At 47.2% G+C, this 117,604-nt stretch overlaps 5 protein-coding genes across 15 annotated transcripts in view; 3 read left to right on the forward strand and 2 right to left on the reverse strand.

Annotated features, from left to right (window-relative positions):
- Positions 1 to 5,549, reverse strand: part of LOC136758383 (hamartin) — a 19,233-nt gene extending 13,684 nt beyond the window's left edge. For 2 of the 5 annotated variants that reach the window (XM_066712661.1, XM_066712659.1), the window contains exons 1-3: positions 5,299 to 5,549; positions 241 to 493; positions 1 to 47 (exon numbers count right to left, since the gene is read on the reverse strand). The exon at positions 1 to 47 is cut by the window's left edge and continues 57 nt beyond it. In XM_066712661.1, the coding sequence (XP_066568758.1) occupies positions 1 to 47; positions 241 to 349 (156 nt within the window). In that variant the 5' untranslated portion in view covers positions 350 to 493; positions 5,299 to 5,549. Of the gene's footprint in view, positions 48 to 240; positions 497 to 5,298 lie in introns of all 5 variants that reach the window. The other 3 variants (XM_066712663.1, XM_066712662.1, XM_066712660.1) reach the window with 2 other exon arrangements.
- A 4,333-nt stretch (positions 5,550 to 9,882) lies between these two features.
- On the forward strand, positions 9,883 to 19,760 carry gfi1b (growth factor independent 1B transcription repressor). Of its 2 annotated transcripts, none has more exons than XM_066712664.1 (7): positions 9,883 to 10,017; positions 11,339 to 11,445; positions 12,864 to 13,028; positions 13,725 to 13,966; positions 14,740 to 14,877; positions 16,390 to 16,555; positions 17,849 to 19,760. In XM_066712664.1, the coding sequence occupies exons 2-7, from the start codon at positions 11,349 to 11,351 to the stop codon at positions 18,025 to 18,027; spliced, it is 987 nt and encodes a 328-aa protein (XP_066568761.1). In that variant the 5' UTR covers positions 9,883 to 10,017; positions 11,339 to 11,348; the 3' UTR covers positions 18,028 to 19,760. The 2 variants fall into 2 exon arrangements, with proteins under 2 accessions (XP_066568761.1, XP_066568762.1); XM_066712665.1 differs by having other exon boundaries at positions 9,927 to 10,017; positions 11,321 to 11,445.
- Positions 19,761 to 31,474: 11,714 nt separating this feature from the next.
- Positions 31,475 to 35,956, forward strand: gtf3c5 (general transcription factor IIIC, polypeptide 5). The gene is made up of 11 exons (XM_066712666.1): positions 31,475 to 31,793; positions 32,309 to 32,531; positions 32,623 to 32,821; positions 32,920 to 33,115; positions 33,628 to 33,732; positions 33,911 to 34,025; positions 34,426 to 34,506; positions 34,637 to 34,734; positions 34,881 to 34,963; positions 35,191 to 35,333; positions 35,483 to 35,956. The coding sequence occupies exons 1-11, from the start codon at positions 31,611 to 31,613 to the stop codon at positions 35,644 to 35,646; spliced, it is 1,590 nt and encodes a 529-aa protein (XP_066568763.1). The 5' UTR covers positions 31,475 to 31,610; the 3' UTR covers positions 35,647 to 35,956.
- A 645-nt stretch (positions 35,957 to 36,601) lies between these two features.
- cel.2 (carboxyl ester lipase, tandem duplicate 2) lies at positions 36,602 to 45,408 on the forward strand. Its single transcript, XM_066712673.1, has 11 exons — positions 36,602 to 36,724; positions 38,566 to 38,713; positions 39,146 to 39,265; positions 39,908 to 40,105; positions 40,598 to 40,728; positions 41,424 to 41,531; positions 42,053 to 42,170; positions 42,431 to 42,617; positions 43,802 to 44,005; positions 44,156 to 44,353; positions 44,893 to 45,408. The coding sequence occupies exons 1-11, from the start codon at positions 36,662 to 36,664 to the stop codon at positions 45,086 to 45,088; spliced, it is 1,671 nt and encodes a 556-aa protein (XP_066568770.1). The 5' UTR covers positions 36,602 to 36,661; the 3' UTR covers positions 45,089 to 45,408.
- Positions 45,409 to 45,488: 80 nt separating this feature from the next.
- LOC136758386 (ral guanine nucleotide dissociation stimulator) lies at positions 45,489 to 116,373 on the reverse strand. Of its 6 annotated transcripts, XR_010819965.1 has the most exons (20): positions 78,242 to 78,600; positions 60,078 to 60,188; positions 59,743 to 59,936; positions 59,459 to 59,533; positions 59,053 to 59,246; positions 58,230 to 58,351; positions 57,932 to 58,147; positions 57,590 to 57,693; positions 57,387 to 57,471; positions 55,844 to 55,921; positions 54,607 to 54,693; positions 54,378 to 54,410; positions 54,039 to 54,160; positions 53,489 to 53,584; positions 52,597 to 52,807; positions 51,379 to 51,453; positions 50,161 to 50,406; positions 49,716 to 49,830; positions 47,839 to 49,157; positions 45,489 to 47,739 (listed from the first exon to the last, which is right to left on the reverse strand). XR_010819965.1 is itself a non-coding variant. In XM_066712671.1 (19 exons), exons 1-19 carry the CDS (start codon positions 114,911 to 114,913, stop codon positions 48,982 to 48,984), a joined length of 2,364 nt encoding a protein of 787 aa, XP_066568768.1. In that variant the 5' UTR covers positions 114,914 to 116,373; the 3' UTR covers positions 45,489 to 48,981. The 6 variants fall into 6 exon arrangements, 5 of the variants coding, with proteins under 5 accessions (XP_066568768.1, XP_066568767.1, XP_066568764.1 ...); XM_066712671.1 differs by lacking the exon at positions 78,242 to 78,600 and adding an exon at positions 114,890 to 116,373 and having other exon boundaries at positions 45,489 to 49,157; XM_066712670.1 differs by lacking the exon at positions 78,242 to 78,600 and adding an exon at positions 94,382 to 94,737 and having other exon boundaries at positions 45,489 to 49,157.
- Between the last annotated feature and the right edge of the window lie 1,231 nt (positions 116,374 to 117,604).

Genomic DNA, 117,604 nt, shown 5'->3' on the forward strand with positions numbered 1-117,604 from the left:
CTCCAGGTAATAGTCCACCAGACCATTCAGTAAAAGGGACCCTCGATCTGTGAGGAGGAAGAGAAATGAAAGGATTGAATAACTATAAAAGTATGTGTTGTTGTTTTTCTCAATAATCAGAATCAGACGAGTAACTTTAAAAACACGAGTCACCCTGGTGGTGATTATTATTGCTTCGTAGACTCCCTGACCCAAAGCATTTAACAGTCACACAATATGCAGTTTCACAGGGGAGCTGACCTGAGCTGAGGTGCTCGTTGACGAGGGCCTTGATCTCGTCCAGCTCGTGCAGGTCAGACGACTCCAGGAGAGGGAGGAGGTCCCCCATGTTGGGCTGCTCCCGAGCCATGCTGTGGCCGGGCGGGGGGTGCGGGGCTGTGTCACACGCAGGAGGGGACGGGGGGATGGAGGGGGCTCTTGCACGTCACTGTCGGCTCCCTGTCCTCCCAGGCCGGCTCCTGGGGCCACCTGCCACTTCAGTCTCCAGGCACCACTGCTGGGGGGACAGACAGGGCACACTGAAGACGGGCTCAGAAACGGTTCCCATCAGGGAGCATCTCACAGTGCTGGATAAAAGGCATCTCATTAGTTATTTTATCGTACGCCATATATTCACACTGTGCATTTTCATACTAAGTGCACTTCAGGGGTAAACTGGAGTGAAATAAATGCTACATTCAAGAATCCATTATATAAACAAAAAGCAAACGATACAAAATGATGAATGACAGAAAATGACATGCATTCAAAAAGAAAAAAAGCCTTTAAACCCAGAGCCAACATTTATTTATTGTTCTAAACAGTAGCCTTTAAATACATATACATTCCAGAATGTGCTATATATAACACGATATTTGAACAATTTCATCAAGCACTGAGAAGACCACGTTAATCTAAATGCTGCTACAGCCCCACTTTGTTTGCAGCACTTTTATGATCAAATACTTTCCTCAGAACAGCTCTGGATTCACACGAGTATGGATTTCCATTTTCCTTTGCTTCTGTAATGAACTCCAACATGAACATGGGCCCACGAACCACATAACTTATCAGATATTTCACCTTTAAGGAATCGGGGTTCGAACCAACTCTGTTAGGACTGAGCAAAAAATAGCGAAGACAACCCTCCCAGTTGGATGATTTGTTTCAATATAAAACCCGTTTTACTGACCCCAGCTGAGCTACACCAAGGCCACTCCCGGTGCCGTTTAAAGGACAGGATATATTTTGGGAAACAGAAGCTCCAATATTGACAAACTACATGTAGAAGGGCCGATGTACGCCCTGGATGAACTCTCTCAGAGGATGACTTGTTTACGGGACCACAGATATCCTTCAACGCAGTTTAAAGCAGACCAGACACAGACACCCTGATGGGACGTGGGGCAGGGCAGTGCCAGGGTAAGGACAGCATGCAGAAGCAGAACAATGCATTTTCCATCCACGCTCTGCCTGCCCGCAGTCCTCCAGCTTGGAATGGACGCCCATCTTAATCCCTGCGCTGCTGTTAAAGACACGGGGGTGGCTGGACATCAGCTGGGTCACCAAAATAAACAGACTGTAAATCTAATGCAACAACTGCAGGGTTTCCCCTAGACAATTAAGAGGCATAGCGCTCTGGTCCTGATCTGTTGACGGGAGGAGACTGAGAGAGGGAGAGAGAGGGAGAGTGCTTGCTTTTTAATAGAGGTTTTAACGCACGTCTGAGATTTTTTGGTCAAGTGCGCTGTCTGGTCAGAATATAGCTGCGGGAAACCCTGAACTGTGAAAGATAACTACATGTTTCTTGCTGGGATTGCTTTAAAAGATTGAAGACTTCCTCTGAATACAATATTGTCCCTTGAAGGCTTCCAGGGGCACATATACACCTTAGGTTACAAATACCTCAATTCCACAGGTATTTGCTTTTTTTGTATTTAAGTAGGATTATTTCCAAATTATGAAGCAAAGATAAAGTACTGTAGTTATAGCTCTACCTGCAAATACTGTAAGTTGTTCCAGAAAGATTCCAGAAAACACATTTTGGTGTTCATAATCAGTATCAGTGGTCGGTTTATAGGCAGTAAAGGATTTAATAGCCAAAATTTTCCTTAAACTGTGAGGTAGGCTGTGTTTCAATAGACTAACAAAATATGACTATAGTCTGATTTAATTAAATCAAGATTACAGCAGCCAACCCTTCAACAATCACATCACAACACCGCAGAACGCATGATTCGGATTTTAAAAGCCCTCCTCCCATAGTGCATTGCTAAGAGACGTTGAACAACGCCACTCTTGTTCGTGCTTTTCAGACAAACAGAAAGAAGTAAGAGATATTTATGTCCGTGTCACAGATCATCTATTCTGTATTGGTAGCACAGAGCTCTGCCATGTTTCTAACGAGATCAAACCAACAACATGCCACAACTCTGGTCAATGCAGTCCAGCAGGAGTACACAACCAGCAGCTCTGGGATGCTGTAAACAAAACATTCAATAGCCAGCACTGCAAAAAGAGGTTCTGGGAGAAAGAAAAATGAAGGCCAATCACAGTATCTACACTATAACTAAAGAGCATTTAAAATACTAGAAACTCACACACACTTGATTCGCACACAACAAAATCACCACCTTGTTGCTATACAAACACATACACACAGCAGAGAATGCTGTATTTTTAAGAACCTATATGCCCGCCCAAATTGTAATGAAAATTCTCCTCCAAATTCTCCAGCTGCCTCACTCGGGCAGAGAGAGCCTACCCACAATCGAGGGTCTAACCCAACCTCCCGTCAGTACTGTACTGCAGCTGCCTGTACTGTACTGTCCAGCTGCAGGACCAGAGCTGACGGACAGCATCAGCTGGGGTGGGGGGGAGGCTCACACACTTTCCAGGAAAATCATCCGAACCCCCAATAATGCTGCCCCACCCCCCTGTTCACAGCAGGAGCTCTCATCACTCTGGGCGAGTCGGGGGGTTTACGTTACACCATTGGGACTGCCCCCTGAAGGAGGGAGCCAAGGAGCGGCAGCCCTGTCCCCGGCGGTCCTGCCAGCTGCGATGTTCCTGGAGTCTGACAGGTCCATTATCCGTTTCTTGGTACCGTACCCAGTTTATCCAAGTGGAGATCTCTATTGTCTACCCCTCATTTTGTAAGGACCTAAACAACCCTATCTTATGAAATCAGGCACTATTTGACAAACAATCACAGAAGCAGGTAATAGCTAGTTTTCCAATCTCCTAACAGGTCTCGTCAAATTCCACACTTTCAGAGAACAGTTCAGCCACCAGCTCAGGGAGCCCAAGCCGATCCCCCCCCCCAAACCTCAAGACACAATCCAAAAAGCACAACGCTACTCTTTAAACAGGTCTGTGCAAATCAGTTATAAAATAAACAAGGCCTTTCGTCCCACTCATTTAATGAATAGCGTATCGACAAATCTGCAGATCGTATTAGAGCACGATCAATAAAACTAGAAGCCAGCAATTGATTTCAATCAGATTGTTTTTCTTCTACTGTGAAAGTCTCTGCTGCCGTTTCAGTGGCAACAAACATAAAACCTGACTTGACATCATTTGAAAATAGGAGGTGAATGCCTAAACACTACAAGCCACCGGCAGCACGTTATCAGACATTCGCCTTCAACTGCGTGAACACAAGAGGTCTCGATGTGTCACTACATTAAACGTGTGTGAAAACTCAATGGGATGTGGAATAAAATGTGCCAGTGAAGCGAACCTCAGAAAGGTCCATTAAACTGCGCTATTGAGGCTTTTCTGGAGTTGTGCGATTGGTCCCACAACACTCTAGACCAGGAATGTCAGGCTCCAGTCCTGGGGGGCCGCAGTGTCTGCTGGGTCTAATTAAACAATTAACTGGATGAACTGAACACTTCTCTTCAGACTCCGAAATGTTCTGTGGGTTCAATGTTTTGAGTCATTAACAAATTGTATGGTATCCGCTATAAGGGTTTAGTTAAGCCTACCCAAGTACACTATTACGTATTTGGGAGCTCCTGTCTGAACAAAAATCAGCAGTCTGACACCCCCTGTTCTAGACTTATGGTTCCTAATCCTGGTTCTGGAAGACCCCCTACCCTGCTGGTTTTTGTTCTAAAGTAGCTGTCAATTACTTAATTGCACCCTTAATATAACTAATTATTTCCTAAATCAGAGCCTTTTAATTATTTTAAACAGTAGGGGTTTAACGCTATGTATAGAATTGTAGCCTATATGGAATTTATCTTATTAAGGAACCAACTTTTTTTTCATTTTAAAATGTAAAATTTTAGCCAATTACTTCAATTAAGGGTTCAATTAAGTAATCGGCACCTCGGTTGGAACCAAAACCAGCAGGGTAGGGGGTCCTCCCGATCCAGGTCTGGGGACCACTGGTCTAGACCCTTCAGGTCCGAGAACCAAACATCACTACTGTCTTCAGCTGCGATGTCTTACTGTGTCACTCAGCTCCCAAGCAGGGCACGAATTAGTCTGTAAATCCACTGATGCAAGCGGGTGATATCTCCCGAAGAGGCAACGATGACCAACTTTACAAGCGCTCACCACTCTTTATACATCAATGAATCATTAGCTCTAGTAAACAGCAGTTCATTTACATTATATAACACAAAGACAGGTCGAGATAGCCCTCCTGCTCCCGCGGTGAACAGCCTCTCTATCAGGGAAGAGACCCACATTTGCAGTGGCTGCCGTGCCGATGAAAGGGTCCGCCGAAACGTGCATTTCATTGCATTACACGCCGACTGCAGCGGAGGAATGAAGCGACACTCGGACCCCGCTTCCTTTCATCGCCAGCACTGCCATCTCGGACACGTATGTGCATGCGTCCTCTGCCATGCACACTGCGTGTCTGATCACAAACAGGGCGAGAAAAACACGGACGAGAGACCGACACGGAAAGTTGGCTGGAGCCCTAATCCGCGGAGTGAAATGATCTTTTTGTTTGCACTGCCGGGAGAAGCCTGTTCACGGCGCTGGGAAAGGACTGCGGCCGTAAACAAGCCCACAACAGCACGGCAGCCGAGGAACTTCGCCCGATCCGATCTCAATGAGCCCGGGCCGGGTGGGTGTCCCTCTCCGCGGCCGCCGACAGCACCGACACTTTATTATTTAAGCTGTTTACCGTCCCGAGCTCGCCCGCTGGAAGATTGGTCAAACTGCCCGAGAGCTGCTTTGACAGCGGCGACCGAGCGGATCAAGGCCGACGCAATAAAGCACCCTTTGCCCGCACGGCGTCCTGAAACCTCAAAAGTGTTCAAATCTGTGCAAATGCGTTAATTAGATGGACCTGTTTACCTATTAGAGCAGCTCCACTCCACAGGGCGCCGCCATCTTGGACACCTCACGACCCTCCCTCTGCAATCCTCCTCCGCCGCCGCGCAGGCAAGTAATCCGCAGCCCCTCCACACTAATGCCGTGCCCACGGCGCAGGCCTCGTGTGCTTCCGTGTTCGGCCCTCTCGTTTCTGTACCGAGAAACGTCTGCGCCACGAAGCGGCCGGCTTTTCTCGCCACGCAAAACGAGTTTGTTTTTCCACGGCGGAGGGGTATGCTTCTGCGTGCTGCGGCTTTCGCGTGACTGGAGCTGCCGCGCATGCGCCTGATGGACAGAAAATCAGGAGAGGAGAGACGGGAGTGTGCTGGACAATGAAAGGTGTCTCTGACCCCCAGAAAACGCCTGCAGACCAATATAATGACACCTTGTGGGGGTGATCTGGACAGGAAAGTCAAAGCTTTCTGTCTTTCTGTATTTATTAATTGAATTTACGGTAAACAACAAGCACACACTGGGTTCACACACAGTGCCAGCCTTGCCACCATCTCACTGTTTGCCGTCTGATTACTGAATAACCAAACATGGATTAATATTTAAACACCTCAAAGGTCTCTGTTGGGGTGACAAAAACAAGACTAAAGAAGATTGTCAAATGTCTCCGTGATCTATGTGAACAACCTAGTTCTGAATTTCAAGTGAAGACTACATGGGGACTTGATTCAAGTCTTCAAAATCACGAAAGGCATCGACCACATCAAACCAGAGGAGCTTTTCCAGATCAGCAGGGACACACGCACCCGGGAAACAAATGGAAATTGGGCTTCAAGGCATTCAAGACAGAAAACAGGAGACATTTCTTTACACAGAGAGGCGTCACAATCTGAACAAACTCCCCAGCGATGTGGCTGAAGAGACAATTTGGGAACATTCAAAAACAGACTGGATAGGATCCTTGGATCACTTATTAATGGACACCAAACGAGCACAATGGGGCGAATGGCCTCCTCTCCACTGGACACTTTCTTATGTTCTAAGCATAGCCTCAACTCTCCAGAACAACCCCAGAGAAACTAGACAACGAGTGCCTTCCCAAGAGAGATGTCTTAAAGCACACACAGTGGGACTTGTGACAAACCAGAACCAGCCAGCAGCCCGAGCCCTGCAGGTCTTGTCTTCTGATTTTCATCCTGGGTGAGACCTACATACCGAGATGAACCCCTGAAGAGTTGAGTCATTGGCACAGTGAGAATGTTTTCAGGTGCAATTTACTCCTAAAAAGGTGCTGGTGCAGGAATACCTCAGCCAGCTGTTCCCAGCACCGGTCAGAGCCTCCGTCGCAGGTCCTGAACGGGCCGGGTGTCCTGTGGCTTTTCCTCCAACCCAGAGCCCAGTTACTCAGTTGGTCCGTTGAGCTTGTCTACCTCAACATTTCCTTTACAGTTCTCCTAAAACTACAAATGATTATTTAAGACAGTGCACTTGGAATGAAAATAATATTTCAAACCATTAACTGGCAGAAGAAGATGAAGAAGATTAAATAAACCTTGGTTGATTGAGAGAAAATACAAGGCAGGGTCCTTCCCCCCACCCCTTACTCGCTCCACCGATAGAAATGGACAGATCTGGGACATCACAGTGACAGGGTCAGGAAAAACACCGCCACGTCCAGACTGCTGTGTCACAGCTGCAACGGGAGGCCACCAGCTTCTGTGGATCCATGTCCCTGCGCCTTGAATTATCTCCCCTAACCTTCTGCCTCTAGGGTAAAGCTCCGGTCCTGCAGGGCCAACGTGCCACAGGTTTCGCAGGTCTCTGTAATTCAGCCCCAGTTTGAGACCGAGGGTTCGATGGGCTCAGTTAAGCCAACCCTAAGTTCCCTGCAGTTAACAAGTGCGGATGGAAAGAGAAGACAGGGCTGGGTGGGAGCTGATCAGTTCTCTGTGCAGTCAGGCAGTTGTCTGCAAAGATTTAAGTATAATAAGACTTTTATTTTCTCTGTAAGAAGAATGTACGTCATTGCTGTGAACAAGTCACTGCTTTTGTATTTAAAGAGCCCCAGCCCCATCTACTGGCTCCAGCGTGTCATGAGCACTAAATGTTCAGCTGTGCGGTTGTGGCAGTTGCTCCTCTCCAAACACGGCAGGAAACAACACATTGTCATTTTGGAGAACCATCGACCTCATAAACGGACATACATTATAACATTGTTATTCGGTTTCCATTGACTTGCAGTGCAGTAAGTGGCATTGTCCAAGTCCGAGTGTACAATATTGAAATTATGAACTGATGATCTTGCACAGTCATTATTCGTGTAGAGATATAGGCTTTACTATAATAGCCTACTATGTGCAGTCCATTTACATTTACATCTACTCTACGTATGTATTCCCATGCACTAGGTATTTAATTAGGTTAATCTGACCTAAGTAATAAGTCAATCTGATAGAAAACACGATATCATAATACAAAATAAATAAATGCATGTAAAGAATCTACATATAACATAATTGGAAACACTCCTAACGAAGCTCAGCTCTGCACTGTGTTAAATCGCACTGACACATAGTGCGGAACATTTCGCACCACATTTACCACATTTATCCTTAATATCCGAACACAGTGCGCTTAAGATTGAAGATTGTGTTGTCCTTAATCATATTCCTACATGGTGTGAGTTGTTTGCACTGTGTTAAACTGTAGAAAAGGCAATAATAGAAACTCTCGCTGCATGTGTGCTCAAGGGTAGATAGATCCCGCACCAGGCTGACACCATTGGGAGCCTCTGTAGGAATGAGTCCGGGTGTGTTATTATTCTGCTACAAATCCTAAAGGGTTGTACATCGTTTTTGTACTGTTATGTATTGTTTATTGTCCCAAAGAAACCACTGCTGAGAAAGAAACCTGATTACACAAATGAAACCACAGCGCTTGCATTTGCGCACAAGGATGCGCTGCGTCTGCGCAACTCTGCCAGCAGGTGGCGCATAGAATCAATTATATAACTGTAAAGATTCCATTATATACATTATAGATTATATATACTGCATATATTCGATTATATATACTGTACAGGTTAAAATATATACATTATAGATACAAGAATATATACTGAATACATTAAATTAGATATCCTGTACAGATTCAATTATACACAGTATCGATTCAATTATATACACTATAGATTTAATTATATATACTGTATAGATTCAATTATATAAACTTTATAGATTCAATTTTATACACCGTATATATCCAATTATACACACGGTATAGACTCAATACTATACACTGTATAGCTTATATATAATGTACAGATTCAATTTGATATACTGTATTTCAAAAAGAGATTAATTGAATTACAAACCCAATCTGGCACAGAATAGATTTTCAGTTTTACTGTATATTTTCGTTTGCACTCATGTAATGTTGAACTTGTAATTTGTACTATGCTTTGATCTGTAATTCTAGACTGTATTGCACTTGTATAATGCTCTTATGTTTCGTAAGTCGCCCCGGATAAGGGCGTCTGCTAATAAATAATAATAATAATAATAATAATAATAATAATAATAATAATAATAATTGTGGCAGCTTTTACTTCTGAATTCTGTAATTCATCAGTCCCATACAAGGATTGTAACAAGTGTATTAAGTCCTGCTTTCACAATTCATTAGAAAATAAAAATCAATGTGCGTATTTCGTCCCATCAGTGAGTTAATTAAAGGAGGGAAATGCTGACGGCCTGGATGCAGCCCCACGCACTCAACACACTGCGCTGTTTGCGGACAGGAGACGGCAGGACTGGTTTGGTGTATTTATTTTCTCACAAACGAAATCTCGATAGCGGAACAGCACCAACTGCAAACCAAACACTCATTTTAATATTCCCCTGAGGAAAACGCTTGATTTGATACCTGTCCTGTTCATTTTACTAAAGACACCTACATGGACGTGTTCAAATACACAAGATATATAGCGGTGAAATTATACTGAATAAAAAACACACCTATTATATATGATATGATATTATATATATATATATATATATATATATATATATATATATATATATATATATCGTTTATGTGATTAAATCATCGTGTTATTTGCTGTTACTGCATATATACAATTAAAGATAACGACTTTGCATTTTAAAACTATTATTTAACAATTTTGGACTTTGGAAATTGTCATGTTTCTAAATTTACAAAATATAGGACCTATATGTCTTGAGAAAAAGTATGTGTATCATACCATTAGCTACAGAAAGATTCTTAATATAAGGATTCTTTCTAGTAGTAATAATAATAATTGAAATATAATTATGTTTGCATTAAGAGAACAATTTTGTGATAAATCCACCAGTTTAAGGCTCTTCACAGACACAGTGCGTGGTCTGCACTTTGTGTTAATTGTCGCTCATGGACAGATAGGTTGTTGAGCTGGACTCTGCGCTTTTTTTTTGGGGGGGGGGGGGGTAGGCAAATTGCGCTGCGCTGCCATTGGCGGATTCAGCGCAGTCAGATTCCACCGCAAACTATCAGATTGGAAATCAGGGAGGAGAGGCGCCGGGCAGCACTACATAGGGCTGAGGGTAAGATTGGCTACATTTAAAAACGGGATTTTAAGACAACGAGGCAAATCAAGGAGGCAGGAAAATACAGCTCCCGAGGAAAATCCAGGGACGGAGACCCAAGAGCAGCCCGGACACAGTGGGATTCGCCTGGCTGACACTGCAGGTAAGAGCAACATCTTTTCATCTTCCATCATACTGGGTCATGTCGAGTCCAGTAAACTTCACAGATGAAACAGTGAAATTGGATTGAACGTTTACACACAAACACACACAGCAACGACAACATCGTTTCTCATGGGACTTCACAGTTATACAGACTTACCGTTAAATTGAAACAGTATTAGTGAGAGAGAGAGAGAGAGAGAGAGAGAGAGAGAGAGAGAGAGAATATGCCTGTGTATTTAAATATGAATTGATGAAATGGTTCCTGTGTTTTTATTTCACACGGACACATTGACCATCACGTCCAATGTCAGGGGTTTAGACTGGTTTAGACACTGTGTCCAGTGTATTCACTGCTGATATTGTCCCAGATTATGCGACATTTAAATACATCCCAGTTTCTCAATGGTCTTGTGAAATCCCAACCAACGAAATAAAGCCCGTATTCATGAAATGAATAGCAAATAACTGTTCAGTTATTTTAAAAATAAGACATTAATGTAATTTCAGGTTTAACGAGTTCCCCCCTCACAGTTGATTAATTTCATACTCATTTAAATATATTCCAGATTCGATGAGTGGGAATGGTTCAGTTCACCACCCACATTTACATTGAATTCAAAACCTTTAAAAACTTGAATTTGATTTATGCAACTTAGACGTGTTTTTGAGTGGCAGAGGCAGCGCTTCATGATATCATTACAGCTGAATTATTTCTCGTTTCGAGGTCTGTATTGAGACAGAAATGCCCACATCTTCTAATCGAAATTAACGGAAAAACACCCGTTTCGTTTTCCGTTTTTCTGAAAATGGCAATTGCAAGTGATGATATAAAATGACAACAATAACCCGCTTCAATAATCGATCCTCCTCAAGGAGAATATTACCATAAATGTAATACAATCTCAATTTTCAATAGGCAATTAACATCAGCAATAATAATAATACAAATAATCATAATAATCATAACAACAACAACACTGATATATCAAGTGTTCAACACCTCAAGTCTTGTCTTTTATAATACGTGAATTAATGCACATGTTTAGACAAAATGCGTGCATTGATTAGTGACATTACTTGCAAATTATTATTATTAATAATACTATCAATAATAATAATATTTATATATTACGGTGTTGTGTTTATTTGAATTATTACACGAGAAGTTTCGGGAGGGGAAATAAAAACACGTTTTGCTAGAGAGAGAGACACAGACAGACAGAAACTTGCAATGTCCTTGCAGTCCTAAAACTCAGATAACAGCCCTGGCCCGTCTTGTGGCACTATGGTGCCGGTCGCAGTAACGTGTCGTCCCGCAGCCGCAGCACCATGCCCCGGTCCTTCCTGGTGAAGAGCAAGAGGAGCCCGGCGCACCACCTGCACCGCGGCGCCGGGGAGCAGCAGCCGGGGGCCGCGCAGCGGATGAGTAAGTACGGAGGAAGCGTTTGACACAGCGTGGCGATTTAAAGCGTCGCATGCATTCACTCTCGAGTCTGCACTTCTATACATATACATCAGTGGCATTGCTTTTGCATAAAGACGCGCTACGTTTAGAAGAAAACTAAGATAACATAGATGCGTGCAGGAAGAGGATCTGTTCTTATATGATCTGTTAATATATGAAACCAGTTCCTCCACGCTGAAGCGAAAGGAGTGTGAATTTCCAGCGCATTTGAGCCCCTTGAAGAGGACTGAACGCACGAACGGGCTCATCCAGCAGGGGGCGACAGAAAGCACCGGTAGCATCGAGGCCAGTCAACCGTGGGATGCAAATATTGTATAGACTAACCCCAAATCATACACAATCACACATACAAGTACAGTGCCGAGTGCTTCGCAGTGAATCTGCATTCATTCTTATCAGCCATACAAATAGTATAGTACATCACTTACAGGCTAAAAATACAAATACAAATACAGATCTTGATTCTAATTGCAAGACATTGCCAGTACACTCATCGACTCAAAGTTATTGCTCGATGAATCCCTAAGAGCCCCTGGGCCGAATAACGTCAGGGAAACTGGTGTCAGCACGACTCGACACCTGCAGCCCTGCAGAGCTGGTTTGCATCGCAGTAACTGTCCTGGGTCGCAGCCGGGGCTCCAGTTACTTTGCAGAAACTCAGATTACTGTCGCATGGAAATCCGGGGCGGCAGAGCGGTTAGGGCCGGTGCAGCGGGTATGCAAATCCCTCGCAGGCAAATACGCACCGTTCATTCCCGCCGCAGCAGCCCAGCTGTGCAGCTGTCCCGGAGTCGCCTGGCAGGGTTTGTTTAAACCCCCTTTTGTGACACGAGTGACAAGATTGCATAAATCCGCACTATCAAGGACTGTTCTTAACGGGGAAAAAAAAACCTGTGGGACTAAAGCAAGCATTTTACTTTTGTAGCTTGGTCTTTAATTGGTCTTTAATTATCCAAGATGTTCTGAAGGCGACTTAATGTAAAGATGAATGTGTATGAGGTTAACTTGCATGATAGAAACAGTTAAATAATACATTATTAATCAAATTAATCAATTAAACAAATTAATCTTTACACCAGTCCTAATCTGTCAGCAGATTTAAATGTACACGTGACATTTTTAAGTGATTTAATGCTTGTGATATCTTTAGAATAAAGAGAGAGATGCAGGTGTTGGTGCAGACTATTTGATTGCCAGACAGTTTGCTTGCATTCAGCCCATGTGTCTTGTTTGGTGTTTGGTGTTTAGTAGTTCATCAATGCCACAGTGTATCCCAGTCTCTGCACCCCCACGCCTGTATTGCCTCTTGTTGTCAGTGTCAAATGCCTTTCCACCGGTGTCTCTACGTCTCACTGTCGCGTCTCAACTTGAATCCACAGAGCTGCCCCCCTCACCCCCCACAGACGAGGAGCGCACAGAGCAGCCGGGATGGACCCCCCACCCCTACCCCCTCATCAAGCAGGAGCGGGGCCCTCCGCACACACCGCCCTCCCCCGCCGAGCCGGCCGCCCCCTCCAGTGCCGGCCGCCCCTTCCACAGTCCCGGTGAGGCGCAGCGCTGAGTCAGAGACACCTGCTCCTCTTTATAAAAAAAAAAGAGTCTGTTTCAGGATGTTGGAGAGTGGCTCGACTGGTAAAGGCCCCCACTCTGAGCTCCGGCTGACGCTTATTGCCCTGGGGGGGAAGCAGGTGTGTCTCCAAAACTGTAGGGATAAAAGGGAAAATAACTGTCAATCCTCCATTTGAGAAAGTGAAGTTGCCAGTCATGTTAGAAAGAGAGACTCACAGTGTTGTTCAGTGCAGTTTTACTGTGTTTTTTTTAAATATCCAGTGAGTGCTGCCCTAGACTGCACCTATTTTTGTTTCCCTTCCAGCGGTTGTTCAAAACAAACATTGTAAATCTTTCACCACAGTCCTCCTCTGCAGCTGCTATGATTGCTGAGTCCACTGCACACCTCTTGCACATACCCCTGCAGCCAAAAAGGCAACCCCCCCAGCACCCTTATGTTTTTTGAACATATAGGCGGCTCATATATGATGAGTAACCAGCTTGTCTTGGTAAAGACCCCCCAGGTCAACCTCCTGCGGATCCTGGACAGTCTTCATACTCATCCCCAGGCCCAAATCCATGTGTTGACAGAGGACAAGAGCTGTGGATATGTGGAAACTCCTAGATGTCTTAAGTGAACAAACAATGAGTGGTTGTAAATCTGTCTGTCCATCTGTCTCGGTGTCCTACAGAGTCCCAGCTGCCTGAGTTGCCGTCGCCCACTTATTACAAGCCCTCGTTCCCCTGGGACTCCCTGCACCCGGCCTACGACTTCCGTCAGCTCTCCTGCGGCTTCCCCAGCTCGCTCCTGCACCACGCCAGCTCCCTGTACGGGGCGCGCATCAAGGCCAGCGCCGAGATGCCCCAGCCCCTGGACTGCAGCACCCACTACTCCCCGTCCTCCGACACCTACCACTGCATCACCTGCAACAAGGTCCGTGCCACCACCCCCCTGCCGGCCCGTACTGTGCCGTAACCACAGCCAAGCGCTGAATCAGCAGATGAAAAAATAACACACGCACACAAAGAACGTCCTGCCAGGAGGGCAGAACGGGATCCCAGTCTGCCAAGGGAGCAAGCAGCCACACGCCCGAATTAACGGTCAACAAGAGACAATGTCTTTCAGCTTGCGCCAGCCTGTCTCTTGATGCCTCTGCCACTAGTTATGATGAAAGTAGCGGTCACATCTGGGGCTTTCCTTTTCCTCGTGGGCAGGGGGAGGCAAGGGGAGGTTGCACCATCCTTATGTTGTAAGTCGCCCTGAATAAGGGCGTCTGCCAAGAAATAATAATAATAATAATAATAATAATAATAATAATAATAATAATCTCCTGGCAGGCATGAAAGATCCTGTGGCACGGGATCCCATAGGGAATGGAGCACCGCTGTCTTGTCTCAAGCCCCAGTCAGGCTCTCTCAACATCTGGCCTACCTACAAAATCCCTCTGTGCTTTCTTTGGCTAAATCCCTCCTCACATTTCCAGCTTCTCTGCAGTCTGGCGAGCCATTGACGCACAATTTCAGCTGGATGAAAGGCACTATATAATAAGATACTATTATTATTAGTAGAAACTTATTATAACTTAATTTGACCTTAAATACTTTAGGCGTAGCTAGTTGCTGTGTCTTGGTTGTGTGTGTGTCTTGGTCTGAGGACGTAGTTGTGAAGATGTGTCTCTCTGACCCGGCCTGTCCTTCGCCCTCCAGGTGTTCTCCACGCCCCACGGTCTGGAGGTGCACGTGCGACGCTCCCACAGCGGGACGCGGCCCTTCGGCTGCAGCATCTGCAGGAAGACGTTCGGCCACGCGGTCAGCCTGGAGCAGCACATGAACGTCCACTCTCAGGTAGAGCGTGGAGACCACAAACACTGCACCCAAAACGACCCTTCCCCACTGCATGGCTGTGTATTGCACAAACACAGCACCGTAATTGTGTAAATATACTCCTATTTAGTGTATATCAACACCTGGAAGGCGCAGCACGAAGAGCAGCAGCACGACAGGAACAGATCCTCTTCCTGCACGATTACTGTGCAGGGCTAAAACAGCTACACTGTAACTAATTAAACAGACTCCATTTAGTGTAAAGTGCATGTTTTAAGAAATATACACTTTTCAGTGTCTGATTGGCGAAAAATTTGAAAAGGATTTACGATTGAGTAAGAACAGAAGAAATGTGAATTACAACCGCAAAAAGCCCCCGTAAATTATATTAATATAAACAAAAACTGCAAAAGGCACCAAAAATGTTATTGAAACTGCTGCACTTATTCATGAGGAAATCTTGTATTAATGTTGTAAAATCAGGGCCCTTCTTTTGGGGTAAATAATTATAGAGTAGTCTTTTGGCCCGTTTGTAAACTACAGTAAGAGAAAGGAATAAAAACAGGTGGAGTTTGTACTGAAACTGTTGATTGTGGGTGTCAAACTGCAGCAACCTGACACTATCTGTACATTCAGTATTTTGTGGTAAATACTGGCATGTTCAAACTTGTTTCCACACTGTGGTGGGCAACTCCAGGGAGTTGGGTCACTTCATACACCTCACTTCACTTCATATCACTTCATGACAGTGCTCTGACAGTAACCCACTCTCTCCAGGAACAATTCAAAGTCCATTAAAATGTGATTATACAGTAGTAGAAAGTACGCACACTCTTTATTAGGCTTGTGAATTTCTATGGTGGCAAATACAAGTTTGTACAGCCCTTGTCTTCACACAGTTCAGTCAAGTTGAATCTTTAGTTTTCTCCAGGTTGAATCAGTGCTCAGCTAACTGTCCCTGTCATGTGACTGATCTCCTTGTTTTATTTTCCTTCCTCTTCTCAGTCCTCCCTTTTCTCCTGTTCAAGGTGCTCAATAATGAAACAGTGCTCCTGGAAACGCAATCACCAGAAGAATCAACATATCTGTCATCTCCATAACCTGATCCGTTGTCCCATTAACCGGAGTTCTCTGTGGATTGAGAGATAATATCTCTCGATCTAGGCTGGGTTTATTTGGTCTGCAGCAGGAAATTGCCCCTGTTTTAGGGATGTGTGGTCTGAGTTACCAGGAACTGACAGGGATCTCTAGATACAGATCCTTTGGGCAGCATCCAGATATTTGTGTTCTTGATTTCTACGATTTTAAGCAGAATCTGTTGACCCCAGTTTAATAGCTTGAGGGGGTCAAAGTAAAGGCAACGTTTTAACCAGCATGCAACTCATTGAGATTTCACACTTTCGGGGCAAGTACTTGGGTCTGTGTCCCGTTTAAATGTCACCCCCCAGGTCTGAGCCGTGGGGGTTGCCTGCTCGCTGTTGAGACAGCCCAATGAGATGCACTCTCACCCCCTGTGTTGTGTGTCTCCCGCAGGAGAGGAGCTTTGAGTGTAAGATGTGTGGGAAGACGTTCAAGCGCTCCTCGACGCTCTCCACTCACCTGCTCATCCACTCGGACACCCGGCCGTACCCCTGCCAGTACTGCGGGAAGAGGTTCCACCAGAAGTCGGACATGAAGAAGCACACCTACATCCACACTGGTGAGGGGGGGGACAGACACATGATCCCGGAGGTGGAGCGGGGATGGGTCTAGGGAAGACTAGTTGCTCTCCTACAAGGAGGGAAAAAAGCTAAAATATGCTCTCCTGTCTAGTTACCACACAGGAAGTCAGGAATATGTTTTGCCCCGTGAATGAGTGTAACAGTTGCTTTTTGCACTGGGTAGCTTCTCGACACAGTGGCATTTGCATACAGTACATATAAATCCTTCCAAACTGCAATTTAGATTAGTTGTTATGCAAAAACAATGCCAGCTATTAATACACATGTGGAAACTGACCCAGCGAAGTGTTTATATTCTAACTGTTACTTGTTTGCCCCTTAAAGAGGCCAAGGTTTAGAGAAGTGTACGATTGTGTTTCCTTGCGACAGTGACTGGCCCTTTAAGCTCAGAGGGATGCAGGCCCACTCACAGGGGCTTCGTTGGTCATTTTCATACTTTCACAGGAGGGGAAAAAGATTTGCTTTCAAAGTGCAAAGACTTACATGCCACTTCTCTGAACTAGTAAAATTAACACTGATAAAACACTAATCAACCCCATTCGAGCTCATTTGCATGCTTAGTTTTCCTAGCATGCCAGAAGAATACTCTCGAAAGCACAGGGTAATCTAACCTGAATTAATGCTTTACAAATCTGAACAATGGGCCGCTTCTCTGGCCCTATCGGTTGGGATTAATTGCTCCTTTATGGCCGTGCCACACTACCGTTCGTGTGCACTTTATTTGATCTTACTGTTCATTTTCGCTTTGACCAGGAAAGTCGTTGACATGGGCCACACGATTCAATTGCTAAAGAGTGATTATCACTTTAACATGTATCAATCAATTGGCATCTAATACAACACTACTATGTAATTACTTCCAATAGTAGCACTAGTATTTTAACTAGTGTTGCTGGACAAAGGTCATAAAACATATAGGTCTGTGAGAAAAAGTCTTGTAAAGCTGCTATGCTATTCCACAGGACATTTCTCATCACATATTAGTACCACTATGCTTTTATTTCATGTAATATCCACTGTTCAAAGCACGTGAGACGTCAGTTTCCCCCCTCGGAGCCTTACGCGGGACAATACGGCAAGCCGATCTGGACAAAAAGGGTACAGCCTTATCTAGGTAACATGGCTGTTGTAAATCAGCCTTACCCATTTACACCCTGCGCTTAAAGCCCGGCACTTGTCCGGCCAGCGCTGGCACAGGATGGCAGCCGTTGTGAGATAAGGCTGGTGGTGAGTGCGTCACTGATGTGTGTGTGTGTTATTGTTCGTTCCAGGGGAGAAGCCGCACAAGTGCCAGGTGTGCGGCAAGGCCTTCAGCCAGAGCTCCAACCTCATCACCCACAGCCGCAAGCACACCGGCTTCAAGCCCTTCGGCTGCGAGATCTGCGGGAAGGGCTTCCAGCGCAAGGTGGACCTACGCCGTCACCACGAGAGCCAGCATGGCCTGAAGTGAGGACAGGAACCCGGAGCTGACCATCTGGACTAGGACCAGTCAGGACCACGAAACTTTGTAGACAGCTGGGTTCCATGTTGTGAGAACAGTGATAGGATGTTGTCAGCGCCACGTGACCACGTTTCTGCAGCCGCTCCTGCCTGACACTAGTCATGACAGCACTGTGGCATGAGGCTGGGATCACACGGTCATCCACAGCCATCTTAAGTATTCAAAAACCTAATCTTAAACTTTAAATAATGTGGGAAAGACAGGTGTTACAAATAAATCAGTAACTAGATAAGCAGGTGTAAATGATGTAAAATAGCAACACTATTAATTAAAGTTGCCAGCATTGTGTTTACATTGTAACAGCGTTGTGTTTGCCACACACTAACCCCTTACAGCTCTGAGATGTTGTGAGTTTGTTACCTGGCCAGAGACTCCAGGCCGTATTTGTGCGTTTCACAGAACAGGACTGCTTTATCTGCCCTCTCTGAGACAGGCAAGCTTCCCACAGGGGTGTGTGCGCCTGTGTGTGGGGTGAAAGGCATTCCTTTACCCAGTCCTGCCGTCGGCACCTCTGTATAGATGCACTGGGTGTTTTTTCAATCATTGCATTTTGGCTCATGCATGTCATCGTCACATGACTCACACACCAGTCCTGTTTCTGGGATAAGATCGGGCGCAGGACTTGTTGGATTGTATTTTTCCCAACAGAGCTGAAGGCCTAGACCAAATCAGAACTTGGACTTCCGGAAATTACAATCCGGCCGCCTTTTTTAGTCATTTTTAGTCGTAGAAAGTGTAGACAGCAAAATCCTGCATCTCCCCATCTGGTCTCTTAGAGCTCCTTGTTTATGTATTCGATGCAAAAATCTATTAACCCAAGCAGAAAGGACTGGCTGTGCCCAGATACTGCCACGAGTGCATAGTCTGGCCGGTGACGGACTTTTCTCGCGTATAGAGAGAAATGCAAAGTGAAAGAGTACGATTTAATCAAACGTGTCGCTAAAACGAGTGCAGAACCAAGCAGAGCAGTAATTCCCAATCAGGAAAAGGCCACTATCAGACTTCGCAGGGATTGATAAGAATCAAGATTCGTGCATCTGCTTTCCAACACATGAAGTGAGAGACGTGACGAGAAAGTGACACAACACACTTCAGCTGGGAGGCACACTGGGAACTGGGAATGATTAGAAAAAGTCATAGTTGGTATAGTATACCGTGCTGTCAAATTGAACCATGAGGCAACTGTCCAGGGTACTGTAGGATCGTTACAGAAAGCTGGCAACTCTTTAGCTTAAACTTTAGTCATTGAGCACAGGCTGAAGCTCACAAACATAAGTGTGGTGCCCACTTGTGCATCTCCAGCCCGAGGGGTCACGTCCCCTTTCGCTGCCCCGCTGGTTGTGAAGGAGAAAAAGAAAGATTTACAGATGTTGTTTTCATATAGATGATGTTTCCTTGTGTCTTTTTTGAAGTGATTGTACCAAGTGAAGTACCATTAATCAACCGTTGTATCCTTTCTGGAGTTTGCCGAAAAACCTTTTCCTGCACAAATCATCTGGTGTCTGGCTGTCATTGTTTGTATGTTTAAAATATCTCTGTATTTAAGCAGCACAAGTATTTTTAAACCAAGAGATGTGTATATAGGTCAGCTGTATATAATCACATGTATAACTGAGAACTGAGTGTGTATGTAAACTCGCTTTCATTAAAGAATGTCCTCAAAGAAACAGTGGTGTGATGGTGTGATACTGCCGGGGTGTGGGTTTGGGACACTAATGGGGGACAGTGCAAATATTCAGCATTGTACAAGCATGGACAACATCGATGAGCATGTAAAGACCAGCCCAAGAAAGTACACTACATGGACAAAAGTATTTGGACAACAGGCACACACAGGAAGTCGGCTGCTCACAATGCATCAAATAGGAAATGGACAGCATAGTGTACGATTCCCGCTGAGGCACAGATTGCGATCCAGGGAAAGACGCTGGTCAAGTTTAATCCCAGAGGTATTCATTGTGATTGATTCTGATTGATTGATTCTGATTGACAGTGAAAACAGAGGGATTAAGCAAGAGCCCACAAACACATGTAATAGAAAAGCGACGGATTAATCACAATGGTGGGAAGCAATGAATTTGTTAATAGAAGGGCCTTTTTCACGTACACACAACCTCTCTCTCTCACACACACACACACACACACGCCCCAGTCGCTCTGTGGATCAATTCTATCAACGTGCTGCACAGTGTCGGTTGCTTAACTGGGTCTGGCACCTCACACTTATCAGCCCCAACGCAGTGACGTGTATCAGCACAGCGCAGACCCCGGAGACCATGGCTTCACCAGGGGGGTCCGCAGCGCTTCTCCGGCCTGACTGAACCGCTGCACAACTCTACAGAGCACACTGCAGTACCGAACACGATAGCATGAGACTGTCATGCTTGTATGCCACAAACAGTTGTTTCTTTAATATATTTATTAAAGCAGGGAGTTCAACACTGTCACAGAAGGAAACAGACGATCTAGTCGAATTCTCTCAGGCCGGGATGTCAAAGAGTTCCTGGCCCTGAGTTCAAGTTGTGTTTGTCGTCTCCCTCTGTTGCAAAATGCAAAACACTGGGGTGAAGAAAGATTGAATGCAAATCGTTCAATTCATTATTTAAGGAGCCGGGGCCCTTAAAGCGCAGGACTTTGAGACCCCTGCTTCGCTGCACTCGCCATTTCATTATTGCCTCAGAAAGCTGGAGTCAGCTGTTCCCAGCCATGAGCACCGCAGACAGAAATCTCTGGCATCACAGGGACGCTGCTCAAATAAGGCTTCATTCAAATATGTACCTGGAACTCCATGCAAATCTCTTGTCAAGCAGGTTTGCAAACACCAAGAGTCAAACTCTCCTCCAAACCAACAGAGATAAGCAACTTAGCAGCCTTAGATACCCGAGCTGGTATGGCTCACCAACACCTTCTCACAAAGGGGATTTTTTGGTCCTCTTCATTTGGGGTTTTAAAAAACAAAAAATGCTACTTTTAATAAGGCCTCAGCTAGCGGGGTTTTCGTCTCTGTAAGAACCGTCGCTGATCAGGACTTCTACCTGCAATGAAACGCCAGGGCCGCTGAGCAGAGTGTGGGAACAGAGATAGGATCTGAACTGATTTCAACCCTGTGACTCCACTTTTTTTCAGTCCCAATTCCTTTTTTCTCTTTTTTTCTTTTTTTTAATATTTAAATAGAGCGCCTGGAGAATTGGAGGATTGCCATCAAGATGAATCCTGTTGATTGCCACAGTTGGGCCTGTCACCACGTGGCACCCCTCCCGACACCTTAGTGTTACTAAAACTGCCAGGGTTAGACGTCAGCCACCACACCTTCAACAGACAACCCAGAGTGACAATATTAAGGGCTGTTTGGTATAGCCCAGAGATTTTTTTATGGAAATGAAAAACGCTCAGGGCTCTGGCTTGGCTTCACCTAATCCTAATACTAATATTCACACACACTTATTATTTGTTCTGATTCCTAACCATCTAAACCCTGCATTTGCAGGGCCTCTCTGTGCTGGAGATAACACAGTGTGAGGGGACAGGTAACTTGTAACTCATCCTGGACCCCCAGGGGATCTGCTTTGCCAACCAAACATATCCACATAGCTGCCAGACCTCTGAGCCGTGCCTGTGAATAAGCAGGAAGGGTTTTTCTGCTGAGCCGTTCCAGGCAAATCAAGCAATTTTGTACCTAAATCTGGAGCACACCTGCCAAGCAATTTGAGAGTCAAAGCAGCCTCATCGTGCTGTTCTGTGGAGGAACGCCTTCTCCTCCGACATGACGCACTCACTCACTCCTGCCCCTCTGGGGGGACCTGCAGCTGCGAACGCATGTAATGGACAAGAAATACAGGGTCCCTGACCAACAGAGAGAGGCAGGTCCACAAACACCATTTGTTTCCAGAGGACAGAACAAGGAAGACTCGCCAAAGAGTCACAGCAGCCCTGCGATGAAATACGCCCATTTATAAAACAGAAGACTGTAAATATGAATCTATTTGACTGACGCTTCAATACAGAGCCAATCCCAAGGGCACCTGTTTATACAGTGGGGTGTTTTTACTGGAGCAAACTGCATCAGGTTAATTGTTCTGCGGTACGACAGTCTCAGCTAGGATGCGGCTCACGGCTCTGTAGTCAATCCTCACCGCGCCTCCACACTGCCACCTGGATAACACAGCAGGCGCGCTGATGGATTTAACTGTGGCTGTTGCTGTTGAAACCAGTTCAGAGGCAGCTTCGCAGTCATTTTCCCCAGGCTGTGAACATTTAGACCCGACAACCACATAGGCTTATTCTGATTTGACAACACCGCAGCGACACGGAATTGGCCCTTTCTGCTGCTCTCGCTCCCAGGAAAGAGGAAAGCTGTCAGCCGTAGCAGCCTCTCACACTGTCGATTCGGCATGCAAACCAGGCCTCCGTTGTGCCCGCTGCTGTCTTATCTGTGCGGAGGGTGCGCAGGGCAACGTGACACCGTCAGTTAGGACAGTGGCACCTGTGTAGAAATCTGCTGAACAGCAATCGATTAGAGGCACCCGCACGCATTCCTGAGCACCCGCCTCCTTTGTGACTGATACACCTCCAGCTTTAGGGAAAAAAGTGTACTGTACTGCTACAGTATGAGCCACTAACCAAATACACATTATCTGTGTGATGCAAACTACGAGGATTAGACAGCGAAGGTTAGTTTCAGCTGGAGGTTTTGCAGTAATGCAAATGCTCCAGTGAACTGAAAATGCTGCTGTTATAAAAACGTATAGGTTCAGCCAACTTTTTTTATAGCATTTCTCAGCCGGCACAAGAAATCAATGCATTTCTACTGATTGGGTTGCTGTGCTTCTAAACAACTTTAGAATAAAGCATCTTCTTCCTATTGAGTGTATGCCTCTTTATGTGGAAAAACAACCAAATCTCCATATATTAGAGAATGAAATTGTAGATCGAAGGTAGTTTTGAGTGCCTCTTGGGTCACTCCCATCCAGAGAGACTGAAGCTGACCATCTAGGAGGGCTCTGTGCCTTCAGGCTGAAGGTGAGAACTGGGGGAAGATTTCTACCTGGCCATGTTTGTCAGGCGTGAGTGTACTCTGCAATTAAATATCACCTGACTCTTTCTCACACGCCAGCATGGGTGTCAACCCCTCGGTTCCGGCTCGATGAAAACATAAACAGACAGAGTCCTTTCACGAGCGATGAGCACTGGAAGAGTAAACTCGGGAGAAAGGGAACTAGAGTGAAAGGAACGAAATAAAGGAAACAAAGATTGAACAGAGAAATCAGTGTGCTGGAAAACACACACACACACACAAACATACACCTTTTCTGTCCGTCTGTTACGGTTGGTAAACAAATCTGTGGTCACTATGCAAATTACTGTTTATAATCTCCTGGCAACAAGGGCCATGCAGGAACAGTAAGGGCAGCATCCTGGTGTTGGGATACAAAGCAAATCAAAATCCCCCACACTTCATAAATCCATCAGCGTCCTGTCAGGATACAACAGGAGATGGAGTGGCTCTGGGAACAGGACATGGTCTGGTTTAGAGAGGTGCTGTGGGTGGGGCAATGCTTTTCCTCCTGGCTTTTTATTGTTATGAATTTATTTAATTACAGGGTTTTTACCAGACCCCATCCTAGAACAAATGTGCATTGTCTGAAACTTGAACTACTCACACACAGTGCCTCCTAGTTTTTGACACCCCTTTCCAAACAGACGTTTCCTTGGAGGACTCGGGGTCCTCAGAGAAAGTCTGATCAAGACAAGTTCAACCTCAAGCTTTATGTTGTAAGTTGCCTTGTATAAGGGCGTCTGCCAAGAAATAAAAATAATAATAATAATAATAATAATAATAATAACCAGCCAATAGCAATAGTCATCATTGGTTGAAATACATCCACGTCAGTGACTGTGTGGCTCTTGCTCTGTTTGTGTTCGCTTTACCCTCAGTTTTCAGTTTCAATTCTCAGTTCGATTGCCACAGGAGTCTGGGTACCCCTAGTTGTAACAGATGCTCCCACAGATCGACAAAGGGAGGACAGTCATAATCGAGGCAGAGCAGAAGTGTGATTCAGCTCGTCCAATCAGTCAAGCCCTCACTTCAGAAAACCAGAACTCCTTTTGGTTACAGTTGCAGAGGTGGTGGCACAGGCCGTCGTTCCAAGCTGCCTCAGGGCAGGAGAAATGCAAACAAGGGATGGCAGAGGGAGAGAGGGAGAGAGGGAGAGGGAGAGAGAGAGCAGGGGAACCCGTCTGGTCACACTGCCGGCTGCCAATCCCACCTGCAACACTACAGACACACGCCCCAAACTCAACAACCCCCCTCCGAAGCAATCTCACCATCACAGGGATGACAAACACCCTCCAACAGAAATCAACGCAGGGACACTGGCAGAGGGAAATGAACGGGAAACCACGCACACACAAAACACACACACATGCCAATCTCATTAACTTCCTCAAATCTGAACCAACGAAACAAAAGAAAAACACAAAGATCTGCATAACGTGTGCCGAAACGGTATTCCATGAACTATGTGGAAATTTGTTACTGGACAAAGCACACACACACACACACACACACACACACACGCTTACTTTGGACACAGGTGTTATACTAAGAGGAACTCTGTTAAGCAACCCATTTATTTTCTGTTTTGATTCATTATTACTGGTGGCAGTTGAGGGCCGTGACCTCTGCCTAATCGATCCCAGTTCCCCGAACCCTGTGCTGTTTATATTATTTTGTTCGCTTCTCCACAACTGTCCTCGTGGCAGCCCTGGTAATCAGATAGCAGGAACTGCGTTCATAGGGCCGGCAAGATTAACAGAGAAAAAACAATCTTTTCCAAACACTGAGACAAGCTGGGCATTGTTTCCCTGACTACTCTCATTCGAGGACAGGCACAGAAATCCTGACACACAGACTCACACTCACACACTCAGGTTTGTGGTGGAGGGGGAAATTTGGTTTGCAAATGAGTTGCATGCAAAGCATCTATCCTGTGTGTTTTGTTTAATGTGTACTTTGCGACTGCCATGGGCTAAACACTGGAAGACACTGAGGGAGAAGGACAGATCCGCAGCGCAGAGAGCTGTTTACATGCAAGCAACCTAAAACTCGCGCTGACTCAGATCTACACCTAGATCAGCTTTGGCACATTAAGCTAACAGATCTAACACCCCCCCCCCCCCACCCCGGCAGCCAAACAAGCAGTCCCACCCATTTGGGGCCACCTACTGTATCCACCAATACAAATACAAATAAATAGATACAAATAATACAATCAATGATCCAGACAGATATTAATACACTTCATTTGGTTTGTTTCTTATTGTGAAATTAGCACGGAGTAAGTGTTTTATTTATGACTATTGTTTGTAATCTCATCCACACAAAACAGACATTCCTGTTATTGTACCTGTATACATTCAAACAAATATACACAAATACACACACACACACTTTTCAGAGTTGCAAACCCACGAACAGCAGGCACTCTGTTGTGGAGGCTTATACAGAAACGCACACACGCACACGCACATGCTATCAAGCACACACAGACAGCTGACTAATGACAAGCATTAAAAACACAACTCTGCCGCGCAGAGACCGCCCTCATCAACCCCCGGCAAAACACACGCGCCTTCATAGACCTCCGGCCCCCCGATTAACTGATCGCTTCTGTGGAAAAAGGACTAGGATTATTAAAAAGCAGGTTGCTCTAAACACACCTGCCTGAAGTGGTGACTAAGAACTGAGACTTCCCCCTCCAAGATTCAAAAACTGATAACTGTGTTCCTAGGAAGCAACTGGCACCTTCTGAGTGCTAGCCTGAGAGACACCCCCCACCCACGTTTATTGAGCTGCAACATGCTTTGTGTTCAGGGTTTAAGGGGAACTTTTCAAAAACGTGTTGTTTAAAGTAAAGATCTGGGAAGTGTGTGTTCAAGACACGCAGAAGATGGTGAGAAACAGCACCAAAAAAGATGAAAACCCTAAAGAAGAGGAGAGAAGACATTACAGAGAGAACAGATTTCTAATTGGACTCTCTCTTGCTCTGTGTTGTAATGTGTTGTAACATCATCGTTCCCTACAGCGTGTTTTGTATGTAAATAGGTTTAAGGTGCTTTTTATGGTTCTCTTAAGAGTGAGTCACCTTAGACAAACAACAAGCAGAGCATCATCCACTAAAGCAACCATAACAATGTTGTTTCTAAGGAGTGTTCAATCAAGGTATCAAGGATTTCTGTTTCTTTACAATAATCACAAAATGTTCACAAACCAAATGCTTTCCAACAGACTTTCCCCCTAACGCCACCTTAGTCAGTGTGGATTGATGGGAGGTTGGAGTAAACGAATAAGTGCTTTAACAAGGACACGTGGATTTTAAATTCTATGGGTGAATTAAACCCGGAGGAGTCGTAATCAAATAAGTCTCACTCAAAATGCATAAACAATGAGTGCAGCCCTGCGTTCCCAAACCAACCACACACTGACTTACAGACAACGACAGGAAACGCGGTCCCAGCTACTCTCCGCCTGTGTGGGGGTGATAGTGGTAAAACTATTGGGGGCTCCAGTTTGGGAATTTGTCAGCCATCCTAAATCAGCCACCCGTCTCTCATCCAAATATGGCATTCTGTGGCACAGAGAGAGAGGGAGAGAGAGAGAGAGAGAGAGAGAGAGAGAGAGAGAGAGAGAGAGAGCAGGAGAGAAGGACAGGAAAGAAAGGCGAGCAAAAGTGGAGGGGGAACAGAGCGAGTGACTGTGGTGAAATCTGAGGGATGGGGAGACACGCAGGCCTCGCTGTGCCTAGTGGGCGGCTGGCTCAGAGATAGCCTTATCAGCCCCCGCCCGGCTCCAACGACCGGCACTAGCAAACCGGCGTGGCGGGGAGGAGCGGGCCTGCGCCGAGAGATATCGACCCGCTGACCCTAATCTGGGGCCGGCAGCTCCCCGCGCCGAGAAACATGACTTTCAGCTCCCGTGTGGGGGGAAAAACATTTAAATAACAAGACAGATTGTCAGTCCGGGTCTGTGATCAGTCCCCCAGCCCTAAAAGGCCTATAGAGGCACAGGAAAGAGGAAGAGAAAAAAAGCTAGTTTGTGTGTCAACCTCTTATCTGTGTTTTTAAACATATGGGACCGTGGGCTATTTAAAAATATGTCACGCACCAAAAATAAATCCTGTTGATGGAAGTTTTTTGGACTTGCTGTGTTCATGCACAAGCAGCAGACAGTCCCCCCCGGTAAGTGAGGCCGACTTCGAAAGAGCAGCGCCAGTGAGTGGCCAGGGTCGGTACTGCAGAACGGCATCCATTCGCCTCACCTATGCCAGCGCACTGATGGTCCACAACGCTGACCAGAAATAATTTACAAACGGTCACTGACTAACGGTGGAAATGGTCTTGAATGTCCTAAACCTGTCACTTGTTGAGCCACGGCACCCGAGCACTGGCACCAAGAGCTGCCAACAGGAGCCCTGAGACACAGAACAGGATTTCAAAGTTGCCCTGAAAGTGATACAAAAGCACAGGCATATTGTGTGTTACAAATGTGCTGAAAATAGGATAGTCTATGGCCAATGGGAGAAAATACAAAGCATCCATAGTTTAAAAGTTTGTGATTAATCTACAGATAATTAGTTGCAGTCTAATTGGCTAATCCATGAATGGACCACCCAGCTGCAAATCAAATTAACACGGAGAGAAGGACCTCTTTAAAAGCCATAACTGCCAATGATGGATAGATTACAATGACAAAAGGAGTGTACAAAAAATCCAGATGCTGCTTAGAATTGTTCTATCGATGTCTTTATTGATTTCAAAATCCATGGAGGACTATTTTATTTCGGGCCCTGCGCAGTCGTTAGCAGCAACAGCAACTTAGCAAAGCTTTGATGCTCATCTTACTTGTTCATTTGTTTCAGTTTCAGAGCGACTTTACAATCCTGTTTGGTCTCTAACTGTCCTGGAATGATGCCCCCCCCCCACACACACACGCACGCAAGCACTTATCAGTCCTAATATGGGAGTTGGGTGCTCTCCCCACCCAGGGTGTCAGCTCAGCCAGGCAGGGACGTGACACTGACAGGCCGGGCCGTAATCAGGGACCCGCAGCCGTCTCTCTCTCCCCGTGACTCGACAAATCTACTGGGACGCCAGCAGACAAACAGAGGGACTGACGGAGAAGACAGCAAATCACTCTGTCAGCACCGGATTGACTGAGGCCTCTGAACACACACACACACACACACACACACACACACACACACACGCACGCAAACACACAGCCTGACAGGTACCAAGAACACATCCAGACTGGAGAAAAACAAGCACACAAAATTGCATAACATTTAAAATGAACGTTCAAAGTACTGGGATAGCACCCAAGGGCAGCTGTGTGTCATGGGGTGTGGAGCCCAGCATCCTTGGTCTGCATGATCGCGGTGATACTGTACAGAGTCGGCTGGGGGAACAGTGAGCTCCTAATCCTGTAATGAGGTTTCTAGTGTTCTACTGTCCCTGTGTTGTCCAGAGGAAAGGGATTCAATCAAATAAGAACATAAGAAAGTGTCCAGTCGAGAGGAGGCCATCCGCCCCATCGTGCTCGTTTGGTGTCCATTATTAACTAAGTGATCAAGGATCCTATCCAGTCTGTTTTTGAATGTTCCCAAATTGTCTCTTCAGCCACATCGCTGGGGAGTTTGTTCAGATTGTGACGCCTCTCTGTGTGAAGAAGTGTCTCCTGTTGTCTGTCTTGAACGCCTTGAAGCCCAATTTCCATTTGTGTCCCCGGGTGCGTGTGTCCCTGCTGATCTGGAAAAGCTCCTCTGCTTTGATGTGGTCGATGCCTTTCATGATGTTGAAGACTTGGATCAAGTCCCCACGTAGTCTCCTCTGTTCCAGGTGAAAAGGTTCAGGTCCTCAGTCTCTCAGTAGGACATTCCCTTCAGACCTGGAATAAGTCTGGTTGCTCTCCTCTGAACTGCCTCTAGAGCAGCGATATCTTTCTTGAAGTGTGGAGCCCAGAACTGTCCACAGTATCCAGATGAGCTCTAACTAGTGCATTGTACAGTCTGAACATCACTGCCCTTGTTCTCAATTCTACACTTTTGACAATATACCCTAGCATTGTGTTTGCCTTTTTTATTGCTTCCCCACACTGTTTGGATGGAGAAAGTGTGGAGTCCACATAGACTCCTAGGTCTTTCTCATGCGTTACTTCATCTAGTTCTGTTCCTCCCATAGTGTAATTATAGTGGACATTTTTGTTACCTGCATGTATTTCCTTGCACTTGTCCACATTGAATTTCATCTGCCAGGTGTCGCCCACAACTGAATATTATCCAAGTCCCTCTGAATAGCCTGTGCTGCCGAGATTGTATCTGCTGAGTCACCTATTTTAGTATCATCTGCAAATTTGACATGTTTTCTAACTATCCCAGATCATTAAAATAGTCTATTAGTGGGGACAATTGTCCTTCAATCACCATATTACACCCCTGTGTTGGTGAGAAGTTATCATGTTGTGAGATGTACAGGCCCTCACCATAACATACCAGCACTGTTGTCCAGAAATCATAACAGTCTCTGACCTGCAGCCCAATCTAGTATGACTCAAAAGAGGGAGACTTTTCTCATGACTAAAATATGACGCACCTGATGCACACAAACAGGCAGTACTGGAGGTCGATCTACTGATGACTTTTAACAAAGGAGAGGTCTTTATCACACTTGTTTTTCTTTCCTTTGCAGGAGAGTGGATGATTTTGCCTTTGGGTGTCTCTACTTTACGAGCGTGTCCGTGTTTGGGTTCTTAGTTACAGCTACATCCTGCTGCAGCACATTTTAGAAGGATCATCCACAAACCCACACACACACACACAGACACATTGCTGCACTGGCAGGGATTTACAAAGGTTCCTATGCAAATGCTGATCCCCTCAGCACAGTAATTATATGGAAGGGGACTGGGGCGGGGCGGGGGGGCTCATTCCACACAGAGTATGCAAAGCAGGGAGGGTGGATTTGCATGGTGATTAGTGACAGGTTCCCAGTGTGCAGGAATGCTTTCTGAGGCGCAGGCTGCAGGGAGTCGGCCACAGTGACACCCTCCAGCACACCGTAGTTCCCAAAAAACATCCATGAAAGATCCTCCCCGGCCCAAATTGCTCCAAAATCAGTAATAAAACAATAAAACACACCTGCAAACACAACGCCAAGAGGGATGGAGGACAGATCACATACCTAAGGAGGCCCATTAGAATGTGGGTCATTAGAATTTGGGTGTTGATTAATTTTTAGAAGGAGTTTTATACACGTTTTTAATTGAATAAATAATTTCATCTTAGCTCTTGTGTAAGTACTGTTAGTTAGTCTACCAAAGTCTTTTTACATTCTAATGTTCACAGACTTGCATAACACATAATTATAAAGATGCAAATTTCTATAAAGCCAATATACACCACATCTGTGAACCACAAGGGCACATTATCAATCCATCCGCTCAAATCGCCAGAATAATTACAATAAAGATCTCTGATTTATTGTGTAACAGTTAAGGATATTATTCAAAGTGAGGTATTAGGTTTCTTTCGCCAATCCTCTGCCATTTTTAATTCATAAAAAGGTTATTACAGTTGATATATTACCACACTTTTCATTATTTTGAAATACTTGTAAGTTTACCAATACTGATAATCTGGTTTTTGTAGTAAACACAAAGAATAGAAAAATACTTAATAAATAGTATTACCGAAAATATAGATTCTTGACAGTCTGTCCAAGTTCTCTGCTCCCCCCTTGTGGTGATATTGGGACAAGCACTCACAAGATCCTGTTAATTTGGTTATTAGTTTAAAAGTCAATGGTGAATTAATTAGTTTAATAGTTGATTTCTCCTATTATTATTTTGTTGATACAAATTTAATTTAATAATGACAATAATTATATATATAAACGTTTAAAATACTGTATTTCTGGAAAATGCCTGTGCTTTAGTACATGCATAATAAATTATGTAAGTAAAACATATTAACACAAACAAATAAATCTCACATGCAATGATACATTTCACAACACGCAGGCACATTCATCACATCCCTTGATAAAGATGAACAAAAAGACTGTATAAAATAAATAATTCAAATACTGAGCTATATTCTAATTCTCAAATGAACTTATTTAGGTTGATTCCACTGAATAATTATCAAAGTAGAATATAGTCAGATTTTTTGATAATTAATTACTTGAATCATATATTTAATACAGTTCTTTTGTTAATCTTCATCAAAAGTGTGAATAACTTCGGAGGCCACACGCACGCAGGCGCAGACTCGAGCTGCTGTGACGCTGCTGTGACGCTGCTGTGACGCTGCTGTTAACGCGCGCGCGGCGGAACCTTCGTGCGGCCCGTGTTTCCGGCGGAGTCGTTTTCGCGGCGGGACTGTCATGGCGGCGATCAGATAAAGCACAGATGCGTGAGAATAAAACGGGAAACCAACAGCATCACACGTTCAACCGCCAGATACGGAGATTTAGCGATGACATCTAACGATACAACACCGGCAGAGGACTCGGCAGACCCCGCGGGTCTCCGGGCCCCGGGCAGCACGGCGGTGCTGTCTCTGCCGCCGGAGCGGCTGGTGTGCGTGGAGTACCCCTGCCGGGTCCGCAGCGTGGGCAGGATGCTGGAGACCGTGGGGGGCGAGGAGGGCATGTCGAGGGTGAGCAGAGCCACCTCAACCCCAGTGGCACAGACCTGGGGTTACAGACGGGTCGCCGCGCCGGAGTTGCTAATTCGGTGGCCAGAGATGCGCATGCGCTAACGACGTCACTTCAGCAGCATCTCACTCTGACCCAGAGCCGCGCCAGCCCACCGGCTCCCTGCCCTGCCGGGGTTTCCTTCCAACCGAGCTCTCAATTACTTAATTGAACCCTTCATTGAACTAATTTGCTTAATTTGACTTAAATTGTGTTGCTTATAAAACGTTGGAAATTTGAAGTTTCCTCTACAGTTTCATACTTAATATTAACTCTACAACTGTTTAAAATAATGTAAGATCTCAGATTAGGCAACTTATGAGTTCAATTAGGGTTCAATTAAGTACTGGACTAGTAATTAAATAATTGAGAGCTCAACTAGAACAAAAATCAGCCGGGCAGCCATCGCTGGTTCCAGACTCGCCTGTCCTCTGGCCGGACGTGCCGCCCATGTGCGAATCATGTGTTTGTGTTTCAGGCCTACGCCGACTCGACCAAACGTCTGGAGCTGAACTTCCGCCCGAGGGACCCGTACTGTCACCCGGTGTGCGGCAACCGCTTCCCCTCCACCAGCCTGGTGCTGCGGGTGCGGCGGCGGGTGCGGAAAGGGGGCGGCGAGCCGGGCAACGGGGCCCCCCCCGAGCAGGGCGACATGAGCATGGAGATCCTGGGCATCATTGGGACCACCTACAAGTTTCAAGGTAGCCTTTTTATTTTTGGTACCGGACAATGATTGTGACGTGTGGATGGATGGACCGGGGTCAGTGTGTGACGGCCGCCCCCTCTCTGCAGGCATGGCTGACTTCCAGTACCTCGCCGTGCACTCGCACCCCGACGGCACCCAGACCTCCCTGTACGACAAGATCCTGCTGCGCCAGCCGGAGAAGAAGGAGTTTTTCGACAAGGACGTCCCTCTGTTTATCCCCCCTCCCATCTTCTCCCGCCTCGATAACCCTGTTGACTACTTCTACCGCCCTGAAGTCCAGCACAGGTAAGTGTGTGTGTGTGTGTGTGTGTGTGTGTGTGTGTGTGTGTGTCTGTGCTGATTTCGTCACACATGAGGCCATTGTGTTCCTGCCACCCTCTCAGAGAAGGCTACACACCCCCTACGCTGTCCAGCGAGAATCTGATTGGGCTGAGCCGCGCCCGGCGCCCCCACAACGCCATCTTCATCAACTTCGAAGACAAGGAGGTGCCCATGGGGCCCCTGGAGGCCGCCGTGCAGAACTGGCAGCGGGTGTGCAACCACCCCAACGAGCGCCGGGCCGAGGAGGAGATGAGGAAGGTAGACGCCGGGATGAGGCTTTTATGATCTCGTGCCACTGAATGAAAAGCAAGTCGATGAGATCGCAGCTGTAGAGAAAACGATGAGTTTGTTGTCGATCTAGATCAGGGGTGGATAACCCTGGTCCTGGAGAGCTGCAATCCTGCAGGATTTCCAGGTCTCTCTTAATTACCAATCAATGGATATCTTGAACACACCCCTGATCTAGATTTTCCATGCAGCCAGATGCTGCCGTTTCCAGTCTATCAGCAGCTGTGTTTGCTCAGTAAGCAAGGCGTTCAAGGCCCAGGTCATTGCCAGTGATGGCAGAGACGTGTCTCTGCCATCACTGGCAATGACACGGGCCTTGAACGCCTTGCTTACATACACACACACACACACCCCTATCTAATCCTGTATAGATTTGCACATTACAGCCCCCTCTTGGCACACCTCTCTATAGCGCGCGTTTCTATTTCGAACGTCCCATACGTCTCACCGTGCCACCCTTCTCCCTCTGGCCTCCCCTGCAGCTGTTCGAGATGCGACCCGTGTGGTCCCGCAACGCGGTGAAGAGCAACCTGGAGATCCACCCCGAGAAACTGAAGCTGCTGCTCCCCTACGTGGCCTATTACATGGTGAGAGAGAGAGAGAGAGAGAGAGAGAGAGAGAGAGAGAACAGGAGCCCAACGCATCCATCCCCATAGTGTTGTGCGCAGTAGAGGAGTGTCTGGCGATGAGAGGCCGTGATCTAAAGCCAGGCGGTCCGTTGTGGCCGATCGGTGGGCGATGACCTGTGCTGCCGCTCTCTTCCAGCTGACGGGACCCTGGCGCAGCCTGTGGGTGAGGTTTGGCTACGACCCCCGGAAGGACCCCAAGGCCAAAGCCTACCAGGTGCTGGATTTCCGGATCCGCTGCGGGATGAAGCACGGTACGGGAGAACCCGGTGTTCTGATCCAGACGCTCGTGGTGCTCGACTGCCGCTGAAGCCTTGGCTCCTCACGAGTGTTGGCTCCTGTCGGGTCGAGAGGGAGTGTGTGTCTCGGGATCGTACACTAGGTGGTGCTGCTGCTTTATGTAACTGACACTTTGTCACAGTCGAGGGGGGGAACTGTCTCGTTCTACCTTATTAAGTGCATTAGAAACTCTGTCGGGACGAATTGGACAACAGAAACACAATCAGATGTGCAAACAAAAAGAAAGCAGAACAATATGTATCAAATGACTAAAGAAGGTCTTAAAACTGTCCTGATTTTATGGCTTTGGTTTTAGATGTGATGTTGCTGTGAAGTTTAAACTCACGGGCACTGCTTATGTCTCCTGCTGCTTAGGGTACACCCCCAATGACATGCCGGTGAAAGCCAAGAGAAGCACCTATAACTACAGCCTGCCCATTACCGTCAACAAGACCGGTAGGCACCGCGTGGGCACAGCTTGGCTGGGTGGGCAGCCGGGGGGGGGGCGTGCGTTTTCACTCTGTGGTTGTGTGAGGGATGTTGCGAAGCGCTGCTGTGTATCCTTAACCCTGTGTCTGTGTGCCAGTGCCCCAGCCTGCCAGCCTGCAGGAGATCACCCAGAGCCTGGAAGGGCCCTCGAATGCCAGCGGCCGCAAACCCGCCCCGCTGAGATACAAACTGAAGGTGCGTGTCGCCCGCTCCTGCCTGAAACGGTAGAGTCTTTTTGACCTTTTTGACCTTTCGGTCAGTGGTTAAATGGTTTGATTGGTGGCTGAAACCGAGCGGTGGAAGATCTTCTCGAGTGACCCTCTGTGTGTGTCTTGCCTCAGGAGTCGGCCTATGTCTTCCGTGAAGGCACCCTGCCGCCCTACCGCCAGATGTTTTACCAGCTGTGTGACCTGGAAGTGGAAAGGTATGGGAATTCCTACAGTGTCTCTAGAGTGAAAGGATGGTGCAGGGATTGAAAATGGAAGAGCGTGAGTTGTAGCTAGTGTCTAGTGTTTTTAATTAGTTTGACATGTGGATGTCATTGTGGGGAATCTGAAGCACACGGGGGGGGGATTGGTTTGTGCTTCATCCATGGGGAGAATTAAGAGCAGCCTCTCGCTTAGTTTTGTTTTTTCTCGCATGATTTTGCAGCTTGAAAAAGATCATTTACCAGAACGACGGGGAGGAGGAGGAGTGCAACGAGCGAGACGGCTGGTGTGTCTCCAAAACCAGTGACCAGCTGCGGGACATCATGTCTGGCATGATTAAGCAGATCATCCGCTCCAAGAGACCAGGTGGGCGCCCCACAGGCCGCCCTACGATCCCGGCGCCGCCTCCCACCATTAGTACCAGATCAGCTGGTTTTGTCTGTGGAAAAACTGTGCAGAAGCAGAATATAAAGTGTCTCTCTCGGTCTGTCTCTGTCTCTGTGTTTTCGTTGCAGCTCTCTTTCCCACTAAGGCCAAGCGCTCCTCCACCAGTAGTGCTGCAGGGGCCCTGGACATGGAGAGTGGGGAGGAGGAAGAGGAGGAGGATGACGAGGAAGAGTTCCAGCCATCAGAGGGCAGCGACAATGAAATGGAGACCGAAATTCTTGACTATCTGTGACCCAGGTGGCCCCTGCCAGCCTGCCACTGCCTCCTGGTACCCGACTGGATGTGGAGAGGAGACTGGAGGAGCCCTGAGCCCCTGTCCCTCCCAGCAAGTCCACAGTCAGGAGGGGAAACTCCTGCAGGACAACGACTGGAGGCTCAGACGCGCTCTCCGCTCTACTGGACACCTGACGAAGGACAGCTCTCCTGCTCGATGACTCGAGTTTCTCAGAGGGGACTCCTGCAGTATCGGGAGACCTGAGTCTTCTCTTGAGCTCCAAAACAATGTAACGCTGAGTGTAATAAAAGGTTGTGTTTTTCTCGCATTGTTAACGCCACGTCTGCGTATTTTGTTTTCCAGTTACTTTTGAAACTGTTCCCAAACATCTCTGTCACACGATGGAGGAGAGAGGCATCTTCCCAGTTGATAAATACGCAGTTATTCTGCAGTACAGCATACACTCCAGCGCTGCAGCACTCGCAGTGGGATACTGACCGAGTCGTACACTTGACACGGGGACACGAATGGAAATTGGGCTACAAGGCATTCGAGACAGAAAACAGGAGACACTTCTTCACACAGAGAGGCGTCACAATCTGAACAAACTCCCCAGCGATGTGGCTGAAGAGACAATTTGGGAACATTCAAAAACAGACTGGATAGGATCCTTGATCACTGAGTTATTAATGGACACCAAATGAGCACGATGGGGCGAATGGCCTCCTCTCGATTGGACACTTTATGTTCTTATGAAGTACAGGCTGTGATCGTGACGAAGACACAGCAGATGTCGGGCGTTTTCCCCTGTCAGGTGCTCTGCAGTTGAAATCTCAGGCAGGTCTATTGGTGGACGCCGGTCACTCCCCTGTACCGGGGGGGAGCTGCTGATAGGCGAGGTGGCTGGTGAAGGTCAGGGTGGACTTGTGTGGATGGTCTGATAAACCGGCATCGGAGGGAGATAGCGGCCAGACCTGCAGGTACATAAATAGGCGGCTCAGGCACGGGGGCGTCTAACTGTGGAAGAGCTGCGATGGGTTCGTTGGGGACTTTGCTGGTTTGCGTCCTGTGCCTGGCCTGTGCGTCAGCGGCTTCTGTGAGTTAAAACACTTCTTAACAACGTGGCGATGAAAAGTGAAGTCCATGTGTTTCAGGCGAGACGTACGAGCTCGTTAAACAGGCCGATCGTCAAAGCTTTGTGCTCCTACATTAGTTTGATAAGTTGGAAGGGAAGTTGTGAAGAGACACTGAAATATTCTAACTTGTGTCGGCTTGTGTTTTAATGTCTCTTCACAACTTCTCGTCCAGCTTGTTACACTGATGTACGATTTAGTGTGTTCTTGATGTCAGGAAAACTGGGACAAAGTTTGTGTTCCCGAACTGAAAGCCTGTAAAGTTTTCTTTATAATTCATGGATAGAATGATGAGGTTAAAAGGTCGACTGACCCGTATTTCTCAAAATCGTAATGATCAACATTTTGTTTCTATTTCCTTAAGACGATGTAGCCATGGGTGCTGGAGCTGTGATTTCAGTGATCCGTAACTAAATTAATCCTCGCTCCCTCCACTTTCCCTCATTGCCGGATTGCATTACATAAGCTCTTTATTGTCAGTTTTTTAAATTTTTATGTTTGACACGAGAGTGGCCAAAAGCTTCCACACAACGCACTGCTTCATATTAATGACACACCAGCGAGTTTTGATTGGATGTCCACAGGAAGGCAGGTGCACAAGTCACTGCTGCATCAACTGGGGCCTCAACCAGCTCACTTTTGAAACTATATTCTGCTAATTTTGTAGTTTTAAGCGAGTCTTTGGGTTATGCGGTGCAGAAACACTGTCATGGAAGCGGGTTCACTTTTAAAATGTCTACGGCAGCGAAGGTCGAAGCTTCAAAAGGAACTCGGATCATGCAGGCTGTGGCGAGATGATCTCATTATTCAACTCTTTCTCAGCCAGAGGGAAATCTCCTGAACACAGAGAGAGGTCCGTCTTCAGTCTCGTCTGTTCACTGTAAAAGCTGTAGGGAGCCAGGAAGTACAATATTCCAGAAATCAACATATCTGGAGTTAAAAAGTAACTTATCATGAACACACAAACACACACGCCTTGAAAGTATTTTTCCAGAGACAGATAACACTGCTTATCTGGGCGTATGGGATTTTTCACATGAACATCAGCTGTTTCTTCCACATAAAACCTTTTATCTTTTTTCTATTTTAACCAGTACATTCTGATATTATTATGTATGCAAGTTGGCACTGATACACACTAATATATACTGCTGTACTCTTACACCTCAAGAGTACAAATACAAATCAGTTCAGTTGGGTTTCCGAAGGGTTCAATAACCATGTATTAATCTGAAGCAAAACATTATATACATTTATCTGTAATAGGTTAATTATCTTATGATTTCCATTCTGCTACTTTATATCCAGGGAAGCAGGGCTCGTTATTGAGATCAAGGGCCGCCCAGAAATGACACCGGAATTGAAATAAAAAGTAACACTTTTGTGTGTATCCAGAACAAGAGTGTGAAATCTTAAAAAAGAAGTGTAATAAACTTCTAACATTTCGATATTTTTTTTTCAGAACATACTCCAAATTCGAATGAACACGCTGACATTTGAAAGTGTTTATTTTTTCGATTGGCTCGGAGTTGTTCATTTGAGCTCATAAAACAATGGTGACTTTGAGGAAAAGGGATATTGAGACTCGTGGGAAGTGTGATCGAGTGGGCAGTGCTCCCATTGCGGGGGGATGTTAATCTCCAGGAAAGTATCATGGCACTTCTGAGTGTGAGCGAGATTTCAGTCACTGTCTCTCTGTGGGTCTCTGTCTGCCTGCCTGTGTGTCTCTCTGTGGATCTGTCTGTTTGTGGGTCTGTCTGCCTCGTGGCCGCAGGTCTGAGGGTCAGTGTGCGTGTGTTCACAGCTGGGTGCGGTGCTAACAGAGGGAGGTATGGTGGAAGGGAAGAACATAAACAAAGGGCTGTTCAGCTCCATGGACGTCTTCAAAGGGATCCCCTTTGCCGCCCCCCCCGGCAGATTCCAATACCCCAAGCCTCACCCAGGATGGTCAGGTACTGGACACGGCCCAACCCCGGACACACGATGAGCCTGACACATTTGACACCAAACACACAAAGAGACGCTGCCCCTGGTGGCGGTCCCTCTCACTGCTGCGAGTCAGAATAGGAAGGCGCAGCTCTGGGACTGGTAACAGCCTGTGAACGACCCGCCCTGCTGTTTCAGGATCATGATGCGATTCATCTATGAATATATTAGTCTGAATAACTATTACTTGTTGCTCTGGGATACTTTGTGAAACACTGGACAGCTGGTTATCTAGGACATTCAAATGGATTAAGCTGCTCTTAGCAACTCCCCGACACTGAGCAACACTAATAGGGAAAGACCCGGGGCAAATGTAATGTATGGCACAGGCCATTAACCGTGAGTGGCGCTGTGTCAGACCCATGACTGTACTGCTGTTGTCCTGTCCTTGTTTACAGGTGTGCTGAAGGCCACAGAGTTTCAAAAGCGGTGTCTCCAAGTCACACTCACCCAGACCAGCACCCGCGGCAGCGAGGACTGTCTCTATCTCAACATCTGGGTCCCGCAGGGCTCTAAGGGTACTGTACACCACACACACGCATGTGCACACACACACAGACACACACACACACACAGACACACACACACACAGACACGCACACAGAGCCAGGGGGCTTGTAGCACTGATCCGCGCCAGGATTCTCAGGTCACGGGCTGTTACAAATCACACAGATGAAGCGCAAGTCATGTATATAGAGTAAGAAAAGTGTATATTATGTACATATTTTATACATTTCAACATTTTGATGATCTTGCACTGTATTTTGGCATTGTATAAATGGTATTCATTTTGGTTTAATTGATTTCAGTTAGGACTTCCATTCTGTAAAGTACCCTTTGCTCCTTTCTAAAATGTCTGGTGACGCGTGGATATCTGGCAAAGACAAGTTGCCCCCGATAAGGGTTTCTGCTGAGAAAGAATAATTAATATGAACCATGTTTTTTCAATTAAGACAACATGCATACATGATAGCTATAGGTGTATGAGACCTTGGCAAATGGCAAAGTGGACATAATTATTATTGTTATTATGAACAATAATAGGTATTGGAGTAGAAGAAGCGTATACGCCTGCCTAATGTAAAAGCTTAGGGCAGCTCCGTACCCTGACTCTGCGCTCCCCGCTAATCCGTCAGCCGTGCTGTGCTCTGCCTCCCCAGTGTCCACCGGCCTGCCCGTCATGGTGTACCTGTTCGGAGGGGGCTTCCTGGTAGGGGGGGCCCAGGGAGCAAACTTCATGGACAACTACCTCTACAGCGGCGAGGAGATCGCGGACCGCGGCAAAGTCATCGTGGTGTCGGTCAACTACCGCGTGGGCTCCCTGGGCTTCCTCAGCACCGGCGATGCCAATGCACCCGGTAGGCATCGGACAGGTCCACCACAGAGGACACAGGGTGGGGGGTGCCCTGCCATCTTCGCAGGGAGTTTTAAATCGGGCCTGGAAAACAAGTTGCAAGACATCAGTGGCCCAGTGAAGGTTCATTCAGTCCTGGGCCCAGTGAGAAGTAGACGACTCTGCTGCTGAGCCACTATTGTATATCTGGTAGATGTCTAAGTAATAACGGGTGCCGGGGTCTGAAATAGACTGATCTGACTACAACTGAAAAGACTGAAAAGAAAAGAAAAGTGAACAGAAAATAGACTTACAAAACCATGATGGAATAGCATTAGTATAAAGTTATTATGGAACAGATATTACAAAAATAATGCTACAGTATAAATAAACGCCTTTTCTTTTTAAGGATGATTTGGACACTTTCAAGCGGTGGGGGGCAGGACTTTAGTGGTGTGCAGTTTATATGAATGTACACTGAGCTGGCTTTGACATGGTCTGGTTTTGGGGGCTTTAGGAAACTATGGGCTGAGAGACCAACATGCCGGCATCGCCTGGGTCCACAGGAACATCAGGGCATTCGGGGGAGACCCGGACAACATCACCATCTTTGGGGAGTCGGCAGGCAGCGCCAGCGTCAGCTTACAGGTGACCAAGGAGACGGGCTCGTGAATTGTTTTGGTCATTAAACTTTTGTAATTTAGAAATAAAACTGCTGCTTCAAATGCCACTTCATATACTTAAATCAATCAACTGTCATTTCCCCATGAAAAATGTCACATATCATAAGAATTTAAGAACATAAGACAGTGTCCAATCGAGAGGAGCCCATTCGCTCCATCGTGCTCGTTTGGTGTCCATTAATAACTAAGTGATCAAGGATCCTATCCAGTCTGTTTTTGAATGTTCCCAAATTGTCTCTTCAGCCACATCGCTGGGGAGTTTGTTCAGATTGTGACGCCTCTCTGTGTGAAGAAGTGTCTCCTGTTTTCTGTCTTGAATGCCTTGAAGCCCAATTTCCATTTGTGTCCCCGGGTGCGTGTGTCCCTGCTGATCTGGAAAAGCTCCTCTGGTTTGATGTGGTCGCTGCCTTTCATGATTTTGAAGACTTGAATCAAGTCCCCACGTAGTCTCCTCTGTTCCAGGGTGAAAAGGTTCAGGTCCTCAGTCTCTCAGTAGGACATTCCCTTCAGACCTGGAATAAGTCTGGTTGCTCTCCTCTGAACTGCCTCTAGAGCAGCGATATCTTTCTTGAAGTGTGGAGCCCAGAACTGTACACAGTAGAGTATCCCTTCTTGAATCCAGCACTTGACATCGCTGTGTTTGTGTGTGTCTGTTGGCAGATCCTGTCGCCGTACAACAAAGGCATAATCCGCAGAGCTATCTCCCAGAGCGGGGTGGCTCTGAGCCCCTGGGCCATCAACAAGAACCCCCTGCCTTTGGCCCAGAAGGTCAGTGTGGCAGTCTTCTCTTTTCATTATTTTCTTCAGTCTCATTTCATGATTATAAATCATATATGAGAAACCAGCCAATCACAGGCTCTAATGGAGACCCCTGCTGCCCAGGCCTGTGTATTTAAAAACACCAAGCTTGCATTTGAGACATAGGAGTAGTGAATTAATAGAAAGTCAATGTTTTTCCTTGTCAACTCCAGTCTGCTGTCTACAGATTTGTTAATCAGGGACTGCAGAAGCATAGTAAGGCAGACATAAAACCAAGAGTGAGATCGATCAAGGCCCGAGGCTGGCAGGATATCAGAAATACTCTGATCGCAAGTAAAAGTAGAGCGGTACATGTGCGCTCCAGACCGGATTGAGATAATCCAGGAACAGGGTGTTTCTTTTGATTAGTGATCTTCATCATCCTTATATGCAAGTGTGCGGATACTATTCAATAATTGCATTTGATAGTTGTTTTTTTTACCTGGCACCTTGTACAACTGATCGTGTGTGTGGTGGGGGGTCTCCTGCAGATCGCACAGAAGGTGGGCTGCCCCATTAACAACACCACACAGCTCATGGCCTGTCTGAGGATCACAGACCCTGTGGCCGTGACCATGGCTGGGGACCTTTTGCTGTTTGGATCAACGGGTGAGATGCGGTGTGGGGGGGTGGGGGTGGAGTGGGTCCAGATCTCAATTCGTACTGAAGCCCAGATCCAGTTAAGAGGCCTCCTGAGATCAATTAGAGGGATGGGTAGAGGAGGAAGCAAGGGGAGTTAGTGTTGTCCGCTGTCCGCTCACGGCTCCCAGCTGACCGAGGAGGGCAGCACCTTGTGGAGGCTTGGTACTCTCACCCTGGTCACAGTGGATGCTCACTGCGCTCGGCTGTCCCGTCCCGCCCCTCCTCAGAACCCATCGTGTGGAACCTGGGGCTCTCTCCGGTTATCGACGGTGACTTCATCCCAGACGACCCCGGAAACCTGTTCCACAATGCGGAGGACATTGACTACATTGCTGGAGTCAACAACATGGACGGACACCTGTTCGCCGGCATCGACGTCCCCTCCCTCAACAGCAACCTGCTGGAAACCTCGCCGTGAGTGCATACGACACGCACAATAGAGCAAAAACATACATATGAAACCACATAAAATCTGTTGGCGTCCCATTTAAAGGGTCTACATCAAATCCATATTTGGTGTGACCACACTTTGACTTTCAGCATCAATTCTTCTAGGTACACTTGCACACAGTCAGGGATTTTGTAGGCATATACAGTGAGGGGAAAAAAGTATTTGATCCCCTGCTGATTTTGTACGTTTGCCCACTGACAAATAAATGATCAGTCTATAATTTTAATGGTAGGTGTATTTTAACAGTGAGAGACAGAATAACAACAAAAAAATCCAGAAAAATGCAGTAAACAATTATATCAAACAGCTGCTAATGATCATCAATTCAATATGTAGGTTGAAACACAATCATTAACTGAAACAGAAACAGCTGTGTAGGAGGAATAAAACTGGGTGAGGAACAGCCAGACTCAGCTAACAAGGTGAGGTTGCTGAAGACAGTTTACTGTCAAAAGTCATACAACCTGGCAAGACTGAGCACAGCAACAAGACACAAGGTAGTTATACTGCATCATCAAGGTCATTTAAGAACTATCTTCAGCGTAAAGAAGAACAAGGAGTCCTGGAAGTGATGGCTAGGCCCCCACAGAGCCCTGATCTCAACATTATCGAGTCTGTCTGGGATTATATGGAGAGAGAGAAGCAGCTATGGCTGCCTAAATCCACAGAAGAATTGTGGTTGGTTCTCCAAGATGTTTGGGCCAACCTACCTGCCGAGTTCCTTCAAAAACTGTGTGCAAGTGTACCTAGAAGAATTGATGCTCTTTTGAAGGCAAAGGGTGGTCACACCAAATATTGATTTGTTTAGATTTTTCTTCTGTTCACTCACTTTTCATTTAGTTAATTGATAAATATAATCTATTAACCTGCCTAAAACCTTTGCACAGTACTGTAAATCGTTAATTTATGAATCAACAGTTATTATAAACTGCCTGATGCCTTTATCCATTTAGTGACTTTTTTTTGCTGGTGCATTCTGGGTAGAGTACCAGGATACAATGACAATGTGCGGGGTGGGGGGAAGATTTGAACTTCCAACTCTCTGCTCACAAGGCCTACTACTCCACACTGCTGCCCCAGCTACGCACTCCTTACACACAGCCTGGCTGAGCAGCTGTCCAAAGGGCTAACTATGTGTCCGTTGCAGGGAGGATGTGAAGAACTTGCTGCGCGGCCTGACCAAGGAGAAGGGGGAGCAAGCAGCCAACGCCGCCTACGGCCTGTACACCCGCAACTGGGGGGCCAGCCCCTCGAAGGAAACCGTCAAGACCACTGTGGTGGACGCAGAGACCGACTTCCTCTTCCTCGTCCCCACCCAGGCTACTCTGTACCTGCACGCTGAAAAAGCCAAGTAGGCCCACATCGCCATCACCGACACGAGTCAAGGATGTCCTTCTCCGGCTTGCATTACTCCAACCTGCAATATGGTTATGATTACCTCGGAGATGTCTCCTGGTCACAATGCCAGCTAAATTTTTCTCTCCCTCTCTCGTTGCCACAGGACAGGGAAGACGTACTCCTACGTGTTCAACATGCCCTCTCGGATCCCCGTCTTCCCTAGCTGGATGGGCGCAGACCACGCTGAGGACCTGCAGTATGTGTTCGGGAAGCCCTTCACCACTCCGCTGGCCTACTTCCCCCGCCACCGCGATGTCTCTCGATATATGATCGCCTACTGGACCAACTTCGCCCACACGGGGTACCAGTCACCGCCGTGCCGCACCTCAGCACACATTTCGCCACTGCAAACCGTTACCGCCCCCCCGCCCTAATTCCCTTCCACCTCTCCTCACCCGTTGACTGACAGCCTGTGCAAAACGTGAACAGCCGCGTCACTGGAAATCACAGATACGGTGTCTACACAAACGCACACGAACCCATTCCTCCGAGACATGAGCCATAACAAACGAGTACGGTGTAGGAGTGGATTCGTGACATCCACCAAATTTGGGAGTTTTCACCTGATACCTAGCAAAACTAAATCCTCACACCAAACGGTCTCTTGAGAAGGCTGCAGCTGCACGACACATTGATTGTATGTAGAGTTTAATTCAATCCTGGGTCGTGGCAAAGCCCATGAACGTTAAAGCTGTTTCAGTGAACAAAGCACTCCTTTTATTAGGTGTATGTCTTAAGTTGCCATGTGCGTACTCCGATTAGCATATCCATCACTGCAGTGTAGTTCTAAACTACGATAATGACAACTCCTGGTTTATTTATTTTCTCCCTCTCCTGCAGTAACCCCAATAAAGGCGAGTCCAGTGTCCCTGCCACCTGGCCCCAGTTCACCAACCTGCAACCCCAGTACCTGGAGATCAACAACAAGATCAATCAGAACTCCATCAAGAACAGTCTGAGGATCCCATTCGTCCAATACTGGACTATCACCTTCCACAGCTTCCCCACAGTGGCCAACAGCACTGCCGAGCAGTGAGCACCTCCCTTCGGACCACCGGAAACCTTCCCATCCCATCCCAAACCCACCCACACAACACTAATCCCTCCCAAACTGTAGTCTCATTCTATACTAAACCCCACCCATAATCCACTACCTGCCCTAATACCCGGCCAATCCGGCTCTCCGACAGTCTCATCTTGGCAAAGCGCTCTCTCTCATTTGGTCTCTGTTAGACTCCAGTGTTGGGACAATGATTTGACACCTACTGTTTGGCTTTTAACCCGTTAAGTGTTTTCCTTCTCAATTCTGTCTTTACTGCTGTGATTTGGCTTCAATAAAAGCAAAGCTGAGCTCTACATTTTGCCATATCTGCACCCTTTCTTGTAGGAGCAGCTCGGGATGCTGCATGCGTGTAGATTGAAGGTCAACAGACGCGTGTTATACCACACTGTAGAGTTTTATTAGATGGGTGTCTCCAACATAATAAACAGTGCTCTCAGGGTAGGGACAAGCTGTTGTTCCATTATACAAAAAGACACAACAAGATCGACAAGGAGAAACAAAAGCTAGGGACAAGAAACCGGGAACTCACAATTACTGTATTATAAACGTCAGATATATTTATATATTAATTTATAATTTCATAAGAAAAGAAAATGTACAATGCTACACATGACACTATGTACAAATCAATAAATAAAGCTGGGACGAGAAAATCCAAAAAAACTAAAAGTAAAAGCAAGTTACAAAGGACATTTCATCATCTTTTTTTTTTTCTTGTACAAAAAAAAAATACAAAAGAAAAAAACAACCAAAACACTGCAATTCGTTAGAAAAGTTTGTTATTTACTTCATTTTTTTCTTTTCAAGTAAGAGAAAAAAAATGGCACCAGGTTTTGGACAATATTCGCAAAAGGGTCACAGGTTCTGTGGGCGGCAGTCTCTGGTACACGTCGCGGGCAGGGGCTGTTCTGCGTGTGTTCGGGGGTCCTTCCCTCGATCTTTGGTGGAGATGATTAAAAACAGTGAGTGGTTCTGCAACTGAAGACCAGAATCTCCTTTGACGGAGACTCGGCGATTACGGAAGTCTGCAGAAAGCCGGTATTTTTAGAGTCACTTGAATTTGATGGCCGTTCAGAGCTGAACGGCGAGGCGAAGGAATCCTGTTAAAACACCCATTGTGCGGACAATTCCAGTTTAATAGGCATGGAGATGAAATCTATTAGACACGAATAAGGGACTAATGAGATCTGAGCCAGCGCCGTCTTCCTCTCCTCCGTCTGCAGTCCCTGTGCAACTCTGCTGAGGTCCAATGCAAAGGTCCTCAAAAGAGGCATCTTCATTGCCTGTTTCCATCGGCTCAGTGTTTGTTTGGGTTCACCGTCGGCGTGGGAGTGGATTCTGGCAGCACAGGGTTACTGCCGATGCCGTCAGCGGAGAAGAGCGAACTGGTACGGGAGGGATGTCAGTGGTGTGAATAAACAGTTGACGGGAAGAGAAGACCCAGGTCAAGATGTTTGGTCTGGCCGCCTTCACTTGAGGCGGGACGGGGACGCGTGTCCGCAAGGTCAGAGGCGCCCCCCTCACCAGAGCTGTCCTCCCTCGCCTTCCTGCTGCGGTTCTAGAGAGACCATCAGTTGTTTTTACTCCCGAAAAAGACAATTGTCCCGGCTGTCCGGCAGTGGAGTCCTCTGCGAGCGTCCTGGGTGCAGTACAGGGGCGGTGGACGTGCCAGAACCAGGGAACCGTCAGCCCCTGGATGAGAGACGGGCCAGTGGCATTGTGGGTAGTCACATGAAACAGTGTCACGGTCTGGGCAAGCATTCCCAAATGATGTGTATATCAACCCCATACCCCCTTCCCCATCCCTCCCCAATACCCCTCCCCACACACACAAACACACACTCACACATAAACACGCGCACCTGCTGCCCACCCCCTCGCCCTGGTCTTTGGCACATGTAAAAGTAACCCCAGAGCCCCACGTCCCACACGCCCCCTTTGCCTGTATTGGAGATGAAGGGAGGACATGGCTTTCAGCACGATGAACAGAGGCCTCTTTCAGTGTCTCGTGTTTCAGTGTTTCTTTCATGTTCAGTTTCCAGTTTCTCCCCCTAAACTGATTTAGCACATTTACAGTCTGTTGTTTTATCTTGACAAGGTCCAGATTATTAGTGTCCTGCCCGACTCTCACAGGCATTTTTCCTGAGGGCTGCAGAAAAGCAGAGTGGGGGGTTCTGGGAGGAGGTGTGGTCATTAAACATGTCACAGTCTTGAAGGGGAGGCAGTGGCTGGAACTGTGAACAGGGTACGTCTACAGTCCTTATTCATCATTTAAAACTATACATGTTGGGCAAGAAAACCCAAAACAAAACCCTACGAACAGATCCCGTTCCCTCTCACCGTAGAGTAAGACAGTGGGGTGCGTTTGGGCGCTGCTCTCCTCGTCGCAGGCAGTTCCAGCATTTGAGCAGAAGTCCTTCAGACAGTTCTGGAAATGTCCGCCACCGCGCCCGGTTCCTCCCGAGGAAGGATGACGGGAATTCTCGCTGGTGTGGAAATCACCGAGGCCTGCGAGGGGCTCCCTCTAGCGTCCAGAGGAGGGAAACCACGCCCCGGGCAGAGCTCGATTCCCTGGACTGTCCTCATTGGACTCGCTGCGGACGCCTCCTGGCTCACTCTGCCCACTGTCAGTCATTGGAAAGCACGAAAGACAACATTTAAAAAAGTCAGTTCTCTTCTGTTGTGTTGGGAAAAACTGCTGGGGTCGACAGGGGGTCACTGACCTGTCCAATGTGGTCAGTGTGTGTGTGGTGGTGGGGGGGCAATGCGACTCAAACCGTCGCTACAGGACTCTGAGATTCTAACCGGGATGAGCAGATTTCAAACATCTGTTAGCACCACTTGGAAAAGAGTCTAGCAAAACCAAAAAGAAAAGAAAAATTGATTCGTTATAATGCCCTTGCTTTACTGTACAAAAGTAGTGGATGTAAATGTGTCAGTTTAACTCATTTGTAAAGGACGGGGACACCTCCTCCGGTGGGAATTTTGTCCTTTTTTATCCACCCAACGGTGTCCCGCAAATTTTTATACATCAGTGTCAGCCATCCTTGTGTGGGACAAGGGACAGGTTTTGATGTGGAAAAGGGGAATCCCTTTAGCAGTAAGGCCCAGCTCAAGAGGTCCACATTTGGAGGTCTGTCTGTCAGTCTTTGGCTGGGGTGGGCCAGTACAAAAAACAAAACGAAAACAAAACCCTTTGTCTTCAGAGTTTGAAATAGAGTTTCTTGAGCTTACAAAAGACAAAAAAAAGGGGGTTTAGTGTTATGAGGAACTAGTCTCTTCTTTCCCGATGAGCTCGGGAAACGAAACCGAAGTCGGTGGGCGGGACAGTGCGGAGTCAGTGCCGCACACAGAGGGAGGAGTAGGATTATTGGATGCCAGGCTGGACGTTGCCCCGTCCCCTTTTCCTGGACTCTCATTACCGAACCAACCTTGGGGACTCTGCTCTCGTGGGCAGAGTAATGTCCACTGTCCCTTCCCCAGGGAACTCCAGGGACGGCCGAGTCCTTCACGTGGAAACCCTCCCAAGGGTCCTCAAATAATATCAGTTCACACCTGGCACAGAAAAGGCATGAGGGTCCTAGTTCCTGCCCTCCAAAAAGATGGGCAGCTGGGCACTAAGGCCTGTAAACATGGCGCCCCTGCACACAATAAGAGCTCTCCGGCTTGCCTCTCCGTGAGGCACACCTCTTTCCGTATTGCACAGTCTGTACAGGGTCCTTCTGTCTTTTTGTCATTGTTCTTTAAGTGTCAGAGTTTGTTTTTGTTCATGTAATACTGACGGCCATTCCTCTCCTCTCTGGCAGCAGGGAAGGGGGATGGCGGGTGGGGCAGGTGGGGCAGTTGGTGGGGCAGAGGCCGGGTGTTCAGAAGATGCCCTTGGCGATTTTCAGGCCTTTCTGCTTCATGCGGGGCAGGGTGGAGCTGGCCACGTGCTTGGCACGCCCGGCCTTGGGGAAGCCCCTCTTCTTCAACACGAAGTCGTAGTTGGCTGAGGAGTTCATGGCGTAGAAGACGTTGGCGTTGTCTGGGATCTTCAGCTCTGCGGAGAGAAAGGAAGTAATCGATAAAAACCTGGGAAGCGAAAGATAAGCCGGGGACTCGAGGTTCTCGTTCTCTCTCATCACCACCACAATGAGTCCAGTCACACATGTACACCAGTCCAGTCCATTCCAGTCTTTTTGTTTACTTAATGATTAAGGGAAATGTTCAGTGGCCTGTTTTGTTCTCAGTAAACAGCGATGAAAGATACTTCACGACTCATGGCCATAAAACACAAGCTGAGGACAGTCAAACGCTGAATTCAGGTTCTCCTAAATGTCATGACTGAGCCATTTTATTTTTATTAAATGCACACACGTTTGAGATGTTGCTTGGCCTCCTTGTGCACCACGTCAATTAACTGCCATATAAATCCTGTGACCGCTATTAAAACTGTGTACCTTCTGTGATAAAACAGAGTTCACAGTCCGAATGCATTTTTATACACAAGTTGTCTTGGATAAAGTCTTCAAACACATCGCAGGGGAAGGAGTAAGAGGCGACTGTCCCCCTGCGGCACTATGTCGGGTGGTGTGGTGTCATGTCTCGGCAAGCTGACCTTTCTCCTCCGAGATCTTCTGCAGCAGCTCGTAGTCCTCCGGCCTCTCGCGGTCCAGGTTGTGTTTGACCATGGCTTTCCTGATAACCGCTGGCGTCTTGTCCTGACTGGTCACCTGCAGGACAGACACACACCATGTCAGTCTCCTCGTCCGTGCCTCGTTAAGTCAGGTTTTTGCTTCTCTCCCCTAATAAATGTTTTTATTGCGATTTATTAAAATATTCTATGTTTCTATGACTCTGTGGGGTGCGCAACACCGAACACAAATGGAACAGAATTTTAAATAATAAAGAGTCAGTCATTCCATTCCTTCTTTTTAAGATATGCGTTTATAATCGCTCTAACTGTCGACACACAGTTCCCAATTCTCTTCCTGCTTTTGCAAGTTATTAGTATATAATTTTGTGCCGGTTAAATAAACCCCCTCCCTCCGTCCCTCTCTCACCAGGATGCTCTTGTACATGTTGCCATTGTCCACGTCCAGGCTGACGCGGATGATGCAGCAGTCGTCCACTTGCTGGTTGTAGAGCGGCAGGGACAGCGACGAGTAGCTGGACACGCCCGACACGGAGCGCTTGTGCGAGCGGGAGGCGCTGACCGGCGTGGAGGACATGGATGACGACGAGGCGCTGCTGGAGCCCGAGCCCATCCCCGAGGTGTCCAGCGACGACAGCGACGTGGACTCCCAGAACTGGGGGAAGGGGGGGTGAAACAGAGACTGGCGCTGAGTGACGACACCTCGACCACGCGGCCACAAACACACACGGCGCTGTGACCCTGCCCCTGTGCTCGTCCTCGCGAGGAGGGGAAACTCGAGACTGGAGTCCATTCGGTTTCCAACTAAAACGATGCTTTGTAACTCGGTAAGCTTGTTTGTTTCAGGAAGTTTAAATACCTTGAGTGTTTAAAGGTCGGCAGGACTTTTTTCCCCCTTCTTAAAATCCAGATGAAAGGGGACTTAAGTGACGTAATTAAATTGAGCTGTGCCTGCGAACCCTGGAAGACTGGCTGTACTTCCTGAACACGTTAATACTGTTAAGCACTTCCCTGGCAATTCTCTGTCGAAGGGTGCGATATCAAATCAAGATGAATAGATTTCTAAAATTCTGCGTGTATTATTTCCAGTCTTCCTCTCCCCGGTGAATGTTAGTTTCTCTCACTGCACGTGGTTTATAACGAAGCATCCCACACTCGAGAGATCTGAGCACAGGGGTCCACGAGAGACAGCAGACAGGGTGTCAGCAATGCCACAGACACGTAACAGACTTAAACATGGACAATGGGACATGCAGTAGCTCCAATAAGTACCCGAACCCCAGGGGGACAGGAAATTATAGAAATTACTGAGTGGGGGGGGGGGGGGTGGGGGAAGAGCCAAAAGTGCCCAGAGTATCAGATGAGAGAACTGTGAAATGCACCCAGAGTCAAATAAACACACACAACACAAATGAACAAGTGGGAAATCGGGGGATGGGTTTTGAGAGATTTCACACAATGCTCTATACGGATAAGTGATGTAATGTGTGATGTATATGGTTTGACATAAAATCAGTTATCATCATCCAAGTAACATGTAACACTCTGATCCCCCAAGAGATAGTGTGACTGTGTGCAACATACAACTTTTCACATATAAAAGTATAGAATTGCGAAAGTATAGTACCGTGGGTATAGTCTCGGGCAGGATGCATCCCTTGCCTAAGGTAGAATTGGAATGTTTTACAGTAGGCGTGGCGGTCTACAAAGGAATTAAACTACATATTATTATTACAATCGTCATGAACTACAGTCAGAGTCATCAGAGACGGCGGACAGTTCATACTCGAGGCTACATATCGGCACAGTCGAGACACGCCTCCACATTCAGACTGAGCACAGATAACAGCTCCTCACATCGCTACTGAGAAGAGTAACTGAGCAGACAAGAGCGACGGCAGCCAGGACAGCCACGGCAGCACCCGGGCGTGTCTCAGGGCCGACAACGGACATATGAACACGGCAGGGTCCGAAGAGGAGTGTGCAGATTTATTAACGCTTTTTGGCTGGTAACGTTATCCAGGATTGGTCACCGATACACATCTGCACAGCCACGGTGCAAAGAACCACACAAGCGATGGATTTGCTTTTGAAAACTCTTCCGTTTTAAAGGAATCCCGATTTGGGAAAAGTGTGTTTGGGATCAAGATCTTTCGATATGCAAGTCTGCCCTCTCACCCCCTGCCCTGTGCACAACAGCATGATGGACTGGACTAGTGTCTTACATTTACTGCTCCAGTTTCATTTTCATTAGACAACCAACACCACTACAAAGTCTTGCATTTCGTGGTTTGTGGATTTTTTCACCTTCTCTCTATTGGTTTGCAATCCGTGGCACGGGTGGGATATCCTAGTCATTGCTCTGAATAGAGAAGCAGTCAATTTGACTGCCTCAGCTCCGGGATTGGTTTGGGGGGAGTGAATTGATTTCATATGCGCAGCAAATCAAAACAGAAGCCAAGGGGTTGCTAATAAATGTGCACACTGCAGTACGGACATTTTCAGTAACAAAAACGGACCAAAAGCATTTGCAGAATAAGAAAAGAAATTGCAATATTGAACTTAAAATAATAATTCAAACAAGACCTAAAAATACAAGCTAGTATTGAAAAACAACAATGGCAACAAAAACAGACTCTAGTGAAACAGTCCAGTGTCCATGTTCATGTCTGCTGTGGACTGTGCCTCAGTAACCGCCAGCGTACAGCGTCTGTCCTGTAACACTCGGGCCCAGTTTCACAAACACGAACACTGCATATATCTATAAGGCTCCTGACACTTACCACCTGCTCCCTAGGACCAAGCCCCACCCCCCTAGGTTCACAGCATTAATCCAGTCACCTACCTTCTTCTCGTGGGACTCCGGGGAGTCGGAGATGAAGCTGATGTTGATCTCTTCCACGTCGGAGCTGCTGGAGCCGGCCGAGGTGACGCTGACCGAGTCGCCGCCGTCCCCGCTGCCCCCGCCCAGGAAGGGCCCGTAGCGCAGCTGCTCGAAGGACTTAGAGTGGGAGCTGCCGGCGCTGCAGCTGGCCTCAGCGCTGGGGGGCTGCCGGCTGGGAGACATGGACAGGGAGCACGGCCCGGTCAGACACACACTGACAATGAACAGCACACTGAAACACACACTGGCACACAGATACACACGCAATAATACTGTTTGGGCACAAGCCAAATCTCTCGCATTGAATTTGAGAAAATAAGCAAAATGCATACATTAAATTATATAAGTAAATATACACAGAGCAACAACACACGTCCATACATTCCATACGAAACCCCCATACAATTGCAGATATTAACACACACCAGACACACACCAGACACACACCAGACACACACCAGACACACACCAGACACACACCACAGGGCCAAAACACACAGAGCCCACAGTCTCTGGAGCAAACTCACAACCCTGCCGCACTGTGACAGCATACAGGCCCAATCAGGCCTAACAACAATGTTCGCAAAGAGTGCATCACATGTCGAGAACAATTCCGCACACGCCACCGCCAACGCCACCGCCCCCCCGCCCCACCGTGTGTAACCGAGTCGCAGGCCTTGAGTGCCGTGAGATCCTGAAGCCCCGGCTGCCTGCTGGGAAAGGCCACACATGCTTATCAAGGAACTGGCCTTGACACCCGCGGCCCAACTGCACACGTTCACACAAGGTGGTCGGAGTGGCGGCGGGGGCCAATAGCAGGCAATGACCGGCGGGCTGGGGGCCACACACTTACTCGCTCCAGCGCTTGATGATGCCCGTGTTCTTCTTGGCCTTCAGCGTGTTGCTGGCGGACTCCGACAGCGGCTCGATCTCGCAGGACAGGCTGTAGCTGTGGACGGAGACGGGACGGGTTGAGGAGAACAGCACAGACTGGGGGTCTGAACACGCATCTGCTCGGGTTATCAAGAGCTCAAGAGCTAATCATTTGTGTTACACAGTAGGATCTTTATGAGAAGAGCAAATGGATTATTCCTGGTCTTTTAAGACTATAAAACCATTGGAGGTGTTTCCCTTTAAGTCATTTTCTTCCCTATTTCTATACTAATTTATAACAAAGACCAGAATGAAACAAAAATGAAAGAAAGACCACGTGCAGAATGGAAACTCGCAACTCTCCCAAATCAGCTACAGGACAATAAGAGAGCAGGATGAATGGTCTCTTAAATACTTCAATTCTTCTGAGAAATTGGGGAAAAGAAGGCAATTCAGAGCTTTAAAGACTCAATCATCTGAACAAAGGGCCACGTCGACTCTCTCTCCCTCTGTCTCTCTCTCTCACTCACCTCTCAGCCTCAGTGAGTCTGTCCACCCCAGAGAACCACTCCACAAACTGCCCCTCCTGAGTGAAGTTGTAGTTGTTGCAGGCCAACTGCAGGAGCTTGATCTGGGCGATGACCTCGAACTCCTGACGGTGGGAGAGGGAAGAGCACGGGGGACAGAAAAAGATACAAATACTGAGATGGTATCTAGTGACACCCAGTTACCTCCAGCACAGAAATGCAGAATAAAGTGTTGCCCCATCACAGTTCATGCTCTTTCCCACTTTAAAATGACCGGAGACCATCCCAACACAGCATACATTAAGTCGTTTGCATGGGTAAACAAAAAAAATCAACTCTTACCTTTCTCCTCTTTTCAAAGTTTATTAATCCACCCTGGAGAGAAAGCAAACAAATTAAACATCAGTAACAATCAGTGTGGGCAGTGTGAATAGCACATTTAAAATAGCGGTGAGCAGACCAAAATAAATCAAAAGAAAAAATTACAAAAAATGTATTCAAGAGTGCTTTTCAATCTTATTTTACTAAAGGTTAAAGCCAGTGTCCAAAAAATCCTGTAGACTTCACTTACATCCAGGTAGTCCTTCATGGCTGTGTCCATCATCACCAGGTCTGTGAGGAAGGTGCCCAGGTACGGGATGGTGCCCTGCATCACGCCCTGAAACACAGACGCACAGAGCGGAGTGAGGGAGGAGCACTGAGCAAGAGGGCTTCACCCAGATTACTCCACTAATACAATGTAACAATGAAGTGCTAAGAAATCCAATAACAGAACAAGAGTGGGTTTAAGTTATAACGCAAACAAGTTCCCGATTGTCACTGAATGAACGAGCTGCTTATTTATCTCCTCCTAGAGCCAGGCGAGAGCATCTCTCCAGCACAGAGCGCGGCGTCCGTCTCAACACGCGCCGAGCTCCTGGGCTACACAATGCACATCCCTCCAGCAAAGGCCGGGCTTTAGAGAGGGAACCGGGAAGCGTCTGGGTCAATGGGTGATGGACTGGGAGCTTCAGTGCCGACAGGGAACAGATTGTGAGCCGGCGGAGAGGAGAACAGAACTCCGATTGTGGACGGCACAGTCGGCCCGACAGGACGCACATGGAACGCTCTGTGCCAGCAGTCAACAGACAGAGCATCAACAGACAAAGCGGCCAGTGTGGTCCGGAGGCGACCTAATTGATGTGCTTCGGAGGCAGCTGTGATCGGGCTGGGCTGGGGGGGGTCTGTATCTGTTTCACAAGGCTCAGATGCCTGGGCAGGGACAAATAACTGGAAGTATGGGACAAATATGTTCAGCGTTTCAAGTAGCTATAAACAAAAAAAGGAAAATGCTATCCACTTATTTGTTTATTGCTTCTTGTTGTGGGAAATCTGGACCGCTTGTGCATTTCTCAATCTGCTGGTTCCTCAAGAGCACCACAAGGGGGCGCTCAAACACTGCGTCTCTGCTTTATATCACAGGACGGTTGATGGTACCTTTCACTGCCAATAGAGGGAGCATTTGGACTTACGGTTTACATTCTAGAAAGTCAAAAGAAAATGGAATTCCTTTGAAATTCTTGTTCTCTTTATTTTCCTAATTATTTATTTTTACAAGCAACTGAATTATGATTATGGACCAGGATTAATGTTTTAGAGTGCAGTCCAATTACTCAGGCATCGTACAGCTGGTGGTAAATCAATTTGAGCAAATATTGATTACACAGCATTATCATAATGAGTCACAGCCCTCTTTGGCACTACGGGGACACTAGTTCTGTGGACGGTTCGGCTGAAGCAGCTCAGGCGGTCCGTTGCTCTCCTCTTACCAGATCTCTCTGTTGCTGATGCCTCTTCTGGGCCCTTTTGGGGTTGATCTCCAGAGTAGCGAACTTCGAAGTGCCCTCCTGTGCAGAGCAGACGGAGACAGACAGACACTCTGTCAGAATCCCGTATTTACCAACCCGAACCCTGACTCTCATCCACCGGGCCACATGTACAGACCCTGCCACTCACACATACAAACATACACGCATCCATCTGTGTTTTAGCGCTGTGGCTCATGGGAAGACGATGGGGAGCTGGCGTAGGGAGTGGACTACAACACAGAGCCTCTCTTTCAATACGTTCAGGTGCTTTGCGATGGCCTGGGGTGTGTTATAAAAGGATCACGATTCAAAGACATCACTGAATACGAGTCTTCGGAAGGGTGATGACGTGAAGTTCTGCCGGCTTTTCCAGGGTACACCTTGTCCCGGCTGCCGCTTAGAGATAGTGATGCAGGCTCTCTTATCTCCCTGGGATAGCCCTCCCTGGCTCATCTCCGAGGTGTGGCCCTTGCTTTATCAGTAGGGGCAGCTTGTTGTGACGCCACAGGGATTCCCTCCACTCCTGCCCTGGGACCACGCCCACTCTGAGGGGGCTGTGCCCATCTGGCAGGGGAAGGAATGCGAAGTATGCGGCTGCCCTGCATCTGGTCAATGTCAGGACTATACGGCACGTTTTCACACCGGCCCGGGCGCTCTCCCATGCAGGAATGCTTCAATAATGGGCAAAGACTGAGGAGCAGCTCTGTAGAGCAGGCAGCGCCTCAAAGCTCCATGGAATGTGCCAGCGCCAATTGCGCACTCCGCCGGCACGGTCAGAGACGCGCCGGATTCCTCAGCCTACAGACTGCGTGCCGAGAGAGAGAGAGCACACAATTCCCGTCATTGCTGGAGCGTCTATGAGCAGCGGAAGTGACTGATTTGAAGACCATCGATGCTCTGTTCGTGTGTTTGTTTGTTCGGCGTTGTTCTATTGTGCGCTTGCAAGCACAAATGCTAAACCACTAAGTGGTCTGCTGCAAGAAGCGTTACAGAGCCCCAGTGCCGGCCTGGTAAGTCAACACTTTTCGGGCTCCCACCGCGCCGCTTGCTGCACAGGTGCTCGGCCACATCCTGCCCCCCGCAGCGGACGCCGAGTTCTCAGAAGTACAGCGAGGGCACGGGGGGGGGGGGCTACTGGATGAGTCAGCACTCGCTCTGCTGCATCCCGAACCGCAGGCCAGGGCCACAGACAGCCCCCCAGCACGCCTGCAAGCAGACACAGCACCACTGCTCTGGGGCCGAGCGCAGTCAGTGCCTTTGCTTGGAAAATATAATCTGGGGGGTCCTTTAGAGAAGTCCTCTTTATTTCAAGGGCTGGGAACACTGAGAGGGAGATGACAGGAAGGAGATTTTAAGACTCTTATTTGACTCATGCATGGGTGTTGGCTAACCTAAGAAAAGTTCAAACCTGGGCTCCTGTGTTACAGTCTGTGTTCTGCCTGAGACCAACACACACTCGCATACACACGCATACACACGCATACACACGCGCACACACGCCTACCTTGATGAGCAGCTCTCGGCTCAGGGAGTGGTTGTTCTCGTCTGAGAAGATCTCCGACAGCTCGTGAAAGATGCGGAAGTTTTCCCTGAGGAGAAAAGCAGCGGGTCAGACAGCAGCCGCCGGAGACATGGAAGGCACGGTGGTCTGATGAGAGACACCCTGAACAACTCCTCCCCCAACCCCCCACAACTCCTCCATCATACCTGGAGACCTCGTCCCACGTCTTCTTCAGCCTGTGAATGGAGTTGCACTGCAGAGCTGACAGGATCGCTCGCAGGGAGGAGAAGTTCTTCAGGATCCGGCATTCCTGCGAAACACAACACAGGCCCAACGTCACGCTACCGAGCTCCACCAGCACATCACCCGGCCACCACAGCTGAGCTGCTCAATGGAGGTGACCGGTGGCACAGGGTCTCATCACTAATAGATTATGTAACCTTCTCAACTGTGATTGTTAGAAGAACAGAAGGATAACTGAATGGAAGGAGAAGCAGCAGCTATCAAATGGGCATCTGAAATAACGAGTGTAACGTGCAGCGCCTCACCCTGGCCACCTCGATCCAGCGCTCCACCACTTTGGCACGCTGCGTGGGCTTGAGCCCCTTGTCGCTCAAGCAGGTGGCAATGACGCAGTTGGTGACGCAATTGAACTGGGTGACGGTGGCGCGGATGGTGGGCGCCAGGTGCTCCTTGCCCTTCTTGTCGCGCTGGGACCAGATGCTGCCCAGGCAGTGGTACGGCACCACCTTCTTAAACAGCTCCTACAGAACAGCACGGGTTAAAACAGCGCCCAGGGGAGAACAGTCTCACTTCAAATGGAAAGTCCCTGTAGCCGGCACTCACCGCGTCCATCAGCGTGAACTGCTCGGCCACCACCGCGGGGGAGAAGGACAGGAAGTCGGGCCGGTCGTCGTCGTAGCCATTCTCCTCCAGCATGGTGAAGGTGCAGGCGCTGTGGTCCAGCACTGTCCAAGAGGAGACACGTGACTGTTCACACACTGAGTTGTGTAAGTGGACAAATCGAGTGTTTACATGGGGACTTGATTCAAGTCTTCAACATCATGAAAGGCATCGACCACATCAAACCAGAGGAGCTTTTCCAGATCAGCAGGGACACACACACCCGGGGACACAAATGGAAATTGGGCTTCAAGGCATTCAAGACAGAAAACAGGAGACACTTCTTCACACAGAGAGGCGTCACAATCTGAACAAACTCCCCAGCGATGTGGCTGAAGAGACAATTTGGGAACATTCAGAAACAGACTGGATAGGATCCTTGATCACTTAGTTATTAATGGACACCAAGCGAGCACGATGGGGCGAATGGGCTCCTCTCAACTGGACACTTATGTTCTAATAAAAGCCTGTGGCAGCTCCCCCTCACTGCCTTTCAAGAAAACAGTGCTGGGGGGGAAGACCACAGTCCATACACAATCAACTCGGAATAAACCCTCGGGGTGAAAAAATGCTTTTGAATGTGTGAGCTCTTCCATTCCTTTTCACCGCAGTCTTTTTACTGCGTCCCCACTTCCTCCTTTGACTTCTCTATTTTTACACACTTCTCCGGGAATTTACTATTCCCCAGAGGGGGCGGTCCGTGTCAGCGCCGTGTCAGTCAGTCAAGTGTGCGTATCCCCCCCCCACCGGTGCCGGGGATGCCTACCCTCCTGCTCGGGCTCGCGGAGCTGCCGCCGGTGGAACTGTGCCAGCAGGTTGCAGGCCCTCCTCTCCAGGTCCGAGCCGGGGAAATTGAGGTGCAGGTAGGAGATGAGGCGGCGCAGACAGGAGTACTCCGGCGGCTTCCAGAAATCCTCCGAGTACTGGTCCAGCCAGGCACCCAGGATAGAGGAGATAGTGCTGTGAGAGAGAGAGAGAGAGAGAAACGGTCAGTCAGTCAAGTGCAGGGGCCACAAAGTGCTGCGGTATTAAAAGCAACTGACTTCTGACAATCGCTTTTAGGGCAAACCTTGACAAGAATGGGCAGAGGTTCTTAATGAAACAGAGATGTCTTGGCCAAGAATCGGTCCCCATTATTGTCAAGCGTCAGCACTGCAGGAAGGGACACCTACTTCTTCAGCTCAGTGCGGTCATCGTGCGTCAGTCTGGAACCCTCGACGCTGGACTGGTGGTGCAGTTTGGCGTACCTGGCGGAGCAGAGAGGATCAGAGTGGGTCCAAGGTGCAACAGTGACGGGTGTGTATGGTGTCAGGGTCCGTGGTGGGGTGTACGGGGCCAGTTGTGTGAGGATTGACAGGGAGAGGGGGTACTCAGCTGACAGCGTGCGTTTCAGTCCACAGTGAGTGTGTGTCCAGTGTGTGTCTTGTGTTGAGTGTGTCTAGTGCGTCTCACGTACCTGTTGAGCAGCAGGTCCAGCACTTGCTTGGTGGTGGTGAAGGAGCGATAGGTGCACAGGAAGATGGTGACGTAGGTCGAGTCGTTGCCTCTGAATGCTGACACCATGTACTCCACCAGCTTCTCCAGGGTGCCCGCCTTGATGGTGCGCACCTTGCACGTCTCGTACAGGCTCAGAGCTGACTCTGTCTCCACCTGCGCGGCGGGGACACATACAAACAGTTGCTTACTTATTGGCTTTGGACGGCACACTTTCAGATGCGGACGGTGAACAGGCACTGATAACCGGGACAAACCGCACTGAATCAAACTGGACGCAGAGGCACAGACACTCACCCCCAGCCATCGCTGGCCCTTGCTGGCCGCCTGGTGGACCTGGACCTTTCTGAGGGTGATGGTGTATATGGCTCCCTCCTCTACCTCCTCACCAATCTCCTGGGTCGAGTTCTGGAAGAGCAAGGAGAAGCGAGGGTTACGGAAGACGTCAGGAATGCCGACCTTGCCCCCAGTAACAACAATGGGTGCCGACAGACACGGCACTCAGTACATCCTCTCACACTTAAACATTGTATTCAGTTTTTGCTTCGGCTGTGTGACTGATCGGTGCCGGGGATCGGAAATCTGAAATGCAGGATTGCAAGGAGGCTCGTTGAGGCCATGACCGAACAAAGCAAAACACATCCACAAAAACAAAAGCAGGGTCTTTGCGATCTCATGATCCCAGGATAATTTCTGTCATGACCTCCATATTAAAACGTCACCACCTAGCGATCTCAAGATAATCCCTAGAAGGTTTTTCGGTGTTTGGATCTAATGCATTTTGCCAATTACAATAATACAGAAATAACCACCTCAGTACAGTTCACAGAACCAGCTTAACCATTAAGAATTTAAGATGCTTGACAAGAATATTATCATCCCAGTTCTGAAGGCCTCTCTCATATGGAAAACTCAAACACTTGAACCATATGCTTGTGTACTTCTATTGTATTTCCATCTGACATAGGCTATATACGTAGCGCTGGGTTGCTAAGGGTTAACAACAGAGTTGCTTGCAAATTTACTTTCCAGCTTAGAGGCAAACAGGGAAACAAATGGTTCTTTCAAGCAAAAGTTCATTGTGTAACCCAGATCCATTTCAATGCTTCGGGAGCCGATAAACAGCCGGGGTAATGTTGTTTTCAGCTGTAGACAGAATCGCAACACCCCTTGTGACCGGCTGAGCGCCATTGCCGAGTGTGGCTCAGGATTGTTCTTACAGGAAAGAGAGAGAGGAAAAAAAATAAATGTCCTTCACAGAGTACACTACAGTACAGGAGTGAACAGGATAAACTATCTATTTCACAAAACATTTTCTTGCAGATGTACAGCTGTCCACAGACACGGCCGATACGAAACGTTTACCCTCGCAATGTACACAGAAACTGAACTAGCAATTCAGCGCTCAGTGTCTTGTGTATGCATCACTGCATGTCACTGTTTACAAGTAAAGTGTATATGTATATAGATCTGTGCGCAGCTTGCCAAGGCAGAGTGACTCAGAAATAATTACACTCCTTTACAGTTTCTGGGCACGACTGCTGCTGGCTTTGATATATTTTTAAGGCCCTGTAACTCTAACTGGCGACGATTATTTTAGCGAGAAAGGATTTCCAGTCCACAGGTCCTACACAGACAAAACCACCACTCGATGTTTCAGGCGCTGGGACGATACAGCGGAGAATCGAGACGTACTTTCACACAACCGTGAAGGACTGCAAAACCTTTATACTTCATTAAGTTCAAAATAACTAAAAAGCTGTCAGAAGGTCCCGGTTATTCAAGTTCTCAGCAATTAGGAGAATGTTGCTTTACAGAGATGCAAAAGCCTCAGATGTCCAAGTCTACATTTAAAGCCTGCCAACTTGGAACAGCAGCTTATTGCTCAACCATGCCGCTAGCCACAGCCCCTCAAACATTAATCCCAAACATTACTGGAACTAGAGGTTAAAGAACTGAACTCTTTTTGTTTTGCACAGATCGAGATCATAAGAGTTTAAAGCATGTTAAGTGTTCAAACCCCTGAAATCTCCAGACACAATTCAAAGCCCAGGCAATGCATTTCAGGTCTGCGATGACTCAGAGCATTGTGGAGGGGGGCGGATGTGAAACACACCACCCCAGCCCAATGAAGGAGCTCGACCCAAGGCCTCTTTCATTTGTAAACACTGTATTGTTTAATGTGTGCAGGCGAACACAGATACGAAACGTCTCCAACCGAGAGCATCTGCGCTTCTCGCAAACAACATCGCGGGCCAACGTGAACCGCATCACAACTCAGGGACGAGACCTTCAACCGAGGAATGAAAACTGAAGCAGCAGACTGAGAAACAAGTAATAATAACAAAACAAAATAACACATAGAATAATAATGCTACATTCCTGGCTCATTTACACTGAGAGACCACACATGGCCTTTCTGTTCGGACGGTTTCGCAACTGGACGGCTCTTGGGCCCCAGCCTCGCAGACGAACTCGATGTCAGGGGTGGGGGGGAGCAAAAACAAAACCCATAGGAATGCAAAATAACTCGGGAAAGCGGAGACACATACTGTATTGTCTTTGCCTGCCTGTCTGGCTGCGGCCTGCCACTGTGAGAGACGGCCAACAACCTTGGCTGTAGCCCAGGGATAATCAGATGGATGAGGACATGGTGTGGGCGGGGGGGGTTAGAGAACCAATAGGCAGTGTGTGAGAGTGTGAGGGATTCTGGACAACCACCCAAGGGGGTTGTGGGTAATTGAATTGGCTTTGGCTGGCTGGCTGGCCTGGATTTATATTGTACAGTGAACTGCTGGCCCTAAGGGGGCTTTGGCACACAACGCAGGGACTCCCTCAGTCTGAATGCTGTTTACAGTACGCAGACCTCTGATAAATGACAAAAGCTCTTTTCGGTCTCCTCATCTTCAGAAGGAGCCAGCGCCGATGACTGGGAAAGATCTCCGTGCCAGCAGGGCCCAGATAAATCCAGGGGGAAGAATCCCCTTAGTCTTGCACGTCTGCGATCCTCGGGTTCAATAGTGCGGCAAAAGCTCCTTCGACACGCTGAAGACAAAACACCGGCCCCGAAAGCAATCTGTTGCGCTGAATACTCGAGTTACTCAATATTCATGGGGTTTATACAGCCGGCCACTGTTCTTTGCCTTCGTCCACATTTGCCAGATCCCCCACCCCGTCTCTCGCACACACATTAGCCCCCTCCTCGAGAGATCCCCCTGCCTTTAAGGGTCCTTCCTGCTCCACAACAACGAAAGCGTCAGAAAGAAAAATAAAGGAAAAATCCACACTCCGTTTAGACCACAGAGCGTATGATCATGTGACCATTTCTGAAAGGGCATTCCCATGGCCTAGCTCTGTTGATGCCCTGTGGCTACGAATCTGTTTCGGCTCATACGGTGTCGCAGAACCTGTTTGGTTTCCATCCCTGACACCAGGCCAGAATTTCTAACACTGCAAACCTGTCAATCCCAGAATCAACAACAACAACATCAACATCTTAATTAACTAAACACCATATTTTCTAAGAGATTAGTTTATTGGAGGCTGAATAGCTGTCGACTCCTTTCTACTTTCTAATTTAGCCAATTTGTTAATTTGTATTTGTAGCCTGAGCCCCCCACATCCCAACACACACCCCTCCAGCAAACACGCACACGCAGATGTGACAGAAGCGAATTATACAGCCCAACAGGAAGTACAATTAAATGAAAGTGTCTGAGATCAGTCACTCTTTTGAACCCTTAGAATTTCTGAAAATATTGAAAGTATTCATAGCCTTTATGTGAAACCGCATTATTCAGCCTTTTTGTTCGTTAAATATTGTTCGTTAAACTAATTAATCTATTATATCTGTTGAGTTTGTTGGACATCTTTTTGCCTGTAAAGACTCCAGGTGACATGAGATAAGATGGAGGGAGGGAGAAGGTAAACTGTGGACTGTCACTGTATTTTTATTGCCTATAGATGCAGAACATGGGCGTCTGCTTATGTTATGGCAGCAGGCAAGAGTTCAAGTGGAGGGAAATCCCACATTTCAAAGAAAACTCAGTGTTTCTCAGACTCGGTCACATGACGGTAACAATGGTGCAAAAACAATCCCCCCCGGCTGATCACACCTAGGTGCAAATATGTGTGTGAGTGCGTGTGTGTGTGTGTGTGTGAGTGAGAGTGAGAGTGTGTGTGTGTGTGTGTGTGTGCGTGAGAGTGAGTGTGTGCGAGAGAGAAATGTCTTTCTCCGGTTTTGTCATGTAATTGGCTTTGACTTTTTTTTTTTTTTTAACTTTTTTGCCAATCCCACTCTTTTATTTCCATCCTGTATAATTGAATAGACAGGGGAATTCTGGCTCCAAATTAGGGGAGGATTTGTTTCAGCAGATTCATGGACTGAAGGGGCCCGCGGGAGGCACTTTTCTCAGTCGTTTTCGGGAAGTGCCGAATGGAGACCGTGTCTTGAAAACAGCCCCGTGCGTTACACACATAATCCGCTTTGCTGCACGGGGGGCAGGGGGGGCGTGATACTCTCTGCCCCGAGGTCTGAGAAGATGAGACAGGCGGCCCAAAATAAGGGCTCCACTGTCAGGGTGGCTGCGTTTTTCGTGATTACGGTGAGGGTTACGATGAATAAAACCTGCTACATGGACAGTCGACACAAAGAGCGGTGACATTTCAGGCATAATAATAATAATAACAACAACAACAACAATCTTTAGGAAACCAATGTTAATAAAGGAGTAAAATAATTAGTTGAATTTGATTTGTTATTATTATCTGCTATATATTATATTATAATTGAAAATATGTGAAATAGTAGGCTCAATCATAACCAGTTAATAGATTAATGCTGTATCGAACCCCTTTTAAAATCTTTAATGTCACCGACTTGAGAGGAATGCATTTGGGCCATTACTGTTCATGGATAAGAAGATAAAAAGCTGGGGTTCAGTTAGTATGCAAGGTTGTCAGTAATGAACGCTTCAAAAACACACAATCAAAAAGTGCATGCGTTCAAGCATCAAATGGTAACAAAATGAAAGAGAAAACTGGAGAGAGAGAAAACTAAAACAAAGATGGAATTACACAGTAACGCCACTGTCAGCTTCAAATTAGAATCACAAGTTTACTGCATTTAGAAGCAAAAATATACCCTGGGCCGACCACACTTTGGCACCAGGCCGACTTGCAAGCCTGTTTTGAGAGTTGCTGTGGTGACAGAGGAAACTCCCAGAGAACAGCAGAAGCTGAGAGAGAAGGAAAGAGAGAGAGAGAGAGCTGGGGATGCAGATAGAGAGGGTGTGGAGACAGCGCAAGTCTCTGACTGTTACTCATTGCACACACGCCTGTTACTAACACCGACTCCCTTTGGTAAGAATTTCTCAGTTTCCTAGAATCAACTGCCACGGACCATCACGCATGCGGAAGGACACGTATGTAGGAAAAAAATGCCAGCCACCCCCGTTGTGCCACCTTCCTTTTGATCTTATCTTGCATTACAGGGAAACTTCATTCAGCTCAGTTTATGGCCTAGAGGCACATTTCCAGTTCTTCACGGTACTGTACTTCCCTGGTGAACGCCTGCACTGTGCTTTACTACACTGGACCACAGGAACACCATGCTATACCAGGATGGATATTCTGGAAGCCTGTTTACCGTGGTTTATTCATGGTAGAGTGTAGTAAAGCACAGAGTTTTCTCGGTCTAAACCATCTCTGTGTTTGTACTGGCGAGTGATGAGATTCCACACAACCCTCCCAGCGGCCTTGGTACACTTAATTAAACCTGAAACCCAAAGCAGAGGAAAAACTGAAAAACAGCCTACAGTCTTGGACACACAATAGAGAATTGGAGCCCATTTGATGAAGCATTCGAAGTCATTTCCTCCCCCCATGCCCCTGTCCTCTTTAAAGAGTGGAAACAATGGCCGGTATCCGAGACGTGTGTGCCCTCATTCTGCCTCAGTAGACCGGCACTTAAACAAGCAGGTCAAAGTCATCACACCATATCCTATATGACACACGCATAAAATACGCCCGGGCCGCACACTTCGCACCTCTGCGGTGTACGTGAGCCATCGAGTGCTGCTTATGGGGGTGTGAGCGCCGTGTGGAGATCAGTCGAGTTCCTTCTTGCCTAGTCTTGATGGCACACAAGAGCGTTCATGCAAATATAGATCAGATCAGCATCTTTTCTTTTGTTGTCGTGTTTTTTTTTTTTTATGAGTTTGATATGGTACTTTCAGGACAGGAAATTAGCAAGACTTGTGTGTTTCCCATATAAAGAAATCCTTCACTTTGCAAATCTAACATATCAAAGGAGAATGAACTTGTTCTCAGGTCAGTCTCAGGAACCTGTGCTCTTGCACCTGTAGCTGAGGAGGAAAAGTCCCCATCACCCCTCCACACCTCACAGTGAACAACACAATCAGGGCAGAGCAAACAGAGATCAAACAAGATCACACTGGTTTGAATACAGTGACTGTATCCTGCGCCGTGGTAGCATTCTTTAAAACTGACAAGATCTCCCATGCAGGAGAAGATCAAGCCACAGGGAGAGAGAGGAGCGAATGAGCAGGGAGGGTGAATCCTCCTTTCCTTTCTGCTGATCGGTCTGTAGAGCCGGCTGTGTCGCAGAGATACCGGGCCCTCATAGGCACACACACTCTCCCAAAACACACGCCGATAAGCCACCGAGTGGGAGCCTGGCTCAGACCAGCAGATCAATACAGAAACAAAGAGCTGGCGACACGAGGAAGCACAACAGAGGAGTCTCTTGTCTTGGTGAGCCGGTGGTTTGACAATGCAAGGCGTGAGAAATCTGACTCCAGCTCTTGTTTACCAACCTTTCCCAGAGATCTCCTGTACTCCAAAATAAACAAATAGAGCCCCCAAAATGTGTTTTTATATCTGTATAAAACCACAGGGAAAATACCATTTCGAGCACTGCCATTCCTAGACTAACACAACCTTAGCAACTGAGGAAAACTGCCTTGGGATGAACAGAACACAGCACAGAGAATGAATAGAATCCTTTTCAATTTGATGGGGACAAAATTAAAATGATAATTTAAAATATACAACTAACTGCCCATTAATGATCGTGTTGGAATGTCTCGTCTCCAGTCCCAGTCCGTGACTCACGGCTCGGGCACTCTGGAGACCTGGCCAGTAATCTCCCAGGCATCCATGTTAATTGGGCCTAAATTCCAAACCTCAAGACCTGGGACTCCAGAAGCCTGTGGAGTTATTTTGTATTCATCCGTCGACATTCCCGAGCTCGGAGACCGGGGCTGGAGAGAGGTTTAAGGGAGCTTATCTCCCAGCATGCCAGCCCACGCAGCAACAGGAAATAAACAAACGCCTGGATGTGGTGGGGGAGTGGTATGGGGGATTTCTTTGTAAGCAAGCGGGATTGTTCTGAGCTGGGTAGGGTACGGCTGATATCACAGGAAGGTGCGTGTGTGTGTGTGTTGATCTGTGCGTGGGCCGAGAGCTGCAGTTGTGAGATTTAAGGCACGGTGCCCTCTGAGGAAGGGGAAAGTCCAGGATTACAGGCCCCTAAATGCAGTTCCTGGCAGCCCTGGCACACTGTGTGAAAGAGACCCCTTTGTAGGGCAGTATTCAGCTGACACTCACAGTTGTCCGAGGCTGCGAAGGGGACGCTTCTGTAACCCCCGTCAGCCCGACACGGTCCTCAATGGACTACCTTTTCTGGGTCCCCTTAAACTCCACACACCAACTGTGCTGGCAGGCCTTGTTTCACCAGAAGGACCAAGAGCATTTTCACACAGGTCCAGAGGGGAGACGAGGCCTACAGGGCAGGATGGGGGTCAATTCAGCTCTTTCCAATTCCAATTCACTTTTTTCAGACCACTTCCAATCTCCAAGGCCAATTATTTAAGCCACTGCCATAACAGAGCCCCTGTAATCAGAACTGAACTGAATTGAAAGGGGAATTACACACAGACTTGGCACGGAACGACTGGAAATCAGCCCGACCGAGTCACGGGAGACCACAGGCAGGCCCGGCACGATCCGGTAGGACGGGATGGAAGCCCAGCTGCAATAACAAGCTTGTGCGAGCCAACGTGCACGGGCTGAGTGGTGGTCGGATCCCAGAGCGAGGCAAAGTGAAGGAGAGGCTTTGAAAACATGGGCATGATTTCAGAGGCGCCAAAACCAGGCCGGGGACTGTGGGAGGGCGGGAGAAGAAACCCCCAGGACACAGCACGAGGGTAACAGAGGAAGGTGCTTCAAAGCGCGGGACAGGCACTGCGTTTACTGTGCACTTCTAATGCAAGCGTTATAAAGCATGAAGCGTATCAATCACCCCCCGACAGCCCTGCTCAGCACACAAAGCCGACTCACAGCAAGGTCTGATCGGGAGCAAAAAAAACAACAACTGCTGGACTTTACTGTTGCCTACTATTGACCAAGTAAACCACTATGACTACTACTCTACGACCACTACTCTTGAAGGGAGTAATTGTGGTCGATTTGACAAAGGAAGAATCGGTTCTGTACTCACTGCCATTCAAGACGAGAGCGACCGAGAGAATCTCTGCAGGGGCCGCTGTCAGTGGCGTCCCACTCTGAGAGGCCAGGTCTGCAGGCGCCTATCTGCGGCGCTCCCAGATGTTGCCTAAACTTTGTACTTTGAGGGCTGTTTTCAGTATCAACTGTTTGTCTTTTCTCTGCTGACTGCAAGGATCAATCAACCCAGGACAGACACACACACACACACAGGGTCACACATAGTCGCAACCAATACAAACACACACCTTCACTGACAGGCTGTTGGCAACGAGAAAAGGTTAACTGGAGGGGATTGAGTTGCATCACTGTGTGATAAAATCTTGACATCGTAAAAATAATTCACTTCATCCAACTTTCTTCCAAAAGCAAAAGCAGGATCCAAGCAAAAGCCCTAGACGATTGCTGCACTTTCAGTCTGCACACCAGGACAACAACAACAAACCAAATTAACAGATATCAAAGAAAAGATCAAACAGACATTTCTAGGAGCAGGAAATTAGGCTGTTTATAGTACACAGTGAAATCGGCTCCAGTATTAATGAGTAACTAATGACATGTCAATCGACCGAGCCTCTCAAACAGGGAGAGAGTGAGATACAACACATCTTCAGTGTTCGCAAAACACATAAAACAAATGAATGAATAATCAATAAAGAACTCAAAACTAGATGGGCTTACATTCTAGAAACATCTGGAGTTTCCTTAATAATAATACACTTAAAAGGTTAATTAAAAAAGGGTAGTAAAGTCAAGTTAAGCTGTGTTTTGTAATTCGGGGCTTCAAACACAGTTATTCCATAAGTAAGGATTTTTAAGCAATGTTGGGCAATAGCCTTTTCAGTATTTCTTCTCTGTATCCATGAGGACCTACTGTCACATCTAAAAGGCTGGATTGTGTGTAAAGTAGGGAAAAGATCTTGCAGAACTTCGCCTCAGAACAAGGTGACCTTTCACCGATTTTACCAAGTGTATCTTCACTTCAATGCACATTCCCATCTACTCCTCTGAAACCGATTCCCCGGTCGGTCATCGGTAGCGTTTCTCCTCGGCTGTGGGGAGATTGACCGCTCCTCTGTTTAGACTACAGGCAGCTGAAGGAAGTTTCCTGTATGATGTTAACACAGATCTCTTCCTGTTGCTCCGATCCCACAGCGGACAAACATGTTCAAGGCCGGCCCCAGGGCCACGCTGTTCCGTGTCCAATGCCGTCGACACCTCAGCAAGACTTTTTTCTGAAGGCGCTGTTAAACGAACAGCAGTGGATAAAGTCAGAAATAAAGTACAAAGCGTGTGCGCCCTTCACACATGCCTGCTGATTCACAGATTCCAGTCCAGGCTGGCGAAAACCCGTAGTACAGTTTCCGCTACTCCTCACAGTGGGGTGCCCACTCCACTCGACCCGGTACCATTTACGCCACGATCACAGGCAAATGAACAAGATCCCCATCTGTGTCTCGAACAACAGCGCAGGGCAGGGATACTCATACCAGCACATGAAAATAATTAAAGTAGGTCAGATTTTCTGATTAGCTGCATTGCTATACAGACTTTGTAGAAGTAGCGGATCACAGATTATGATTTTCCTTTTCTTTTGATGCATGAGTCATAAGTGCCGTTTGCATTTGGATTCTTAAACGGGAACAGCGCTTAATAACACAGAAAGGCTTAAATGACCAGAAGTGATCGGCAAACCTTGCTTCTTTTCTTCAAAGAACACACTCTCAAAACAACAACAACCCACCATCATAGTGGTTGGGACTTTTCTTTTGTTTTTCTTGTAAGAAAGCCCCAGGCTTTGTTTTTCTCAGCCTGTGGTGGCTCCTGTGGTTGTCCTTTCAAGATAGCGATTTAAAGTGGTCTGTATTCTCCAGGCCTGGGGGCTGGGGACACTCTCCAAAAAGAGGGTTGCCAACCAGCCCTGAATGTACAGACAGCGAGTGAGAAATGCTCACATCTTAACACTATCGATAAACGCATAAAATCAAGAATTCTGTGAAGCTGGATCAAAATAAAGGATGGTGTCTATATGGATTGTGTTGCCTCTTTCGGTGTCAGTTGGTTTACCAGAAAACCACCCATTATTAGCTATTATTAGCCACACAGTACAGCAGGCACACAAATATATGTTTTCCCCTCTGATGAACTGCGGAAAAACAGGCTCAAGATCTTACACAGACGTGCTGGATGGGACTCAGACAGTAACAGTAATGCCTAAGTGGATCGTGCAGTCCTTTACACGGATATATGATGTGACTCAGTTGAATGAACCGGACTTGAAAGAGCACTCCTTGACCATCTTTTTTTCACGCAACCTTTTGAAAATCAAATCTGTAGATGAACGTCCCGAGGGGTTTAATTATACGGTGGGTAGATGTTGTTAGAGAACAGGCTCGAATTCTCACCAGTTGCTGGGAGTACTAATCCTGCTTCAGAGGAGGTCATAAAAGCCCAACTAACCCCAAATCCTCCGCCCCCTACACCACCACAACCACCTTTAACTGCTCCCTCCCCCGTCCCAGCCTGATCTCACAGTGCTGTCACGGCGAGTGCAGTGCTTCACATAAGCAAAGCCCGTCGGTCGAGTCAGCTTGCTTGTTTGGTCAGAGGACGACGCTGTCATCATCCCAGCAAGCTTTTCCAGAAGCCGCAGCTGAACACCACGGAGCCGGGATGGGGAGCGCGCCAACGCGTGGAAAAAATTGCTGATCGAGCAGTGCCTCGTTGCCCAACTAACGACCCACTGCCCTCTGCTTTTTCCCGGGCTCAGCTTCCTCCGCACACAATGGCTGTTGAAGCTACTTCGGCTCTCCTTCTGCCGAGGGCCGCTTCCTCCTCTCTGCGCCGCGTCCGCCGGGAAGTGAGGTCAACGCAGCTGTGGGCCACCCGTGACTTCCCACAGCGACAATGACCGGGGGGGGAGCCCGAGAATCATTGGTTCTCACTAGTGCTGGCATCCTCGCCGAGAAAGAGGCTCTGCAGGGTATAAATACAGCAGCGCCACACACACACACCTGGCAGCACACCGGAAAGAGGAAACACCCAGCGTCCCGAGTCTGAGTCTGTCACCTGGAGTCTGTGAATGGCTGCTCGTCAGGGTACAGGTCAGGATTTGCAAACCGATCAGAGCAGAACCTTTTATTGTGCGAGTTTCCTATAAATCGAAACGACACCCGACAGAGCGATCTGGGCTCTCTGGAAAGATGCCGCTAAGTGAACGAGTTTGACGTTACCAGTGACACGTTTCATCCCGAGCCCCCCGGGCTGCATGAGCCACTTTTGCTCACTTGTCAATGTGATCAATAACGGGCCAGACCTTGACAGATGAATCCCACATCGGGGGATTAATGAGACAAGCGGCTCGAGGCCTGCCGAGTTTGTATCTGCCTTGATTGTGACTTGCCTTTGTGGGGAGGAAGGCATTACAGAGGAAAGAGTAAGAAGTGTGTGTGTGTAGGGAGGGTGGGGGTTGGCGGCTGTGCCTGGCAGTGTGAGTCACTGCTGCTAGGAGTTTAAATGGCTGCTCGCCCCATGGGACCCCACTAAGAGGTTTAATGATCTCTAGTAATCAGTCAAAAAGTCGTCCGCTTCTTCACACGACCAGTATACACACACACCATCAGCATGTGTGTCTGTGTGTATGCATGGGGGTGGGTGCATTTGCGTTGACTAGCTGCACCAAGCTGACCAGCTGCCTCCTTCCAAGAGCCACGCTGTCAAGTGGTTAGAGCCAAGCACCGGAGAGCCGTCAGCGCTGGACCTGGCAGGCTGAGGAACTCACAGCCGGCAGCCAAAAGATCCCAGTAACAGAGGAACAGAACACTGGAGCTCGCTTTAAATAAAACCTAGTGAGCGCATGCTGGAAGACATCAGGGACTTGTCCGTTTCTCCCTTTGGGATAACGCTCTGGGATCGCAAAGGATCCACAGATTGATTCCCACCCCCCCCACCCCGCTCCTCAGCGTGGCCCTCAGTGGGACCACAGTGAGGACTCTGTATTCGAGATCAAGGTCAGAGGAGACGGGGTCCCGCCCTTGGTGTTGGTGACAATGGATCGACTCCAGCTCTGGTTTGGGTCATTAGAATGTAGTGGGTCTGAGCACATCTTGGGTCAGAGCTCGGGGGGGTCATGACAGTGTGTCACCCACCATCATCCTCTTACATTTCTGCCATCTGACCAAAAGCACCTTCACCCCAAACTTTTAGCTACAGCATAAATCAAACCACATCAGCTTTTCAGAGTGAGAGCCTACAACGTAAATGCAAAGGCAAATGCAAAACCTACTGAAGGAAATGCAAACCCTGGTTTAAATCTGGGGCGTGGCGCTACTTCAGTCCATGGCTCTCATTTCCCCCCACCCCCCTGCCCGAGATCTGAACTACACTGAGCGGAGGCTTAAAATGTCCCATTGTCAGGACTAGCATTTGTGGCAACTTCAAAGATTTTAGCAGGGAGTGTTTTTAAACCACTCTAGAAAAGGCCAGTTTGCAGGTTTTCTTGTCTAGTACCAGGAAAAAAAGCTGTGTCCCAAAGTCAAGCTAATGTGCGGGGTGGAGGTTTTCCAGAGCTTGCAAAAACAACTGTGTAAAGAAAGGGGTTGTAAATCTGCCCCGAAAGACAAGGAGCAGCTGAGGTCAGTGTTCATATTAATGAGTCACTTTCCAAGTCATTCCAAAAGCTGGCCACGCCGAGCAGGGCAGGAAGAAGCGAAGACTGGGTTATGGAGCGCCCCTCCACAGTGCTGACCGGCTCTCGGTCTGCGCTTTATGGTCAACGCGGGGCGGACTGATCTGGTTTATGCAACAGGTCGCGCAGGGACGAGGAAAAAGGCATTTCCAGCTCAGAATCTGCTTCTCTCGTTCACGCCTGCCTGCCGTGCTCTTATTTTTCCTCACGCAGGAATCTGAAAGAATAATATACAGCCTGCAAAGATAATAAAGGCAGGGTGTCTCTCCACAGCCCCCTCCTCAAAATCCCACACTCAAAGCCACAGAGAAACTGTGGAGAAAACCAACAACAAGAGAACTGGGGAAAATGAAAACAAGATGTTACAATAAAAATAGGCCCAACGAACTGAGCTGCACCCCCCCGCCCCAAGAAAAATCGGCTCTCCCCTCGGCTGGAAAAGGAACCGGAACAAAAGAGGCCCCTGTCTCAGCAGATTAGCTGCTTCTCTAATTACAACACAGAGATACAGGCTTCCGACGGCCGAGACACAAAAAAAGATAGAAAAACAAACCAAAACAAAACAAAAAAGGTTCCCTGACTGAGACCAGCGATGTGGAGGTGTTATTATGCAGCACGGAAAGGAGAAACTAATTAAAATACAATAATAATTAAACAACACTTCCACTGAGGTCCCAGCAACTATTGGGACACAGGACTTTCAATCCTTGTGCGTTTCTGGAGGACCGTGTTGCTCAACACTTCAGCAGCCGTAATGGTTAACCCCCTGGACCCAATTAGATTAACCACATGAACACGATGGCTACCCCTCCCCTGCCCGCTCCCTCCCCGTCTCGGTTTTCTTTTGTTTTCAGAGCTTTAGTGCAGAACAATGCAGGCTGTTTCCAGTGCTCTCAGAGGCTTGGGTTCAGCCGAGGACTGTTCACGACCAATACAGATTCTCCGGGTTTAAATTAGCAGTTGCATAATCCTATTCATTTCCAGTGTGCACCCCTGAAATGCTGGAAGGAAGATGGAAAGCTGCTTTATATTAAAGTTATGATGTCCGATTCTGATTCTTACTTAACTAGCTGCATCCAAAGAAAGCGCCATTTATTTTCGTACAGCTAGAATCGAGTGAAAAGGGTTTACTGGTCTCTCTGAATAACGGGCCGATTGCGCTTGTGTGTAGCAGAGACTTCGCCCCCCCCAATCTGCCATGCGATACGGCCTCCCGACAGAGGAACACATGTTCAGCACCGCATCCGATCCAAGGGTTACAGTATCAGGTTCTCGAAAAAGCTGGAAACCTGAGCAGCGATCAATGCGTCCCTGGGGGATCTCGCCCATCCAAACTGGTCACTGATCCCCCTCACCCCCCGAGACCGCCCTCCTGCTGTCGCTCCGAGACGAAGGACGGTCGCTTCACTTTCTCTTAATTGATTTCGGAGTCGTACCTTGGTGGCACTGACTCCGTCTCTGCAGCTACGAGCCTGGAGCATTGTCCGTTTCTCTAATTTTTAAAGCGATACTAAGCGGTCGATACACAATGTAGGAGTCTATCGCGTGCCACCATGCTGCGCTCGAGGTTGTGTGAGGCAGGAGAGCCGACAGGGAAGGAAACTGCAGGAGGAACTGAAGGGGATTTGTTAGGATAAGAGAGACAAACAAACAAACAAACCAAAATAGCAGTGAGGCCTGGCTCTCCACCACCGCCGTCGGCCGTCAGCCAAACGGCCACTCAGAGCATTAATATCCGAAGCACGGTTTAAGGAAAGGGCACTTGAGGATCGGGTGGGCGAGAGTGAAAACAAAGCCACAGCGTTCACGGGTTCGAAGCCTCTCGAAGTGTCGGCACATCCCCCTACATAGGAGAGGGGTTTAGATAAAGCAGTGCCAGTCTCGCTGGGTCGCTACACACACAGACCGACAAACACATACAGACACACATAAACACACAGACACACAAAAAGCACCAGAAGTAGTATCTGAGCTGAGAGCGGCTGCATTAGAGTGACGATTGGCCTTAATTCGGGATTAGAGGAGAGTGGATCAGATTTATGGATGGGGGTGTGTGTTAGTGAGCTCTGCCAGTGCACAAGGGATCTGCAATGGCCTTTACAACACGATTGCATAAAAAAGATTCCCCTTTTATAGTATAGTATAGAGAGAGGAAAAAAAGGCTTGTTTTTCTGTTTATTTTCTTCAGGTGAAGATCAAAGCAAACCATCCGCTAACCTGTTGAGAATGAATTATATGAACAGTCGTTTTTTGTAGGTAAATACTGGGAATCGTTTTGGAAAGAACTTGTTTATTACAATAAGATGCCTGCGGTGAGAATATAATACAGCGTCACATAAAAGCATCAGAACACTTTTGCCAACACAGATGCGGAATATGATTTTCCCAATTCATAACAAGCCAAATAATGATAGTATGCTTAAGGCTCCAAAGAGTAGTAAATGCTGATTAGATTCTCGAACGAAAGGCCATTATACACAGCCTTGATGGGCTGTAATAAGGCCTGCATTCGCTCTTATGAATTGCCCTCTTGTCCTGATTTTATCTTAAAAGGTTTTACATAATCAAGACAAATTAGATTATTTATCCCCATTACTATATTGAGGCTATTGATTTTTTATGGACAGCCATGTCCTGTCTGAAGGACCGGGGACCGTGCGTGCAGATCCTTCTGATCTCTGGGGACCGGACTGGGAGGTCTCGAGCACTGGTATGGGCCGCTCAAGTTTTAAATATTGCCTAGATGTATTGAGGCTTGGGGGGAGTGTGTAACAAATGCATCCTAGCAGAGAGAGGAAGTTTTCTGGGGGAGAAGAGATTTTACTCCCCAGCTTTAAGCCTAGTTTCAGTTAGGAAAACAAAGACACAAAAGGCTCCTTATTAAACAATATTGTAACTGGTTTACACTCACCCAGTCATATGACAGGATGTTTGTTTCAGCCGTCTGGCCCTCCAAAATCTCGCGTTCGAACCACCGACCAATAAATACCATGTTAATTGGATTATAAATATATATGAGAAACCAGCCAACCACAGAGCAGCCTTTCAAAACATTCCTATACCTCTCAGCTTGTGTATAAATGACATCCAGTTCAGAGAATAATCAGGATTTAAAAACTTCCAATTACCAGCGAGTGCCAGTGGTGCTGCCAGTTTCACATTGTGTACATTTGTTTGTAATAGTTTTGATACGTTTAACCAGCATGGAAACACAACACAGATCAGCTACTGTAGGTCAGTTACAGAGGAACCGGACCAAAACATTTTCAGACGAAGAGAAAGGGGGTAGATTGTTAAATGTAACTAAAAAGACGTTATTTATTTTTTCTTAAATGAGATTAGATGCACAAATCCTTACGTGTGAGTTTCATAACAATCCGGGATGGACTAAAGTGCAAAAAACTGGACTTTTAGCTAAAGGGAGAGTTGGATGGGTCTGTGGGCATCACTAAATCATTCATTCAAAGAGGAACTGAGCTTGAGTTTAAATGAAAACACTAACACACAGAGGTTTGATTAGCATTCTTCAGATCTTCAAATCATCGCTCAGGATCAGAGATATGGGCTCTTTGCTCATCCCAGTCCAACCTTCTTGCAAATAATGGCCTTTGCATTGAGAAGGTGAGGCAGCTCCGCCCAGAGAGGTTGGAATACAGACCCAGTGTTCCCGAGCAATCACAGGGTCCGAGGAAAGATTCACAATCCCAGCTACACACAGTGCAGTCAACACACACACACATTATTGCCCTGTTGCTCACACAAGATTAAGAGCACTATGGACTTGCATCATATGACTATTCCTATTGTAAAATCAATGAAGCTATGGATGTTAACTTGAGGACACAGAGCTACCATCACGCACGCTCTGGTTTGGGAGAACATTTTGCCCATGACGATTACAGTTCTTGTCATTGGGCTTAAACCCCAAAGTGTGGGGCCGCTCTGTGCATCTCGCCAGCCCTCGATGTGTGAAAGCGGCTTGGGGCGAAGGAGATCACTGGGCTGGGATGAGAGAGAGCGCATTATTCAACAGCCAAGTGTCTCGTCTTTCAGATCGGGATGGAGGACAGTGGAAGGGTGGCGCGGCACCTGATACCTGCTGACTCACTGCTCTACAGCTGACGATGCAGGACCCGGAGGCAGGGCTGCTGTAACTGAAAACAGCCCACAATGATAATACAACAATGCCTTTTGTCTGCAGCCCTGAGAAACGGAGACGGGCATTATCGCGCCAAAGGTCACACAGTCCCAGCGCAGCCCAGCGGCGGCGAGACTCCCTGTCCATGGTTAAGTTGTGTTTGCCAGCGCCCCGTGTTCGTAGCCCCCCAAGCCCTGATCAGGCAGACACAATGCCCGGGATTCATTCTGCGTTCTCCAGCTGGAAGCATCTTAACTCAATCAGACAGACCTAATTAGGAACATAATGTCACATCAAAGACAAAGAAACGCCCCTGGACCTGACAGTTCTCCTTTTCTGTCAAAGCTTTCCTCCTCATGCCCTCAGATACTGAACCGTCGATAACAACATGGGCTAAAATAAGAAATGAGCGCCCACATCAGATTTTCTGCTTGTTTCAGTCGTGAATGGGCATTATTGTTTTTTCAGCAGAAATACACTAACAGTTGAACAGTGACTGGCACTGCAATCTGTCCCCATGTCCCTATTTAATTAAAACCCCTCTCAATCACTAGATTCTCCTCTGGTGCTTTTTCATTCAATGATTCCCCCTGTTGAGCTACATCTTGGTTGTGCTACCTATTATTACTACCTATAAATTGTTCACATTTAAGGGGTTAAGATATCAATTACAGGGGCATGCCCTACATGTTTAAGGCTTTTAATAACTATCATTCAAAGGCGTGGGACAGCATGAGAAACAAACCAAAACAGTAGTTGAAGAAAAACGGTTTGATTCATAGTGACGCATTTCGCCCACGGCATAATGGGTGTGCAGATATTGGCAAACCTGTTGGTGTCCACCTCCTACCAGCTGCGAAACAAAAAGAAAACCCATCTTATCCTTATCTCACCCTAGCACAGAAAATGCATACCTGCCAGGGCGATTCCTTGCCATAAAATAATACTAATGCATTGAAAGCGGACTTCCTGCTATCCACTATTATTGTGTCTGAGCGGACCTCACTGCACTGAATAACGCGCTCAAATACAGACACAGTAACACTTGACACCTGGCTGTAGGGGAGTCGGTGTCACCCACACATGACATCCCGCCCGGCCGCCTCTTACCTCCAGCTGCGGCAGGTCGGGGTCCAGCTGGGTGAAGCTGTGCAGCACCACGGGGCTCGACTCCCCGGCCACCTCCAGCTTCACCCCGTCCCAGATGCTGCGTATCCTCCAAGCGCTGGCATCGAACATCACATCGGGGCTGCCCGGGGGGAAGCGCTGCAGCTCGGACTGCATGAGGTTCACCATGGGTCCGCCACACGCGTGTCAGCAGCCCGCGGTCCTGCGCGTCTCCGCCATGGGCAGACTGTGCGAATCGGAGGGGTTTAATACAGAGATCCAGCCCGGTGTGTGCGCTGCCTCCTCGGAGCCGCCTGTTGCCCCTCTCTCTCTCTCTCTCTCCCTCTCTCTCTCTCTCTCTCTCTCTCTCTCTCTCTCTCTCTCGCTACTTTGTTTCGAGCGCAGACAGAGGCTCGCTGGCCACACCCAGCTCTGATGGTGGCCACGCCCCCACGGTGGAGGAGCCATGACGTAATTCTAGCGGGAGCGGGGAGGGGGAGATCAAAGTCCGCTCACCGACGCGGCGCAATAACAGCGCAATTGATGCAGTTGGAAATCGCGCAGCGCAATTGATGCAGTTGGAAATCGCGCAGCGCAATTGATGCAGTTGGCTGCGCAGCGCTGTGGAAAGGACGGGAATCCGCCGCAGCTCCCGAAGTCACGCCTTTGTGTTTGTCTGCGTGTAAACAAAGGCAACCCGGGTTACTGGCTCATTCAACTATACAGCGTGGAAAGGGCTTTTTGTACACCAAACAAACAGCAACAACATAAACATAGGTATCCAGAAAAATCAGCACCATTTAAAAGTCTTCATAGACCAAAGCAATGTTAAATTATGAAAAGATAGCCCACTGTATAGTTTACATTAACGAATTAGATTGCTGTACCATGTTTTTCAGCATTTGTACTGAATGCAAATAATAATAAGACACATCTAGAAGGATTAATCCTGAAAGCTGAAGTTTCCTCTCTCTCTCTCTCTGGTTTGACTGTTTTATGGTCCCTTTCCATCACATGTGTTTTCTCTTAGTGTGATTTTCAGCCGTGGCTGCTGGCCGAGGGAGCAATGCGCCCAGAAGAGAGCAACACAGCGGCCTCCCAGGCCTGCTCCAGCATCTCACTAAACACGAATGGCCACCTTTACCTGGACTTTTAACTACAGCGTCAATGTTTCTTTACTATTTATATAAAACTACTTCAATAACTTAAATACCACTAAATACATCTGCAAAACAGTGGCGATCTTTGCTAGCATAAAAGTCAGCCAGAGGATTGAATACACACAATATATTATACATACAAACAAACAAACATGTATTCTTCTTTGCATGGTAGACTATGGCATTTTGCAATGCTATCAATGATTCTCCCTCAGATAATTTGTAATCTAGTGCTTGGATAACATTTAACACTTTGTTTAGGGTGATTTTGACAAAAAACAAACCACTAAAACAGTCTCTATCTATCAGTCAGTACAGCTGCAGATCTGCAAGCAGTCAGGGCAGTCAAAATAAACCTGGCCTTGACAAAGAAGTGAGGGAGGGAAAAAAACAAACCAGCGGCTGCTTGACAATGCATATAGAGATCAAGGCCTGTGGAGAACAAATATAGACGGCACAAAACATTCCCACTGAAAGCACAGCACCTGCATGACCCTGCCGGGACTCGGGGGGGCGGTTATTTATTACCTAACCGCCGTGTGCGGGAAATCACAGCGAGTTGCATAATTCCACAAGTTCAGGCAGACTCTTTGATTATAGTGGCCAGACTTGTTTTCAAAGTTATTATTGGGAAATGCCTGGTACTTATTCCAGCATTACCTGCAAGTGAGACACCCGCCAGTCATCTCGGGGATATATGGTCGACAGCGCAATATTGTGGAGACGGCCGCACTGTAGTCAGAGAGGATTAGCACCGAAGTAATGCAAAAGGTAGTGGCACACTAATGCTTTGTGAATCGCAGCCTTTGTTTTCAATTTGAGAAATGAAATAGTTTGCTTCTTCTTTGTGCCCCATCATATCTAATGTGAATTTAACTTCAATGTTTCCTAGGTGGACTGAAAAGAAGAAGTGAACCATTAGAGGAGAATGGGAATGAGACTAGGAATTTCCCCCGTTTCCCTGGAGGGCAGCTGGGCAGTATTGAGGGATTGGGTGATTCATAAGGGTTTAAAATGACACTGAACTAATGCCAGTAAATTTGCACCCCCGCAAATGCACAGCCAAAATGCACACCATGTCATCCAGTCCTGGGATTTTCCAAAGTGACACTGACAAAGTGCTCCTAATTACACCGAACTGCCTCCAAATACAAAGACAAATAGCCTCCCCTGGCTTGCTTAACCCGTTACTCAACAGTGGCCCCTACTGTTCACGGGTTTCAGTGCTTTTCTCATTGGCGTACAGGCTTTTCATGCGAACGAACACCAGCACATACCCTTCAGCTCTCAGGAGCAGAGAACCTTGAATTGCACAGGTGACACGTCTAACTGACGTCCATAACTAACACGTGTTCCTGGTCCTTAGAAACCTGTGATCCACGGTGACTTCTACGTGCAGCTGGGTTGGGGTTGACCTGGGCTGGGGGCTGGAGACCACTGCTCCAAGGTTTGTGTGTTACATGTGTGCTGATACTTTAGTCATAGAAACATGTCCCTAAGAACTGACAGAGCAATGCCTCAGATGATTTCTATCAGGCTGCTCTTCGAATACCACGTCTCAAAACCAATCTAATTATACAGCTCTGGAAAAAAAGAAGAGACCACTTAACATTGATTTCTGAACTTCTCTTCTTTTTTTCCAGAGCTGTATATATTACAAAAAAAAACACTCAAGCATAAAACTTGTATCCTTTTTTATTGTCTGAGATCATTTGTGTTTAATTAGAGCTCTGATGGAACCTGTTTCGCAAAGAAACAATTGACTTCAGAAGACAATAAAAGAAATACATGTCCTTACTGAGTGGATTTCCTTTTTATCCGTATAATAACCAAGTAAGCGTCAACCAGAATGTCAGTCCTGTCTGGGATCAATAGTAATTATGGATGCTCAGTGGGGCTGCACTTCAACCACACACTGGGGCTCGTATTGAGAGCTGCCCTTGCTTTTGGGTCACTCGTGCACCTGTCCTAGCCTGGGGTTTCACTGCCAACAATACAATCTTCTGCTTCTTCCTCTCTCTCTCTCTCTCTCTCTCTCTCCCTCCATCCCTGAGAGGATCGGATACCAGTTGTGCCACACTAGAGGAGATTAATGTATTGCGATGGTTTGCATTCCACAGGTGGTCGAGAGGCTGGTGTAGCAGCTGCCCAGTGCGAGACGCAACTGGCGCAGATCAAATTGATTACTGTCAACAGCCATGTCCACATGGATCCACCCCGCCTGTTTTTAGATTGTTTCTAGCCATCCTCAAATTGATTTTTAAGGTGCGCTGTCAATACTGTCATTGTTTCCTCTTCACTTAACAAAGCAGAAATAATAATTTGACATCGCCTGCCAGGGCCTGCCGTGTACGCCACGCAGATTCGATCCTTTGGTGCTGAACAGCATACTTATGGATTTGTGCATGAAGTGCTTACTTTTTAAATGGCTGTGCTCATTATTATTATTATTATTGTTGATGATTTTTAGCAGACCCTGTTAACTGGGGTGGGTATACACATGTAGCAAATAATACAGTAAGAAAAGTAACATACAATATACAATGTTAGTCCCGGTAAGAGTAAAATGAAATAAACACTGTGTATAATTCTGTTCAGGGACAGTTTAAAGAGTAGTTGACAGTACAGCATTGGTGCTCTGGAAGTGGACTCAAAATAGGCACAATTACAAATTCCGGCCATTTAAAGTACAAGACTAAATCCAGATCAAATAAGGAGAAGAGTAAGTCAGTAGGGAGCAGGTGAGTGTGGGTTAAGAAGTGCATTTAAGGTAGCGTGCCACATGCATGTGTTGTAATTGTATCACTGCTGCTCTGTGCATCACAAAGCAGTCACATGATCATGTAGTGAGTTCTGATTCGAGGCTCCTGCTCACCCCCTCCACGCCTTAATAAAAGAGGGAGAACGTCACTGCACACCTAAGTACCAATCACAGAGCTGCAGGCCCCTGTGTGTTTATGATGTCACCACGAGGCTGGCAAGCGCAAGCCGTCCCTGAAGGCCGAGACCCCCCCCCACCCCCTCAGGTGACCTGCCACTCGAGCCATGACCATGACACTCCCCTTCCCAACGTGCAGCAGAACACCGACTGTAGCGGCAGGTGAAAAGATAATGCCATTTCTGCCGTGCACATTATAAATCTGGAGCTTTGGAATCTGTTGAATTGTGGAAAAGTGTGTTTTTATTGTGTATTTATAATGTTTTAATTAAATACACAACACGCGCTGGTCTGGTTTCGATCTGGGGAACAGAGGTGTGGGAGAACGGGAAGTACAAGGTAGTAAAACACAGAACAACACAAAAAAAGCTACGCAATCCATGCACACAGCTTGACGACAGTTTTATAGGGCATGTTCCACAGCACACGGTAATGAGGGTTATCCTGGGTGGGGGGGCAAAGCGTGATCCACTACATACAACAATGCCCCCTCTCAGGCAGGCGGAATATAATTGGATGAGCACTTAAATTCATGAGCAGTGGATGGGGCGGAGAGCAGGGGGATCAATAAATAACCAGGAAGTGTCCTCTGTAAGTGCGAGGCCCACACCACCCACCGTGCTTTATGGCTCAGCAGGGGACTGACTTAATCGAGGCAAAGACGCGCAGAAGCAATGCTGCCTGCCTGCCTGTCACCCCGGGTCTGACACCACAGAGGACTCCAGGTATCGTTCCCTGTCTAACACAGATGCGTGCCGAACACAAGTGATACCCGTTGACGGCTAGAAAAAGAAAGAGAGAGGCGGGCGACGGTCAAATGCAAGACTGAAGGTCAGCGCCAGAGGGATGGGGTGGCGACACTAAAGGCAACACTTGAATGGCACTTTAAAAAGAGCTGAAAAAAAGCAGCTTGCGTCCCACAGTCCAATAAAGCTAATGTGGAGCGGTATCAGAGGAAATCACGATCCCCTCATTGCTATGGCAACTCCGCAAGTCTGCATTTTAAACAGCGCTCTCTCCCTCCCTCCCTCTCTCTCTCTGCTTTCCATTTTACTTGCTTTCACAGCTGGCTAGGTGTGTGTGTGAGAGGAAGCGAGAGAGAGGGGCACTACAGTTAATCAGTCATCAACCTAAATCTCATCAGCTGTTTTGATGGGGGGAGACTTTTACACACTGTACTCCAGCTGATGTAAACAAGCAAATTAATTCCGATTCGGTGCTTCCTAAGAGACAGGGCGCACTGCTGCTACGACGCTAATAAAAACATCTGGGATGGATTAACTGTCAGTGCCTTGTAATAAAATAGCCAATCTATGATTCACTCGTGGGTTTTGTTTGTTGGCTCCCCGTTTATTCTGAGAACGCTCCATATGGACGAGGCTTGCAAACCTGTGAGTAGAAAATTCAAGTGGAAGAGCATCTGCACACATCGAAGGAACGGATGCTTTGAGTCAGACAGCCACCCCAGACTGGAGGAGATTCCTGAAACTCGCTTGGACATGACAGAGTCACAGTTGGTGAGTGATGGTGACAGATTCTAAGCAGAAATGTTGTGGCGATGGCTTGACCGTTTATTTTGATTGGCCTCTGTCCTGTGCCTGTCTCTGGAAGTTTGATTCTGAAAGTGTGGGGCGCTCTCGTGCACACGATGGGAAACGATATGATGCAGGGCTTCAGAGGTAATCAATAAACAACAATGGTAACCAGCTGACACGTCAGGCCCATTCTGTCCTCATCGCCAGCGAGGCTTACTGGCATTTACTTCCCTCGGTTCCTGGACGCACTGATACACGGATGGGGAATGCATCATCCAGGCTCTGATGGAATCTGCAAGACCCTGCTTACTTGCATATCTGGGTGAGGTAGAAACTGAAAGTACAGCCCTGCTCTATACAGATTTGGATTCTCAGCTCCACATGGGTATCAGGTTGCAGGTGTTTGAATAGGTAAATCCATTATCAGGTCGACAGTACGTTGCCAGGAAATCCGACCATCGGAATTGACAGATACAGTTGCCGTTTCCTGTCCCCACTATTGAGCCCTTTTCAGCGCGACCTTTTGGTGACTCTGGTGTTCCTGGTCACATTTACATACACTCGGCCTGCTGGTCAAGGTATGTTCTCCGCTTGTCCGTGGTGACGATTATTTCACTCTGAATGCAGTCAACCAGTCAGTTGTTGATTCACGCAGTCATCCGAAAAGCACGTTAAGTAATCACCCATATTCAGCCAAAGCACTCCAGGAAGAGAACTGATCTCACCATTAAAACTCCAGGGCTGATTTTATATGTCTAATGTGCTCAACGCTACAGACAGTGTGACTGGAGAATGTCAAGATGTGATGTCAGGAAAAGCTCTGCACCATTGTCTCCATCCCCCACCCCAGCGCCGTGCCAGTCTCTCAACACTCCCGGCCTTTATGTTGCCACGGCAGGGAATTGGACCGGAGCCATGATGTCATAATCGCGGAGAAAGACGAGGTACCTCTTTGGCATACTTTCGGGAGGCTGTCATTGTGTGCGGCCTCATGGCGCACACCGCAGGAAAAGCCTGGGCCGGCTGATGCGCAGAAGAACATGCTGGAACAAAACAAAACAAAATCCAATCCATACACTTTTTCCAGGCATTTTCGAGGGAGGTTTCCCAGCTCTCCTGATCTCACTCAGATGAGCTCATCTCAGTTCGCATCTTTCCTGTGCAATAGCCTTCCTGTCATACAGGCCTAGAGGTGGGTACAGATGAATGGGCACCACTGCCAGTCATTGCCCACCCACCTGTGGCATCAACCTAATCTTTATTGATCTGATCCGATTCCCAAAGTAACCCCGGCTAAAGTGGGACAGCTGGAAAACTGTACCCAGATTACACAGCCAGATATATTTCAGTGTTCCTCATTCCTAGAGCTCGCTTTATCCTGAGATGTATCCTGTGGCCTCTTCCACATCTCTCCTGTCAGTGGCGGCCTGATAAATGCAGGGTTATATGATGGCAGGAAACTAAACAAGAGAAACGTCGTTGGACATTTGAAGAATAGGGCCAAATGCTTCAGAAGAACAGGATTCCCATCTTGGAATATTGTTTTGTACAAAGAATAGAAAGAACAACACTTAAAAAACAATAATAATAAATACTAAGGAGTGCTAGAGGGTGTTATTTAACCACATACCGATATGTAGTTTTCAACTGGAGTAAGTATGAAATTAATTGTTAAGCCTTAATGACAGATATGTATTTTTTACTCTGTCACTTCCCATAATTGAACATCCCACCAGATGTTCCACATTTTAAGAATCAGAGGGAAATGCAAAAGCCAAGCCCATCGTGCTGTTTTTCTCCTCGGGCTGCTGCTGCAAATCAAGGTTTTGTGCAGTGGACAAGTGCTGGCATTTCCTGATCTGATCGCACAAGAGATCTCTATTTCCCAGGCTGGCTTTCCTGAAGACATGACTTTGTGCGCATCTGGGCCCTGTTTACAGCGTTTATCAGCAGAGGATCCAGTGTAAATCACTGTTCTCTTTTATAAACTGCAGTAAGTAATGAGAGAGATAGAGAGAGAGAGAGAGAGAGAGAGAGAGAGAGGGGGTAGCCATGGAGGGGCGGGGGGGGGGAGTGGTCAGTGTAATGCATTTAATCCTCTTCCATGCTTGAAGTTAAGCTCCATTAGGTTCTATTAACAGCCGGAGCTCTGATATAGCCTGGAGACCCCCAGACACCAAATCACTGATCGCCAGGCCTCCTGTGACTCAGCGACACATTAAAGCAAGTGTACGGGGGTCCGCTGGGACCCAGTGAGTCAGCAGCCCAATCCAGGCCATTGTCTAATCACCAAGGGCAGGGCTTTGGTATCTGGGGTCTCGTGGGGGGCCTGGGAGACACCGAAGCTGCTGCCGAACTACAGAACAACAGTGTGTGTTAATTACACATCTCCTTTTGTATTTAATTTCCTTTAATTGAATTTAATGACATTCTCTGTGTAGAGGGGAAATGATCAATAATGGCTCGTAAGACCCAGCATGCACCCTGGTCTATCCCACACACTGGCAGCACTGGTGTGTCTGAACACTTTCACACACAACGCCACACTATCAGTCCTAGGAGAAACCATAATACAGAACGAACTGCCTCTGACTCAGTGGCCCTCTTTTGTTGTGCTCTGTATGGCATCACAGAACAAATAAAACTGTGCATTTCCGTTTATATAGACATCTATCCGTATCAAGCCCTTGTTGATTCACAATCTCTCAAGCCCATATGCTGTATATATAATTACTGTCTGAAAGAAAGAAAGAAAGAAAGAAAGAAAGAAAGAAAAAGAAAAAACGTTTCTACATCGAAGTCCCCACCACTGGTAGAAAATAGATGTGTAATTTTCCATTAAAATGGAAACAATAGGCATGTCTTTACCATTTAAGTCTGGATTTAAATCTAAAACCAGGGAATCACTCAGTGAGAGGAGCATGGAGGGGGGAAGAGTGGTTGCTTCTTGGATGGTAGATCCGTCATCTGTGCTAGGAAATTGAGCAGTCCTGCCACTAGAGGGATAACTCAGAACTCAGAACTCAGAACCAGAGGCGATTCTAAGGTATGTGGGGGCCCCAGGCAAAATAATTCCTGACGGTGATGCTGGGGGAGGGGTGTGGTGGACTTTTCTCCCATGAGAGCGTGAGGGGGGGCAGTTTTCTTCCATGAGAGTGGGATGGGGGGTGCGGCGGAGTTTTTTTCCGTGAGAGCGGGGGGGGGCGGACCGAGGTTGGAGATTTGGTTCTAATGACTCTAATAAACCATTACAAGCTGACGAGAAAACTCCTACATTGTTTGATTTTAGTCACAGCGTCTCTGAAAATGCTGTGGGATTACAGAGGCGGCTCAACGTGTGCGGTACCTAATGCAGGTTTACCCTGGCAGATTCACCTGAAGATTTTAAATGGTTTGATTTTGGGGTTTTACGGTGGTTTACTACGGGTTCAACATGTCTTCACTGTGTTTTACTGCACTGGACCACCGGATATACCATGATAAATAGTTCTACGGCATATGTACTGTGGTAGAAAATGGTTTATTCATGGCAGAGTGTAGTAAAGAGCAAAAGCATGTTAAAAGCACAGGACACCACAGCACAACCAGTGACATCCAGCCATAGTAAAAATACATTAAAAGTGCAAAACACTGCTGGTGAATCCGAAGGGTAAACTTGCATTAGGGAACTTCCATGCTTAGCCTCTTTGAAGTGCAGAGTGGGCGTGCTCAGCGTCTTCTCAGGTCTCCCACACACGAGCACGGGCATTGAGCTGTAACTGAAGAGGCGCTGGTGAACGATCATCATAATAATATACACGGTCAAACTATTTCCAGCACAATAACCAAAACACATCTTGGTACAGTATTCTCTCCCCAATCAGTCAGCTATGAACCGCAAGCCTAAATAACACGGCTCTGCTTTCAAGAGGTGCTTCTCTATGGTTTGCGCAGGTAACCACGAAGGTTATCTAAACCTCAGTTGTGGGCGACAAAATGGCTGGAACGCAACCACAGTGACTTTTCGGGCAGCGGCGGGGGGAAACCCTTCAAAGGTGAATGTGGGAGTCGGAGAGCGCGAGTGACGCTGGGACAGGGAGCAGCGGCTGGCAAGCACTGCATCTCACATGCCATCCTGACGCTGTTGTGCCAAGCGTCGGTTCACCTGGAGCTCTCAGACTCTGATGGAGAAACACAATCTTCTGTCTTCTGCCTACCAGTCACACATTTTAAAAACACAGTATTGATGGCAGCTTTGTATTTGGTAGACTCCTCTCTCAGGTACAAAATTACCTTCAGGGATTGGGTTAGTAATTAGGGATGACAGCTTTGGGTCTCAGTATGCTTTAACAGATATTTTGACTTATTTTCCTGTTCTGAACAAAACAGTTTTGTTTTTTTAAAACAGCACTAGATCACACTAGATACAGCCGATTCCTCTCACAGTCATTTTTAAAGTTCTTGTATTTTTGCTCAAGAGAGTGTTTACCCATTTTAGGCATTCATTTTAAATAATGAAATGGTTAAAACAAATTCACACTGTGTTGGAGAGGAGGGAGCGGGGCTTGCGAAACACCACACATTTGAATCCAATATATTATGGGCAAACAAGCGAGTTCTCAAATGGATTTTGGAGGGTGGGGATGGGAGGACATGAGCCTAGTATTTACAAAGTTGCAAGGATTTACTACAGAGCACAGATGCCTATTAGAGTTACAGGGAATACAAAAACACATGGATCCCTGTGTACTTCTGTTATTTTCTCCCCCATCCCCCATAAAGACACCCCTAAATGAGCAATCCATATCAGAGGACTATATTCAGCAGTAGCCACCATTGCAATTACAGTGTTCTAGCTCTGGACACACTGTATAGATAGTCTGTTTTTGAATTCAAGTTTCACAATATCACACCAAGTAAATTATTCAGATTTCACTTTTTTCTTCCTTATAATTGTGAATAGATAAGGGTGTCTGCTAAGAAATAAATAATAATAGATACCAGTCAAACAGCAACAAGTATACAAAACTTTGTAATTAGAATATGGAAAGCAGAAGATAGGTTTTACTACCAGTTCCTCCAAAGGCATCAGATGAATGAATAGTAACCAAACAAACATAAATAAAACATTGCTAAGGGAACGGTTTAATTCCACAGTGAAATACAAAAAATTGCATAATACAATGGGGGGAAAGTATTCACACAATTTTCAACTGTTATTGTCATAACTGACTGCAGCAAGTTTTAGAAAATGAACACTAATATACAGCACCATGTGAAAACAGTTGCATGCCCTGACATAAACCTAAACTGAATGGTCGATGCACACAATAAGCTGCTGTCATGGTTTTGTTTTCGACGTCTGTGCTGTAGCCACGAAGGGCAAATTGAAAAGGGGAGGCAAAAAAGTCAGAAAAGACTGCACTGAAAATTAAACCGGAAACCACAAAACGACAACTGACATGGCCTGAAACTGCTGCCAGATCACGCAAAACACTCCATAAACACGCAGTAACGAGCTCCACAACTCGACACTTTGTTTCCATTGTGAGCGTTTACGACTTCTCCTATTACTCAGCGGGCCGGATGTTTCCACGAGAACCGACCCAGCTCTCCGGTGCAGAAGACTCAACCTTTACCGCTGACGGGTCATGAAGAATTATTGGTGGTACGAATGCCTTAAAAAATGCCAGAGCAGGACTGGAAAAAAAAAACCCAGGTCTGGAGTGAAGCTATTTGGATCTCAGTGTCTCTGTATTGGGTGTCTGTAATGTGCACCGAAAACACCGTGCTATGGATAGCAAAACTGGAGTCATTATATGCTTGTGTGTCTCTGTCCCTGTGTCCCTTCCCCCCCGAGGCACCTTTGAGGAGGAAACTGATTGGACGTTATACTACTTTTTCAGAGAAATACATTCAGTACTGTATAACAAATAATTATAATGCCATCAAGGAACAGACAAGATTTTTATTTATTTTTTTGCCAAGAGGAGAAAAAAAAGACCGAAATGAAAATCACAGCATCTGATTCACAGAAACACTGTCAGTTTGCAACAATTCACAAACCTGCAGCGCCTGACATGAGGCAGAGATCAGAAGGCCTGCTCGATACAGCCCCCCCCCCCCCCTCATTAAGCTGTGCCTTGTCCTGTTAAATGCCACCGCCGTGCAGACAGCGTCTCACACCAGTGACAGCAGCTCTCTAATTGCCGGCTCAATGAAACAGCCGATCGGGACCCTACATCCACAGTGACTCTCCAGCCAGCATGCGCTCAGTAGCCCCCCCGTCACAGAGACGACTGCCGAAGCCCCAACGCGTTCAGCACAGCACTGAGCAGCCCCGAGGACACTGAAGCTCAAGACAGTGTTTACCCATTTCAGGTATTCATTTTAAATACAATTAATACATGTGGTTGACATATTTCAAGTTTTTTTTACATCACCATCTTCCCTCCTACTAAATCTTAAAAAATAAAAAACGAATACTTTCTATTCCCCCCTCAGATCTGTGACTGAGATGCGTTCACTTCCACAGTGACAATGACAAACTCAGCTACCACAACCCCCTGTTCAAAAAATAGAAAAGGAAAGGAAAGAAAAGCTTTGATGTTGGTTCACTTTGTTTGCCGACGTTCAGGACGTTTCTGAATGTTTTCCATCGAGGACGACAGAACCCTTCACACCGCGATGCGCCGGGCTCTCTAGCCCGTGCGAAGTAACAGATATTATGAAAACAGGGCCGGCCCGGGGCGGGGATGCCGTGGACGTTTGTAACAATAACAACAGGGGCCTTCACAATGACTCCAGTACAGTGTGGCCACTCCACTGTCCCAGAGGGCCCATTTGAAAGGGGATGGAAGTAACAGAGGGACCCCTCCCATCCTGAACGGGACTGAGCGCTGACCCCTCACTGATAAGAGCAGGAGAGGGGGGGGGGAACTATGGTCAGGTGGGTCTGATTCCAGAAAGGACACAAGCACCCGAGCAGACCCACGGGCGGTGAGAACCATGTTTGTATTTCTGGAAGCCCGATGTCAGTCCCCGGCGTCCGTTTCAAACTCTCTTTCCCAGTCATAGCTTCACACATTCGATGCTAGGAGAGAGAACACCGTGTTTGTATTCTGCTCAGGTTCGCCGGTGCTTCAAAGGCTGCCGAGCGGCTGAACGGGCAGAAAACAGCTCTGATCTGTGCACAGGTTGAGCCCCGCAGTCCAAACGGCGCTGGTTCTCATCTGGACAGTGTCAGAGCCGATTCTCCGCGGGGCAACGGTGCAATTGACCCAGCCCTGCCGGTGACTTTGTCCGTATGGCATGTTATTTAATTGAATATTGCAGTGTTTCAGTAGGACACTGGTTTTCAATGATAATAGGATAACCAACGGAAAAAACTGAACTTCTTCAGAGGTTTATCCTGAGCCCAGGAGATCTGTCCCCTGGAAATGAGACAGGAATCCCATAATGCACTGTGAACCCCAGGGATGTACTGAACTCCCCCACATCTTACACAATCTAAACTCTTATAGCGTACTGTATCAACACACAACAACAGAGGCCACGATAAGTTAAGGGGTGGTTCTCAAAGCATTAACTACCACAGACAGTGATCCTAAGTGGGACAGCATCAGCTGAGAAACAGCCCACGGTTCTGGAATCCCGAAGAGACATTTTCCACACATCCGCGTCTGCTTGCTTTTCAACCCTGAGCAGAATATCACACTAAACAGGATAAAACCAACAAACACTAATTGCAAATGTCAATTCCATTTTTGTTTTATGACAAAGAGATCAACAATGGGGTGGGGGAAGCCTAATGGATCTGAAAGTACACTGAAATACGTTTATTCTTCAAACAGTGCTTCAGTCTCAGACGCCGTTGTTCTGTTCCCCTGGTTGGCAGCGAGGACTTTGCCTGCCCAGCGTTACATTAGTCTTATTTCAACAGAGGCTCCCTCAGTGGGACCCTGAGCCCACAATACATCTCTGTCAGCCCCGGAACAATTCAGCAGTGTTAAAAACAGAAGAGAGGGACGTTATAAATGAATGAAACAGGGATTTACAGGAATTTAAAAAAGGCCACAAGCTGTGAAACATTTGTAGAAGAATGTCTTTGATTTTTTGCCAAAAGCTAGCAGCCCCCCCTATTCCCCAGATCACTTTATAAATTCCTCTGTGCACTTTAATTACTGGCCTACGCTATAATTATTAATTTGTGCTGAGGACTCCACAGACAGTAACTCCTTCCCTGCTTGGGTTGCAGTTTAGCATCCAGACACTACCACCCAACACTGCCATACATCAGACTGACCTTCTGCATTCGACACGCTGGTCTGTCAGATAGATAACCATTAAACCCAACAGCCCAGTCAACACATTGGGCAAATCTTCTCCCTGACTGGTGACATGTTCTGGCATCCAAATCCACACTGGGGCCTTCAACCGCAGTCTGTAGGCTTTCAGAGGACAGGGTTTGGGAATGTTTCTGTCATGGTGTAGGACCACTGAGATGATTCACCACTGCTTGTTGATGTCCTAATGAGAAAAACAATCAAAGGCACTCATACATCTTCCAGGATGTCCTCAAAACAATGTCCTCAAAAGGCGCCCCTGTTCAGGAAAACCAACTTGAAGGTCAAATCTCGGTTCAACTGATTCCATTACAACAAAAATGTAACTACGATGAAAATACTTCCAAGTTCCAGTCAATGGTCAATACTAATAGTACTTTTTCGATACAATGATATTTCAGTACACATAAATAATCTGATCACCCACTCAAAGTTAAATGAGATGTGACCTGTATTATTATTAATATTATTAATTGTGTTTTTCTGTGCAAATGACAGCAGTTGAGAGGGTGTTTTGAGCAAGAAATGACTTCAGAAAAATGTACCTTCAAGGCCATCTTGAATTCCTAACCTGAGCAAGAACATAAAAAATACACTTGTCATTCATCTGAGCTTCTCTTTTGCTTTCAGCATCAGGAATACTGCTGGCAAGTACAGCTTTGTATGCAATTAGTGGAGAAAATGTATTCACCTTAAGTTAATTACAGGAAGTAAAATACAGCTGGTCTTATTTACAATTTTAAGTACTTCGTATAAGCAGCAAAGGTGCATTTAACTAAAGTTCCTCCCACAAGTTACATGTTGTTTATCGCAGTTAAGGCTGCAGTGTAATTATACTGTCAATTACAGGGTGCATTTATAAATCTGTCTGAATACCTGCCCAGCGCTGTCATCACTGGGTAACTATAGTGGAGTTCATGAAACGTTCTGTTTTGGGAGGGGGGATATCGTGAATGGAGATCTCTAAATTCATAGGTTAGCTTCTGCAGTCTCACTTCCCCTCGTGACAAGGCGAGATGTTGAAATGACCCCATTTCCATTTTTTTTAAGGTAGGTTTGAGAAACGTGTCACACATCGTGAAGCCTTAATCAAAAGCCGGCAAACGTGTGATCTGAAGGGGGTCTCGGAGAGATCCCAAGGGTCCTCAAGTCGGGTTACATCAAGATAGCACTGCTGAGCACGGGGGACCAAGCTCGTAAATCGGTTGCCTCGCTGTATTTCCCAGCCCTACCATGGGAGAAGTGTTCTGTGTCGGTCCCTGCTTGTTAATGTACTTGGTTTCATTGGACAAAGTGAAAGAAATACCCTGTTAACAAATTTCCAGGTTAATTTGCAGGTTCATTGGGCATTTTTCCCCCCATGGTTTTACCACACATTTACTCGGCTCTGCTGTGGTTCAATGGTTTGTGTATGACATACCATTTTGTGAGCAGAATGAGGAACTGCATTGCCCCCGTGTCCGCACAGAGCCCAGAGCCCAGACACGGCACGCACACAAAGTTTGTATCAAAGTTACAGAAAGGTCACCCGGCACTTTTCAGCTGGCGGCCCAGCTCTGGATCAAGGTGTAACACCAGCTACTCCTGCCCTCAAAGGCTCCTGGCCTGGGGTCTCTAGCAGGCTTTGACCTGTAAGGGCTCTGGGCTATAGATAACCGCAGGGTGGGGGGGGCAGTTTAAAATAACTGCAATAAAGAGGCACCTGCCACAGTGACATGGCTCAGTGTAATGGCAGCCAAACTCTGCAACAACAATGTGTGCCAGCGATGAATCACAAGCAGCAAACCCACAGCCCAGCCAACACCGATTCACACAGCTGGGCTCAACACAAGCTACACAGCAGCCGCACTGCAATGGCTCAATCCCGACCCACACTCCGGCAGTCCTGCTTATTAAAAATGCAGCTAGAGACATGCATACATACACACACAAGAGCTGAGCACCGTGCCTCGCTCCACACCTCCCAGCATGCGCGCTCTGCTACAAAGCACTGTCAACAAGCCCTGCGATCTACCTCTTCCTGGGGTTTGATTAACGAGACAGCTGATTGGCAACAGCAGCACTAGCATGCTAACCTGTTACTGTAACTGTGCCTCCTCTGCCTCTCATGAAAAAGAAAGAAAGAAAAAAAACACAACATGAAAACCAAATAGAATAAAAATGACAAAAACAAGTGCGTGGCTCACCAGGTCGTCCAGTATAGAGACTGGGAAATCAAACATGCACATCTTCACTGGCTGAGCCAGGGCTTTCTGCAGGCTGAACAGGGACTTCGCCTCCATTCTCTGCAGCGAGCGGCTATGGAATTATTCCTACTCCTCGGGCTAGCGGCTGCATGGGCTTTAAAAAAAAAAAAAACGGGGCTGAGAATGTGGAGAAACCTGATGCTGCCAGGGAAATCCCCCCCACTGCTTTCTCCTTCTCGTCTGTTGTCCCTCGCTCTGTCGCTCTCTCTCTCTCTCTCTCTCTCTCTCTGTTTCTGTGAAGCAGCGATCACAAGGGACTTCCTGTCTGTCTTCAGAGCAGCAGCTGACTTCTTCTGCAGAGGAGCAGCGCTTCTTAAGCATGCAGCTGCACGCCGTGCCTCAGCATCTGCCTGCGCTCGGCTCCGGCACGGTCCTCTCCCAGACCCGCGGCGACGGTGCGAGAGAAACCGAGAGACAACAGCAGCGAGAAAGCTTCTCGTTCCTGCCCTCTCTCCTACAGCAGCAGCAGCGAAGACTGTCGCCACAGGCGTCAGGAAAAAAACAATAGCACACAGTCAGCTGCCAAATATACACCTGAGCGAGAGATGGCTATCAGGCCAATGAGCCGCTGCGTTGCGCCTGCCTGTCTGAGCGCCGCTGTGGTCCTCCTCTGGAAAGCCTCCTGCTTTTGTCCACAAGTCACGCACTAATTAACCAAGCAGGCAGAGTTCGGCGCTTGAAGTGGTCACCTCCTCCCTTTGTTCAGCAGCTGGCCAAGACGCTGGGAACGCGAGGGCCCTCCTTGGCCTGCTCGGCACTCTCTTCCCCTGCACTCCCCGGCCCCGCCGCCTGCTCTGCTCTCTCCCGTGGGGCCGGGCGCGCTGCTCAACGGTGCCGAGCTAAAGGCCCCAGATGATCCGAGAGCAGTGGCCTCGGCAGCCTGAAATGTAGGTCACACAGCCTTTTAGTGTGAAGTGGGAGAAAACAACAGCCCCTTTTTGATGAGCAGAAACTTCCAATAGCAAAGCAGACAACAGCAGGCTGAACAATTCAAAACAGGGGCTAATGGATATTTGCTAGCTTTTTCGCAAGGTAACCGGACAGCAGTGCAGAGTAGCGGTTGGAGGATTGTGGGTTCAATTCCAGGTGCTGCTGCACCCCTGAGCAAGATACTGTATCTAGTTCGCTCCAGTGAAGAACAAAAAACACTCAGCTCTATAAATGTGTAGCTATGTAAAAATAAAACATCAAATGATATATCGTAATGCATAATGGACGACTGCCAAGAAATATAATAATAATCTCAATTTGAAATCGCGTCAGAGGCCTTTGTCAGACCCGCTGCACACTGAAGGGGAATACAAACTACAACCTCTTTGAAAAGCCCCCCCAATGCGACGTCTACAGAAGACGACATGAAATACGAGCGCCCAGCCCAGTCTCTTTAAATCTTCCCACTGTTACACAAGGGCAGCTACTTTGATTTCCTAAGTCTGTAATTGACCTTCAAAGACCTGTCAGTACAACACAGTGTACCATATGTTTGTTTTCTGGTGTAAACTGCAAAGGAGAGCGCAAAAAAATAAAACTGATTTAACTGTAGAGTGCGGTCAGTTGAGACCAGTTTCAAAACAACCATAAAACCACTATTATTAGCTCGCAAACAGCCCCACAACTGCCTGTCATCACTATTGACTCAGATCAAAATGTACTCTGAGACGCTATATGATGACCACTAAACCTGCTATAAAATATCCCCAGAGTCTGCACACAGCCCTCAAACGTACGATCTGGACCGCTACGTTTCGGAGTCTCCATCGCCAGCCGGCAGATGCGGGCCGCACACTTTTCTACCAGACCCGACAGTATTGGCAGCTTCTATTGATCAGAGAGGAGCCTGTGGGTCATTCTGTTGGCCGGGGCGTTTGAATACAGCCGGCTGTTGTAATGATTACAGGGGAGCCATTTCTGGATAAGCCTACTGAATTCCACTTTTTTAATTTCGCGTAACATTTTTTAAAAAGGCCCTACAAGCCCCTCTGAGCCCCTCCTCTCTCCAGTGTCTGTTAGAACCACACGTTTAGGCAATGTCACCTGGATTTGCAGGAGGTGGTTCATTTGGGGTGGATTCGGTTATCAGCTTGGTCTTCTCAAAAGGGCAAGTGTAAATATACTTCTGTCCATCTCCGTGGAGATCAATTTCTTAAGTGATTCTCTCTCCCTGCATCTGCATTGTGATGTTGCGCCATTATTTCACTGCCATACCTGGCTTTGATACTATGTGTAGACCCTGATTTAACAGATCTCCCCCACAATTTATGTGACGAAATGTCAACCCAACATCTCAGCACTGTGGTGAGGTTGTGGTTTGGTTGTCCCCCACGTAAGGTTGTTGCGGGCTTTTTAACAATGCTGTCGAATTCATTAGGTCACACATAATGTTGTAGCAACATTACAGAAATATAAGAGACTTTGGCTTTGCATATGGCTTTAAATGACACTACTAGTAGGGGATGTTTCATTGTTTTTAATGTCGGTATTTGGCCTCACACAAAGGTTAATTAATGTATTATTCATAATGGAAATACATTCACAATAGACACCCGCCTGCTATAGTATAATTAGTAGTATTATTTTCCCATGAACAGCATTGAAGATCTCATCACATTGTCCCCCCAATATAGTACTGCCACTGAATGGGTGCAGAAACATTGTGTATTTCCTGCAAAACATCATTATATTTTCAGTCTCACAACGTTAAACACAACCTACTGACATACAGTTAGGTCCATAAATATTTGGACAGTGACACAATTGTCATCATTTTGGCTCTGTACACCACCACAATGGATTTGAAAGGAAACAATCAAGATGTGCTTTAAGTGTGGACTTTCATCTTTAATTTGAAGGTAGATACATCCAAATTGGGTGAATGGTGTAGGAATTACACCAATTTTTATATGTGGTCCCCCCAATTTTATGGGCTCAGAAGTAATTGGACAATTGGCTGCTCAGCTGTCTCAGATGTTCCATGGCCAGGTGTGTGTTATTCCCTCATTAGCTCAATTACAGGTAAGCAGATAAAAGGTCTAGATTTGATTTAAAGTGTGGCATTTGCATTTGGAATCTGTTGCTGTTAACCCTCAATATGAAGTCCAAAGAGCTGCCACTGCGAGTGAAGCAAGCCATCATTAGGCTGAGAAATCAAAACAAACCAATCGGAGAGAGCAAAAACATTAGCCGTGGCCAAATCAACTCTTTGGTACATTCCTAAAAAGAAACAACGCACTGGTGAGCTCAGGAACACCAAAAGGGCCGTAAGACCACGGAAAACAACTGTGGTGGATGACAGAAGACTTTTTTCCCTGGTGAAGAAAAAACCCTTCACAACATAACACCCTCCAGGAGGTAGGCATATCTGTGCAAAAAAGTCAACAATCAAGAAAAGACTTCACCAGAGTAAATACAGAGGGTTTACCACAAGCCCCCAAAAACAGGAAGACCAGATTAGAGTTTGCCAAAAAACATCTAAAGAACCCTGTACAGCTCTGGAACAACATCCTATGGACAGATGAGACAAAGATCAACTTGCACCAGAATGATGGGAAGAGAAGAGTATGGAGAAGGGATGGAACTGCTCATGATCTGAAGCAGACCAGCTCATCTGTGAAGCATGTTATGGCATGGGCATGTATGGCTGCCAAGGAAACTGGTTTATTGATGATGTGACTGCTGACAAAAGCAGCAGGATGAATTCTGAAGTGTTCAGGGCTATATTATCCGCTCAGATTCAGCCAAATACTTCAAAACTCATTGGACGGCGCTTCACAGTGCAGATGAACAATGACCCAAAGCATACTGTGAAAGCAACACAAGACTTTTTAAGGTAAAGAAGTGGACGGTTCTGCAATGGCCAAGTCAATCACCTGACCTGAATCCAATTGAGCAGCATTTCACTTGCTGAAGGCAAAACTGAAGGCAAAACGCCCCAAGAACAAGCAGGAACTAAAGACACTGCAGTGCAGGCCTGGCAGAGCATCACCAGGGAAGAAACCCAGCATCTGCTGATGTCTATGGGTTCAGACTTCAGGCAGTCATTGACTGCAAAGGATTTGCAACCAAGTATTGAAACTCACAATTTAACATGGTTATGTTAGTTTGTCCAAATACTTTTGAGCCCCTAAAATTGGGGGACCACATATAAAAATGGGTGTAATTCCTACACCGTTCACTCGATTTGTATGTAACTGCCCTCAAATTAAAGATGAAAGTCTACACTTAAAGAGCATCTTGATCGTTTCCTTTCAAATGCATGGCGTACAGAGGCAAGATGATGACAATTGTGTCACTGTCCAAACATTTATGGACCTAACTGTATGTGGTACTGACAATGGAGTACAATGTTTACATTTGAGCTGGGTTTATATGATTCTGCCATGCTTTAGCATAGTGCGCTTTGTATAAGAGTGATTACTACAGGGACTTTAGTAGCTCAAGACGACGTGTGTGCAACGCCAAAATCAATTCGCACAATCAGTCCTCTGGCTGTGCAGTGAGAAGCATTTGCAGAAGAATTTGTTTTTCCTGGATTGGCAGATAACGAAGTAACTGGAAACAACCACTATCAGATTCCATGGAAAGCACACAACAGGATACGCCAATGAGGAAGCCATGAATTTTCAGGGACAGGTGGAACTCCTGGAAAGGGATAATTTGTCATCTGACTGTTTGCCCTCCTGATTATCAGTTTAATTTCCCGCTGCCTGAATCTTTTAGACTGGTTTAAAGACGCAAAGACGAATCGCCTCCCAGGGACCAAACGTCACAGAAACTCTCAAAGCCGGTATCATTCTAATCTGGGCCATATCCTTCCCATCTGATAAGTAGCTTTTATTATCGCAAACCCGTATTTGGATGGAATTTGCTACGGTCCCCTTACGGCACAGTTTGCGCCGTCTCAGTGGATGCAGTCTTTGGTCACATACAGCAATGCAGCTGAAAACACAGAAGGCAGAAAATGAGAGAGAAGGATAAGCAATGGCGAACAGACAGAGAGAGTGAGAGAGAGAGCGAGAGAGAAAGACAAAGTATTAAGATGCAGAGGCAGCCTGCACTCCAAACAGTGTAGGACTGCAGTTCCCATGGAGACCCGAAGCAGCCTCCACAAACAGCCAGGGCCTGGAGTTAGCCAGCTCGACAGGATGCAATATGGCCAATTTGAGAAGCGATACCCAGCCAAGACAGGAAGCCTGAACGAAGCCGACAAGAAGAGGAGTCGAGAACCTTCTAGAAGATGTACAAAGAGTTTCCCTTCTCGCCCCCGGCCCCGGCTCCTCGCCCGCGTGCCACAACCCTGCGTTGCACATCGGTGCCTGCAGAAAAGGGACGGCGACAAAGATCGAGCCACAGACTCCCGGGCTTCTTGTTTTGTGATTATGCAATACACACACTTGATTTTCCTATGAAGGGAAATTCAATTAATTTAATCTAGAAACGGTTGTAATGAGCAACGCCGACATCCTCAGATTAAGATTGCCGTAATGATATTTATGGTCTGTTACACTTTACGGAGGCCTTAATTTCCACAGCTACCGAATCCCCCCGGCACACTCACTACTGAGTCACACACACACACACACACGCATGCATGCACCGCCACTTTCGTCCTAAATGTCAGCTTGCACTTTTCAGTCCACTCAGCAGTAAGAGAAGTTGGGCTCCGGTCTCAGGGCATGATTCACTGGTACACACTCAACTCAGCCTGCATTCTTGGCTGTCGGAGGACGCTGAAATGAGATACACAGAGAGAGCCACAGGGGATCGGCTTATCTGCGGTTACGCCCTCGATCTCGGACAATAACAAACTGCACGCCGTTTCCGCCTGGTAGTTCGTGTTTCTGGACGTAGCTTTCAGAGCTGGTTTTACCACCCGTTTCTCCCAAAAAACTGACCTGAATTTTAATAAATAAATCAATAAACAGATGCTTAGATCTACCGAGATCTTGTGCCTACAGTGATGCTAAACTCCAAGGGTGAATCTCTGACTGGATGACCAGCCTTGCACTTCAAATGCCATCCAACTGAAGTTTAACTACAATACATACGAAATAATCAGCACTATGAAATATCCTCTTATAATGTAGAACTCTCTTTGAGGAATTACCAAACAGATTTTCTCCCGAATCTTACCAACCGACATAAGAGAGATCAGCCAATAAATAATGAATGCCAAAAAGACAGCTAAAGAATAAATCAGCTAAAGAAATGTGATCTTTTTCTTTGATTTCTTTGAGCTTGCAACTGTCAGATCAATTCGGCTCCAGCTTTCTGCTCTTTGTCCGCCTTCTCTGTGCTGTGAATTTATTTACATGTGCATGAAAGAAACTAAAGCCTAAGATCTGTCTTTTTTTTCTTTTTTGGAGGAGGTATTAAATATCAGTTTACTATATTGAAACCGATCGATTACAGATGCTTCCCCATCATTGAGGGGATATCTTGTGGTAAGTCTTAAAACTACTGTGATGATTCTGCGAGTCTTTGATCTGTTTCCCGAGAGATCACAGGACTGATCCGGGGTGACAACCAAGGTGTCATGTTTGTGGCAAATTAGCCTATGAATGTTGCATGACTTTCAGCTGTGGCCCGGTCCACCCTGTCCGCCCCCTGGAGAAGGGAACAAGCTTCCACACAGCCTGGGGGTCACTGAAGCTGCAGCTCAGGCCTGGACTGACTCGGTCTGCTGGGGGAACACGTGTCCACAAGCTAATGATTCACAGCCCCTAGCCCTCACAGCCACCTTTATTTGGAAAGTATTTGTTCCGCTGGGCTCTGGAGCTATTTGGAGTCGACAGGTAGTAGTTAGTCGGTCATGCTGCTCCCTGAATGAGTTTGCAAGTCAAGGAACGCTCTGCCCCGCTTCCTCTTGCCATCAGCCCTCTCTCCCCTGGGCTGGTATTTACTGGGGCCGAGCCAGGAGACGAGCAGGGAAAGCAAAGAAGTCACATTATCTGCAAGAGCCAAGTGCCAGCATCTCTCCTGGACAGTCACTCTGAGCTGCAGCGTTCAATCTCACACTGAGAGCAGGCTTTTAAGTTAACAACTCCGTGATTGCATTACAGGCTGACGCAAGGATTAACCATTGAGTTGCCCACTGGAAGGTTATGCGCCTTGTGATTGGTGCTGACCGACGATGTTCCACTGGCACTGGTTGTGTTTCCATGCTGGTAAACAAAATGTCATGACAGCAGAGTGGGAATGTCATGACTTCTTTGGGTTCTGTATCAGTTTAACAACCCCCTTGAACTTTTATGTTTTGTTGTGTTCATTTTTGCTTAATTTGTACACAAACTAAAACTGTCAAACTGGAACCAGTCATTACCACCTTAATTACCACTATCATGATATATTCACCAGCAAGTAAGCACAGCCATTGTTCATTATCAATTGATTGCTTTTGTGTTACGGTGTTAATGTGCTTACCTATAGTGAACCATGCTTTGAAGTCATTTTGATAAGAAGTATATATTAGGAAAGTGCTTTGAGGAAATTGGACAATACCTGCAGTTCACATGATGGAATTGATGATTTTGGTATCATCTATTCTTTATACGCTTTATTGTGCTTTTTAATGATGACCCCCAAACTCTGGACAATCAGGAATAGAGAGAGTCTCTGTTCAATTAGTGTAATTATCTGCAGGGAGGACAATGCAATCAGGGCATAATACATGAAAGCCTATTGCTCTTACTTTTCACAGCTCCGTGACACATGACAGGGAAACCGGAGGAAATCAAAGAAAACGGCCAAGCTGACATCTGTTCGAACAGCTAAAAAAGGCAATGGCTTGATTGCCAGCCTGCCGCCAGGTAATATATCCTCCCCATCGCTCCCCTTGTTTCTTGAAAGCCCCATACAAGTGGAAGATAAGCCCCCTTCACACCGCAGCTGCAGATTTCTGCGCGAGACGATGGGCTGAAATCAGTGGACATGGATGTGAGCAGCAGGCATTCCACACAAACTCAGAGAGAGGGAGAATGAGAAAGAGAGAATGAGGGAGAGAGAGAGAGAGAGAGAATGAGAGTGGAAATTCCAGAAATGCCCAGAGAAGCCATTAACAATGGAGAGTAAGAGACTAGGCACTGGGAGACAGATACATGGTTTCTACTGGAAAGATTAAACGGCTAAATACGTGCTTTTAAAAGCAAATGCATTCACAATGATCCCCCGTAATTTAGCACATTTTGCCTGGCCACTGGAGGGCGTGTTTACCACAGCACTTTGGTCTACCTGTTCATCAGAGGGTGAAGATTAGATCCATCACTGAATGAAGTACCTCACATTAAATATGACACATCATAGTGTAGCTTACTAATCAGGTTTGCTCTCAAAGACTCAAGAACCCAAGGAGTGACCCCCTCAGCGCTCCCTGTATCCTAGAGATTATGAGTTTCATGAATTATGAATCAACAGCTGAAAATGTATCCTTGCCCAGGACCACATGAATGAACTTCATGTTACTCACTCTCTCCGTGATATCTACATTTGGTCTGGTACTTCTACTAAGGTTTTGATATGATATAACAATGGCTTTTTCTTCTTGTCGTGTGACTCAAAGCTTAGTTATCAAAACCTCAGAAAGCACATACGCTGGTGTTAAGAAGAGAAATCAGCTCTTCCCTTTAAAAACAAAAGCAGATTACGGACTATCAATGGACACGTACAGCTGGAGTTATTTCTCTTGGGCACAAAAAACAGAAAAAAGGAAAATCTACTGGAAGAGTTAGGCAAGCAATGGTTTCTCAGAAGACCTCTAAAAATACAAAACAGTCAAACAAAATCATAAAAAAAAAAACTTTTATAAAAAATAACAGTTCTGTTCTGGCTTGAAAATAGATACAGGAGACCATCCAAGGTGTCCTGAGATTGGCCAGCCAGCAAAGTCAAAGGCAGGTTCTGGATGTGGACAGGAAAGCTGAAGACACACAGTGACGCAAAAACCCTCTGCAGAGAGCCAAGGCAGGAAAACACCCCCTCCTGGCTCGGCCCACTGTGGAAACCTCTCTCCCGGCCGCCAGGTGTTATTGCCGCAGTTGGCAGCCATTTCCTTTATCCTGACACAAAAACAGGAAGTGTCCTTTCACCCTATAAAGGACGGCTCCTTTCCGGGTGTGGAAAAGCCGAGCGCCACGGTTTCTGGGATCCCCGCTTCCTTGGTTCCGGCCTCTTTGTTTATTTATATTTCAAGCAACTCAAAAGAGTTTTTAGACAAAAGGTGAAGCCCTTCCGAGGCCGCAGCACAGTAGGAATATTCCCAACGCCATTTCCTGCAGACAAACAGTGCAAGCCAATAATATCAACAGCAACCTCTGTGTAATTGTTATTATTATCATTGCTGGAAAAAATAATAATATATTATGGTGGATAGACACGCGATTCCACATCTCTCACTCCCCGCTCAACTGGAAAGTGTGACTAAGCTGGAACTTATTCTTGCTTTTCCAGAGCCGCGTTCACCCCCCCGGCACACCTCCCTGCCGCAGCGTGTGTGGGATAGCAGAGCGCTAAGCGTCCCACTCAGTTCCAGTTTAAGTTGACTGAGAAAAAGCAAATGTATACTGCAACACAGCACATCAAACTTTCCCCCATTAGGACACAGCCTGAATATAAGAAGAACAGGAGAAACTGCATGACAGAGCCTGCAAGAGCTACGTAAATCAGGAGTCACGTGGAACAGACGTACGCTAGGGTTCAGATTCGCACCGCTCTCTCTTTGATCTTCCCGATGTATCCATTTTAACGGCTAGGAAGCATCCCTAGCGGACTGCATTCCTGGTGGGGGATCAGGTTAAGGTCTTCAGTTGCGTAACTTCAGGAGGAAATAAATAAAAACATACACAGCTGTTTTAGACAGAGGCAATGAGGAATACAGTGCGTCAGCAGCGCGTCAGCCTCGCACATCTCATCTGTTGTTGTCTCTCCGATCATCTGAAGTGCAGATTTGACTGCCAATGCACTGCAATCTGTTTCTCGGGCACCTTTCATGAGCAGAGCGCATGAGGACGCCATGCAAAGCTTTACTGAAAGGCAGTGCGATTCAGAAAAACAATCGCACACAGCAGCTTCGGTCTGGGACGATGATCACCTTGAAGTGCCGTGAGGTATGAGACCTTATGGAGGCTCATTGCCTTTGGATGAAGACCGGGGGCTGTCATTGAGTTGACCGCTTTTCGTCTGTTTTGTTTAAACCCAAACCTCTAGTGTGATTTATAGCACCAGCCGGGGCTTGTTTGCACTGGCGTGATGACAGGATTCACCGCTGTTTGCTGCACCCTGCTCATTCCATCCCTGTAGATATATATTTAGAAAGCCTATTTAAAAAGGAAAAAAAAGAGCCCAAAGGAGCCTTGAGCCTCAGCACACAGGGAGCCAAACAACGGATGCTCCACACGGATCCACAAACCCTGTTGTTAAAAATGAACGCCAGTGGAAGTCACAAGGCCAGCTCTGGTTTATATCCCCTGCTGTCACGACCCCGATATAACCACTTCCTGCCCTCCACTGTCCTGGGGGGGCATACTATCACACCTGTGCCCCACCCCATCACAGGAAGGAGAGACGCTGTCCTCATAGTACAGCATGTCTGACCGTAAACGCACGGGCTGCCATACAACTGGAGATTAGTAACAGGGTGAATACAGATTTATTTTAAAGTATCGGAGGCGGAGCAGTCGGAGTTAGACGTTATAAGGTCATATGCTTTGCTCAGAAGGTCCATCAACAAGCAAACGACAACAACATGCATTCCTACTTAAACACTAAAATGTACCGAGCAATCTCCCACTCAGTACACACTCCAGGACTGAAGAGGAGTGACTTCACAGGATACGTGTGATTCGTGTGGGTGCCTCCAAGATACATGATGAAAACTGGACCGGAGCCATTGTGTCTACGCGTGTTGAATTCCTAAAGTCATCCATGTTACAGTCTCCAGTTCCTCCTCGGGTTAAATCCGCTTCCTGACCGCACGATCGTTAGACCTGGGGGGTCACTGATAGGGTTTCAGTTTTGATGGAATTCTGCTTCACTCAATCCTGCAGCCATGAAGGATAATAGTGAACAACAGCCACAGTCAGAGGAACATTGGCGTTTTCTTCTCTGTGAGAGACGCCCCATTGTCTCGGGGGAAGAGCAGAGCAGAGCAGAAAATAACAGAACTAGCATTAAAAAAAAAGAAAAGAAACAGGTCTGTAATGTCAATAATCTGCCTGGGGAGGCTGTTTTCTTTGTAGGCCACGTCTGTGTGTGACCAGGGGCCTACGTGTGGTTGCTACACTGGGCTTGTAATGGCCTGGCTGTGACGCTGCACTTACGCAAAGTAAAACGCCTAGGAAGAAATGCTGGACTCTCTCTCTCTCTCTCTCTCTCTCCCTCTCTCTCTCTCACTCTCTCTCACTGGGGGAGCCACACTAAGCAGTCAGTGCCTATCAATACACATTCTCCCTCTGTTTCTCTCCATCTCCCCAGATGGGATATCTCTGTTAAGCAAATTAAACTGAACAATATGTAGTCATCCTGTAAGGCTCGTCTATACGGCAACGACCCCATCTGTGATCCGTGTACATGTCATCAGTTTGGACAGTTTGGGGGCTATTGGGATTGCTCTGTCTGTCTATTCCCGCTGTCCCACCTGAATAATTGCCCGGTGTCATATCTTTATATGCCCCTGTCATGTGTGGCTGAAGCCTTTTCCAAATAGTTCCAGTGTGTGGGGTGCAAATAATAAGCACAGCAAAGAACTTCCTGTCGCTTTTTATCACTCGATCACATCTACTCACTAAGAGCAATAAAGATAAACTGCTGGAAGTGGAAACAGTCGTTTTGTGACGTGGTGACACAAAACGCACGGCCTGAAGCCTGGATTCCAAGCAAGGCCACGTTAACCGCTTTCCTGGAAAAATAAAAATGAACCACGAGAGCAGCATCTGATTGTGAGGCAATACTTGCTGGGGGGTCTCAGAATGTGGGAATCAGGGATGAAAACCACAAAAGCATAGATGGAAGAAAAACGTAAAATAAAACACATTCTAAGTTTTTTATTCTGAGATGCTCGTCACGCCGAGAGAGTTGTCTAAATAGGGGTTTACTGTGGTTTGTTACAGTACAGAACTGTTGTTCAGTTAAAAAACAATAACACTGGGACACTTCGTTGAAACTTTTCAGTAGAACCAGAGATGCCAGATATACCTGTTGTCCGAACTCAACAGAAGACACAAAAGGAAGTGTAAATGGACTACCCAGGGTTACCAATGTAAATTCAGAGGTTTGCACTTTTAATGTGGCTTTTACCATAGTTGTGTAGTGGTTTCTTAGGGTTCAACAGGTCTTCAGTGTGCTTTGCTACACTGGACCATGGACAAATATTTCTCAGGCCTGTTTACTGTGGTTGACCGTGGTTTGTTAATGCTAGAGTGTAGTAAAGCACAGTTGAAGACACGTTACAACCTCAGGAAACCACTGTAAAACCATAGTATGACAATAGGAAGACCATGGTAAATGTAGGTAAACTTGTATAAGGACAAGGTCCTCTCTTTGGTTTGCAGTGACAAGAAGTGTCTCAGAACACAGCTAGGCCTGCCAGTCTGGAGCCACGCTGTGTGGGTGCCTGGGCGGCCTCAGTGGTGCTGGGGGTGTGCAGACACGCGCATCACCTGGGAGCGGAAAACCAGCCTCGAGGGATTGCATAAGAACCACACACAAACCATGGGAAGGCTATAGCAGATTGTGTTAGTCACAGGCTGCATATGGGACCCTTTGTAAGCCACGGCACAGCAGAGTGTGGCACAGCAACGTGCAAAGCGGCTTCGGCGCAATAATGCTGATGACATGGAGACACAACGGGAGCAGTGTGAGAGACCACACTCTTATGTAACATGTTAACACCTCTCCGCTCTGTCTCCCCTTCTTATCTTTATCCCATGACTCCCATTAAAGGCTTGTTCATCAGTATTTACCTGCCCAAGCCCATGGGCACAGCCTCCCTTCTTGGTTCTGCTCCCCCCCCAAAGGAATTTCAAATTTTTCCAATTTCAGATGTCATGTGGACAAGTCTGTTGCAAATGGGATTAACCCCAGATTATAACATTTAACTGCAAGGCAAAATTATGACTTTGATCTCCAGAAAGAGCTCTTATATTGGATAGATCAAGGTTCGGAAGTCTTTAACAACATTAGTCAACATTGGGGACCTTTGCGGTCTGTCCAACAAACTCACTCCATGTCCCTTCTGAAGTGCGTCTGAGGACAGATGCACAGGGGACTGCCATTGGGAATGTCATTTGTCCCACAGACCATGAGCAGGTGCTGCTAATAAGCATTTGGAAAACATTGCAATTGATTACAGATGAGTCTGCAACAGCCAGGGAAGACTGTGTGTGATTTTCTGTGATTTTAAATTTTGTTTTGCTTGGAACGCGTCACCAAACAAGCATACTTTCACCTGGTTTCCACAGCAACCTCCTCTTCAAACACACACTTCTCTCGGAGCGTTTACCCACGTCCACCGGCTCAGCCGATGTCTTTCCAATTTCTTTGGAGAGACTCTGGTAGAGCGCGCTGAGACGCCGTCAGCTTCAGGACAGCCAAATCCACCACAGGCTGAAACCTGGTAAAGTGAGGCACAGGGGACCGCTGGAATCAGGGAGAGAGCAGGGAGGTTTGAACGCAGCTTTGAGGGGGAAGAGGATGAAAAAATGCAAGCACTGGTCATGCGCTCATGAATGAAAAGACTCATAAACACGAGGGAGAAAGGGATGTGGCTGAGTCTCATTGAAGACCGGCCCGATTGTCCGCAGGGTGAAATGTCCCTCTCTGTCCCGTGTCTGGATTGTCACACGTCCCAGTCTATGTCCCCCACGCTGCAGTGCGTCACAGATGCCATTGTTCCTGTGCGCCGGCTGGCGGGAACTGCCTCGGCGTTCACACCAGGAGGCCAAACAAATGCAACACTCACGCTCTGTGACAAAGGCATGACAAGTGGGGCAATGCTGGTACTGTGACCGAGATCTCAGAGGGAGGGGACGGTGACGCACAATCCTCTATTGTTTCATGTAGGAGGAGATATTTGCTGCTCATCAAAACCGGGGAATGAAACTCCACACACGAAAGCACACACACATTACTGCAGAGCCCCGCCAGCAATGGTTTTCACAAATGGTTTCTTTACCATCTTTTCGTGGTAATGATCTTCAGATCTATGAAATGTGAGGGGGGGGGGGGGAGACCAGCTGTGACTTTGGTGGATACATGGTGTTTTGTGGCAAAAGACTTATTACTGGAAGATTTTTTACTACACCAGACATCTCAGTTAATCAGTTAAAACGATCGGTTCGAACCTCGTTGTTTAATTACTAGATGTCTCGCTACATTGGCGAAGCACTTTCCTCAGCGCCAGACAAGTTCACTCTGTCCTCCTCTTTCGAGCGGCACAATGAAATTCACCCTGTACAAGTACATCAGCAAGCTACCACAAATACAGGGGAACGATTAGGACCAAGTTACTAGGATCAAGCAAGAAAGTGTAACAAGTGTTGCTGTTAGACAAACCAAAATGGGATCATTGCTATATCAGAACTATAGAAACTGAAGACCAGAAAATACATGCACTGCATGCATGTAAAGAAAGAAACACTATAAAGCGATGGGAAGCACAGAGGATCACGGAGAAATGCTCATTACAAGTAAAAACATTAATTTCACACGTTTACGTGGACAAGCTTTGAAAAGCCACATTTTGCAGCTTCCTTTAGGAACATCCCTCTCTCAGTAGCGAACGCACACAGATTGATGTGTCAGGAGGCTCGGTCACTAAAGCCTGGAGAACAACTTGTGCCCGGCTGAGGCACAACACAGCAACAGTTAGTCACAGCTACATTGCCACCTGCTGTACACGCAGAGGAGTGCAGGGTTTTATTCACTTCAGTCTGTTCCCATTTACTGCCCAGCTGAGATCAGTAACACACGGTTTCCATGTATGGAGATGTCAGACATACTTTGCTTGGACTTGGCAAGCAGATGCCTGGTTTTCAAAGGAGGGAAATGTTTTTCACGCAAAGACACGCGCAGCTTTTTGCAGATTCATATATCCGTACATTCAATTAAAAGCTTTGGAGACGACTGGAAAACAAAGGTTCCAGATATCTGAGACTCGGAAAACTCTGAGAGCTCTTTCCATCCAGAGATTCACACAGGATGGGAATCTGTGTACAATATGATTAGACTGTATATCTGGTGATGATAAATATATAATATCGATCATCATTATCAGCTCATATTGATCCACTGCTGGATGAAGGCCTCCCCAAGAGGTTTCCACTTGCTTTGATCTCTAGCCCATTGCCATTTTAACATTTGGCGTTTGCATTCTGATCCCCCAAACCCATCTGTTAACTCCCCACAGGGGCCATCATCCTCTCTGTGTCTCTCCACAGCTCACAGCATTAGTGCCCCCTGACCGGACGCACACCGCCTGGATCATGTTTGCTGCTCCCAATCGCTGCCCCCCACCACCTCACAGTACAGCCAGACACCTCCCCCTCCCTGAATAATTAAGCACACGGGCAGCTCAGCACTGTACCTCACTTTCAACATTACAATCGGTCTGTGTGTGTGTGTGTGTGTGTGTGTGTATAACACACACTGGCCGGCACACTGTTGCCCCGGTCTGTCTACCCTGCTAAGGAGGGCACTGGTGCCACCACACCATGGGGCTGGCACTGGCAGGAAGAGTTCTGGGCACTGTGGAGGGTTTGGGATCTCGGACGCTTCAAAAATATCCCACCCGCCTCCCGAACACAATCCCAGAAACGTGCTCCGTGACAGGGCCCCGTGCTGCCCGCTGACCGGAAAACCAAAGCCAGCGCCTCGGGGGCAGGGGGGCTCCGCCTGGGGCCTGATCTGAGAGGAGAGGAGAGCGCTCTCCAACTCTCCTCACTCTTGCGAATGGTGCAGCTCCGGGCATCACACCCCAGCGCGTCACGCCTACACTGGCAGTGCTGGGCCACCCATTCAGCCCCCTCAGGTGGTGGTGAGCGAGAGCGGAGTCAGGGGATGGCTCCGAAAAGCTTCTCTGGCACCTCTCTGTGCCCTGCCTAAGCTGGCTTCATTCTTTTTGTGTTTTTTGTTCCAAACAGAACAGTCTGTTCTTGTAGAAATCAGGTCAGCTATTCAAGGAGCTCTAGGATGACATGTTTTTGTTTGTTTCTCCCGTTTGTTTTTTGTGTTCTCTCCATGGATTGAGCAAGTGGCCACAGGCTATAGAGAATATACAGATATGTGAAGATTTAAAAACTAGTGGCATGAGATTGGAGAACCCTGTAATATCCCTGTGTTCATCAGCGATGTGTATGTGGGCCAGTGTCCTGCAGCTGACAGTGGTTTTGAAATCACCCAGAACTGGCAATTTTAAGAGTAACAAGGACATTTGTTCTGCTTTATTTTTTATGGAGCTGGAGATGACAGAGAAGCATTGTGCAGGGAAGCCATTCGGGACTGTTAGATGTCTACTGTCTGTACAAGTGGGGCACTGTGGGTCGTTTCTGCCCTGAGTGACTCTGGTCTAACTCATGCCAAGGTCACTTAAACAGTGCTGGTGAGGGTGAATGGAAGGAGGAATCTCCCTGCTGCCTGGCACGGGTATCAGCATGGCTGGCCGTTGCCTCCAATCACTCCATCAGAATAATGCTGCCGAGGCCAGTTCTACCCTGCAGAAGAAAGTCATCCTTCTCTCCTCATCACACAATCTGAGGGAGGCCCATCGCAGCGTCTAACGGGGAAACTGCAGCCGAGTAATTCACTTTCTGGAATTCAATTACAGGATGCGTTTCAGTGTGTAAGAGATACACCAGCTGTACAGTACAGGCCCCCAGCTGTGTGCACACACACACACACACACACACACACACACACACACACACACACACACATTCAATGCCAGCACAGGGGGACTTAAAGCTAAAGCTGGAAAAAGGAAAGTATGACGGGCTGGAGTGCTGAAATGGGTGCAGCATTCCCTTCTCCTTCACATTTAACAATACTGAGCTTTCACATCGTTTGTTGTACATTGTCGTATGTTGTCATGTGACACAACAAGACGGAACTGGAACACCTTTAAATACATCACTTTAATGATATACTTGATGCCTCTAAGTACACCCCTCCTGTCCATATGTGGCCACAGAAAAGACTCGCGCTATGGATGGGTATGTTATTTGAGTAATTTTCCAGTTTGAAATCCTCAGTCATTGATTACAGTGGTGATAAAACAGTACAGGCTGCGCTTTGAAATACACAACAAAGAAAAAAAACTAAGAAAAATAGCAGCCTAAATTTGGGATACGGCCTCTTACCACAACAAAGGAGGGTAAAAACATATATAGAACAGAAGAAGTCATCATTAAAGAGCAAAACAGCTTCTGTACGATTTGCTTTTGACCTCAAGCATTCAAAGTCTTAAAGGAACTTCCCTTCTCTCAGCAAAACCATCTCATTTCCCAGGGCTGATGGTGCCCCTGCAGTTTGATTCATCTCCTAGGAAGAGGGTCCACTCCAGACCACCATACTGTGCAGCTGGGCCATACCCCCACCAAATACTGAGTGATATCCCATCCCATTATTTGTATTAACAACCTCAGTGCACCTCAATTCTGCTTCTTTCCCTTGCACACGTGTACAGAGATAATAAACTGAACTGTGAGGGGCTGCCTGGTAAGCAGGGGATCGGGGGAGGGGGGGATATATCATAAAATCTGAAATAACAAAAGCAAATGGAATAATAAAGAGAAAAGCCTGTCTGACAGCTGACTGGGAAAGGCATTACTGAGAGGGATCACTGACATGCCGAGGCCTGCCAGGAAAAGGAAAATAAAAGTGCTCTTTAAGAGACGAGACGGGGGAAAGAAACGCCAAATAAAAAATAAATAAAAGGTCGAGGAAACGAAAAAGCAGATGCAGCTGCGGTTTGGTCCCACTGCACTGATCTGACCTGTAAATGTGTAAATCCAATCAGCGTTAATCCCACTGCTTGTCAAAAACCTCTCATGCCATGCAACCTGCAACCGTCCTCACATCCCAAAACTGCACACATACATGAATGCATACGTTATGAATACATTAGGCCAGGTTGAATTATTAATATACCACCTAGGGACTATATATATATATATTTTTTTTTTTTTTAAAGAGAAACCTAATATACTAATCAATTTCTTGACGATGATGTATTATTAATATCATGCAGACTATTGCACATCTGCATATTTCTGATCGTGACTGGAATATCTTGTCGAAACACACAATAACGCATGTGCCATATGCTACCGTAATTAAGAGACATATCGTATTCATTGGCAGTCATATTCTAAGATAGAGACCAGCGATGCAATGTTCGATGTGTGTGTTAATATTTGATGCACTGGGAATTATACGGGGAGAAATATTCTGCTTCCACTGCAATTCATCTGGAGATAAGCAGACAGTGGTTTCAGACGTGGCTCAAACCCAGGCAGGCCAGAGGCAAGGTAATGGGCCCAGTCTGGAGCTGCAGCCCGTTTCCAACTGCCAGCGTTGGGCTTCTATACCCTTGAATTGAACAGTCCATCAATTTGCATGTGAAAAGCAGAAAGGAACGAATCTGGATGCAAATGGCCGACACCTGCATTCTTCTCCCTCTCTGTGTGTGAGCCAAACACATTACCGGCACAGATTAGTTCTGCTTCCTGGATGAAATTAGAGTCACACCGGGCAATCACTCGACGCACCCTGCAGTGCTGTGTGCTGGAATTAGCCGTAAAGCAATTTTCTGGAAATATAACTCAGCGATAGCCCATTATTTTTTTCCATTTTGTCCACAAACTACTGCCTAGAACAATGACGGGTCTACAAATGTACGTCAAAGACCCATCACAGCTCACCTGCCTTCACTGGGACTCCCTCTCAAACAGAATCACTATAATTAATCCCAGAGTGTGCACATACAGGAAACATATGCATGCATGCTGCATGAATTCTACTGGGAGGGGATATATGTGTGTGTGTTTAGTGTATATCCAAGGCAGAATGCAGCCTTGTAGATTGACAGGTTCCCTGATTTATTCCTGTTATACGCAAGGTCCCCTGCGACCAGCTTTTGCGACATATAAAACAAAGCAGTAGAGTGATGCTGATTTATGTAGCTATAGCTAGTAAAGGTGATAAAGGCGCCACACAGCTCCACCGATGCACACGTGCAATTCTCTGTGCTCTGCGCTTCCAGCCCCCCACTATGAGCCTCACAGCCTCTTGCTTTTGTCACGACTGTTCCACTGTGTGATGTGATGCAGAGCAGACCTGGGCCTCAGTAGCGCCCTCTGTTGTTGGCTGTTCATTTAATCTCAGCTGTAAATCCCTGGGGGTTGTAATCTTCCTTGTATGAATTGAGAGATGGGAGAAACCAGCAATAGAGGGTCAGGCAGGGGCCATGGCGTCCCACTGCTGTCTAACGGGCAAAGCTGCCTCGCCAATCCACTGACCCCAGAGCGACAATTCTCGTCAATGTTTTGTAAATCGCCCTAGATAAGGACGTCTGCCAAGAAATAAATAATAATAATGAATTATGTCACATGCTGACCCCATCAAATATTTTGTGCGATTATATATATGAACGAAGTCATCCAGGCCATATTCACTAAACAACAAGAATTATGGCCCCAAATCCTGCTCTGTTCTATTGCGTTTGGACACCATTGTGAGTGTGGGGCGTCCGGAGCTGAAACAGGGTGCAGGCTGGGAGGAGAGCGGACAGTCAAGTGCCCGGGCAGCAGCAGTCTGTGAACCACAGGGCTTTCTGAGGCACACAACCCTGCCTGTCCTAATCCAACATCACGGGCAGGACATTTGAAAAGCACTGATGGAGATGAAAAACCAACACAGTGTTGTGAGCAATTTGAAGCACCTTACACTAAGCTATGCCATGCCTCACTCCATCGTTGTGGGTTGTGTACCCAGAAGTCCCCACTGTCTCTTCAATTACAGAATGAATCACTAAGACCTCCTTTCAAAAGGTTAAAACACACACACACACACACACACACAATAATAGCAACAGCACATAACAATGTCCGGGCCCCAGTTACTGCAGCACCGCGGCGTGAGAAGCACAATGGACCGGCCGGGCCAGCCCCCCGCTGCCTCACTGTCCTCACAATCCTCTGACCAGGGCATCCAGTCTTACCCCGTGTTGTATTGGGGTTTGCAGCTTTGTGTTCATCATTACCTTAACCGTATCAATCAATCCCTTGTGTGGGCACTGGCACGAAGGACAGCCTCCCCAGCCTGCCTGGAGTCACAACCATGAGCCCCCAGCCAGAGGAATAACATCCACAGCTTCAATGTAACACAAGCACCAGTGCAACAGCAACAGCGGGAATAACAGTATCAACAGTACAGAACAAAGCCGATAATAAGACGAGGGGGTACCTGAGTATCCAGCATCATCATCATCTCGGATTCATAGCCCCTCGTTTGTCCTGGCAATTCTTGACGGCTCCTGTTGTCCTTTTACAATCCTTCTTTGCACATTTTGGGCCAGAGAGCCAAACCCGCAGACAGAGGACAGGGGACGTGTCCAATCCCTGCTCACTGAGGCACATCTGGAGCGCAATCCAGCGGCGCTGTGCAACCTGGAGGGAGAAGCAGCGGTTTCCAGCTGTGTGTCATCAATCCCACCTCGGCTCAATGTCACTCTTTAAAAACAACGGGGCCATACAACACCAACGCGGTCTTTTCTTGAAACGTGGCAGTGTATTTCAAAGCGACAAGGTTATTTAAAAAGAGACGGCTTCACCAACAGCCAAAGAGGAAATACAAATTCTCTAAAAAATAAAACGCCGAATGAGCATTTGTGATGGATAGATACTCATCCCACGCACAGCTGAGAGACTCCCAGTGCATTGTGCGCATATCATTCCTTAAAAAATCAATAACTACAAAAATGAAATAAAAACAACTACAGAAAGACGATAACATGTAGAAAAATACCAAAGAGAGTCTGTCATCTCTGGTGTGAAAAGAAGCTCTTGCAGAAACACATAACCTCAAATGCATGTTATTTTATTACAGTGCCATTAGCTGGTCGGGGTCCCGATTTACACACTCATATGTTCCCTTCCATAATGGCAGGCAAGCTCTCCTCGGTCACCATACTGTAATGTCCCAGTCCCCGTCCTAGGATAATAATAATAATTGCACCACGACTCCCGGCGCACAGCGGTTCCTTGGTGCCAATTAATCAATTAGTACCGTGTGGAGCAGCGCAGCGCAGCCCTTAGCGAGAAGAACAGCCATCATCGGCAAACCGACTCAAATCCGCGGCCGGGCGCCGTGGGAAGATGGCAGGCTGGCTCTTGTTCTCGGAGGTTTGACGGTGGACTTCAGGGAAAATGTCAGCGGAGAACCGTAATCCCGCATCCGCCGCAGACACTCACATTTCTGGGTCGGTCGCTCACGGATTTACGTTTTACAGGCGATGATTCACAGGGCGGCGATAGGACAGCGATGCAATCCGTTATATTAGTTTGGTCTGCGTGAAACAATCGCCTTTTCTCTCCCGGTCATTTCTTACGAATCCCAGGAAATCCAAAGATCACAGGGTTTTCCCGCACGAATAACAATGTTTCGTTACAAAATGGACGGTCTTGTTCCATGTGTTGTTCTTTAACATGTGTATTATGTAGTGGCGCAGGTGAGCGCGTAAAGCCCCGGGTCCCGCTCGCTCAGATTGCGCTCTCAGGGCTGGACGGTCTGGCGCAAAATAAGAGAAACACAAATACCGGTAAACCGGAGGAAAAGGTTTGCAACCGCAGGTCCCGCCCGCTGGAGACAAAGCATTACAAAAAAGAGAGATAATGTGTAGCAAATGCCCGAGTTGTGCCAAACAGTCACAGCCGGCATTGAAACCCCTGCCCTCTGTGGAGAGGCTCGCGTCTGCGCCGTGGTTGCACCGCCTCCAGCGGCTGGTCAGCTGTGACGCGGCCGAGCGGAGCCCCCCGCACCCGGGCCGCAGTGGAGGGTGGAGGCGCTGTCTGCCCTGGTGCGTGATGCCCCCGCGTCTCCCGGGAGCCCCGCAGGTCTCCGCAGCCGGCCGCCGAGGAGGGGTGGCGGGCGTGTGTGTGAATGAAGCCGCGCAGGATTCAGCTTTATGGGGCAGCGCCGCTGTCCTCGCCTGGGTGCTGGCAGTGCCCACACGCCCAGTGCAGGCTGGTGTTGTGTGAGGTTGTTACCAGCTCTCACAGCTGCAGATGCGCGATTTATCACTGCAGTTATTATGCACACTGGGACCCTACGTCCATAAAAACGACACAAATAGGCCTTAATGATAATGGCAATCATTAAAAATAAATAAAAACCGTGGAATGCTTGAAGATGTAAACGCTTTCTGGGATTGTCTTCATATGAATGTAGGTATGAAGAAATTGGACATTAGGAAGAAACTATACATGTGTATACATTTGTGTGGGCTGTGGCAGAAACGGACGCTCAAATAATGAACTTCCCACGCCGTAGCATCCATGTGACGGTGGGAGTCGGGTTCCTGTGATGTATTGGGTTTGGTTTATTTCTATCCTGGTTTGGGATTATCCACAGCCTGGCGCCGTTGACACATGTCGGGGAGCTGAGGATCAAGTCTGAAGATCAGGTCTGTGGATCAGGTCTGTGGATCAAGTCTGAAGATCAGGTCTGAGGATCAGGTCTGTGGATCAGGTCTGTGGATCAAGTCTGAGGATCAGGTCTGAAGATCAGGTCTGTGGATCAGGTCTGTGGATCAAGTCTGAGGATCAGGTCTGAAGATCAGGTCTGTGGATCAAGTCTGAGGATCAGGTCTGTGGATCAGGTCTGAGGATCAGGTCTGTGGATCAAGTCTGAAGATCAGGTCTGTGGATCAAGTCTGAGGATCAGGTCTGTGGATCAGGTCTGAGGATCAGGTCTGTGGATCAAGTCTGAAGATCAGGTCTGAAGATCAGGTCTGAGGATCAGGCTTGCGTGACTGAAGCGCAAACGCCGGGCAGTGAGCGCTGCGTCGGACACACCTGCTGCCCCACCGCTCCGCCCGCAGCCTGCTGTCAGTCACACGGTCCCCCGCAATCCTCCCGCAGCAGCTCTTTCACCCCGGGCATCACGATCAGACCGGGTCCA

This window comes from Amia ocellicauda, chromosome 9 (genome assembly GCF_036373705.1).
Source record: "Amia ocellicauda isolate fAmiCal2 chromosome 9, fAmiCal2.hap1, whole genome shotgun sequence".
Classification (NCBI taxonomy): Eukaryota; Metazoa; Chordata; class Actinopteri; order Amiiformes; family Amiidae; genus Amia; species Amia ocellicauda.

What these genes read in the sequence shown, in the direction of transcription:
- cel.2 (XM_066712673.1), top strand. Translation starts at nt 36,662, where the DNA reads ATGGGTTCGTTGGGGACTTTGCTGGTTTGCGTCCTGTGCCTGGCCTGT. An exon ending in CGGCGATGCCAATGCACCCG is followed by an intron (nt 40,106 to 40,597) that starts GTAGGCATCGGA and finishes TGGGGGCTTTAG; the next exon opens with GAAACTATGGGCTGAGAGAC. An exon ending in CTGCACGCTGAAAAAGCCAA is followed by an intron (nt 44,006 to 44,155) that starts GTAGGCCCACAT and finishes TCGTTGCCACAG; the next exon opens with GACAGGGAAGACGTACTCCT.
- LOC136758386 (XM_066712667.1), bottom strand. Translation starts at nt 78,427, where the DNA reads ATGGTGAACCTCATGCAGTCCGAGCTGCAGCGCTTCCCCCCGGGCAGC. An exon ending in AGTTCACGCTGATGGACGCG is followed by an intron (nt 58,148 to 58,229) that starts GTGAGTGCCGGC and finishes GCTGTTCTGTAG; the next exon opens with GAGCTGTTTAAGAAGGTGGT. An exon ending in GAAGATCTCGGAGGAGAAAG is followed by an intron (nt 49,158 to 49,715) that starts GTCAGCTTGCCG and finishes TTCTCTCCGCAG; the next exon opens with AGCTGAAGATCCCAGACAAC.
- gfi1b (XM_066712664.1), top strand. Translation starts at nt 11,349, where the DNA reads ATGCCCCGGTCCTTCCTGGTGAAGAGCAAGAGGAGCCCGGCGCACCAC. An exon ending in CCGCCCCTTCCACAGTCCCG is followed by an intron (nt 13,029 to 13,724) that starts GTGAGGCGCAGC and finishes GGTGTCCTACAG; the next exon opens with AGTCCCAGCTGCCTGAGTTG. An exon ending in GCACACCTACATCCACACTG is followed by an intron (nt 16,556 to 17,848) that starts GTGAGGGGGGGG and finishes TGTTCGTTCCAG; the next exon opens with GGGAGAAGCCGCACAAGTGC.
- gtf3c5 (XM_066712666.1), top strand. Translation starts at nt 31,611, where the DNA reads ATGACATCTAACGATACAACACCGGCAGAGGACTCGGCAGACCCCGCG. An exon ending in GACCACCTACAAGTTTCAAG is followed by an intron (nt 32,532 to 32,622) that starts GTAGCCTTTTTA and finishes CCCTCTCTGCAG; the next exon opens with GCATGGCTGACTTCCAGTAC. An exon ending in CCGCTGCGGGATGAAGCACG is followed by an intron (nt 34,026 to 34,425) that starts GTACGGGAGAAC and finishes CCTGCTGCTTAG; the next exon opens with GGTACACCCCCAATGACATG.